Consider the following 142,709-nt stretch of genomic DNA (forward strand, 5'->3'; position numbering starts at 1 on the left):
ACCAAGGAGGTACTAGGCGAGCTCGCCTAGTACCTCCTTGGTTAGACTAGGTGCGCTTTCTTCTGTGTTGTGTATGTACACCAGTGACCCAAACTTCAAGAAGTTTGGTCGCCAGTGTGGATGCACAGACGAGCAAACTTCGCAAAGGCTTCTCAAAGTTAAACTTTGCGATGTTTTGCCAGTGTGACCACAGCTATCATGATGTAACTTTTTTGATTTGTTCTATCTCAAAGTGCCCTATAAGGAATCCAGTAAGTTACCTCGTGGTACAGCGAAAAGGCCATCTTGGTTTTCCACCCAGTGGCTGCCTGCATGCAAACCTGCTATACCTCTTTGTTCGTTGTCATCTCATACTTAAAGTCTCCTGCTTGTAGACAGATGATGATGGAAAGGATTTAAAGCAAATCATGAGAACAAGCTGCACATGAGCAAAAGAAAAGGTTTGATAATGTATGCTGTATATATTGTTAATCTAGTGCTAGGACTGAGTACACTTTTAAATGGTTGGCTGATGAAATGTAAGTTTATACAAAGATTAAGAGATGTCATTCTGCATTGAGATACATTGAGGTGGTCTATAGTCCCAGTACACAATCCAAGTCTAACTGAATGTAAGAGAAAAAGAAAGGAAAAAAAAAATATCCATGAACACCTTATTAATTTCTAAGGAATTACAGAATGCTAATCTTTCAATGAAGAGACCTGTCATGTGCCAGTCAATTAGTGGTGTATTGATGTGACAGCTTCTGATTTTTAAGCATCAATTTGCATCCATAAAAAATTTGAGAGCAAAATTGAGGATCAGTGGTAGGGTGATGTAATAGACTGATATCATGTTATTCTCTCTGGCGATTGTATTATATTACCACAGAACGTCAAAAATACTAGTCAGAGGCAGTTCGTAGGGTTGGGAGTATTGTGATTCTTGAATTTGTGGTCATTTGAAAGGGTTTGCTGTGCAGACTAGCAAAACTAGGCATCTTGCAACTCTTGCAGATCTTTTGATGATCTTGGAATTATCGTGATTATACAAGAAATGGTGTGATCATTTACACAGCGGTAAGTGTCTGAACGCTTGAGCAAACAATCTCGAGATGTTTTGTCCCATCAAGTGTTCAAAACACAAATCAAAGTAGCAAACAAACACTGTTCTGCAAGGTCAACATCTCAGGCATGAACAGTTTGGTTGACGATTTATCATGATTGGCAAGTATCACTACCTTCTGTCCATTTGAACGGGCACAAAACATCTTGGGATATGAATCGCAGTTGGTATCCCACTATTTCATCTGCGCGAACAGCACCAATGATGGAATCTATCTTCTTCCTTGTTTGACTTGGTATGCCATCAACCTCTTTTGGTCAGTCAAAGGAGGAATTTCACATGGCAGATGACCTTTACCATTTATGTATGTTGGATTGATAGGTGCTCATGAGGAGATACAGATTGTTTCAGAGCGCAACCATCGTTATTACATAATTCGTTCCAGTATTGAAATTATGATACATATTTACAAATGCAAATCCATAAAATTGTAAGTCAGTGCAAGAAAATTTTGTTCTGGCATATGGCAGAAAGTGATTAAAGGTCCAGTTTACCTTTGGGAACAGTGATTTAAAAAATGTTCAAGATATCACATTTGATGCGCATGTATAAGGTCTGTTGCATCACAAAACATCCTACCATATACAATTTTTGCAATAAAGCCTAAAATATAAGGATATATCAGTATTTTTCTCAATAAACCGTAACTGTAGACGGTTTAATCTGGAAGCGTTCTTTTTATAACTATTGTTCACATTTTGTGTATTTAACAATACTTAACATCAATTATACGGATTCAAATTTTTACAGTGGTTGTTTCTGTCCCTAACTCATATTTTAGAATTATTTTAAAGCACTAATGCTGGGTTTTTATTTCATCTGCAAATGGTAAATTATGCCTTTAACATGATCTACAGCATGCTAAACAAAATAAGGAACTTGCTTACAGTACAAGTGCATTACACTATACACTGAAATTTGGTAAGGTTTGGAGGGGACAAATTCCACAGGAGACAACATACATATTGTATAACATGTCATCAATGCTTTTTTAGAAATGAAGAGATTGTATGGGTGGAGATTTCCCACATGATGCCTTTTTCATTTTGATGAGATCACAAATGGGAGGTAGATTTTATTGGCTTCAGTGAAGAAAAAATAAAAACCCTTGAGGAATGTGAAGACACAATAGCTCTTTGAGGATTTATATGGTGCCGCAGTTTCCTCATGGGAAGAATGTACCGGGTATGCAAATGTACTGAGTGTAATCACCTTGTGTGTCTGTGAACAGTAGGATTTGCACAATTGGAAGTTTTACTGGTACAGAAGATCATACCACAACGTCTGTTTTTAAGCAGTTTATTCCTCTTTTTCGGGAGAATGGAAGAAAAAAAAAATCCTTGCAGGTTGTGTATCAAAGAATTCTTCGAAATTGTCATAATACATAATTTGAAGACTGAGCTGCAGTATGTGTCTCTATTTACAGTGGCCTTGCCCCCTTCACGTACCAAACTCTGTACCTGTGGTTGATAAAATGTCAAAATTACAGTGGATATTGTGATCATTAGCATTTAATAGTCATGATATGCAGTGTGTAATTAGGCAGGTTTAGGATTTCAATAGGGTACTATAAAAGCTGGTTTTTTGTGTTTTTTTTTTTTTTAATGAGTGTTTAATTGTCACGAATTCCACGAATCAGTTGGGTAGGGGATTTGAGAGCAAACATACAGGCTTGGTGCAATCACGATAGCCTCAAAGTCAAATTCGTGAAAACAACATCTCGTGAAAATGTCTGTGACCTCATTCGAAAAGAAAAATGACAGCTCACATGACTTTCACATTTCACATCAATCAGTATGTGAAAGAACGATTATATATAGGCCCTACTACTATATGGTAATGGCTTGATCGCTGTATGTACTGATTGATGCCTGTACTATGTATCTTGTGTAATGTGTCAGAATGTTATTTTTTGCACTGATGTTTAGACATGTATGTACGTACTACAGTGGCATTATACGATTGACTGCAGTATGTTTTAAAAAAATGATATAGCGTAAACCATCTCTGTATTGTGTGGATTTTGACCTACTGAAACACATATCATAGGGTTCATTACCATGCACAGCATGATGGGTCACACTTCTGACTAAAGCATTCACTGGCCTGTAGTATCCATGCAGCACTATCCTGTTGGAAGACAGCCAGCCATCCCCAGCCCGCTCCAGGCTATCTGTTTGAACTCTGCCAGCATCCTTCTTGGGTTCTACATGCCTTACTGCATGGATTGCATAGCTCATGATGATGCTTTTCATTTGTGTCAATGTATGCCCAGCCATATGGAGCAGTGTCAAGAGTGCATGGAAAAAATTTGTATTGTACCTGTGTCCTTCTATGGAGGATGTCTGCACCCCACTGGGTATGATAAGGGACCATTTTATGAAAGCACCTAGATAATGAGCATTCCAAATCAAATTTTTATTGTGTGTGTATGGTCCGGAGGGGCATTGAACGGGGTTTAAATGTCAAGTGGGGTGGGCAAAGCAATCTGGTCTGTTGTCATGGATGAAAATGAGCTAGTGGATGCTCAACAACAGCATGACTTAAAGTCTGACTAGCTGGCTTGATTCACATGCAAAAGGCTTGAGTATTCTCACAACCACAACACTTGTAGAAAAAAAAAAAAAAAACTCTATAAATGCCCTACAGTGCACCTTTTATTTCTTACACTACTTTCTACCTGGAGATATTATTGGATGAAGGTTGAGGTGTGAATTTTCTTCAATTTGTCTCGCGCTGCAAATGAAATTTGTAATTTCATTTGTACAGGGAGGCAAATTGAAGAAAATTCACACCTCTACATTGTTATTGTTTTGTAGGGTACTTTAATTCAAAGTAGTCATACAAAAAGAACTCTAATTATATTCCACATTCACACACAGGAGTTACCAGTATTGCATCGCAGGCCGAAAATCAATTTTATTTGCCTCAGTTCACTTACAAAAAAAAAATAATAATAATAATAAAAATTCCTTGGCTGCAAATGAAGTGCTGTGAATCTCTAAACTGTACTTAAAGGGAAGGTAAACCCAAAGAGCAATGTGGATTGAGTGAAAGCAGCAACATTAGTAGAACACATCAGTGAAAGTTTGAGAAAAATAGGACAATCGATGCAAAAGTTATGAATTTTTAAAGTTTTGGTGTTGGAACCGCTGGATGAGGAGACTACTAGAGGATATGACGTATGAGTGGACAACAATACAAAGAAAATATAAAGGATATTCAACAAAAATTCACTTTTCTAGAATTATGAAAGAGCAGTGGACCAACCGCTTTCAGAAAGCAGGGGGAATAATTGCTACCCTTCACATATGTCAATATCAAGTTGATGGAATTTGTAATTTTCATGAAAAAAATGATTTTTGTAGTATTTTCTGTATATTTTCTTGATATTGTAGTCCACTCATACGTCATATCCTCTAGTAGTCTCCTCATCCAGCGGTTCCAACACCAAAACTTTAAAAATTCATAACTTTTGCATCGATTGTCCGATTTTCTTCAAACTTTCACTGATGTGTTCTACTAATGTTGCTGCTTTCACTCAATCCACATTGTTCTTGGGGTTTATCTTCCCTTTAAGCAATGACCTAAGCATGACTCTGGGCACCAGAGTATGATGTGCAAACCTGGGGCCCGTTGCATAAAAGTTGCTATTATGGTAACTTTGCCATCCAATGGTTCTTCCATGGAATTCTTGATTGTGATTGGCTGTTGAGTATTGCTGCCATGGTAGTTACCATTGGATGGCAAAGTTACCATAATTGGTGTGGCAGGTTGCATTATGGGATTTCAAAAATTACGGTTTCTTCACATCCGTTCACCCACAAATTATCCCGAGAATTCCCCCCCCCCCCCCCAAAAAAAAAAAAAAAAAAAAAAAAAATCAAGCTTGACCGATTTTTTACATTGGGATGTATATCGTGACAGTTGGTTTTTTGTTTTTGTTTTTTTGTATGTGTCCACACACGGCAAGTAATAGTTTTCACATTACATTGCACAAATAAATTCTTAAGCACCGTAAGTTTTGGGTGTGTGTGAATGGGACTATGGTCTGCAAGTAACAACGACAACAACAAAAATCATTTCTTACAACTGACAACTTGTGTAAAGACAGGGGGATAGACTGATTGTCATTTCGGCATCTGACATTCTTTTAGCTTCTCACTCTCTTTAGGCATAATAATATGCGTAGACACATACATATAACAAGGCACATTGACGGGTCTATCATGATCATATGACAGTGGGAGCTGCAATAGGTGTAATGTGATTTTGTTTTCATAAGACATTTTGACACATCAAAGATGGTAATATTCAGAATTTGTCCGAAATTTTCAGATGTTCATTTGATTGCTGTTCCATCTTTTCCCCTAATTTTCTCTTTTTATGGTATATGTTTGTCAATGAGGTAGAATTCTTCTTCAAGTATCTCCTCAATTGTGCTCCCCCAAGCAGTAAATGTGAACGGAACCAATTTTATCAAATTAACAAAGCAGCCAAAGCAGATAGGAAATTTCCCTGGTCTACAGTAGGCCTTGGAGTCACTCTACATCATATCACATATTAATCAAAGTAGCCTTGATGAGCACTCAAATCAAGCCAACTACGTACATGTACACTGTTGTTAGTTCCCCCCCCCCATAGGTTTAGGGTATATGTGACCCGCTACAACAAAAGGATCCGAAAGTTGGGGGAGGTTGATTTTTTGAAAATGACATGACATTATTTGCTAACTTTTCCACTTTAATTTATGACTCGTATCGAAGTATTTGGTTGCGGAAATATGGCTGATTTTATGAGAGCACGTCAAGTGGTGTAGGAAATCAGCATTTCGAGAAATCCGCCTTTTAAGTTGTCCTTCCGACGCCATCGTGATCAAGGGGAGGTAAGATCACCTATTATCGGAGTCTGCAGTGCTAAATCCAAATCTTCGGACATGTTTCTGTTCCGTTAAAAGTTAGAAAATCATGGCCCAGAAAAATGCTAATTTCTTGCCTTTCCTTTGATTATATAGCTTCGAAATTTCGGCAGATGATAGAAGAAACAACAAACTACAAAATTATATCAAAAACAGAAATTCAATGTTGTTGACTGATTTTGATGACCTGACTTCAAACTCGATTTTCTCGCTTCAGCCATCAGCGACTTTCAGATCCTTTTGTAGTGGCAGGTCACATATTTTGATATATTAAAAATGCTCCCTACTTCTTATTTACTCTCAATTTCTCTCACACAATTATAATGACATAGGCTTTAGTGATGAGAAAGGGAAAACAAAACAACAAGAAGGATTTCAAGTTCCTTGTGACATTAATGTAGATATCCAAGGCATGTGCATACCTTTGGTATGTTTTATTTGTGTCCATTATCATTGTTTCCTCAGGTCCCCTCAAGGCCCTTTCACACACACACAGCTTATTGTGGTTTTTTGTTATCACAATATAAATTCCTTATTTTCTATACCATTCACACATGGCCAAAATAACTCGTTCACCTCAAAGTTATCCACTTGAAATCTCTGAACTGCACAAGCCTTTAGACACAATGACCAAAGCATGACCAAAGGCACCTTTAACCTGGATCTTCTGCAGGGAGTTGCATCATGACATTATGAAAATAAAGTTGTTGTTTTATTTTTTTTTGTGGGTTTTTTTTGGTTTTTTTTTACCTGAATGTAAATTATTGTGAGGATTTCAAATTGTATCAAGAATGGAATTTCACAATTCAATGTGGATTGCTGTAGTTGTTGAGTATTTGTATTTTGTATCGCAAAAGAAGCTCTTTAAGAATCATCAATTTTGTGTGCGTGTGTGAACAGACCTATGGTTGATATATATACATCCTTCATTCTTCTGCATGTTTACTTTTATAAAACAAATTGTCCCTGAGTTGCATGATACTTCCACTAGAGGACAAGGTCTCCGTGTGGTGGATAAAACTCATCAGTCGATTACAACGTTTGTATGGCAGGGGTAGGCCTATACAATTTTCTTGGGGTATGCAGTATACAGGGTGTATTCATGTTGAAATGAAAAGAAAATTTTACATATTTTCACTTTTCTAGCATGATAAAAGAGCACTTGACTTACAATGTACCTCTTTCAAAAAGCAGGGGATTTAAGCATACCCTAAATAAATATATCAGGAGCAAGTCAGTGGAATATTTAGTTTTCATTAAAAAAAGAAATTGTGGAATTCTCATATTTTTTTCTTTGTAGTGTTGTCGATATGTGATGTCATGAACTGAAGTAGTCTACCGTACTTATCCAGTAATGTGGAACCAAAACTTTAAGAATTTGTAACCTTTTAATCAATTGTCCGATTTTCCTCAAACTTTCACTGATGTGCTCAGCTAATATTGCTGCTTTCACTTGATCCACATTTATATTATGTTTTGGTTTCCTGTAAGCTTATGTATTGGATTGCTATAATATGTGAAATAGTTTCTGACACTTATGACCAGAAATATGGTGATTAGTCTATGTAGGAGGCTTCTTCAACACCTATGCTCTCTTTGTCATCTGATTTATATCATTCTAACACATGGCAGTCAAAGGTTATCAACATATCCTGCACACACTAGGGAGGTCTTTGGTACCAGTAAAGACAACCCAGCAGAAACAGGTGCATTTTATAAAGTAAACACAAGACTTCCCATTGGATCACCTTACCAATGTATACATGTCATTCCATAGGCCACCAATGTATACATGTCATTCCATAGGCCTTGTAAACAAGCTATTCTGTACATTTCAATACAATTGCAATATCGGGCACTACTGTATATGCCGTAATATATCACCGGGTTTTTGTTGAGAATTTTGTGAATTGAATGCTATTTGCAAATTCAACAACATGTTGCCCTATTGATTACTGTACTCTATGATCTTGACTTTAACCACTTGCGAAATTGTCGGGAAGTTCCAATTTGAAAAAGAAAAAATGGTACTCGATAGATTACGATATATGGACCTACAACGCAGGGAATAATTTTCCTGGTATCGCATCGCAATTTACTGTGCATTTTTACACCACTGCTACACAAACAAACTCTTGTGTAGCAGTTTTCTTCCACAGAAGTGTACAGGACACCATTTAAAATATTGTTCGTCAGCTGAAACTGCTAAGCAAATTTGAGCTGGAAAATTATTCCCTGCAATGTGTCATACAAGTTTGTCACATGTGAACAACAAGTTATAGAGGTTTACATACACACACACACACACAAAGTTACAGAGATTAGCCATAAAATTTTGGTATGAAGTTGCTCTGTCCATATACTACATATCCCCAGTAGGATGAAGATGAAAAGGACACTCTTAACACCAATATCATGCTTCTGTCTGTTTGTCTGTCTATGTATGTATACACATTACAAAATTGTCCCTCAGTGTGGTGCTGGAGTAGTGCTCACCTTCAGTCCCATATGTCTGGGTTGATGAGTGACCCACATTCATGCAGAGCTATATCATCTAGCCATCCGTCTAATGTGGTTCAGCTAATATGAGATGGCGATGACTCCTGCATTTTGAGGCCATGCAATATTCATTAGGACGGATCAAGCATTGTTCAGCCCAGAGTGGGCATCGATGGGAGAGGAAGGGGGGGGGGGGGTAGAGAGATGTAATGGATGGTGTAAGAAAGATGAAACTTGCAAGGGGGTTCCTCATAGGTACATAGTTAATTCTTGAGTAGGGGTATCTATGTTTCTTTACCTTGTGATGAACCTTGGACAATATACTTACTGTATAGTGTTATGAGGGAAGAGACTGGCTAGTACATGTAGTTCATAAATCTTGGGAAGGGGACTAGATGTTTTATAGATTGATATCATACAGAATGAATGTTACGCTGTTTGTCACACTTGGCCATAGTGATCATCTCATCAACACTAGTGTGTAAATATGTAGGCTTTGATCAAATATGGAAAAATTCAGTTCATATAAATTACACAGTACCCTAACTTATGTTTTCATGCAATAACACATAGGCCTGCACTGTTGTTGCTGTTGCACTAGTAAGCAACCCACCACATTCATTTATTGGGTAATTTGTAAAGTTATTTGAATTTGGTCCAGTTTTTCTTTCTCTGAAGGCTATTGGTGTTTTGTTTTATTGCTGTTTTTCTTTTGTTTTTGTTTTTGTTGTTGGTTTGTTTGTTTTTGTTTGTTTTGTTTTTTTGCTGCAAGAATGGTTCCATAGTAGTATGTGTTACGTTGAATGCAGTAGAAATATGTTGCTTTCAGGCCATTGCATATAACGTAATCTGAAGGTGATTTAACCTGTGAGAAGCTTTGAGAGTATGCTCAATGCATTTTGTTTCTCATTGAAAGATCGAAATGAGGCAGGTGATGAGCAACGGTTGCCCAACTATGTGTGCAAGGTCATTCAAATTGATGATGTGACAATACCAAGCCATTTATGGCTATTGTGAGCATTTTACCCAGTGGCAATAGGATAGAGACAGCTCAAAGCAGCAAGCACTAGCTCATTCTGCCAAACAGGTACTATGGCAGCCATGTAATGGACATTTCATGGCCAAGCTATTCACGCAGCTTGCATTATTAACAGCACACATGTCTCCCTTACTTTCCCCACAATGTGGAATTTGTCAAAGTTGCTTTTATGCATCTAGGCCTTATGAACACACTGGTACATGAAATATCTGATGCATTCCCCCTTGTGGATGTTATTTTTTTTTTTATAAAGTCAGGTCAAATTATCTTTTTTTTTTTTTGGGGGGGGGGGCATTTCATGCATATTTATTTTTAGTAGACAGGATGTATTTATCATCCAGTGTTGCATGTTGATTTATGCATGGATTCATTAGGCATCCTGTAAAAATGCTGAAATTTGATAGGTCTGCTTTGTGGCATTTTCTAGCAGCAAGTGTTCAGATGGTATTATTGATTCAAGTGGAGGGCTTGTAGTAGATGCCTCTTCTGTTCGATAGTGCAACTGACCCCGAACTTTTAGAAACTCATTTTTGAGATATAATCAAAACATATCAATTCAAGCAGTTGTGGAGAAGGAAGACAAGTCTTCTGTTTTGGATGATCCTGAGTGCATGGTAAGAGATGTGTAGGCATAATATTTTATAGTCTTCCTGGTACATCTAGATGTTTGTTAAATGAAATCTGACCTGGGCTGGAAAATAGAATGTAACACCTCAGCTACTACAGCTGGTCACTGTAACATACTTGTCATATTTTGCATTCAGACATCTTTGGTTGACTGTAAAGCCATGTTTCATGTTTATGTATTTTTCCAGTCAGGTCATACATATGACAGCATTCCTGCCATTTCTTACTAGTTACTGTCTCCAAGAGTCACATATTTACACCAGACATCTGGAGAACCAAAGTCATAGATTGATGTTGATATATCTCTTTCTTTGACCGTGTTTATAGTGTGTGTGACTTTTGACAGGTTTTACAGTGTAATATATCCCTGTCCAGAGTTTCTTTCACCCAGATACCTACCTATGTGGTAGGTATATTATAAACTAGGTATCTCACCTGCTTCTACCAGTGTGATAGTAGAGCAGGTCTGTTGTATGCTTTGAAAACGTGTTATTTGGGTAAGGCAAGCTTCTGGAAAACTCGGGGGCTGTCATTGGCGACTTTAACATACAAGCATAAAATGAACTGAAATTACAATACTGGTCCATTGGACCTTAACTTTGCACAACACATAATCAGGGAAGAATGATTAATATTACGTGCCATTACAGTGGTTGAATTGTTCGTAGAAGTGCACATATTGTGCAGTTTCTCCTGTAGAGACATCTTTGTGTAAGATCGTAATTTCCTGAAAGAAAGATGATTTCCTCATATGGTACTTAAAAACAAAGATATATTTCAGTCGCTTTCACTCTGTGGTAGTAAGACCCTATGCATATATTGCTGTAGCTTTTTATCCAACTCTGGAGTGCTTTTTTTTTTCCTTTTCAACCAACAGATCTTGACGTAGTTGTATCCTAGATCTAACACTTTATCAAATGTGTTTATCAGTGACTGTGAGTAAGTGACATAAGTGAGTGTTATTTCTTGCCACCAGTGCTGAAAACAGGAAAAAAAAAATAGCAGTACTAAAAGCATCCAGCTTTTTTTCCACAGTGTTCACATTAGCCATCCCTGAAGGCATGAGCCATCAGTCCTGCACCATTTGACAGCACTGCATTATCTCTCATTGAAGCGTAGATTATGAGACGTTACCATGGGGCTTCCTTCAAATGTAGACTTTTAGTCCAAATGCACCGATGTGAACAACTCCACTGAGTACTTACCAGGTTGTAATAAATGGCCAAAGCAAATGTACAAAGTCTTTGATCTGCCTCAGTCATAATTTATCCAGTTATAACTTACTTTATAAGCAGTCATTTTCACAAGTGTCTATCTTTTTATGAATTTTGTGAATCACTGGTGGACTGCAAATTCAACAACATGCAAAAATGTTGCTGTACACTAGGGTAACATTGCACGTATAATTGCCTCCGTGTCAAGTTGTGAAAATAATACAGGTGTATCTTGCTCAAATATCTGTGACTTCCTCATTCGCAAAAATATCTGTATAAACATGCAAAAATAACAGCTTATACAATAACAGAGACTTTTGGCAATGAGAAGTAAACTGACTTCATATCACGTTTGTGGGAGAGCACATTTACAATTACAATTATAAATTTACAGGAATATCGTTATCCATGTATCATTCAGTAGTCTCTTAATTTTGGACAGAGTATACATTATAATATTTCCTGTGACTGTAGTACTTGTCGACAGAACAGGTTTAAAGCGGTTTGACATTGATTGGAAATGCAAGTAGGCTTGCTTTGTGTGAACCACTATACACTGTATGCAACATAAATACTAAAACTAGAAACCACTAATATTCTACAACAGTGCAAAATAGTTTTTCGTTCATGTGAAGATCAGTTTTCATTGTTCATTATAGTCTGGAGGCATATCATACAGAACGTGAAGAGGCCTGTAAAACATTGATTTGTGGTGTTTTTAAAAAGCCAGTTGGATTGAGTTTAACTACTTCTACGCATAAATCATAATGAAACCCAATGAAGCTCCAAATATAGAAAGGGCATACATTTATTATGGTCATGATGTACATAATAAATACTGTCATCTTAGTGAGATGTGAGATGATTATTAATGTTCAATATTGCTGCATGGGTGATTAAACTGAACCAATCCTTGCACTCCCTCTCTCCCTCAGTGCTAATATAATACATTTCTTTCATATAGTCATACGTGACTATGTGTCTGCTGTTGCGAGCTGTGTCCACTCTATTCTCAAGTGTTATCCACTGATTTCAATTATTTGTACATTTTCTCTTTTATATTTTGTAGGCTGCCACACCATTTGAGGTCTTTTTTCTCCAATCCAGCCTCATTGGAGGTGAGTATATCAATATTGCTTTAATGTTGTCATTGACAATTACTGTCAAAGCAGTTTTCTACCAGAACATTTAAAGAGAAAGTAACACATGAAACAAATTTCTCAATTGGTATATTCGTATTACAATATAGTTGTGAAGGTTTGATTGTGTTGGCTGTCATTATCATACAGATCTTAGTTTTGTTTTTGTTTTTTTAAAACCTGCTTTTATTACTTTATGTGTAAAGCTGATAAAATATTTTTAGGTACTAGTTTTAACTTGCAAGTTACTATATAAACCAAACATTTGGCAGCATATTTAAAAGTGGTTTTCAGTTGCGTATGATCTGCATTAAGGTGGTAATACAAGTAGCAATACTGAGCAGTAGTTGAGTAGAAGTAGTAGTAGTAATCAAAGCATAAACAACAGTAATGATGAAAATAACAATATCAGTGATAATAATGATAATGAGATATCTATTACAATAAGAGGGATTGAATTTAGGTAAGGTTGATGTCTTTATATCACTGGTATTGCTGAAAGCTTTCTGCTTTTCTGCCATTGAATGTGAAGAGTAGAGCAAAATACACTGTCTCCTTAGTGTATATTGATATAGGGCCGTAGTTGTAAAGCCTGCTTCATCTGAAAATAGATTTTCTGACCACGAGAGAGAAGAGAAAGTGGATGCCTCAAATTGTACAGATCTTCTATTTGCAGATCCAATGCATGCTTAGCATTGTCCTCATTTGAAAGGTCAACAGCAAAGCAATAAATCCTGGCTGATTTACACTGCCAATAAACAAAACTCCTCTTACCCAAATTGCAGTAGAGATAAACTGGGCTCCTCAAGCACTGGCTCCTGTGATGCTGTGAAAACTCAAAACCACAAGAACATTTCTCCCCCTTCCCTCCCCCCCCCCCCCCCCCATGCTGTCAAGAGTGTTCTAGCATCACGGTGAATGAATGAAGATTTACTGCAAATCTCTTTTGTATAAATCATTTATCCTTACAATCAAAACCAAGATAATTCACTCATCTTATAGAATAAATGATGATATTGTACATGTCTTCAGTCAATCTGGGTTTTGATAGTAATTCATACAAAAGAGATTCACAGATGTAAAATTGTATATAGTCCAACCTTAAAAACCCTTCCTATGAGTAACACTAATAGTTTTGTTTTTATGCCTCCGCCAACGAAGTGGCCGGAGGCATTATGTTTTCGGGTCGTCGGTCAGTCCGTACGTCCGTCCCGTTTTATTTTTGTCGATATCTCAAGAACCGTGTGGTGGTTTTACATCAAACTTGGTATGAGGGTATATCCTGGAGGGATGATACTTTGTTTGGATTTTAGGGTCACGGGGTCAAAGGTCAAAGATCACAGATTATTTTGTAAAAAAAAGGTTGAAATTTCATGTTTTTCATGGAACTTCATGGAACTTAGTATATATGCATGTACCGATGGGCAGTGATTATCTAGGGAAGTTGGGGGTCATGGGTCAAAGGTCAGGTTGTCAAAGGTCAACTCCTCAAAATATCACTACTTTCCTTATATTTATGCAATGCCTGAAGGATTTTTTTAAAAACTTGATGTATGCATGTATTACCCAAATATTCTGTGGGAAGTTTCTTGCCAAAAGGTCAAAGGTCAGAAGGTCAAAGGTCAAGTGAAAGTGCTAAATTGCACTTTTTCCTCCATATCTCGAAAGTAACTCAAGGTATCATCATGAAACTTACATATTTATGCATGTTCTACCTAACAGTGATTCTCTTTGGAACTGTGAGGTCAAAGGTCAAAGGCCAGGTTTAGATAATACTATTTTACCATTTGATACTGAAATTGTACTTCTTCTCAATACTTTGAAAATTACTCAATGCATAAACTTATAAAAGGGTCAAAAGTCAAGTAAAAATCATCAGTTCCCCAAATACCTGCACTCTGACATTTTAATCATTCATCCAACTGAATCTAGTTCTAGGAAAGTGAACATTCAGCACATTTTTGGCAAACCTGTCATTTTAATATTTTGCCAATTGTGTGAAACTGTCATCAACACATTGTCAAGACATTGTATTATAGACCTATTAGGAGAACCATGCATTATGGCGGAGGCATACCAGTCGCTAATTTCTAGTTTATTCTGTGCCTCTCTTTTATCATTATCTTGGCTTAAAGAGGAAATCAAATAAAAATCAACTTCAAAAGAAAGAGAAAAATATTCCGTACAGAAGGACACAAAAAAGTCAAAAATCGGATGAGAAAAAAAGGAAGATATGACATCTTGAAATTTCAAATTTTTTCGGAAACATTTCTGGAGCTGTGCTTATAAATATTCAAATGAGCAAGTTGATGATGTCATGCTCTCACAATTTCCTATTCATTTCAAGTCCAGAAATAATGAAAATTTTACATTTCAGCTGTAAATAGAAAACTTGCCTTCAAACCAACCAAACTAAAAAAGAACAGATGTTAACTCTGATATATCTTGGTACAAGAACATGCTTTTACTTGTATTAGCTAAAAATAACAATTTTTCAGAATTTCACATATAACACTGAAAAATTGTGAGGATGTGACATCACCAGTTTTCTCTTTTGAATATTCATAAGGACTGGTCAAGAAATGTTTTCCAGAAATTCGAAATTTCAAAATGTCATCTCTTACTTATTTCATGTCCGATTTTTGTCAATTTTGTGTTGTTCTGTTGGGAATATTTTTCTCATTCTTTTGAAGTTAATTTATTTGTGGGGTGGATTTCCTCTTTAAGGAATTATATGTCCTACCATTTTGCTGGCATGTCTTTCTATGCAAAAGGATATAATAAGGAATAATTTAGTCAGGAATTCAATACATGAGTCAGCTCATGTGTATTCATCTTCAGAAACAGACTACCCAAAGATATCATTTGGATATTGTGATATTTTCTCATACAGAGTGTACAGTACACTTTTGTTCGTGTGTTTGTTCATATTATGTGCTTGTGTGTATAAACCGGCCTATTTTGTGAAATTAGTAATCCGCCTGCATAATGCTTTGTTGAATATTGTGTCGATTCATTCTGGACAACCACTGATTTGTTTTATACAAACAGTCTTCATAGTGTGCTCATAGGATCAATATTTGTCTCATATTGATCACTAAGATGGGGCGACCTCAATTCAAAGGCTGCCCTCACGTAGAAGCAAATAGTGAAACTCTTCATATCACGGTATTGTCGTTCATATCTATCCTTCAGTTGCCATATTTAGCTTTTACATAGTGACATTGAATCATACTTTTGATATATCATTCTACTTCGCTCCGATTCGACAATGCCTGTTGTAGACATACTGCTTATGTAGCATCCCGGGATCACGTGTTCACTTCTATAGTTTGTAGTTATCAAAATCCTCCCTGCTCACAGCTTTGCTAGCTCTGTTCTCACGAAATGCAGTGGTCACCTCTTACACTTTGCCTGCCCCAAGGAGCTATGGCAGTGGATTGCAGTAATGGGGCCCAGGGATAACCTTGAACGTAGACTTTCCCACAGTGACTCATTCTCACTCATTCCGCGGCCAATCAGGGTCTGATTGATGAACAAGTCATGCCGTTGTCTCTTCTATAGAAAACTAAAACAAGAACGGCACAGAACGAGATGGAAATAGACATGTTTCATCCCGTGCTCCACTCGAGTAGTCATTAATGATTGAGGCTCTGAATCAGTTGTTATGATTGTGAAAAAATTGGGAGAATGCGCACAACATGCCCAGCATTTCTCAAGCAAGGCAATACTACCACCTGTGGTACCATTAAAGGGATGGTACAGTATTGGTGGAGATGAGAATTGGGCTTTTTAACTTTTTGCAAGATACCAAGAGAACACTTATAATATAGTACAGAGCATACCATTTTAAGAGGAATTCAAAGTTTACTTGATGGAAATAGGGTTTGGAATGACTGAAACATCCAAAAACAAAGTAAAATAAAGCGATCGTGATAAAATGTGGGTCCCACACTTTATTAGAATCGCTCTTTTTTGGATATCTCGGCCATTTCAAAACCAATTTTCATCAAATAAACGTTGAATTCCTCATAGAATTGCATGCTCTTTCATATTTCGTAAGAGGTTTCTCATTATCTCACCAAATAATGTTGAGAACCTGAAATTTGGTCTCAACCAAAACTATACGATCCCTGTAAACGAGAAACTTAGAGTATTATGCATCAATTTGATATGAAAGAAATGTATTCAAACAGGTTCACTTCAGCCCAAGAGTCAGTAGATGTAATGTGTGGCACACAATACAGTTGTACATCCAGTCATTAACTACATAAAGTTAAATTAATACATTTAGCTGTCTTACTTGTATTCGTTAACAGAAAAGAATCTGTACTGACACATGCAGAAAGAGAGAATCCAAACACTGTATAGTATACACTGAATATTTCGCGAGGTTTTTGTTTTCTCATATTTCACAAGTTGGGTGCTATACGCCAATCAAAAAACACTCAAAACTCTGATCCCCGACCTGAATAAACATGCATGCATACATTTCTCTGTTCAGTACTTTACTTTATGATCGCAAATTTAACCACTCGCCAAATTGTTGGGAAGTCCCAAAAGAATCAACCTTTATTACAAATCCATATCTCTGAATTTGAACATACATGCAAATCAGTCTAATCAGCTATCATAAAAGTATCTAAGGAGATTGCTTCCCATACTAATAAAAAGAGAGATAAATGCTCAGAAAATGTGCTCATTGAACTACAATATTTGTATGCTCTGTTTGCTGCATTCACCTACCCTCAAAGGTACCACTTCTGTAGCATACATTGAGTGCACATCAGTGATCCAAAAGCAGGAGATCATGTGGTTAAACTGCTGTAGCACATGCATCTTGTGTTTCACATGTATAGCTTCACATGGTGTGAAATCATAAAACTGATCTGCAAAACTTAACAAGTTTGAAGGCAACAACAGTGTGAAATTCAGTGAGCCACGTAACAAGGCTCCTTCAGGAAAACTCAAAATGATCATCCCATTCATTTGACCATGACATTGCTTGCCTGATATTTCAAACTGAGTAGGATGAGGATTTAATTTTTCACAGAATTATGTGACAAATTTATCCCCTTGTCTTGAATGACATGTAATGCGTTGTGATATTATAAATGTATTCCAAGCAGAGTTAGGTAAAAATAGGTTATGATAATGAATGATATTTCATTCATAACTGAGTCAAATCATGGCTGGTGGTTCCTAGTCACATCACCAAGATGACTCTTCAAAAATAGTGTTTGGATTGAATAATATTATTACATTATAACTTCACTTCATTGATTGATTGCTTTATTTTATGACAGTAGCAAAAGATTACAAGTCTTCTAGCAGATCCTGTTTAAGTTGGACTAAGAAAATTTGGATTGCAGATCTTAGTGGAAGGATATTCAAGGGAAATATAAACTGAGAATGTAAAAAGTACAACCCAAGAAATATTGGTGTGTTTTCAGTGGTTTGTTTTCATTAGTGTGGTTCCATCATTCTAATAATAACTTACTTTGCAAATGTCCTGTAACCATGTTAGGCATCATTCATCCAATACACAAGATAATGGTGTGGGGTGGGGGAGCCTCATACATGCAATTTCTGGTGCTAGAATGTTTAAACTTGTAAACAAGTATGTGACAGTAGGACATATTTCCACTTAACTCCCTCAGGTCAACTCTCAACATGCCTGCCAAACCTCCCAGCCCATCCACCTAGCAATTTATGGGATCCGTGCATTTCTGAAAAATTGTAGAGTCTGTATTAACGTAGGTCACGGCAGGATGTTTACCACTGCTCACCACACTAATCAAGTTCATGTAAACAGACTGGAAAGCAGTTAATTTGCATGAGCTCTGCACTGCCTCACACAGCTGCTGACAAACTTGGGATTCTGGGCTGGGAGGGGAGCGTTGACGTTCCCTGGGCAGGGCATAAAGTGACTTGATAAGCCTTTATTTAGACACATATTTATCATTCACACTCAGGAGATTTTCATGTGCGCACCATCCATTACGGTCTGGAGCCTGACTGAATATAAACCAATTGGATCAGAGAGGAATACATTATAAGACGCAGCTGTGCTACAATGTGACTTCAATGCGGCTCTTATCTTTCCTTATGGCAAAGCTAAACCTAGTTTGCGTACACTGGCTGGCAAGCAATATTGGGAATTGAGGCTCCAGTGCCTTTTGAATCACCACAAAAACTGCTTTCTATCTAGATTAATATGGCCTTGAAAAGCTTTCTGCTAGATGTCACTGACATACTTTGCCTTTTCACATGAATGTTCTGGTATGACAATTGATCAAATACCATTGTGTGATTGCCATTTGATTTAGCAATCTCTTGTTACAGAAATTCTCTTGCTCTTTCTTTCAGTTATTAAGTACCTCATAAGCTTAGGTTGCAGCATGCTTGCTTGTTCTATTTCAATTCCTTTTGGACTTTGCCTGGTGCTAATGTTCATGATCTTCAATTGATTTGTGATTTTTTTTAGAGAAGATTTCAAACAAAACAAAAAAATCATCAACATACTCATGAAAGTGTTTGAGACATTTTCGGAGGAATGAAAATCACTTCTAATTATATCTCATGATATTCTACATATTACCCATCATCTTACTTTACAATGACAATTTTTATCAAGTAAATCATTATCTTGTCAGTATTGTCTGGCAAAGTGTTACAGTTCATGATAAGTGCAGCAGAATCGGGTGAAAATGGCTTTCAGGAAGATTTCAGAAAATATAACAGTTTTTCTTATTGGTCTGAGAAGACAAAACGCAAGGCTGACTTAGATCCCGTTTACAGTGCGAGGCTCGGCCCAGCCCCGCTTCAGTGTAAACGCGCGAAAGGCCAAATGCGAGACCAAAATTGGCCTCGCATTTGGCCTCGCTCTGGAGCCCGGTCTTTTCTCAGTGTAAACGTAAACTGGGCCAAATGCGCGGCCAATTTTAGTATGACTTCCAAACCCTCTGCCTGTACTATTTCGCTGTTCAGGATATTAACCCCCTCAACGTCGAAAACTAGTATAGTTTAAGGTGGTTTTGTCCTGCAAAGGATTTTTTCCTTTGGCAAAGGCCTTTGCCAGAACGGCGACTTTGTCGCCACGGAATTCATTTGGCAAAGGGTCTGAAAACCAGACAATACCAAATTGCATTTGTTTACAAGCAGAGTGCCACTACGACAACATATTGAAAGGTTTGAATCAAAAGCGCGGCCGAGCCCGGCATTGTAAACGGACAAAATTGCGGGGCCCGGCCTCGCAATTCAGGCTGGGCTCGGCCGCCGCGGCTTGGCCCAGCCCCGCACTGTAAACGGGGTCCATGTGTGAATCAATTTACATTATGCAGGCATACATAGAGAATCAACTAACTCTGAGAATGCAGTTTGCAGAGCCCTTCTTTCATCATTGCTTATTGTGGAATACTACTATGTGATCAGCTTTTTTTGGATATACAGTCAAACTCGGATACCTCGAATTCGTCGGGACTGAAGAAAATGGTTCGACGTACGCGAATTTCGAGGTACGCGTACGTCGAATTTTCTTCGACTTATCCGATGTTTATCAATGTTCGACGTTTATCGATGTTCAACATGGTGTCTGTTATAGTGCCTACTGATTGTTTGCATGCTTGTCAATTTGAATTGAATCAACTTTTATATGAATGAATTGAGTGAAAATCGGAAATGAAATCAAAATTTCAGAAATAAAAAAAAATCGGATGTTTGCCTTTACTTTTGAAAATGAACAGCAGTAACAATCGGCTACGTAAGATGCTAAAATAAATGTCAGGGGTTTGCGTTTAATTGTGGAAATGAATGACGGCAATATTCGACTCGGTACGATACTGAAATAAATGTCGGATGTTTGCTCATACTTTTGGAAATGAATAACGATAAGACTCAGCCCCGTATGATGCTAAAACTAATGTTAGATATTTGATTTTGCGTTCGGAAATGAATAAGGATAACATTCGGCTCCGGAAGACGCTGAAATAAATGTAGAATTTTTGCTATGACGTTCGGAAATGAAAAACAATAACATTCAACTCCGTACGATGGTTAAATAAATGTCGGAAGTTTCCTTATACTTTCGAAAGTAAATAGCAATAGCATTCGGCTCCGGAAGATGCTAAAATAGATGTCAGATGATCGTTTTTATGTTCGGAAGAAAATAGCAGTAATATTCTACTCCATCATGTCCATATGATGCTGAAATAACTGTCTGATGTTTGCTTTTAAATTTCGAAATGAATAACAGTAACATTCAGCTGCGTTTAATGGTAAAATTAATGTTTGATGTTTGCTTTGACGTTCGGAAAAGAGTAACAATAATATTCAACTCCTGACAATGATGAAATAAATGCTGGATGTTTGCTTTTACGTTCGAAAGTAAATTGCAATAACATTTAGCTCCGGAAGATGCTAAAATAAATGTCGAATGTTTGCTTTGATGTTCTGAAGTGAATAACAATAATATTCAACTCCGTACGCTGATATAATAAATGCCGGATGTGTGCTTTTACGTTCGAAAGTAAATGTCAATAGCATTCAGCTCCGGAAGATGCTAATCATGTCGAATGATTGCTTTTACGTTTGGCATGTTTGGAAGTGAACAGCAGTAACATTCTGCCCCATACGATGATAAAAAAAATATTGGATATTTGCTACGGTACATTTCGAAATAAATATCAGTAACATTCAGCTATACGTTTCATGGTCCAAAATGTCTGATGTCTGCCTTGACGTTCAAAAATGAAAAACAGTAACATTCGGCTCCATGCGATGATAAAATAATTGTCAGATGATTCATTTCACTTTCGGAAGTGGACAGCAGTAACATTCGGCTCCGTTCGATAATGAAATACATGTCGGATGTTTGAAATGAATAACGGTTATATTCTGCTCCGTACGATGCAAGAATAAATAACAGATTGTTGCTTTAACATTTGGAAATGATTAATGGTATTAATCCGCTCAGTTAGATGCTAAAACAAATAGTGGATGTTTGCTTTCACGTTTGGAAATGGATTAGGATAGTATTCAGCTCCGTAAGATTCTAAAATGAATGTCGGTTGTTTGCTTTTACATTTAGAAATGAATAACGGTAACTTTCGGCTTTTTACAATGCTAAAACAAATGTCGGATGCTAACAAATGTCAGCAAATGCTCCCATTTTCTCATTTCAAACGTAAGTTTTGACCTCCTCAATATAATGGGCATCAACTTTTTAAATAATCTCTACGCCTATTTGTCAAATCTTTAAACACAGAGTAAGATGATTTATTTTCTATTCATTTGTTTTAGACATGGGCATCTGTATCACTTCAATAATGCTTAATATTAATTTGTCTATATTTAGTAGGACCGATTTAGTTTTTGTAATGTTTTTCCTGATTTTTTTTTGTTACCAGATTTTACTTTCGACCACCAGAAAATAAAAATCAATGATATTGGTGGCCCGATAAAACTTAGTGCGGAGCCCTGTGTATTCTATTCTTCATTGTGATCGGCCTATACTTCCAGATTTTCATAATCGCATTGCTGGGAAAAAAAAAAGTTTCAGTACTTGCGTTCTCGGGGAAGTAAACTTCGTGAAAGGCAAAAAAAAAAATAGTTTAAAAAAAGGCACTACGAGGGAGATTGATGTTTTGACAGTGGAGCGTGATTAATGGCACAGATATACACGTAACTGTCAACGTAAGCAGGTGCGCCCCGACGGTTGAGAAATCTACGCGCACGGTATGACTGTCTCGATCAAAAATCAAAACACAGTGGTTAAAGAAAAGCAAATGATGGGGCAGCGCGTAGTGCTATCGTAAAGCACTCCATTGGCACGGGTGCTATGTGCATACCATGTACGTGTGTTGGTAGGTGTTGGGGATTTTCCTTGTCAGCTGTGTATCGGGTATTTCTTCTTGGGCGTGCGATTGTTCTGGTCTCAGAATATTTACAATCGAGTGTGAAAACATTTGTGACATGTCTTCGCTGTCCACGCGCGCTTAATCGGAGATGCTGAGTGATGTTTGCAATTTCGATTCGAGCAACATGCTGGGAAAAACAATAAGTTAATTAAGATCGGGACATTAGATTTCCCTTCGAGGTAACCGAACTTCGAGTTATCTTTTTCGAGCTACGCGAATTTTAATACACGGAAACTCCATAGGAACAATCGGGACTTTCATTTTGCCCCCGAGGTAAGTGATATTCGGCTTATCCGACGTCGAGGTATCCGAGTTTAACTGTACTGTGAAACCAGAAACATTCACGGCACGAAACTTTCGCGAATTTGAGCCGATGGCCTTTTACAGCGCACGAAACTTTTGCGAACTGGCACTGGCATTAATGCATTGTGTACGCAAAACCTTTTGCACGAATCTTGGCTCCTCGAGTGAAATACACAAAAGTTTCATGCATGCTAACATTTCTGGTTGTGCAGTAGCATCATCCAAGGGAAATAATGTATCAGAAAACATGAACATGTCCTTGACAAGGACACAGGAATAGGTGGCCTCACACTTAAAAAGAGAGACTGCCACAATTCAGTCTTCCCTAGATCTACCTTGTCAAAACAAGCCAAAGATTCTGCCACCTCAGTTATTTGCCTCCACAGAATTGCTAAAACGTGCCTGAAGACATCCATATGAATTCGTAAGAATATTGTCCTTATGATTAGTTTACAGTAGTAGGGAGGATTTAGTAAAGCCACAAAGACCCAACTGAAATCAGTTTGAATAGAAAGGGTAGCATATAACTTGCAGAACTTGCATAGAACCAACATTTTTATATAAGTATTGTTCTCAACTAATTTAATTTTGTGCAGTTCTTACAAACACACCCATGGCAGTGCAAATGCAGTAGACCTCTTACTGTGACCATATCCACTGACCCCGCCCTGTAGCCACACTCTAAGCTTGCTCCTAGGACAGTCACCAGTAAAATATTACTCTTGTCATCCAAGCACTGTGCCTCTGTTCTCTCCTTCTCTCCCCCTCATTCTCTCATTCTTTGAATCTTTCTCTCATTCGTTCTCTTGGTCATTTTCTTTCTCTCTACCCTCTACGTAATTTTTGTGATCCCATCCTCTCATCCTGAGCAGTTTTCCCCCTGGGCCCTCACAGTGATATCTCCAGGGAAATAAACCGTGTTCACATGCATGTATCCCAAGGTGATTGTGAACTCAGGTTTAGCCAGGCATATCACTGCATGCTCTATTTCTGCCATACCATCTCACTGCACATGTATGCTATAAAGGAAAATGAAATGCACCTGTTGCCAATTATCAAATCAGCAATAATGCTTACAAATCATCTTTTATTCATACCAGTTTGACAGCTATGTTCCTTCATGAAAAAAAAAAAAAATCTTCAGTCATGTGGCGCCTCTTAAATCAATCATGTTCATGCCATGCATACAGTATTTGATTCATTTCTGAGCAGTTCAAATAGTTGATGAAAACTAATGTTTGACTTTTATCATTAAACAAGTATGCACCGTTTAAGAGATGAAAAGTCTTCTTCTTCATTTGCACTCGGCTAGAACTGTGAACACACCCTGAGATTGCAGATGAAATTATGTGCATTTTACCGCCTTGGATACCGTGGCAGGCCGTTTGATCAGGTTATTACACAGACTCATCTCTTTACTCAGAGGCCCCTATAGCTTGGTGTCCAGTAAATATCCTAGACTCTAATTAAGAATGCAGCAAACTTGCAGTGAGTTGAACACAGGATTAAATCTTGTCTTGGGTTTTGCTTTCTCCCTTCTGTTCATTTTTTCTTCTGCTTTTATTTAGTAAAAGGGCATTTATTCAAGAGTCTTAAGTAAATCATTTTTGGAGTTATCACTTCAATGCAAATAAACATGCTTTGACTAATAAGCCTTATATGGTGGGCTGTTGTATATTTGGTAGTGTGTTGTTCTATGAATTCTCCATTGTGTGTCTTCTATAATTATGCACAAGATGTGTAATTGGCTGTGAAAATTACCCTGCATGCAAATCATACTTGATAGCTATATATCCTCTGAGTGTTAACATGACCATTGGCTCTATGTCAATAGATCTTGGGTTGCTGAAGCCAGATTCTCTTATGTTTTTTAAATATATTATCTAGCGTACTAGACTATCATAATTATTGTGTACATACTTTGTATTATATGATTTATTTTTAGAGCTTTGTAGATACAGAACTGTAATCATATCCCATGTTGGGGGGGGGGGGGTAATGTGGTATTTATATACCACATAAGTGAGATTCGTATCACTGATTGGTCAAAAGTATAAAGTATATCACGTGACAAGGTGTAGTCCTGTCTATCTCGCCTTAGGGTTTTCATGTAAGTGATAGAAAGGCAAAACCCTCGTGATAGAATTCGTAAACCCTCCGCGACTTTTGTACACATAACAAGTACACTAGACTTCGCGCGCGGTGTCCACAACCCCTCCAAGGACGTTCACTACGCGCATATTATAAACACAGGCAAAATCATTGCACTAGCGCACAGCAGGCATGTTTCAACGTGGCAGGGTGATCGAGCGCTCCCCCGTGATTTGAAGTGAGCTGGATCAAAGATCGTACACTTTGTCTTAGGATTTCTTAGGATCCCGAAGCAGAGACAAATCTCAGCATGTTGGAAATATCGAATTAAAACACAAGCGACGGGAAACTGGATGTATACTGTAATCTTCTGCCAAGATTTTATGCAGGAGCTCGCCGAAGGCCGTGTGACTTTAACTGTGAGTGAGTACCGTGCGTACTGGGTAGTCTACGAAATGCACGAAAACCACGCAAGCAAGCGCAGGCTGTGGCCTGATTTTAGGGCTAACGTTTAGGCATAACAGTTAGAATTTACTTCGTATTTGCCTAGCCCTAGATCTTGGTTAAGTCTTAAACGATGAGGTATATAAAACAAATATTAACTGCTCTGTATTCGGATGGTGGTGGAAATTATCACTCCCTCGGTGCTTTTCATACCGACCCTTCCATCACCCCTCGGCTAACGCCTCGGGGTGATAGAAGGGTCGGTATGAAAAGCATCTCGGGAATGATAATTTCCACCATCATCCTCATGAGCAGTTAATATTTGTATAATCTTCATCTTTTGGTGAATCAAAGGCCATACAGTTGGGACATATTGTAAGCATAGAAAGTCCACTGTGAGAATGTGACCACACGACCACACATACCAATGTACTCTCAGACAGTGTTTTTACACTGTTCATCGATGCAACTTAATCTATGTTTGTGAAATATCCAGCAAACTTCATTAGTAAAGCTCAAAGTATCTGTACAGTCTGTGCATAATTTGCTTATGAAATAGATATATATGTATGTGTGTGCATAAAAAACAAAATCAAACCTGACAACAGGGCAGAAGTCTAAAAACAAATATATCATTTTTTTGCAAACATATCGTTTCAGAATGGAACCGCTGTCAACTTCCATTTCATGAAAAAGAAAGCAAAGCGGGGAAAAGAATTAGGCGAACCGTTCCTATAACTTGTAGGTCTCCCGTCTGTCGAGTATTTCAGATATTTTATATGTTTGTTTAATGTCTGAGATGGTACAAAGTGCTGGTAACCTCACTGTCTGAGAAGATTTAACAAGCTGATCATAATTATGCCAGCATGTCTGCAAAAGTAGCATCTTGAATTTCATCCCATAAAAAGGAATCTCAGTCTCACAATCAGTAGCTGGTATAGTCATTTTGCAGGGTGGTCATGTACACCGGAAATATTCCACTAACAAACATAATTGGAGTCATGGTGTGTGTTTACTGGATCCATCGTATTTTCCCCCTTGCTTCACACCAAATGAAGTAGCAAGTGCAGGATTGCTAGTTGGGTTTCGATGTCAATATTTGTGGCACCTTGTGAAATGAGTTTCCCACCTGTTCAAACAAGTGTCAATTGTCAATCTTCATGTAGCTTGGTAGGTGGCATCCCCTGGAACCATTTCCTCTCAGAACCATGCAGTTTGAACCAAGAAACTTGAACATCTTCATACCAACACTGTTGGATAAGCTGTGATACTCAGCATTTGTTTGCATCTTTCTGATAGAGATATAGAGAGAGGACAGCTCTTGAGACATTGATCCCATTTACAGTGCAGGGCTGGGCCGAGCCCGAGCTGAGCCCAGGCTGAGCCCGGCCTCAATTGTGGTACTCGGCCCGGCAATTCTGTTCATTTACAGTGGAGGGCTTTTAATTCAAACCTTTCAATATTTTGTCATAGTGGTGCTCTGCTTGTAAACAAACGATTATTACAGGGAGAGTGCCGTTCACAACTTGGTACCACATTTGGCCTAGTTTGCGTTTACAGTGAGAAAAGGCCGGGCCGAGCCCGGGCCGAGATTACCTCCAGAGCTTGGCCAGATGAGCAGCTGTTTTTGGTACCATATTTGGCCTTTTGCATGTTTACAGTGACAGGAAGGCCTTTTCACTCACTGTAAACGGGGTCATTGTCTCTGTTTACAACTTAAGTGATTATTTTCAGGTGCTGTAAAGGTGGATATTTTTGCACAACTAATTTTTCGCGCTCGGCCAGGCAAGAAGAGGTTCGCCTGTTACTGTGGAATCGAGACATCAACTAATGGAACATACGGCAAGCCAAAATATTCGCATGCTTTTATTTTTGCGCTATTTTTTGGTGGTGCGAAATGTGCAAAAATTTCAACACCGCTAAAATTTCCACTTTTACAGTATATATTTGCCCCCTCACCCTGATACTCAGAAAGTTGCTAATCTCCTGGATATTGTACTGGATGGATTCTTCTTGTTTTAAGAGCATAGGTATCATCTGCATTACTGTAAAGAAGGGCATTGGTAGGAGTATGTCATGATGAACATTAATAGGCCTTGGGGGCATTCCACTTGTACAAGCTTGTCATTCTCTTGACACACATATCATTTTGAGTTGTTTATGACTTGGTGCATAATTTCAAATTTATCCATGTAGTTGTGAAGTTGGAAGTGAGACCACAAATTACTCAAGTTGATTGCTCTGCAAACATATTCTAAGAGAATTGTTTTTTATGAATTGTGAACTAGAATCTTAGAAGGGCAATTCCGCAGTTAGAGGGACATGACCATAAAATTTCAATTTGGTTTTTTCCTTGATTTTTGTGTTTGACTTCAGAAAGAACACATTGATAATTCAGGAAAAACTATTTTTCAGGGTATCTTGATAGTTTTAGGTATTGAATTCACCAATTTTGAACAAGTAATCTTTCAGATTGAATTTCATCAGCAAAATCTCCATAATGGCAAAGAAGATAGCTAGTCAAGTCAAATGCTATTTTCTAGCCACAAATATTGAATTCATAGAGGCAATGCAGTGCTTTCATGGATAGATTAAGTAAAATCAACTTACATGTCTTCGAAATGCAAACATGTGTGCATTTCCCCAACCATGGACAGTCATGTAACGTTACTAACCAAAAAGTGAAATTATTTACCTCCAGAGAGTATAAAGTGTCTATGAATGATAATATTTCAATTTTTCCTGCTGTGTCCAATGACCAAGTGAAATAATAAAATAAGTATTACTAATCATTATAGAAGTTAGAAATAACAGCAGTCAAAATGTGTAACGTTACTAACCACGTAACGTTACTAACCACAGCCTGTGTGTATTGTAACGTTACTAACCATGAAATAAGTGAATAAGACTCCAATGGACAGGTCCTGGTTAGGCAAAATTTTGCCTAATGATAGAGTCAGATGTCAACTACAAGATTACATGGTCATACAGTAAAAAGATACTGGCTTTTTTTTTTAGTAAATTAATTATGCAAATTTACGTATGAAATCATATTTTGACCTATAACTCCATAAAAAAGACTGAAGGATTGCTAAATTTTTGTGTAAGAGTTCCTCAAGACACATCAAACAATTTTCTTGCAAAAAAAATAGCAAAATCAAAAATCAGTTTCTTTTGTTTTTTATTGTTTTGTTAATTTTGTATGTATTTTAATGTTTTTTCACTTTTTGTTTTCTACTGTTTTTTTTGCCAAAATTTGTTGCAGGCACTTTTTCAAGCTTATCTACATTACAATTGATTAATTTCAGGGGTCAAAGGTTGAAACAATCTAATTAATATCAAATTAATGAAAAAACACAATTTCATTGGATTTGCACACGATATGAATTTGAGCTGTTTTCAGGTCGACATGCATTTATGCAAAACATTACATAACTGCAGAATGGTGTACCCGGACGTCGCAAATTTGGTATCAAAATATGCGGGAGACTTGAATGAAAAAAGTCACGAAATGATGCGGCAAAATCTTTGCGCGTTGCGGAATCGTGGTGGGAAATGTTGAGGGGGGGGGTCTGCAGCATTCGCATCACTACAGAAGGCTCACAAGGTGCACATTGAGCGATTTTTTTTTTTTTTAACCACTTCCCATGGGAAGGGGCAATTGATGGAATATGTGGGCTAGCAGAGCATTTTGTGTGGAAAGTAGTGTTAAAAACAATTGAGGCCATCACTTCAAATTTTCTGTCCCAATTTGAAATTATCATACAATGGTTTGTCGGGGTTAATTACGCTTCAGGTACAGCGAACAGACTTTTGTTTTCAGAACAATGCAGAGATTAGACGTTCAAACTGGTCTAAAAGAAAAAAGAAATACATGTCTCTGGACTTGAATAAACATGAATTCAACTAATACACTGTATTATTTGAGCTAATGTCATATGACTTAAACTACTTTCACAATAATATAAAACATTGCATTATGCTGGATTCATTGTGCAATGACTAGGCACACCACAATTGGCCATACACTGTACATACTACATACCAGTACATTACTTTTTGCTCTTTGATTTCTTTCCCCTTTATTAAAGGTACTCTTGATAAGGAACACATTACACTGTTTTGCTCAATAAAACAGGCTGCTTTTGTGAATTACTGTGAGTCATGATAAACAGTGATTGGCAAAGTTATGAAACTGTGGATATCACTTGACCTAGTTTTTAAGAGTGGTACTTTTTTTTAGTTTGTAATTTATGCAAACTTTTTTTCTAGTCTTTTTTAACACATGTACAAGTACAATGGTACTATACTGCATGAGTTTGATGATTGAAATAAGAGTTTCATGTCTTATCTGATGTTTCTTAGCTTTAACTTTGCATTCTCATGGGGAAACATGTAATGATTTGAGTTAACACACAATTCTGTGATCACTGGACAAACTGTAACGTTACTAACCGTAACGTTACTAACCATGATTTTTGTACTTCATTTTCAAACAAAGTTATAATGAGAAAGGATATTTGGGGTAGATATTGCCCTTAAAGCTAGAAATGAAAAATAAGTGTTGATATATTTCAAGCTATACCAGTTTTAGCAAACTTTTTGTTCAAAGATGCTCATCAATTTTTTATGTCCTTTTTTTGTAACGTTACTAACCGGCATTAAAAGCAGACCTTTCTTCTAAAATAATTCATGAAATGATTTCATTCTTTGCTCTGTTCTAGGTCTACACTAGAATGATCTCTGGTGACATTAATGAGACTTCACATCCACAGATAGAGAAATGAGTCTAATCTAAATCATGAGAATGTTCCTAAAATGTAACGTTACTAACCGCGGAATTGCCCAGAAGTCTCAGATTTTAAAAGACAGCTCATGTTCTTACATAGAAACCTTAGGATAGATGTAAACAACATTTTGAAAGAAGGAAAAAAATACTTGTTAATAATCCTCCAAGCCCAAATTACCTTCTTTCTCTGCTTATTGAATTTTTACTTGTAGACACAACAAAACCCTGTAAACTTCTGAATTCTTCTCAGGTATGTGTATCTCCCTACAAGACCAAAGGTGTCGATCTCACAAATCAATTTTTATTGTAGCTCTGACATGGGTAGTGTCCACTTGGTGGAAAAAATCAATATCCTGGTTAAAGGTGAACAAAACATTGCATATGACCAGTCTGACCATTACTAGAAGGTGGGATGGTTGGTACAATGAGCACAAAACTACAATTGCACGTCAACACCCACAGGCAGCACATTATCGTTTCACATTATGCTGTTTGTAATAGGAGCCATGCACTGCTCTATTGGTCATAAAATGCAGTGCATTGAATGGTAAAGGCTTGAAGGAAGAATGATGCTGATTCAGTCTACAACAACAAAAGATGTTTATTCATTCTGTCTTTTCTTCCTCATGCAGAGAGAGATTTTTTTCTTTGTATCATAACAATGTGATACAACCTTGTAGGGAGGGTTTCTCATAGATAAGCTTTGCAGTTGGGGAGTAGCTGTATATTGTTTGATCACAGATTGTGCATGAGTGCCTCATGACTATAGTTTTAATGTGAATACAATGTGAATTACAGAGCAATATGTTTCAATACTAGATGAAGGTTAATCTAACTTTTAGATGAATTAATCAGTTTGGCAGTAAACAGAAATCCTGAGGAAAAACACTAGACTTCTGAAATAAACTTGACTTTTTCTTTTAGCAGAAAATTATGTACTGTTGATTTGTTGAAAGTCCTGACTCAGTGAGCTGCACAATTTATTTTTTGTAGTGTTTGTGTTCAGTGTGTACATCCAATCCCATATAAAGCTCTATATCCACCTTATTTCTTATTCATCAGAAATATCAGATAATTTCTCTTGAATGGTATTTCATAACCAAAGCCATCTTAGTCCCTAAAGATGTTTGGTTCAGTTCTTATCTTTTTTCACAATTTTTTCTCTTCTGTTTGCTATGTTGAGTTCATTGTTACAAGAAAAAGAAAAAAGTGAATGTGGACATGTATTACGCTGACTGAGTTCATCTGCACTCTGTTTGAACTAAACTGTATACAAGTGACCGAAATGTGTCATGTTGCATAAAGGCTCCTTAGGTTCAAAGGGGCGATTGGAAGGTCCAAGCTAGATGAAAGTACACTAGGCACAGCACAACGGATGTAGAAGTCATCAAGGGGAATCACTGATACACAAAGACTGATGAAGCAGTCAGGCTTACAAGCAGCTTGCTTTTTCTGGTATCATTACTGATTCTTAGCCAATCTTCCTGCCTGGAGTACTGACTGATACTGGCCTTGATATAGATCTTGCTCTTGAGCATATAAAAGTACAATATTTTTCTTTATCGTCACTCAAGAATGCAAAGTCACCAATATTTCGAGCTTTGAATACATGCGATTGATTTTAATGAGCTTTCACCGAGACTATTATTGAAATCCTGTGAAATTGCTCAGAGTTCAACTTGTACATTGTGCACACAGTATGTGATTCACACGATAATATCAAAGAAACATTATTTTCTAGAAATATCTCACCAGTAAATGATGCTAGGGATTGAACTGCTTATATGCAGACGTTTTGACATCACAAATAAAAGGATACAACACAATATCAAGAATATTTATATAGAGAATATAAATATGTAATGCCAAGGGGTTAAGACTTTGTGTGAAATCTTACATAGAAACTGATTACTGTATAAGCTGTTATTTTTGCAAATGGGGAGGTCACAGACATTTTCGCGAGATGTTGTTTTCGCAAATTGACACATATGCTATCGTAACTGCACTATACCCTTGCGCATTGCAGCATTTTCGCATGTTGGTAAATGTGAGATCCAAAATAACAGCTTATACAGTATAGCATAGTAATGATGATGTCTCAGTGTCCAGAATGTATTATGACATTTGCTGTACTCATCACATGATAAAAATAATAGCCTAGGAAACACTGAGGATAGTGTACTACATGTGAATTAATAGACAAAAAGATGATGGATTCCGTCTTGTTTCATTTTCACATACTCAACTCTAGAATGGAATCATTTTAAAGGTTCAGTTTACCTTTGGGAGCAGTGATTTCAAAAATGTTCAGGATATCACATTTGATGCATATGTGTAGGTCTGTTGTATCATAAAACATCCTACCATATAAAATATTTGCAATAAAACCTAAAATATAAGGAGATATCAGGGTTTTTCTCAATAAACCGTAACTGTATACGGTTTAGTCTGGAAACATTTTTATTATAACTATTGTTCACATTTTGTGTATTTAACAACACTTAACATCGATTATACGGATTCAAATTTTGACAGTGGTTGTTTCTATCCCTAACTCACATTTTAGAACTATTTTAAAGCACTAATGCTTTCATCTGCAAATGGTAAATTATGCCTTTAAGGAGCTGTTTACACTACAAACAGTAGAAGTATATCATAAATGGTGCTATTATGTCACAGGAGATTAATGACTGAAATAAATCAGTGCATATTGAAATTCTAGTTTATTGTAAAAAGAATCAGTTACTGTTGTGAGTTGCTGTGGATCAAGTGTACACAGGTTGAAACATGGAAATTGTATCTTCTCAAATGGAATCATCAATTGAAATATGGGCATCAATATTTAAAGCTGATTTATTGGATGGCTCTCAGAATTAAGCAGTATTGGAGACAATCGCCTTGATTGGTATTTTTGTCTTTGCCGGTTCATTGGGCACGTTGTTCCACCAAATTAAAAGGCTTATTGAATTGCAGTCAGTATCAAATATTGATTGTAAAGTTTGACTGCTGCTTGCGTTTATATACCTACTCACCCACTCAGAGCAGCGTCCATGGTGATGGTGTATGAATGTGTGAACATGTGATTCATCTTGTTCAATATTGCTTCTTGGTAAAAGGAAAACAAAGATGTGATATGTTTGTGCTATAGACAGATGTGTTTCTTCACTGTTAATGTCATATTACAGGCTAAGGCACAATTTATACGTTTTGCTATACATTGTATGTGTATACAGGACTTAGCATTAGCCACTAAAAATTGATATCGGGCCACCAAATTAAAAAAATATATATATATTTTGGTGGCCCGATCAGCCAATTTACACTCATGTAGCTTCAAAATGGATGATTATGTCTTCTGTCGTTTCAGGAGGATACACCAGGTTTGTTTTAAGGGTCACGAAAATTTGAAATATAAAGATATTTAATGGCCTGTATGGGCCACCAGAGAAGATTTGTGTCAAGCAGTGGTACTGTGAAAGCAATACATTCGCAACATGAAACTTTCATAAATTGCCACTGGCATTCAGTGCATTGGGTAGAAGAAAAAAAAAAGACTTTCACAAGCATTTTACTTTTAAAAATGTTGGCTCCTCTCAAAATTTGCACAAGTTTCATGCATGTGAATATTTCTAGTTTTACAGTATAAAACGTTGAGAGAGAGAGAAAGAGATCATGATGAAATTTTACAATGATTTAATATTTTCGTGCTTTATTCGTTTGGCCGCTGCAATATTCTAGCCCAGGCATGAGGTCAATAAACAGCATGTTTTAATGTATCACTTACATCTAGAGAAAGGGGATCATATTACTGATCAGTCAGGCTTATATATAGTAGAATTAGCATACATATAGTAGAGCCTTCTTTCACTCATGAACAGAACAGAAGAAAACAGGTGGGGTGTATTTCATATCTACTGAAGATGAAATATAGTGCTACTAAAAAGTAGATAATTTAGTGCATACTTGACAGTGGTAATTGTTGCCCAGCATGAATTGCTGTGGGTGGGACCAAGAGAAACTGTCCGCCAGCAGGTGGTCATGCGGGGACAATGGATGACAGATTGTTTCAAGGGGACCTGACGTATCGTGTGTCAGGGAGGGAGCGAGATAGGAGGTGTCTCAGTTTTCAGGGGTGTTCAGTTTCAGCATCAAATTTCCTTTGTCATGACTGGCCGCAAATATCTTGAATTTTGTGTTTGTTTTGAAGGAGACATATATCCACACCTTACTCTTCTGTATCTGCTTGAGTGCCAATGTTATTAAAACAAAATGTAGTCTATAGATGCATCTATCCATCTGATTTTAATGCATTTTTTCTTAGTACTTTACTCTCTATAGCCAATCTTTCCTATATCTTGAAATATTCTTGCAAGCTCTGTCTGTACACATTGAATTTTTAACAATTTGCTCCTATTCATTGATCACTAGATGTATGCAATAAATGTAATTTGTGTGGAAACTTTATAGATGAAATTGAATTAAATTAAATAAATGAAAATAAATTAAATAATGAAAATCTCCCTCAGAGTTACATGTTATTTTGTTTTCACACATATTTGTTTGAAGCCAGCCCATGGCCACTCGAGACTGTATATGAGTACCTGGCCTCTATAGGCGTATATAAAGCTCTGTTATTGGCAGTCGGTCAGGACTTTTCATGGGCATATATCTATGTCATGATCAATGTCTGTAGTGTTAAGTACCTAAAAGTAATTAATCTCATTAATGTCATTAATCATAGTACTTTCAAAATTACCAGTACCAGTTGGTAGTATTCTTCATCAGAGTATCAGTGAAATATGATGGACATTTCACTAGCATGAAACATATATTTTCTGATAAGCTCTAATGCTGTGTTTGTGAATGATGCTTTTGGTGTTTTGTATCCTTTACATTAACAAGCAATTTTCAAGTGAATGAGTTATTTTGATTGTGATTAGATGAAGGAAAATAAATCTTAGCAAGACCAGGGGTAAATATTTAGAATGTATGCTAGGTAAACAGTGGTTTACTCATTCATTTCATGTCCTATAAGAATTCAGACAATGTTGTATATGATTTGTTACTTAATATGTCAGCAAAAGAAAAGAAAAATAAAGGCCATTCCCATCTACCCATTTTCTCCATACAATGTAATATTTTGAGATTTGGGTGAAGCTTTTACAATCTCAGATGATTTGATTTTATTATTCACTTTTACATATTATGTTTTTGTTTGTACTTTTGTTTTGTTTTGTTTTGTTTTGTTTTGTTTTGTTTTGTTTTGTTTTGTTTTGTTTTGTTTGGTTTGGTTTGGTTTGGTTTGGTTTGGTTTGGTTTGGTTTGGTTTGGTTTGGTTTGGTTTGGTTTGGTTTGGTTTGGTTTGGTTTGGTTTTGAATTCAAAGTACCAGGTTTTCATTATTCCAGCCTTTCCTGCTGACAAATGATCCTGCCTACATTAGTATTTCTGAACAGCATCATAAATCATAACATCACACGTCACTACGTCCATAATAGAACTTGCCCTTTGTGACATCACCATTTTCAAATTTTCATGCAACCCTATCAGCCAGTATGAAGACAGGTACTCAGTCAGATTGCATTGTAGTAGGCCTTTGCATAAAACCTTGATACTATCAACAATAGCAACAACAAAAAAAAAAAAAAAACCAACCAAAAAAAAAAAACCCCAACAACTCATATAACCTTGACCTAACTTTGTAATCTATGTGCATTTGCAGTCTACATTGTATATTAAGGAATGGCAAACTCATGCACATTAAGATTGACACATCCACACGTGAGCTGGTGGCATGGGATATACACATAATTGATTTGTAACTTTGTTACAGGACCGTCAAGGTAAAAAGAGATCAAAACAAAACGTTTTGAAGCAACGTGGATTCCAAGTGGATTCTTCATACAGTTGGTGTCCCAATTTTGATCAGTTTTTGTTTTATTTTTAAAGTTTTTCTGCCCTTCATGCAGGAGTTGATTGTAATAAATTTATCCTTGCGAGTGTGCCATTGACAGCCTTGAGGACTAAAATGTTTGGCGTCATTTTATTCTGTGTTGTTGATTAACCTTTCTGAGGGAGTGTTGGCAGCTACAACTTTAATTATTTCCTACTTCCACCAGCAGCATCCATTACCAGCATACATGATGGGGGCCTCGGACAGGTGCCCTCAATTTCTCATACACAATGACTTCAATACACTAACAATCTTTCCCAGGTGTCAGCATTGTTAACAATATGTAGCCTTGATGAATTATTAAGTGTATCGGTTTTGCAATTTGAATGTGATATGGATACTTGTTGTTCTCCACAGAGGCTGCCTTAGCACCATTCACTTGAATGAATGTGAGTGGAGTAAAAGGCCACTCATCTAATCTATGAATGCTGCTCAGTTAGGTACTGCTGTAATCAACCAGGCCATGTGCACCCCGTTGTTGGAAGACAGGGGCTAGATTAAGTTGACATTTTACAGATTGTGTTATGGCAGTGGTAGAAACAAACTACACTTTCAGGGTAACTCTGATGCTTTTACCATGGATAACCTGTTGTACCTTATAAGCCTGTGATTGATACAGGAGATGAATTCATGAATTTCATTAGAATACAACATAATGATATACAGTGAATAAGGTCATAAAATGCAATGTATGTTATGAAATGGTTGATGGGTGGTGATTCAAGATTTTAAAATGAATGAAAAGTACATTTTCATAGAATGATTTCTGAATGTAAAGCTGAGATAGGGTGATCATCAAATTCTATCTCAAAGCAAGATGCATGTATTCAATAACTTACGTGCAAAGTTTAAGTACTTCAGTACCTCAATTCTCTTTTGCTAATCCAATTAAGATGGTGTATTTAGATTCATTAAAGATCAGTTTATGTCATAAAGGTTATATTTTGCAAGTGTTTTACTTGTCTCCAGTATGGTACTGCTAAATTCTAGCAGTCGGAAAGCTATTAATTGAATGATTTCATCAGAGGTAATTAGCCATTGCTGTAGAGAACAACTTATGCGTGCCAGTATATGTGCATAATTGAATAGATATTGATTGTACAATTGCTGTGTGGGATCAGGAAGTGGGATGAGAGAGGCTTAGAGAAATAAATTACTGTGGCTCAAACGTAATGTATAGTCATTTGGATCACTTTAGATTGTCAAATGTTGTCACATTTTATTGATGGCACTTGACAAAGATGTGTTTTCCCCTGCATTGTCTTTTGATCAAGCATTATCATTTGATGATCAAATCTATATTAGATGTGAACAGGCTTACTTAGTATAGAGCTGACATGTTTTACATCTGTCTCTCTCTCTCTCTTCTCTCTCATCTCTTCATCTTCTTTTCAATCTCTCTTCCCTCCTGTTTTTCATTCTTCTTTTTCTCTCTCTTAAAAGAAAACTGTACTGACATTTTCTAATTGTCTGATAATTCTAATCTACATTTTTTGATGCCTACTGCTGGAAAGAGAGGATTGTAAAACCCAGGATAAGCCTGTAATGATTTTTTGAAAAAAATGAAAACGAGCAAGCCATGGATCGATCCACACAATTTGGCCTACGTCACAGGTGCTCTTGGTGCACAACTCCGACATTAGCAAGACGAACTACATAATGCCAATCTACTGATGAAATCTCACACGAAGTACTGCAAAAACTGTTATTTAGTATAATTGCAATATGGAGCTTTAATAAATATGTTAAACAATATCTATTAATCTTTAAAAGCAATCTCTTCAACAGCTTTTTATTTAGATAAAACTTGTGGGGAAATTCCAGATATGCAAAATGAAATTGGCATCGTTATCCGAACGTGCTGCCCATAGAAGATTATGTGTAGGTAACGTTACGCATTGATGATCATGATCGAGCGATGGTTCGCCAGTTCAAACTATCTAACGTAGAGGAGGGCTGAGTAAATCTAAATCCAAATGTAGATAGACTCTCTTCAACGGCACGCACGATTTACGCTTAGTGAGATGAAAACGGTACCCAGTACACATAGATTCTGAAATACTAGAACTAGGACTAGGACTACTGAGCAGTCAAGGAGTAGGTTCTACGTACACTCACTCACCGTCGACATTGCAGCTGTAGGCCCTATGTGCACAGCGCTAATAAGGCACAGCGTAACGTTACATACCCCTGCTGCCAGAACTTGAAGAAAGTCCAGACGAAAGTCCAGACTCCAGATCTAGATCTGGACCCTTGTCCTGCAGGCTCTGTTGTTCCTGTGCTGGATTTTTCAGGTAAGGTATCTGCTTTATGGATTTCCGATGTTTTGTAGTCGAGATAAATCTCATAGTGGTGTTATTTACACCAAGGACTAATATTAGATCTAACAGTTTGTTTCAGGAGGCCTACGTACTAGGACCCATATCTCGGAAGAGTGGCCTGACCACGTAGATTCTAACACAGTGTCGCCGCTTCGCGATCCCAGCGCTGGTGTAGGTATAGTGCTAGCGTACTTCCGTATCCATGTAGATATCTCAAAATTCACCTTGCCAATGGCACCAAACTCACAGGAAATACTTTATGATCCATATTCAACAGCTCACGTTAATTGGAAACAAATCACATGTCGGGAAGCGTAAGTGTAGATGTCGACTCTCCTGTCAGCGTCGCTAAAAATAATCTGCTCTACGACTATACACGAGTGATTGCGGCCAGGCCCTACCTACCTGCTGCGCACGCACAGACTGAAGTTAGCCATTTAATATCATGAGACAAATCTTTCAAGTAATCGGGGGCAATAAATAAATTTACAAATTATTTGTGGTAAGTTGAATGAAAAATGTAGTTCCTATATCACACAAGTCGCAAAAATCATTACACTTTTGAATTTAGTTCTCGCGTAAATTCCCTGTTCGCACAGTACCAGTCGGCTAACTTCAGTTCTAGATTGTGTATCTTGCGTTCGCCAAGATCTCTCGCGAAGAGTGAGTTTTTTTTGAGTGACGACTTGAAAGTCGACGTCAATATTGATACTTCTCGATTACTGATTTCGTTCAAATATAAGAGAATACTTTGAAATATGCTATGAAGTATATCCTGTAATTATGGTGCGATTTGGTTCAGTGAAATTTGAGATATCTACATGGATAGAACAGTACACAAGCGCCGCCTGCTAGCTAAATTAGGCCTAAGCGTCGTCTGCTACTCGATACGAATTAACGCATGCGTATGCGAGCACTTGTAATCAGTAATAGTGAGAGCACCTGTGACATCATAACATCCGGGCTCGTCAGCTCGTTAGCATAATTCTCACCTAAAAAGTTCCATTTTTAACATTAAATTACGGACTTAATCGTTATGAAATTTTGATTCTGTTTGCACCGCTGGGTCTTTTAGAATTAAAAGAACAACATATAAAAAAATAAAAAAACGGTAAAATGCCCTTTTAAAGGGGTGGTACAGTATTGGTGGAGATGAGAATTGGGCTTTTAACTTTTTGTGAGATACCAAGAAAACACTCATGAAATAGTACAGAGCATACCATTTTAAGAGGAATTCAAAGTTTATTTGATGAAAATCAGGTTTGGAATAACTGAAACATCCAAAAACAAAGTAAAACAAAGCGATTGTAATAGATTGTTGGTCCCACACTTTATTACAATTGCTCTGTTTTGGATATCTCAGCCATTTCAAAACCAATTTTCATCAAATAAACGTTGAATTCCTCATAGAATTACATGCTCTTTCATATGTCATTAGAGGTTTCTCATTATCTCACCCAAAAATGTTAGAAACCTGAAATAAGGTATCAACCAAAACTATACGATCCCTTTAAGACCTTGCCCCAGAACACTTGTTTGTGAAAGATGTAAATGTAGTACAGATCTACACGACACATACACACATATACACACATATACACACATACATGCTCATCATGCATCATACATTCTCTCAGCTCAGGTTTACTCTTTCTTAGTCTCACACATAAACCCACATGCATTTCCAAACCCTGCTTATTCCCAAGTGGCTCACTCAATATCACTCATGCATAGGCCTACTCCAAATTCACGTAGCTTGGCGATGGGCATACACACTTACTCTCTTGCTTGCACAGTTGACACACACACACACACACTCACACACTAACACACCATCAACGCGCATGCATGGAAAGATCGGTGGTTTTAGATTTCGCCTGTGCAGTGCTATGAGATGAAACTAAGGACTGTGGCATCCTTTGGCAGAGCTCAGCCGGTGACTGTCATCAGTAGGGGGCAGAACAAGCCCTTTTCTCTCCCTCGAAGATTTTTGTTTTATCGCTGTCTCCCTCCAGGATTCTACATCTTGATTGCATCCTTCTCCCTCTCTCACTCTTTCTCTCTCTTTCTCTCATCCATCACTGGATGCATATTCGAGGAGCAATTAGCTGCCTAGTACTCCACTGCCACGCCATCATCCATTGCCGTGGATACGTGCCAAGCCTGTGGCTGGGCTGATGCTGAATGTGTTTGCATCAGTCGGTCCAGTTGAAAGCTCTGTACAGGACGCCTCATTTCTCTGATAGAAAGGGATATATTGTGCCTCAAGGTCGGATATCCCAAGGTGTTTGTAGTCATTGCCAAGTTGAGGTGTGCCTCAAGGAAGGATATCCCAAGGTGTTTGTAGTCATTGCCAAGTTGAGGTGTGCCTCAAGGAAGGATATCCCAAGGTGTTTGTAGTCGGCATCAAGTTGAGGTCAGTACGAAGAAGCATCAGAAATCAATTGCCGCGGGGTTATTGATTCCGTTATATTCAGAGCCATGTTTGCCTTCTGTTTGCCCTTTATATCTTTGTAATTGTAGTGACTTGAGCTTGCATCAGGTCAAAATGGCAGATTGCTGTCAGTAATGAATACATTATTTCTATCTTTCCCACTGTGTGTTCTTTTCCAAATGACATTGGTGTCCGCCATCGTATGATCTTCTCTTCATTGAAGGCTTTTCAAAAGTCATGCTTTTATGTTTTGTCCCCTTTCCCCCATCTCAGCAATTAGCTGCCTAGTACTCCACTGCCACGCCATCATCCATTGCCGTGGATACGTGCCAAGCCTGTGGCTGGGCTGATGCTGAATGTGTTTGCATCAGTCGGTCCAGTTGAAAGCTCTGTACAGGACGCCTCATTTCTCTGATAGAAAGGGATATATTGTGCCTCAAGGTCGGATATCCCAAGGTGTTTGTAGTCATTGCCAAGTTGAGGTGTGCCTCAAGGAAGGATATCCCAAGGTGTTTGTAGTCATTGCCAAGTTGAGGTGTGCCTCAAGGAAGGATATCCCAAGGTGTTTGTAGTCGGCATCAAGTTGAGGTCAGTACGAAGAAGCATCAGAAATCAATTGCCGCGGGGTTATTGATTCCGTTATATTCAGAGCCATGTTTGCCTTCTGTTTGCCCTTTATATCTTTGTAATTGTAGTGACTTGAGCTTGCATCAGGTCAAAATGGCAGATTGCTGTCAGTAATGAATACATTATTTCTATCTTTCCCACTGTGTGTTCTTTTCCAAATGACATTGGTGTCCGCCATCGTATGATCTTCTCTTCATTGAAGGCTTTTCAAAAGTCATGCTTTTATGTTTTGTCCCCTTTCCCCCATCTCATGAATTAAATCTACCTTAGTAACAGCTGGGAAACAGAAAGATGATTACTTTTTGTATGCTGTTACAGAAATCTGTAACCTCTTCTTACCTCTTGATTGATCCTACATAAGAACGGGAATAATTACTGATCATGATTTGCTGTGCAGTCTAAATAACAAGTATGGTGACTGAGACTCTTTTTCAAAATCTGGACACTTATGAGTCAGTGTAACATTAGCAATTAATGCAGAATATTTTGAGATCTTGATCTAATGCATTTAATGTATGAATGCATAATCAATAATACACTGGTATATCATGGTGGTGTCATGAATAAATAGCAAAGAAATGCCCGTACAGTGAATCAAATGTTTCTATTTATGTATCGAGGCAGTTTTGATCCAGGGCTTGTCAGTATCCTGAATTTAAACTTTTGTTGTTCTGACATATTCAACTAAAAGAAGGTACTTTAACATTAATGTTTGACTCTGTAGACTATTGCTATCCATTCATATTTACCGTGAGTCTCGAGTATTCAACCATTTTAACCTAGCATATATCTCTGTTGCTGTCCACACTTACAAGGCACTAACAAACAAACACACACCAAAACGTGGTGTTCTGACATATTCAACTAAAAGAAGGTACTTTAACATTAATGTTTGACTCTGTAGACTATTGCTATCCATTCATATTTACCGTGAGTCTCGAGTATTCAACCATTTTAACCTAGCATATATCTCTGTTGCTGTCCACACTTACAAGGCACTAACAAACAAACACACACCAAAACGTGCACATGTTCACTACCCAGGACCCATCCTCGGTGAAGTTGTGATATTTAGCGGCATCCAATGACTCCCCAATGAACATTACACACCTCCCTCGCTCTCCTGCATACTACCTCCTCAGTGGTGCAGAACATAGTACCCCTTTTGTTGGTGATTCTAATGAGCCAGGCGAAGTAAACACATTTTTCGAATGCAAAATCCACACACATTCAAACATAGAAATATTTATTGCTAGGAACATAGGTTAGCTCCAGTTCAGGAATTCGATGAGGTAGACTCACCGCATCTGTATCTGTGATTGGCTCACGAGACTAATTTTGCAGCTGGCATGACCTACTAGTTTGTTTGTCCTTTTTTTTTTTCCTCTCTGCCCCCTTAAAAACATGATGGCTTTTACACATGGTCTTATTATGCGGCATTTGCTGCACCCAGGAATCAACAGACTGACAAATTGAGCTCTCTGTGACAGTGAAGCCAGTATCGATTATGAGTCAGGGTCGTATTGGGGTAGACAGCAAATCAGGGTGTTTCTGGACCAGGAATTTGTGGCGACAGAGTCGAGATTTAACCGTGTGAGGTACTTTATTGGTTTGTAATTAGAAATGACAAGACATTTGAAATATTTGCATTAAGTTCAATTTGAAGAAGGATGAAAATATAACTACGATATGAGAGAATGAAATATACTTTGTCAAAGTATATCCTTTCCTAATTGTATATCAACCTCATGTCACCTACATGACAAACCATAAACAGTCATTCTCTCTTTCTATCTCTCTCCTCATTTCTGCAGGTGATTAATCCTGAGAGTGCGAGGACTGCTAGTGACGTCATCAGGTGAGTACGTGTCCAAGTTTAGGTGTCTGTGCAGCAAATTGGCAACCTGAAAATTATGACACCCTAAAGGTGCCCACTGTTCATAGTCACACATTATGGAAAACATGCTGCATTATGGAAAAGACCCCCACCTCTCCCCCGATGATTACCACAGTGTTACAAGACATCACTATAAATATTGTAGCAAACAGACCTTACGTATTTCTCTTCTTTATTAGTGTAGAAAAAATACTCATCATACAAATAGGATACCAAAGCCAATCATTCATTCCAAATGAATCTCGATCACTTGTGATATGGCATAACTTGGCATGCTTTTTGTTCTGATATGAATGCATAGACTGTTGTCGGTATATGGTACCACTCACACCAATATAGCTTTAAGGCTCGTTCCTTGTGATCCGTCTGATACACATGCCACATCTGGCCATAAGTAGTTCATCATGGATTTTTCATTTATATCTATCACAATCTGGGCTATTGTAGAAATCATTGTCTGAATCTTGGAGTAATAGTGCTGATTGTGTCAGACTTAATTAGATCTTATCAGATCTTGAGGTCTGTCATGGCATTCGCATTGATCATAGACAATTTTTTGAACCATCCAAAACGTGATTGCCACAACTGACCTCAAGATCTAATATGATCACCATGATTACTCTTCAGATTCAGACCACTATATCAATCATGGCACAAATTGTGATACAAATAACCAAAACTTACACGATCAGCTACTAACAGCACAATCGTGGCGGATCAGCGGATCGCACAACGGTGAGATCAACGAACCATTAAGGCTGTAGAATTGATGTGTCCTGATGGTCAATTCTGGGTTGTGGCAGGAAATAGTGGAAAAATGAAGTTAGAATTGGAAGCACTGTAGAGGAAAAAAATCCTTCTCCCTTGACATATGCATTCAGGAAGTAATCGAGTGTACCAATTGGCCTGTAGTTGCCACGACGACTTCCTCTTGGGAGTGACGAATCCCGCCTCCTACCTCCCACTCAGCAGGGGATGCCCATTGCTCTCTGACTCATTTCTTTTCATTCTTCCCAATTCTCTTTCCTTATCTTTCCATATCTCCATCTCTCCTCTTTCTCTCTCCCTCTCCTACCCCCCCCCCCCCACGCCTCTCTTATGTCACAGACAGTCCTTAAACTTTTCCCTATGCAGCTCTGGGCATTTTTCACTTTGCCTGAATAAACAAAGTTGAGGAAGACCCAGGGAGATTCTAGATGTTCATTCAAGTTAGTAGTACATGCCTGAGAGCATTGGGATAGTACGTGTTGCTGTGAACCCCTTTTAGTTACTCACGGTGAGTGGTTTTCCCTGTTACGTGCCTTAAGGAAGGATAGGAGAGCGTTGAGTCAGGGAGGTACACTCAAGGTGTGCTGAGTGAAAACTTTGGATGACTTGATTAATATACTGGTCAGGTGTCAGCACTCCACAGGGAGAGTTTATGCTTACTTTAGAACCAGATAGATTGTCACTTATATCCTCTTTCATGCATAGCAAAGTTTACCTGAGAACTTTCAGAAACTTGTGGGTGACACTGTTGCATGAAAGGCGTCATTGGTAAAATCCTAGGTCAAATGCCAAATGATTTTTCAGAAATCTTATATCCTTGAACTGTTCCTGGTAAACTCGTGGGTGTCCCCACGAATTCTCGGGTGATGCTGTAGCATGAAAGGCATCACGGGTAAACTCTCAAGTAGAAAGCGAAGGTCAGCATACCAACAGCATCTTGTGGGCTGTCTTGCATATATTTGCCATTTAACGTGTACCTGCACTGCAGAAGAGCAGATGAGAGAAATTATAGAGACAGCTCATTTGCTAGTATGAAAGACATTTCTCACAGACGTTCCCTGTTTGATTCCTTGTTTAATCTCCTGGATGATCACCCCAGTGACTCGCATGAAAGGGGTATTGGTGTGTGTGTGTGTGTTTGAGGGGATATCATGATTATGTATGGTATGTGTTTAAACCATAGTAGCCCTTATTTGAGAGGTAATAATGTTGACAGGCTTCTGTTAACTCTTATCGAAAGTATAAAAAGGTTGCTGACATGAATATGATCTCTTTCTGAAGTACTGTCCAACATCTTTTTAGGGAAAAATATTATTTCTCCTGTAATTATGTTGAACATTTCATAACAGGGATAAATTGGCATTGGGATCGTGATTTGCTGATGGCTATATTTGGCCCCCATGATAGCAGTGTGAAACTAGACATCTTAGGAAAACAAGGTAGCACTACATGGCACTACAATGTCATACCCCAGGGTATGATGGTACGCTGAGTTGTGGCATGCTGAATCATATAGTAATAAGCAATTTAGTGGCACTTTTTCTGTTGCAGCCATACACTTTAACTTCCTCCAGTAGGTCATATTTTCTCTTGTAGTCAAGCATAGACAAGTATATAAACCAAATGGGAAAAAAATGCAGAATCATCTGCTTGCCATAGCAGCGAACCAATGTATACCCCCACCTCATTAACAAGCTTTGACATTTACAATTTGTAGGGTTCCCTAGCCCCTAATCGATGTGACTGCTTGTTTTTCTCAAGAGATTTTTGACTCTTTCTTCCCCCTATCACCATAGTTGCTGGTTTTTTGCTGTGTTTTGACGTGTCTAGGCTGAGTGATTCCACGTCGCTAAAGGTCAGGGATTGTAAATGAGGGAAGAATGGGAAAAGGTTGGGACAGAGAAACACAGTGTCACTTCTGGGTTATGGGCTTGCACTTCTCAGCAGGTATATGAATGGAGGCATTTTTGCAGCACATTTGACTTTGATTTGTGATGGTCAGATGATTTAACTTAAACGTGTGTGTGGAAGATGTGATCAAACCTCTCTGAAGTCAAATGTAAACTACCTGTTCATTTGAAGTACTTCTTTTTGCTCTTCATCTGCCATAATTATATCTCCCCTCCAAAGAAAAAAAAATATATATGTATTATTAAGAAGAATCTTATTGATAAAAGAAACAGTTACTGAACTGTGTGCCCAGTTGTCGTAAGCACAGTTTTAAGGAGAGAAAACTTCTCTGTGGAAATTCCCAGTCAGTTCATGTACAGCATAATTACAGGAGTTACATGATCACAGATGTTACTTAAGGCATTCATTTTCCTAACCTTGTTAAGAAATACGTTACAAGTCTGTCCTGCTGTCATTTCACTGATTTAACCTTAAAATGTGTCTGCAGTGGTGATATTGCTTTCAGCATCCATTCAGCATCCATTCAGCATGGTGGGTAATCTTCAGAGTTAATAAAATGTGGAGAGATAGCAGCTCCTCTCCACAGCTGACATTGGAATGATGTTGGCACACCACACCAGCTCTCTCTCTCTCTCTTTTGGATGCATGGCTTTACATTACCTTGAAAAGCTGCAGCTTATTGAAGCTATTACTGTATGTGCCATATATTTAGCGAGTCTAATGTTTGCGAATCGGGACTTCCCGAAAATTTTGCCAGTGGTTAAATTTGCGATCATGGAGTACAGTGCTGAAGAAAAAATGTATGCGTGCACTTCACATTCATGTCTTGATCAGATTCGACCTTTTCATGCATTTTTTATTGCGAGATAGCACCTGATGCGCGAAATTTGCAAAAATAAAAACTTGTGAAATATTTGGCATAACAGTACCTTCTCCAGTACAGGAAGAGCTGAATGAATGAACACATGGTAAACATCATAACACTGTCACAGAAAATTGTGTACACTTTCATTACATCTTAGGCATGCCAGTATATCAAGGTGCATTCAGCAAAGAATGCTTTACAAAGACCTCTAAACCTATCAATCCAGCCCAGTTTGGCAGCTGCTATAAACAAGAGTTATAGCCACAGCAATTTGCTAGTGACATTGCTGTCTCTACGCCTAGCACCCAAGCCCTATATAGATCCTCTCTCACATAAATCTCACCATTTACAATGAATTCCAATATAGGTAAATGCAATCTCTAAATGTAACAGACATTACTGCACTCAAGGATGTAGTCTTCAAACGAATCCACCCCAAGTTGATATCGTGTTGGCAGTCTCATACGTGATTGTGGATTTGTCAACATCAATTTCTGCATGAATGCATATATGATCTCTTTGCCTGGATGATACGATAGGGATGGTGGTTATTTGCAACAGTTTAATGTACCTCGGGTTTCTTAATGTACCTCGGGCTTCCTCCAAATTGGTGGGTTCAGCTTGGAGTGATAAGTATGTGCATCAGAGGATGAGATGCTGAGATTCTTCAAGGGATTTTTTTTTCTCGAATGACTGGAAGAAATAGAGATATAGGTAGGTAGGTAGATAGATAGATGGATAGATAGACAGATAGATAGATAGATAGATAGATAGATAGATAGATAGATAGATTATATCAGATGATGGATAGTGGGATTCTTCAGTTTTTCCCTTTGGTCACTGAAGAGACAAAGAGAGCTGAAAAGATTACAGGTAGATAAGATAGATGGATAGATAGATAGATAGATAGATAGATAGATAGATAGAGAGAGAGAGATAAAGAGAGAGAAAAGATGGAAATAGATGGATAGAGAATGCAGAGCTACTTGTCAATGCAATTACACTTCAATCAGACTCCTATTGCATTTAATCTCGCTTCATACATTGGGTAATCAGCATGCCGTCATCAATGACAAGGATGTAATGGTGGGAAAATTTTAGCAATATTTATTTTCATTTATTTTACTTCCATTGAGATAAGATTTGTGGTAATGATGAATGTTCATGAATTGGTTAATGTCTGCACATTAAGAAAGGGAATCGGGAATTCTAAGAGCAGAATTTGTCATATCGACACAGTAGGCCTGTACTTATTCTATAATCCAGTGCTATGATCTGTAATGTATCTGGCATTGTTTTGAAATTTTTAGCTGTTTTCAGTATCTGCTTTAACTTAAGTTGTATTTCATATCGTTTTATATCTAGTAAATGCAATCACAAGCATGTGAATGCAATTAGAAGAAGCAAGTATTTGGCAAATAATGTCAAATTCAGCACATTGCATCAAAGTAGATATGGTAGATATGGAAGATGGCTGGAAAGCTCAAGGAGTTTGAACAAGTGTTTGAATGTTCTTTTTGTAAGGTTGATGAGTATTATGATTACCTCCATTTTGACTTGCTCTCAGTGGCAAATTTACTGCAAGGTGTGACAAAGTCAGCTATCCCACATGTGTAGGATCAGAATAGTGTTTTTACATCTTCACAAGATCATTCTCTGTTATGTAAAACGATACTTGCTGTATCTGCAAGACCAAATTAGTAAGAGAAAGAATATTTGTATAGATCTACTCAACTCCACTCTGTCTTGCCTTACTCTGTTCAGCTCATCTGCAATACAAACGTTGCACAGAATTTGATAGACTGTTCTGTGTTGCCTTGACAAGTACAATGTACATGATGTATTCTGTCTGAATGCCAGTGGGCACACTTGTGTCTTTGTAGTGGATCAAACAATCAGGATAATGGTGCCAAAAGTGAGTCACAGAGAAGCACTTAATACAATGAGCAAATGTGTGTGTGTGTGTGTGTGTGTGTGTGTGTGTGTGTGTGTGTGTGTGTGCAGAGCACTATTCATCAAGCTCACATTTCAATTATACTGATATGTGCTTATTACTGTGGTTTGTATGGTGGCAACTCAGAGCCATCCTGACCCACCCAAATCAATTAGGAGCTTGATACCGGTTGTCATCACAGGTATAAACACCAAGGCAATGAGAAAGTGATACCTGACTGACAGAAGCATCTAAAATTTAATGTCCAACAGGCTAGTTTATGATAGAGAATTTCAATGAGAATGTGTCACTTGAAATGAGGTATACATTCATATGAGCAATGTGCACATATAAAGTAATGCGTTTGTTTTGATCTTTCTTGATTATTACCTGGATTCTGATTGTATATTTAGGATATTAGTTTCAGTCGTATGGTATGACATTAAATACTTTCTGTTTGTAAAGAAGGACTGGCAATATTTCTGATTGTTGCACATTCTGATGAATTTTGTCATGAGACATTTACTCTTGAGTTTGTCACAAAGTAAGACTCCACTTTTGGTGGGTGTACCCCATACCAATGTTGTGTAAGACTACTGTTGAGGATACACGATGGCTTTGAGACATGGTGTACTTTAGTAACTAACAGATGAAGGTATAATGAAGATTTTACACACATTTGATCTTTACATTAAAAAAAAAATAAAATACTGGTTCCATGGTCATAATATTTGAAGATGAAAACAAAATAGATGAGAAACTAACATGAAGGAATGCTGTCAAGTCATCAGAAAGCAATCTGAGTTGGGAGTGTATTCTTTTTTTTTTTTTTGTACGCAATTAGTGGAAAATTATAAGGTGATGACATCATCAGCTGACTCATTTCATCTTAATATCAACTTTACGAGAACTGTTTTGCAAAAATTAGTGAGTGTGTCAAATTTATAATGTCCTTTTTATCTCATTTTGATCGAATTTTCACTGTTTTGCTTAAAAAAAACTTTTCTTTTCAGACTAACCTTATATCTGATCTGAAATTCTCCTTTAGTTATGAATATTTCTCATGGCCCAGTTGTACCCCCCCCCCAAAAAAAAAGGAAATTGATGATGTTTGTTTACTTGTATTATGCGGGCTTCATCAATGCAGTCAAATTTTCTGGTCATAAAGCATGCTTGTTCATAGACCAGCACCATCTGCTTCAGAGACTTCTACTGCCATGTCTAAAGCAACCAAAATAAGAAGGTTTGTGTCCTAAAGCTAAATGAGCCAATTAGGATGTCACTGGCACACTGTCTACTCATCCATTGATTGGAATAGTAGGAGTCATACTAAAGCTTGTGTGGTCAGACTGGGTCAATGCATTTCGGACATAGGGTATCTATTTACTTTGGTCATTAGTCACCAGTGGAATGACCATCTCATTATCTGTTCTTCACACTGGTGGTCAGTGATAGTGTGGCTGTGGATGAGCATACTTGGCCCATGGCATCAAGAGTAGGAGAGATCAAAGCCTTGGTGTGAAGTTGCTATAATGGCTGTAGGACTGGCAAACACCTTTTGGAACTGTTAAGAGAGATTGGTAGATTCACCATCTTGAAAACATTGCCTTACTTGGTGAAGTAAAGTTTCAGGCTATAAGTCTGCATGAGAACTCTCTCTCTCTTACAGATCCTGTAAAAGGTTTGTGTGATTAAAGGCTTGAGGTGTTGTTGTTGTTTTGTTGGGTTTTTTTTTTTGCCTTCTTTAGTACTGACAGCTTTGTTTAGCTCAAAATATTTCCGATGTTATTTTTCATGGAGGTCTTCAGCAAGGGCAATAATTTGTATACTGTAAAAGTGGATATTTTTGCGCGACAAATTTTTCGCGCTCGGCAGGGTGAGAAGAATTTCACATGTTTTTAATTCAGCGGAATCAAGACATCAACTACTGGAACATAAGGCAAGCAAAAATATTAGTTGTGCGAGACTTGACCAAACAAAGTCAAGAAGCCTCACGACAGATTTATTGCGCAAAACTTTGAGGGGGGGTGGCAAATCCCCCCCCCCCCCCGTCCTTATGTATGTATGTAATATATATGTGCTTACATGTAGGGCCTACATAGTAGGGTACCTAAGGGGGGGGGGGGGGGTGTCACCATGCACCCCCAGGACTCCTCAAAACTTACTTGACTTTGTTTTGTTCAAGTCTCACGCAACTTTTGAGACCAAATTTGCAACTTCCCCGCATACTTTTGCGAAGTCACGCCCATTTTTGTAACGGAATGTCGTCCCAAAACGGGCACAATTTTGTGCTTTTGTGTACATTTCCTATGGAAAACGGTGCTCTGTCATGAAAGTCATGAAAACCTGATTATTTTTACAATTAATCACTTTCATTGATTAGTTTTGTGCTAATTATGGTAGAAAAGTGATCAGTGACAATTTCCAATAGAAAAACAAAGAAAAAACAAAAGTTGAAAAAGTTGAAAAACAAAGAAATACATAAGAAATTATGAAAAACAATAGAATACATTAAATTTCACCTAGAACAGCCACTTTTCGTTCCTGTTAACATCTTGATTATGTTTTGGTATGTCATGAGGATCCTGAAAATGTAAGTTTCGAGGAGTCTTGGGAGGGGTGCACGGTGACCCCCCCTTAGGTACCCGACTATTTCTGGTTGTGCGAAATGCACAAAAATTTCCACTTTTACGGTATATCATGCCATTGGATATGTTATATTCATGTTGAGGTCAGCTTCTGCTCTTTGCTCTTGATCAGTTCCTGCGGGGGGAAAAAGTGAACTTTATCAATACACAGAGGAGTGAAGTGAAAAGACACACATACATCCCTACAGTGCTGTAGAGTTCCATCTCATGTCCATGTCCACTCTGTGAGGAGACGCCCCATAGAGCGGCTAATGGACGTTTGGCGATGTCAGGATTTTGGTAACCATGCCTGTCCACATCTTCATCTGACGGGGGCACACTGGGCAAACTTGTGATTTGTGTCATCACGGTGCTGTTTACTCAGGACAAGAAATGAGGTTCTGTTATCATAGCGCCAGTGTGTGTGGAGTGCATTCTTGGGTCTCCTTCCAGCGGAGGAGCAGATTGATTTGATGTGGCCGTAATGTGCTCAGCAGGCTGGTAAGAAAAGATGTGCTGAGATCAAACAAAGCTGTGCGTCTTTCTCTTCCCCACTGCTTTAATGGATTAATTGTATTACAGCGTCAGAATGCTGAGAGGCCAGTGACATGGCATTTGTTCTATGACACGGGAGAAGAAAAATTGTTGGTGTGTTTCCTTCTCTTTTTAGCTCACAGATGCATTTGAAGAAACAAAGATATGAAAAGTTTCAAAGCCCCAGGGCAATGGCATATATCCATTTCGATACTTGAGATGAACCTGTTTTTCTCTTGGAGTCAACTTTAATATGCATATGATAAGCCAATGCACAGGATATAGCAAATTAATCTAAACTGAGATGCATATTTTGTTGATTTACATTAAACTTAAAAATCAGAAGATTTAGCATCTAGATATTGATACTTTCTTGTCTTTGTTTTAGTTGAGAGAAGCACATTGCTTTCATTTCTTCCTCATCTGTCATATAGCAGTATCTATGGTGTCATATGTCATGAAGAAAAATGTCTGTTCTTGAGGTTATCACTGCTATAAGTGTATGTTTTCAAGCTAAGTCACTATCCATATTAAAGGGTGTGTACAGTTCTGGTCGAGGTGAGGATTTAGCTTTTAACGTTTTGCGAGATATTCACAAACCACTCTATGAGATGTCAAAGAGGATGCAGTTCTAAGGGGTATCTAAGGGTTTTGAAATGGCTGATATATCCAAAAACAAGGTGAAACAAAGTGATCCTAATAAAGTTGGGGCATGTCGCCTTTTATTATTAGCACTTTTTTGGATATCTCAACCATTTGAAAACCAATTTTCATCAAATAAATGTTGAATCCTTCTTAAAATTACATGCTCTTTCATATTTCATAAGAGGCTTTTCATTATCTCATTTAGGAATGTTCAAAACATGAATCCCCACCTCAACCAGTACTGTACAGTCCCTTTAAGGAAAACCTTCAGTAAAAAGGAGCATCACGCGGAAGTAAGCTAGCATTTCACTGTCTTCCTCAGATATCTTACATGCCATACAAGGGGCCAGAAGACATAAACATTGCTGTCAACAAATGCTAAATTATGTGTCTTATCCTTCAGCAAGGAGCAAGGGTCTCTTCATTCCAACGTCCAATCCAGTCTCTGTCCACTGGATGAAATCCAGAAGTCTGTAGTCTCTTCTCCAGGCAATTTTGTTGTATACCAGGGAATAATTTCCCTTCTCGAAATTGAATAGCACTTTTCATAGTCGATGGACTTTCATTTTGAACAAAATTGTGTACAAGTCTATGTAATGAAATGGCATTTTGTTTAGCAGTCATACCAAAATGCATAGTAAATTGCTACATATTGCAATACTGCAAAAAAAGAAAAAAATGAAATTCATGTGGTCAAAATTTTCATTTCTTGGATAATGTTCATTTGAAAGTTAAGGGAAATCTTATCCTCATGAGAAAGTTTTGTTTCGTGGAGACAAGTATGTATGAAGTAAGAATCAAGGAACTTGTGTGTAGAGTCAAGTATGAGGAATGTTTGAACATGGATTTACTTGTGCTGTTTTGTGGGTGTCATTGTCATGATCACTTTATTGTAACATCCCTCATGAAACACTAATTTTACTCTTTTCGAGGAGATCATTTATATTTATAACAAAGGATAAGAGAGATCTGTGAAATGGAAAGGGAGAGAGAGAAAAAAGAAAGAAAGATGCAATGAGTGCAGAGCTTGATAAAATTATCTAGCCTGAAAGCAGACTAATTGTCTGCCTAGTCGACGTTGTTGGCACAGGGCCTTGTTTTCCTCGCAAGATACAAATTAATCAATTGTGATAACCCTATCCTCAATAATTGGAAGTCTTCACAGTGAAAAAAATGCAAACTGAAGTATGTAGCCCTCGCCGTCTCTCTTTCTCTTTTTGAAAAATGGCAATTCAATGTTTTTTATCTTTCGCTTTCGTTTGAATATGAAGTTTGCTAATGCTGAAAGCAATTATGAAGAAAAAAATTTCATTTGAAAGATCAGTCTTTTATACCTAACAGTTTTATTCTCCAGCAAACAAAGGTATCTTCCAAGAACAGATGTGTCTCTGTGGTTCTTTGTCTGACACTGTCTTCTCTTTCACACCCCAAGTATCACCATGGCAACTAGATACCAAGAGAAGACGAAAGGCATCTCTCTGAAACCTGATAAGGGGTGGGAGAGGGGGATGTGTGAACTGAAGTGTGAGATGATGAGAAGTGATCTGTCACACAGGGGCAAAAATTGATCTGAATCCCTGTAACATGAAACCTGTATGGACTTGAGGTGTTCTAAGATTTCTCCGCCCAGGGCAGCAAAAGTGTCCTCCATTGTAATGTCCACAAGGAGCACTGGCAGTGAGCTACATGGGGGAAGATGACAAAGAACAGGAAACTGGCTTCAAATAAGGAATAATAGTTTATTCTGGAACAATGGAGTAAAGATCATAAGACTGATATCAATCACCAGGTGACACAATTGGCAGTAAGTTAAGTATCGTGTCAGGTGGGTGGGCATTGGATACAACATGAAACCTGTATGGATTTGAGGTTTCAAAAATTTCCCCACCCAGGACTGAAATAGTGTCCGCCATTGTTATGTCCGAAAGGAGCACTTGCAATGAGCTATATGGAGGAAGATCAAAAGCATGGGCACATAAAAGACAGGAAAGTGACTTCAATTAGGTATATTGTAGCTTACTCTGAAACAATGGAGTGATCAAGGATCGTAAGATTGATATATGTATCACAAGATGACAGAATTGGCTGTAAGTTTTGTATCCTGTCAGGTGGATGGGCATTAAATACATCAGGAAACCTGTATGGATTTGAGCTCAGGTTTCGAAAATTTCTCCACCCAGGGCAGAAATAGTGTCCTCCAGTGTAATGTCTGAAGGGAGTACTTGCAATGAGCTACATGGAGGAAGAACAAAGGCAGTGGCACATAAAGAACAGGAAACTGGCTTCAAATAGGAATGATAGTTTATTCTGGAACAATGAAGTGAGGATCATATAAGATTGATATAAATCAAGATATGACAGAATTGGCTGTAAGTTTTGTATCGTGTCAGGTGGGTGGGCATTGGATACAACATGAAACCTGTATGGACTTGAGGTTTCGAAAATTTCTCCACCAAGGGCAGAAATAGTGTCCTCCATTGTTATGTCCGAAAGAAGCACTTGCAATGAGCTATACTGTACGAGCTGAAATTTTCACGGTGGTTTTATTTTCCCAAATTTCGCGAATCGCCTTTGAACCGCGAAATTAACAACATGCAAAAATGTCCTCCAACTAGCAATTCCCGAAAATATCTGTACACGAAAATTTCAGCTCGTACAGTATGGAGGAAGATCAAAAGCATGGGCACATAAAGAACAGGAAAGTGACTTCAGTTAGGAAAGATAGATTATTCTGGAACAATGGAGTGAGGATCATAAGATTGATATTGTATAGATGACAGAATTGGCTGTAATGTAGCTATCGGGTCAGCTGGATAGGCACTTGATAAAACAAAAGAAAAATGATCTTTAGGATATAAAGTATTCAAGATCTATCACTATGCTCTGACAATATACATGTAGATGGCCATGGTTGCATTGCTACATCTAATATGACTCTACATGACTCAAGCTCATATTTATCATGGTGATGTCGGCATCATTGGCTAACTCCCACTCCCACAGACCAATTAAAACGTAATTAGTTTGTCCAGCCTCATCACTATCTCAAGTCTGATCACGTCTCTGTCTGACTAGTAATTGATATTCCAGCAACAATCAGTGTACATACAGCATCTATGATGACTCCCAACGGTTTGTCACTGGAGTGCATCAAAATGCAGTTCACTGTGGTATCATGACACTAGTGAGGCATGGATGATGTTTGTACAAATAGTGTGAATGGTGTATTATCATGAGGGATGTCACAGAATATTTGCCAGTAGGAATCAAGTTATTAAGTGCAAGAAATCAAAGCCTGAGCACCCTTTCTCCCAAGCAGTGAGTGATGAGGTTAATTGTCTTTGTCTCCTCCGAGTAGAGTTCTCTGGTTACAGCTCATAGTCCTAGCAGATGGTATGGTTGGTCCAAGATGCCTTCAACTTTACTAAGAAGCTGTCTTCACCTCCACTACAACACTCCCAAGCTAATTTGTGTGGATTTAGTAATGATGCTAATCTCATGAGAATCACAGAGATTCTGTCATAATGTAGTGAAGTATGTTAAGTGGATTTCATGAGGCTAGATTCTTTTTTTTTGGGGGGGGGGGAGGGAGGGGGAAGCATGAAGAATGGGGTCATACATATTATGTTCTGCCATTAAGATGGAGAAGAATATCTATCACAGCACATGGTCCTTGTGCAACATCAAAAGAATTAAAAGAAAGTAACCTCAAAGATAAATGTATGATTTAATGCTACATTATAAATCATTGTAATGTGATGCACACTAGAATCAGTATACATTTCTCATAATTTACCAAGAGAAGAATCTGTGTCAAAGATTTGCACCTTGGTAGCACTCTTGGAAGCCTTGATTGCTGTGAAATGCTTATTAATAATATCATCACGACAAGCCGGCAAAGCCTTATGCTTGGTTCTTGTGGCTCATGGCAGCAGAATATCTTAGCTTATGATTCGTGGAAAAATGTCCCTATTGATAGGGTGTAGTATCTATGCATTATAGATCATAATTGTGATGAAATTTATCCAAGAATTTGCAAAAGAATGTGTTCTTATATGATTATAATATGAAGAATAATGATGTACTACTGTTCCAAATGTATGCATTTGAACATAACCACACATCAAAGTGTAGCCATTCAATGTGCATGTATGTTAGTATTTTGTTTGTTTGAGTTTTAACCTGTTGGGGACGGGCTCACTTTGCTACAACACGCATTTCCCATAGACACCTGCCCGAGTATACTTGGGACTTCTCCTCAATGGGTTAAGGTTAAACAAAAACAAAACACTTTAAGATTACCTTCGTTGGCTGTTCTGGCATGTTTATATACAAAGCTTACCTGAAGTGCTTTAAATAGCATCATAGATATCTCCTTTCTAGACAGTCAAGCTGTATCAGAACAAAGGGTACTCCACTCACTCTACCTCTTCTCTGTTTAGAGGAAAAAAAGCCATTAATCGTATAGAAAGAGAACGGCTAACATCTCGGTCCTCAAGATAATACTTATACAGTGAAACCCCGTTAAAACGAGGTCCTTGGGACCGGCGATATCACCTCGTTATAACCGGTACCTCGTTATAACCGTACGCATCAAAAACAAAGAAAAACATAAGCACGACATCATATACCCATCAATGAAACTTATGAACATCCTTTGCGTTGTTATTACACTACTATGGATCATTATTATTCAGAGAATAAAATAAAAAATAAAATCTGTGAATTAGACGAAAAAGTAGGGTTGAAATGAGTTATTTCTTCATTGTAATTCTTGTTTGTTGAGTTTTTTTTATCAGCACCAGCGCAAATAGAGTAACATACAGGCGTTGTTTACCGTAACTTGCGAGGTATTTTTACGCTGTTGTTGCACAGCGGGAATGCGATGATTTCATGAATCATTTCGGCTGTAATCTTGTACAATGCGTGATCGTTGCGCCCGAAGGGATTAAAAATGCGTTCTTTATTTTCTTCCGAAAATCTCTTCGCGTTTTGTACATCCGTTCTTGAAAAATATGCAGGATTGAATGTGGAAGGTTGTGATCCTTTTTACGCAAATCTGTATACCTGGTAGACCATTCTGAAAAGCAAGAAAAATCTTCATTGTGAAATGCAGTGTTAAAATTGTGATAATGAACAAACCTAGATTTATTCAAACTAATAAATGTATTTGTTTCTTTTTCTGATTTAGGTAAACATGCGTCATTCAACTATTTTTACGCTACTGTCACCTGGCGAGATCGCGATGATTTCAGGGTAACATGTGTTGTTTACCGTTAACTGGCGAGGTATTTTACGCTTTTGGTGCCCAGCGGGAATTTGATAATTTCATGAATCATTTCGGCTGTAATTTTATACAATGTATTATCGTTGCGCCCGAAGGGATTAAAATGCATTTTTTATTTTCTTCCGAAAATCTCTTCGTGTTTTGTACATCCGTTCTTGAACTGTTAAATGCGTTTGTTTTTTTGTTTTTTTCCGAACACCAATTAAGCAGGTTAACATGCGTTATTCATCTATTTTTACGCTACTGTCACCCGGCGAGATCGTGATGATTTCATTAATTATTTCGGCTTTAATCATACACACTTATATTTAAACTACAATTTGTTAAATGATAATGAACAACTCCAGATCTATTCAAACTAATAGACACGTTTGTTTCTTTTTCTGAACACCGATTAAGTATAGCTTAACATGTGTTATTCAAGTATTTTTACGCTACTGTCACCCGGCGAGATCACGATGATTTCATGAATTATTTTGGCTTTAATCACACACACTCATAATTAAATTATCATTTGTTAAATTATAATGAACAAATCCAGATCTACTCAAAGTAATAAGTGCGTTTGTTTCTTTTTCTGAACACCGATTAATTACGTTAACATCATGCGTTATTCAACTATTTTTACGTTACTGTCAGCCGGCGGGATCGCGATGATTTCATTAATTATTTCGGCTTTAATCATCCAACTCATATTTGCCAACTAGCAAAAGAACTGGAAGTCGGAACTACAAATGGAAAGGATATAATGAGTTGCACACGCATTCTAATTGTCCACTTTTGGCCACAAGTGTCGCTACATGGAAAGTTTTTGGATGCGTTATCTTTTTTTTTTCTCGTTGCGCTGTGATCTGACCTAATATCACGTACGCGTATCTCGCGAAAAAGAAAAGCGAATGATTATGTTAATAATTTAGTAGGAACATCGGAAGGCATTCCTGTGTCTTATCGCGTGGTTTAGAAGAAAACATGGAAGGAATGGTTCTCTGCAAAATGGGAAAAAGACGTGGATAGCGTGAATTCAGTTTTCAATGTTTCGTTTGTCGCGTGTTTGAAAGCGGCAATTTAGTCAAGAAATGGAACCTCGTTATATCCGATCAAATTGCCTATGTTTTTCTTTGTCATGATGCACCGAAATTGTCCTCGTTATAACCGGAATCTCGTTATAACCGAACTCGTTATAACCGATTCGTTCTGCCATAGGTTTACACGCAAAGGAAAACGGGACCGACGCGATCACCTCGTTATAAGCGGTTCCTTGTTATAACTGAACTCGTTATAACGGGGTTTCACTGTGTATAGGACTTGCTTCTAGAACCTGCAACGGATTGGTCGTCTCACACTTATCATTTAACTCCCTCAGTACCACAGACATATGTAATGTCATGTTATTTTGAGGTGATGGTCTTCAAGCGGTTTATCCAATCTATCTCTCTAAGATAATACTGTGAAATCACCAGACATCAGACTGCATGTCATATACTTGCCACACTTTTTATTTGTGTAGATCTAGATATATGTGTCCCGCTACAACAAAAGGATCCTAAAGTCGCTGACGGGCGAGCCAAGCATGGCCCAGAAAAATGCTATTTTCAGGCCTTTCCTTTGATCATTTAGCTTCGAAATTTTGGCAGATGATAGAAGATAAATTAGACTACAAAATTATGTTAAAACAGAAATCCGAACGTTCTGACAGATTTTGGTGATCTGACTTCAAACTTGATTTTCTCGACTCACCCGTCAGCGACTTTAGGATCCTTTTGTTGTAGCGGGTCACATATCAGATGAAAACATATCCAGCATCTGCATTGCATTCTTTGCTTTCATGGCAGATCCATGCTTTCATATTTATGTTTGAACAGTTACTTTTGAGCCTCTCTTAGAATACTAGTACAACTTGTAATGTAGAAACATGAGCAACATGAGAGCAAGAATAGAGCAACCTTAGACCTAGCTGTGCATAGCCATGTATTTTCACGTCGATTTAGTATTGTTGTTCTTTTTTGTGTGTGCATGTTTGAATAGTTCTGATGGAGAGAATCTCTCTTTGCTACCAGTGTGCAATTTTAGTAGCGTAAGAAGAGAAGTAATTTAGGAATTTCCTCCAGTTGAGACAAATTTCAAATGATTGTCATTCATTTTCTGTCATGTGAAAAGTTACGTTTCCCACTTATTGAATAGGAAAGAGTCTGTCTACAGCATGAAACTTTCATAATTTGCCACTGGCATTCAATCCATTGAGTAAACAAACACTTTCACATGCATTTTACTTTCATGAATCTTGGCTCCTCCAAAAAATTTGTGAAAATTTCATGCACATGAAAATTTCTGGTTTGACAGCTTTCAGTGGCTCCAATCTCCAAGTTTGGGTTGGCATCATTACAACTGAAAAACGTTAATCTTACCCATCACTCTCAATTCATGCCAAATCTCTGTCAAGCCTACTGGGGGCCCCCTTACACTATTGCTACATGTATAAAAACCTATATCTCTCTATTAATCCTGTGCCAATTTATATGAACTCTCATTGCACACTTTTCATCATCACTTCTTGTATTTTGCTTGTTCACCTCGCTGCCATCAGAATACACCAGTTATTGAAGGGAAGATGTCATTCTATTTCTATGATTAAGTTAGGAGAAAGACATACTTTTGTATGTGTCCTGCAAAATTGTTTTATTGCAATCATGACAAATGATACTGATATGCAACTGCTACAACTATTTGGCACTACTGCTGCTACTTTTATTGATAATGATAATAAGGTTAATTTTTCCCAACTCTGTTTTTGCAGAGAGCTAGATCATCACCTATGAGCTGAATCACTCTTAATTGACGCAGGATTTCCACTTTTATTGTTTTCATTTGTATCATTGTTCCACTCGACAGATCTGCTAACATTGGACAAGAAGAGATAGGAAATTCAAAGATTGGCCAGGATGCTGTCTTACGTGTGCCTGTTTCTTGCCGCCTTGATGTGGGTCAGAGTCGATGCAGGTAAGCTCAGAGAACCAGTTTCATGCAAAATCTTCGGTCAAGCCTGCAAAGTAATATTAAATTCCAGTACTGGATAACCCCTACAAGTGTCTATACTTGCATTGCTTTCCAGTCAGTCCATAGACCTGCACACTGACTAGACACAATGAGACAAATTTTGTTTTACATGTGCAGTTATTGTTCTCCATTATAAGAATGCCTGTAGAACAGTAGAGTACTTGACTGGCATCCGATGCCTGATCCTTACACCTGTGCCAGATCAAGGTCAACATTAACCAACATCACATTGTTAATTGAGGCTCGTTGTAGCTTGTCATTGGTGATGAGTCCGTAAAGCGCATTGAGATACTTAACAAGTGTGAAATGGGCTATATAAAAACCAGCTATTATTATTATTATTATGAGTTCAACTTATCAAGTCCATGGAGTCCACAGTGCTACTCTAAACTCCCTGTAAAGTTTGATCAATAAGTAAGTAAGGAGAAATATGAATTTTGTGTATTCTTGTCACAGGAAGCATAACCACGTCCATTTCTGCTAAAAACTCTGACATGGATATGATTGCAAGAAGCTAGTTCACAGTTCAAGACTAAATTATTTCTAAGCCACATAAAAAATGGGCATGTTAGTTGTCATTTTTTAGAAAAATATGTTGGTCTTGATTGGGTGTTGTCATTTTAGCATAGCATATCTCCTCGGGCTCCAACATGATTTCAAACTGAGTAAAAGGAACTACTTGTTTTATTTGCGAGATATTGCCAGATAGCTTCCAGTGTCATGTTTTGGCTTTAAGTCTTAGCTGCTGTGGTTATCTAATGCTTTCAGGTGTAATGGTGCTGTTTTTTTCTCAGACGTGCTCACCAACGTACTTTGTGCATCAGTGGCGTGTACCGTTGTAGGCATTGCAGATACATTACTACAATAAGACTTCATATATATTACACCACATGCAAAGGTTGACGGTCCTGTCTGACTTTACCTCTCCCTACAGCCACTGGTCCAATCTTGACACTACAGCCGACAGACACTGTCTTCGACAGCTCCGCCAACCTCCAGAATGTCCAGCTACAATGCCGGGCAGATGGGGATGAGCCGCTGACCTACGGCTGGACATTCAATGATGTGGAGCTGAGCATGGCGACGAATAGCCGGCTGAGTATCAGCAGCACGCTGACCATCAGTGATCCTGAGCGGCCAGGGGACGAGGGGTTGTATGTGTGCTATGTGTCCAACAATGTGGGTGAAGTACGCAGCTTGCCTGCCAGACTCACCATTGCATGTAAGGCTTTGTCAATTCTATCCCCCAAAATGTTATAATCATGAGTCCAACTCAGCTTCTGATAATCAAAACCTAGCATATCTTACCTTGTAATTTGTATTTATTTTATTTTTATTTTTTTACAATTTGCATTTGATTACAGCTAAAACTTCTTTGCAACAGAGCCATCAATGACCATTTGAGACCATTTTATGTCACTTTTGTTGCACATGATACTTTCAGAAATTAACTATATCATGCATTCAAGTTTATGAACAGTGATGAACCAGCCATTTGTTCCCCAGTTATTAATTACTACTGTATGCAAGGCACCAGATACTGAATATTCAAGAGTATGGTACATGCATGGGCAGATTTATTCAGCTGCTTGACACTGAAATGAAAGAAACTATAGAGGGCGCTACATGAAGACAGTCATAGGGAATGGCTGCTCTGTCAGGCTGTAAGTTAACATGCAAGCCACTCACTATATCTTGATTTGTGCTGTTGTCTCTTTAATTTGTTGCAGATGTAGAGAGCTACTCCAACCCAACTGAAACCTTTAATGAGGTGCTCACAGTTGATGAAGGGCAATGCCTGAGTTGCAATCCACCTGCTCATTTCCCAGGTATGAAGACTGCCCTCACTCTGCAGTCCACACTCACTTTCCTCTCCTCTATACACATTCAATTTGCAGTGTTGGTAAATTTTAGTGATTAGCAACCAGCTTCATCTGGGCCCTGTTTTATGAAGAGTTATAATTGATTATATAGTTGATTTCTATCATAAGTCTATGGTAGCATGTGTGCTAAAGAAATTTATATTTGATTTTATCTTTTGATAAAATGGGGCAATGATATGATATTGTACCGAAGAAAATCTGAATCATGACTATGGAATCTTCCAAGGGGGATGTCACACCTGTGAAACAGGTGGGCTGCTGAAAAATTTTGACTGTCCATTACTTGGCTCCTGGATTTGATTGCTTGACACCTGGTCATCCATCGGGAGCCTACTGGATGAAATTGATTGCTAATTACCTAAAGTATACCATCACTGATTAATTTTTGGCATTAATATGAGGTAATTCTTTAAATTTAGCCTGTATTAATGGTCAATCAATTAGCCTTACTTGTAATGCTGTGTTCCTATTGTCATGCAATCTGGTAAGCACACCACGATTGGCCATTAGGAGCTGATCGTGGAATGTATGTTAATATCAATCAAAATTTGCGTCACATTTAGATATATGTGCCTTGAACACTCTACAGAGTGGATTTGGCACAATGTAAGTTACATATGTTATTATTATTAAATATATACTTCTGTAAAATGGTATTCCTTGTTCTACGGGCTATGGGTGAATTAAATTCTTTTTGATTGTGTTTAGTGATTGTGTAGAATTTGTCTACATCCATTTTCTAGGAATAACACTTCAATTTGTCCATTATATCTTACCAATTTCATCATGTGAAGTCATCTTCAGGCATATTATGTTTGAAGTATACAGGATACTGAGATCCTTCCCTGGATTCATTTTATTCAGTCAATTATTCTTTATGTTATGTCAGTCTGGGACAACATCATATGATTGTGTGTGCACTAGCTTCTCTCTGTTTTCCATGTTATCTGCTCAAAGGGTAGAGTCTGAAACTAGTTTGAGCTCTATCAATTCTGGGATGGATTTTGTCACCTGCGGTCCAGAGAACAATATGTCAAAAAAAAAAAAAAATGTATTGAGCGTGTGTACCTGAGTGAATACTGAAAGCCTTCACTGTGCAAATATCATGAAGACAGAAGAGGTATCCTTACTTCAATAGTGGAAAGGTTATAAAACAATGTGATGATATGCATTATGTTTTATTCTTCATGTAATATCCAGAGGGAAAGTTCTTGAGTTTTATTTGTTTATTTATTTTTTCCTCTGCACCCATTACACTTTTCATCTCGGATGCACCCTTTTTTTTTCTTCCTTTTTTTCCCCCCATTTTGGTGGACCGTGGACCACTGAATGGTTCCGTGCTGTAAACAGAGGGTTTGTACAAGAAGTCCTTGTCTGTTCTTTGTACCATGATGCATCATGCATCTCCTCACTAGACGACTAACATCACAGTTTGTCTGACAGATTTTTAGAGTTTGTTCATCGTCATTCACCACTCTACTCCCCTCCCATGACATTCATACTTCTCTTTCCTCGCAGTCTGTCTCACTCTGATTATTTCTACTTTACTGAGTTGACCTACATACACAAATAGTACAGTTAATGTAGAGAAAAATTTGTCCAAACCTGTACGATTCATGAATAACACATTCTGAACCTGAATGTGTATGCTCTTTTCAGAGAAAACTCACCTTCATATATTTTGCATTAGATATATGAAAGCAACCTGTTCAAGTTGTCTTTACCCGAGAGGGCATACAACTCAATTAATGGAAAATAAGACTTTTTGATGCTATTAACATTCTGTGTGCTTTGAGTTTTGATTGGCACAGAAAACCTATAGCATTGTACACGCTGTCCAATGTCCCTGGTACAGAGAGGGTGTGTACTTGTACAATGTGATGAAATCCTGACAAGATTTTCCATCTTTGTTTGAACTCTCGATGACAATATGTTTTTTTTGTGCTATGCAGGTCTCTCTCTCTCTTTCTTTCTTTCTTTCTTTCTCTCTCTCTTTCTTTCTTTCTTTCTTTCTTTTTTTCTTTCTTTCTTTCTTTTCTCCTGTCTACATACCATATCGCATGGTCAGTGACTATACTTCATGCTTCTGATCCTAATATACAATGTAGGCAGTGATAGCACCTGGTTGGATATGGACTGCAGTGCTAGCTTCCAAATAGAAGCTTGTTCTAAAGACCTGATCTTTATAAACATACTAGTAATGTTTATCAATGCATAAAGAGTGTGAGTTTCCATGCATCCAGTCAATTATAGCACAAACTCCACATGCATGGATGCTGGCAAAAGTGATATCATTTACACCAGCACTAACCATTCATGATTTTCAATGTAATATTGTCTGAATTTAAACCTTGTCTATAATGATTGGTATAATTGTATGTAATACAGACTCTTCCAGTCGAAGTGAAATGGACCATGTCAGCTTCAAAGAATACTTCAAGCTTAATTGTCAAGGAAGAAGGGTCATTACATTTTATGAGAGGTTATTTTCTCTTTTGTCAACAATAAAACCAGTAAACAGAAAAGCCACCCAAGGCACGCTTTCCTGTAGCAACAATGACATGATATATTGTTTAATGGAAGCCTCTTTGAGCTTCAAAGAAGTTTGCACTTCTTCTCTGTAATATTCCTGTTTGAAATATACAGGAAACTTGACTGAGTAGAATACACCTATATTGGAAATATGTTTCCCTAGTAGAGATTCCTGGCACATTGAAGTGTATTCATCAAAAAGTCACATGGCCTATGTGAGGATATCTTTTATATTGATGAGTAAAAGATGTCACGCCAAGCTACAGTAAGTTGTCAGTGATTGGTCTAGAGAGTTGCACACAAAAAGCCCACCATTAGAAGCAAGAATTGCTGGTTGATTATCGAGAATCATTATGTACCTGTCTGATGTAACTTTCAATTAAACACACAACTTTTCATAGAGCAAGTCTTTCTCGGAAGAGATAAGTTAAAGAACACTTGAAGGAATTTCTGTGACACTTTAATTCCTCATCTGTCATCTGTCACAAATGTATTTCCTATGCATTTTGATACCAACTATGGCTTAACAGCCTCTTTCACTTAATATCATAATTTTTTTTTTTTTTTTGACGAAGAATGGATGCAATATCATATTGGATTAATGTTTGCTTGTAGAAGCTTCAATCTTGTATTAATGAAAACGCATCAGTGACAAAACCTGATTTGTGATTTGCCAAGTAGATAGTTCTGTTTTTTGTTTTGATAGCAAATCTACAGTTGAGTCTTCCCCAGCCATTATCATAGAGCATTGTGTGTAGATAGGAGGACATTGTGAATTCATTCCACATCATCACAGTGTCTTACATTGTGTATATTGCTAAAACAATGTTCAGCACCATTGCTTGAAGCTAGAATTGAATACAGCTTGCTGTAGCTTCATATCAGTGTACCGCAAACAACTTGTCTCCATCAGTAGTGTTCATATAAGTATCAATGCCATTTTTTTTCACAAGTATGGTACTTTGTGAATGGGGACTAGGAAGGCAATTTTGTGAGTGATTAAATTCACTGTCAGGAATTAGTTTGATTGAATGGAAAAAGAAAATCCCACCCTTCATACAAAATACTGTTACAGCACATTTATGTGAGGCAATCTTTTTGTAACTGTGGGTCAGCTGGCAAACTTTGGGAGAATAGACACGCCGCAAAATACACTTATATATATGGTGTGGTTCATATATGTATATGGTGCCATACATTACCTTTGAATGACAGGTAATACATAGGAAAGCTTTTTTTTTGTTCAGTTTTAAAATCCACAACAAAAAGGGTAATAAAAGCCTTTCATCGTAACTGTGAGGGGAAAATGAAAACAAAATATCAGACAGTTTTGATTATATCCCCCCGCCCCCATATTTCATTTTAGATTCTAACAAAGGTATCCCTTCCTTCAATTTTTCTTCTTCTGTCAGTTCTTTTTGAATAACACTGGTCTTGCTCGTTGTTTTTCTCTTTTTTTTCCCTTCTTTTTTGCAATTTTTGTGGACATTTAGTTTACATGTAATTTTGGTAATGAAAAGTGTTCTTCCCCAGTTTTTGTTCTTTGTTTCTGTTTTGTATTATTTTTATTCATGTATGATATGTGTTATGTTGTTGCAGTTTTCATTCTTAGTTGTTTATTGCTTTCTTGTCTGTTTTGTTCATCATTTCTCTTAATAATTGTAATTGTATACTACAATGATCACTTTTAATAAATTTGTTTTCCAACTCTCTTTTTATCCTCTCTTTGAGGTAACATTTCTGTGATCTTAGTAAGCCATAATTACTGTCGTAGTCTTTTTTCTCTGTTCCTCTTTCTCCCCCCCACCCCCCCCCCCCCCCCCTGAAAGAGAAAATAAAGAAACCTGAAATAACTGAGTATTTTCTTCATGTCATAACTTGTATGAATGTATGGGATGGGCTGGTAGTGTGGCTTGCTTTGGAATCAAAAACATTTGAAAAAAATCATACATTATGAATGGTGTATGTAATGATAAGTAAACATTAAGTATTACTACTGGTCATAGTTGTGGAGGCAGTTTCTTGTTCGTAGCCATTTCATCATGTTGCCACAGCTCTACCAGAGGACCCTTCTATTTTTATTACCCTAGTGTAACCAGGTACAGATTTTTGCACCTGGTTCAAGAGGGATGTGGTGGGTTGGGTAAAAACATCTTGTCCAAGGATGTAAGCACTGGGCAGGAATCAAACTTGGGTCCTCCTACTTGGAGTTGGGAGTCTTATCCGCTATGTCACAGCACCCCCCTCAGAGTTAAAATGTGTGTGTGCTTGCCGTACCCTGATCAAACAATTCTCTCACCTGGCTTTACACTGGCAGTGCCAAGCCAGAATTATCACTGATGAAGTACAATGCTGCTCTATATCTAAGTAGAAATAAGCATACACAATGTAATTTGATTACCATGTGGTATTCAATTTATCCTTGCTATTCATCCCATTTGTACAAAATTTGCTGTACTCCATCAAAGTTTGGCTGCAACTTAATGCATAAGAAAGCAAGCCCAACCAAAGTTATCTATTTGGTACTGATACAAGCATCTTACTAAGATAGCATGCATCAGCGTGTACAGTGTTTTAGGTTCTGAAAATTTCACAGCATTTGTTAGTGTTGTGAATTGGACTGGCTGTATGACTTTTCTATGGTCAGTTGTCACATAGGCTTAAATTCACATCCACAAGAGGCAGACAGGCCTTATTGAAGAGTTCTTCATGTCTTGTTTTATGTGAAGTCAAAAATTGATGAAAAAAAAAATCCACCATTATCTTTATGGTCACAGTCACAAATTTTACTTTGTAGAAGGACATCAAACAGATATTAGTCTTTAGAACCAACCTACCAATCATCTTTAATTGAACAGTTTTATGCAAAGCTGTCACATGTGTTTTATTTTTCAGGGCCAACCAGTATCATTAAGTTATCTTTATCTGATTTCCACTTTCCGTTTTAATCTGCAGCATGAGTAGTTGTCTGTGTCAGTTCAAGGAATTCATTTCACCTTGCATAAACAAATGTGATTATGAAAGAAGTGCCATTAAATGCATTAGGAGCGCACTTCTCCAAGGCACTTAATGTTTGAAATGTCAAAGCCCAGTTACATCAATAGGCTAATGAAGTATGCAGTTTGAAAATGTAGCAACTGTCATAACCTTGGTTGGAATGCACATCCACAGCCATTGGTTGTTGTTTAACTGAAAGTTTCCAATACTGTAGCTGCCTTATGAATGAGAGGCACCTAATCCCTTTGCCACTTTGTGTTTGGTCCTGATAGCTATTTGTCCCCAAAGCCTGCACTCTTCATCTGCATATCATAAATAAGAATGACTGAGGCCTGTTTAGGGCCCTTAATCATTGGATCCCAACTTGGTATTCAGAGTAGCTGCTGCAGATTGGTCTTAATTATGTAACATACTGATATCTTTCTCACCAGTGCTGGCTCAATCAATTACAGTATGCATGATGTATGCAAGAAGATTTTATCTATCCATGACGGACCAATACCAACATAGGGATCATTCCTGGCTGATTTCCATTGTTTCTTTGGCTGGAGAGGTACACAAATTCAGAACATAGCAAATCTTCTTTGATCCCTGTCATGGAGGTCATGGCTGTACCACCAAATTCAGTCAGCATTGATTGCATTTTCAGCTCCTTGCTGTCTTTATAATATCGGAATCTTTTGCAGCAAAATTAGAAACGAGCATCATTTGTCATTCCTTGCGTCCTAGAACATAGCCATATCACATCTATCCTTTCTCTATGTTGAATGCAAGAAAAGGACTATTTGTGCTTTCTTTTACCTGTCTGTCTGTCTGTCTCTGTCTGTCTCTCTATATCTATATCTGCCTCTCTGTATCTGTATGTCTGTCTGTCTGTCTGTTTATATCTTCCTCGCTATACATTGTATCTACCTATACCTGTCTATCTCTCTGTATCTCTATCTGTATGTGTCTGTCTGTGTGTATGTGTGTGTCTCTCTCTTTCTTCAATTTCTCATCTTTCATTCCCTGCCCCTTTGCACGTGAAGAGACTGAGCCGTAACGTATATTTTGGGCATCTTGTCCAAGTACTCACAGGCTGTAGGCATTAGATCAAAGCAATGCCATTTATACTTCTATCTCTGAGAATGTATCTTGAAGACTGCATTTACCTGTTACAGTAAAGCATTTAATCAGCAGTTCATCATATCTTCATTCTTGGAGGTGTTTTCGACTTCATTGCTTTTTGCTTCTCATCTTGTATTTGCACTGATATAATCTCTTGAAGTGAAACTTGAAATAATACTGTTCTGTATGAGTTATTAATCCATGATAACATTATCAAATATTGTTTTGCTTAGAACTCTCTTCAGAGTGACTTTTTCAAATTTGATTTTTTTTTTTTTGTTGAAATCTTGTTGTTGAGATGACATTCTTTCAAAGGTTCATAAATAGTGTGAGAAGTGTATTCTGGGATCTCTTATATTTGTGGGCAGATTATGTGGTCTGCAAGTCTTTTAGCCAGACAAAATATTAGTAGAAAAGCCTTTCCATGACTTTTCTTTTTCTACTCTGAAGACAGTTTTGATTTTCATGAACCTATTTGTAGACATAGAGTCAAACCAAGTACTCATGATATATGAAAAAAAAATGTATCAGTTGGTCTACAGAGAACTCTAGAAGAAAAATATCTATTAGACTACGAACCAGAAACATTTGAACAATAGATTTAGAAAGATCCGAATAGATTCTTGGTAGAGTAGTAAAAGCACAGCAGACAGAGGATGTTATGTCTTGCAGTGTTTATATCAGCTTGGTAGCTCCACTCTCCTGAACAACTTTCAGTTTTATTAAAGTGATATCCTAACCCAGTTAACATCCTGATGTGTCCATATATGTCCATCTGTAACTTATTTTTGTGAGTTATTATCATTGCAATTATTATCATTATTGTTATTATTATTATTATTATTATTATTATTATTATTATTATTATTATTATTATTATTATTATTATTATTATTATTATTATTATTATTATTATTATTATTATCATTATCATCATCATCATCTCTCTCTCTCTCTCTCTCTCTGTGATGTCTATCACAATAATGACATAGATGTTTGTTTGAAAAACAGGACCTATACATAATCTGATCCTCTCTACTTCTAATTCCAGCTGTAAGTCTACTCTCAGGTTTATTGGTTTATTGGTTTATCCAGCTAAATATTTGCAAATGCGGCAATTACACATTTTGAGTTAATACACAATTTGAGTTTCATACCCACTCACAGAATGTAGAGAGAGAGAGGGGAGCAGTGCATAGATAAATACATCATTATGACATTCATTGTGTTACAAAAAGTAGCAAAGTTAATGATGTCTACATTGCTAACCAGTCTATGTCATACTTCTCTTAGTATTAGAAGTAATTTGGTATACATGTAAGCACTGCTTGCCCAGAGCCAGACATTCAATGCCAAGACAAAGTCTTCATGATAATATTCAAAGCATCCAAATTGAAACCTTTCTGTAACTCTGCTTGTTAGCAATGCATTCAGATTCCCCATGTTATATTAGCTGTCCTCCTAGAATCCATTCTGCAGGTACAGTGTATTAACCGACAGCAATGCTGTGGCATAAATGCAGCCCTGTTATGTGTAATTCACACCAGATTAAGTGCGAGAAAAGATTACCTGCTATCGATATTCTGTGGATTCTGAAATCACATTATCAGTTAGGGATCATGTTCCAATAGTGTCAAAACTTTGACACTCTAGTTTGTGTTTTGTCATCTCATCAACAGGAAGGCTTTTTCGCTGTTTAATTGGATTTATTGTATCTTAACAATATGTACTAGAAAGAAATTAATTGAATAATGACTGTCTTTTCTCAACAGGCATTATTGCAAGTTGGACCAAAATGAAGAGCCAAATCTTTACCCCGATTTCGACGAACTCCCGAATCCGCATCATGGATGATGGTAGACTCTGCTTTGCCTACGCGTTAGCCACCGACGACGGCTCGTACAGATGCACTGTGACAAGCGATATTGCTTCTGATGCCAGCTCTGGAGGTAGAATAAGCCCAGAAACAGTGGTCACCACCACCACAGGTGAGCCTTACATCAGTTCTCATCCCTCGCATCAAAGCTGTGGAATAATCTCCCCTTGTTCATCAGACAGCTTGTATCCACAAACTTCTTTGATTTTTAAAAACAACACCACCTACTCTGAAAACAAATCCATTTTACATCTAATACAATGCATCTGATACAATAACAACTCTGAAAACAAATCTATTTTACATCCGCTCTCCCACTCTGTGCACATATTTGTGAGTGTGTGTGTGTCTTTCTTGCTTACATGAAAATTTTGTGTTTTTGGGGGGGCCTGATGTTACCATCATACAGTAATATGATGAGAAGTGGCCCTAGATTACCAAATTGTAAACCATGATCAAAATCAAAATCAAAAAATAGAATCTAAAATATCTGTTCAGCATACTCCTGTTATTTATTTTTTTTTTCTTCCAAACTTAGGTCTAGACAGGTTTACTCTTTCATGAAATGTCCAGAAGCCAAACTCAGATAAGCAGTCCATACAACGTTTTTGTTATGCAGTGTCACAGATACAAAAAAGATGAAATGAAGGCTGGTTGATAACTGTGTCTGTGGGGGGAAAAGAATGAAATAAAAAGGTTTAAAAAATAAAATCCGGAAATCAATGTTGAGAATATGGAGGTCATTGAAATCCCTGCAATTAAAATCTTTACAGTTGACAAGTATTTCACATTGTTTTGAAATGTCACTCTTATGATGTTCATGTATGCTTTTGTCCTGGTTATGTTACAGTCTCCAACCCAAATACAGACGTTCGCATCGATGAAGAGAACAAACCAGAGGATGCCAATGCCCTTGTGGGAGAGAGTGTCACATTTGAGTGCTTCTTCTTTGGCAGGTAATACTGAGATCAGTACAATGAAGTGGTGATTGTGAAAGCAATCACTCAAATCTGTAAGCAGTAGCAAGAGGAAAGTCATTCTGTACTGCATTAAAACAAGCAGTCATTATCATTAGATTTATCAAAAGACAGGGATAATTGTGACAAAAATGTAGGTGTTCCCGATAATTTGCGATGAAATCTGATGGGACAAGGTCGAGAGACTCGCATTAAGGCTCACCAAGGGTGATACCAATGCCAAATTATCCCCAGAACAAGACTCAAGTTAACCTGTCTGATGACTGTTAAATCATCGGAAACTCAACAGACTGTCATAGGACGTCAGTTGGACACCCCTGATAGTCACACAACACAAGTCTAACCCACATTGGATAAACTCAACACTTGTCAGACTGCTTTGACACTTATCCGACACTTGCTGGACTTGCAACTGGAAATGGCATCTGATGGTGAACTAAGCTCTGAGCTCTAGTTTCTTCCTCGAACGATCTTGCCTAATCGGATCAGGCCCAAATTTGTTCCAATATCGTCTTTGACTCGGGCAAGACAATTCGAGTTCAGGCAATAAATATCCCCTCAAGACCAGTCCATATGATATGATTATCATTAAATTCATGCAATCATTTACTATATGCAATGTAAGTTTAGACTGTTAAGGACTTCAGATAAGTTTCAATCTGTCATGTGGGTTTGATAAACCATCGCAGTCTGAGTCAAAGTCATATTCGACCAAAAGTAAGTTACCCCAAGCAGCGATGCTGGACAAGATTAAAAGACCTTACACACGATAACCATGATTATGCAATGTGTGTTGACAGGATGAGTGACGGTAATCCCCCACTCATCGAATGGCACCGCACCAGTCCCGCCGGTGCCCCCATGCCAGCCCAGAGTTCCATACAGGACAACAACCAAGTGCTGGTCATCAGGGATGTCCAGAGGGATGCAGCCGGAAGCTACCAGTGCAGGGTTGGCCGCATCGCTGCTGAAGCGACTCTGACTGTCAAAGGTTTGTTGCTTCTTTCGAGGGGGGGGGGGGGGGGGTTGAGGCATTTCATGAAGCATTTTGTCAGATATTTTTTCTGACAAATTTGTTCTCTGCCAATCAGATTCAAGAATTTCTGTAGCCCATAACAGTTTGTCACAACAACAAAAAATGTCTGACAAAACGCTTCATGAAATGCCCCCTGATCTGTGGGATTCTCACTACAGTATCTACCTTGCCCAAACTCACTCTAAGTTGTTATTACTTTCAACAGTACATCACTATCCACCATCCCTCTTCTGTTTGAAAGATAGCACATTATGAAAAAGATGAATTATCCCCCAAACATTGATGTGGACAAGAAATGCATTAAGAAAAGTGAAATACTCTGAAATTAAAAGGGAAATCAGAAAATCTGTTTTGAAGTTTTGATTAATTCCATTCAGTGCCTCTCCGTCATTAGCTCACCTGAGGCAAAGGCTCAAGTGAGCTATTGCGATCGCCCTTCGTCCGGCGTCCGTCGTGCGTCGTCCGTCGTGCATAAACTTTTTACATTTTCATCTTCTTCTCAAAAACCCCAAGACTGATTTTCATCAAACTTGGCAGGTAGCATCCCTAGGGGGTTAGGAACTCAATTTGTTAAAATGGGCACCATGCCCCACCCAGGGGGCCCCCAGGGGGGCCCAAACCCCCCAAAATTAAGGAATCTGTGAAAATCTTCTTCTCTAGAACCAGAAGTGATAGAGCTAAGTTAATACAATGAGTTAGTACATTGATGACTGTAGTTTCAAGTTTGTTCATGGCAGAATCAGGGGTGCCCCCCTTGGGACCCAGGGGAGGGGGGTGGGGAAGGGTCCTAATGGGGCCTAAATTGTACATTTTTTCATCTTCTTCTTGAGAACCCCATGACCAATTTTCACCTAACTTGTCAGGTAGCATCCCTAGGGGGTTAGGATCTCAATTTATTAAAATGGGCACCATGCCCCACCCAGGGGCCCCAGGGGGGCCCAAACCCCCCAAAATGAAGGAATCTTTAAAAATCTTCTCTAGAATCAGAAGTGATAGAGCTAAGATAATACTATGAGTGAGTACATTAATGACTGTAGTTTCAAGTTTGTTCATAGCAGATCCAGGGGTGCCCCTCTTGGGGGCAGGGGGGGGGGGGGTTGGGAAGGTCCAAATGGGGGCCTGAATTGTACATTTTCATCTTCTTCCTGAAAACCTCGTGATGGATTTTTGTCAAACTTGGCAGGTAGCATCCCTAGGGGGTCAGGATCTCAATTTATCAATATGGGCACCATGCCCCACCCAGAGGGCCCCAGGGGGCCCCAATCCCCCCCCCCCCCCCCCAAATTAAGGAATCTTAAAAAATTTGGGCCCTTATTGTACATTTTCATCTTCTACTTGAGAATGCCTGGTCAAATTTTAGTAGAGCTGTGAATAATTTAGATTAGTGACTGTGTAAAAGGTGAACTTGCGATACTCAGGTGAGCGCTAGACCCGCAGGTCTCTTGTTTACTTTACTTTCATTTATTTTCATTTCTAACAGAAAAAAAAAACAGTAAAACATTTAGGTGTACATGGTTTTGCAAAATTAACACAACATTGCAACAAAGGATACACTTTGAATACACTTTGATACACAAGGGTACACTTTGTGCGCTTAGAAACATTGTATTAAGCGCATTACAAATGTAATGTATTATTATTATTATTATTATTACACTGTAAGGAAATGCAATTTTATGTTTTGACTTTTGCAACCACACTGAAACAATGTTGTTGGACATAGAGGGGGCTGCTGGAAAGCAGGGCTTGTAAGCTGCGGCCCCCTCATGAGCAATAACTAAATATTGAATTAAAGGGCAATCCCCAACAACTTTGAGAGGAATTTTACTAATATTCAGTGTTCTAGGACATCAAAAGAGCACTCTATGTAGCTCACCTTACATGCTTAGACATTGATATTTACCTTCACTTACAACATCTCAATCACAGGGAGATTGGTTTAAAAAAAAAAAAAACAAAACAGAATTGCAAAATAAGATTCTTAATCGCCAGTTTGTCGTAGTTCTAGTGACTGTAAAAGATGGCAGCTAGTGAGGTATCTACCAAACACTGATACAATACAATACAATACAATCGGATCATTTATATAGCACCCTTACACAGTCAATGACTGGTTTCACAGCACTTCATAACAAAATTCAGTCATAGATTAGCATCTGTGCCTAGCTGCTGCAGCATGTCACAAGTGGATGATGCCCTGACTCTAACAACTTGCATGACATCCGTACATTTTGTTTCCTCTTTATGTGTAAAGAGCCACCTGTTTGGGTCAGCATGCCGCACAGTGCACAGAAAGACATTCACACTGACCTCACGTGGGAAGTGGAGGCCCAAAGCGCCAGCGGTTCCGTCACCTACACGTGGTACAGGAATGGGGAAGTTCTGGACGACAACAGGGAGAGACACCAGTTCAGAAACAATTACGCTGTCCTGGAGATCACAGACCTGAAAGTGGATGACTCCGCCATGTACCAGTGTTTTGCCAGCAATGGTATTGGCACCATATACTCTGCTGCACAGCTGACTGTCAGAGGTGAGATTCTTCCTGTGGTAATAATGATAATAGTCAGTTCTTAGAACGCATAATACCATAAGATAGTCTCTATGCGTGTACAAATGGAAACAAAATCTTTCAAATATTTCTCTATTCACATAAATTAACAATTATCAAAAAGATGACTTTGTAACACATATTTGAATTTTTCAAAGTCTTTAATGCATCTATTGCTGAGAGTGAGATTATTCCATAATGATGGTGCCATTTTTTTAAAAGCCCGATCACCAAAAGTCTTAGATTTGACACTTATTTCAGAGAGGAGATTTTTTGATTTTTAGCGCAGATTACAACCAGGATGATAAGGCTTCATGAGTTCACTGAGGTATGCAGGGGCATTTTCATGAAAACATTTGAATACATAAGGGTCAAAATCTTAAACTGGTACAAGGCAACCTTAGGATGCTTTCAGACAGAATGCTCACAATGGCTCCTCCGTCTGGAGGAGTTGCCATGAAGGGTTTCAAGAAAGCTGCCAAGAAGAGGCGTAGGAAGATGGAGGAGCCATTGTGAGCATTCTCAAGAACTTGTCCCCTTGAAAACTTGGTATTACAATGCTGTCATTGATCCCAGAACATACTACTCTTAGTTTGCAGATTCAAACAATTTGATTACCGTTTCTTATATATTACTGGTCGATGATCATGACAACGATGTGATAATAATTATATGATGATTGTAGCATTAGTAATGATGATAATGATGCTGATGAGGTTGTTGTTTTAAGCTAAAACATAGTACTCAGAAGGACTCCAAATTCATCTTCCTCCATTTGGAATTTGCTTGCAATATATCAGAAAACTTTACCAAAAAATGTGTCTGGCTAACATGATTTGCCAGAACATTGAGTTGCTGTGTAGTACTTTTAGATTACAAGTGAGAAATAAGAAAATTTGGTGCACCGGACTTTTATTCCTGAAGCGCTCTCCACATTCAGTAGTGTGCATGTAGAATGGTGTTAGTACATGATCAAATCGTGTCCCAGCAGTAGTATTGAATTGTATGCAGAACAAGCTGCATGCAATTCACTCTCTCTTGTGTGCAATGAATACTGCTTTGGCCTGATATATAATCAATGTAATTGGATATATAACACCACATAGCAACCATGCACGGGTTAGCTGTGAGATTGTAGTTTGAACCTTTTTGGTTAGTATTTTGTATTTTGGGGGTTATAGCTGAAACTGTGTTATAACAGTCATTATTTCACACATTTATGTAACATTTAAGAGGAAAAATTGGCAGTTCTGTGGGCAAATGAGAACTTTTTCTTTCACTTTACAAGTTGAAAGGTCATGAAAATGCAATTTATTAGTTCTACTACTCATCATCTTGTATGGCTTTACTTAAAGGCAAGGGACAATTTTGTTTTTCTTCGTCACATCAGGATTTCTAGCTACCTCCAGTATCAGTTGGTAAGACAGACAGCACACAATGAGGCCTACTATCACATGTAGTTAGGGTTTCCGATCCGAAGTTTTAAAATAGAAATAGACTATGGAATAGGATGTTTACCACAGAAATCAGAATAAGAACTTCCAGACAGCACAGACACTCCTGGGCGGGATCTGCCATGATGTAGATATTTGTCCCAAACACAGTCGCAGATTTCGCGTGAGCAGAATAGTTGTGACAGAGAATAGCGTGATTTAAAATCGCCATTCTTTCCATAGCTTTCCCGCCCACATTTCCTGGGGCTACTGTGGCCGAGCAGCCGGCACCCCAGAACGCAAGAGTGACCGTTAGATGCCCGGTGGACGGTGCACCATTCCCAAATGTGACGTGGACCCACAATGATGAGCCAATCAAAGATAGTGCCCACTACAACCTGACCGCTGACCCACCTCACCTGGTCATCAACAATGTCCAGCAGAGTGACGGAGGAACCTACACTTGCCAAGCATCCAACCGCTATGGTAGTGATCAAATGTCCTTTACTGTTGCAATTAAAGGTGAGTGATTAAAATATTTATATATCTTATTATCATACAAGGGCAAATGCCCCCCCCCCCCCCTTGCTAGATATTGGTTAGTGGTAAGGGTAGAGTAAAGATTGGGGTTAGGTTTAGGGTTAGAGTGTTGGCTAGGATGCGAATTAGGATGAGGATTAGGGCCAGGGATAATTGCCCAGGGAATAATTGCCCTAGACCCCTTATTATAATTTTAAGGTGCATTTATTATATATTCAAAAATCTGCATCACTTCACTGATCCCTCGCATTTATACTCGAGATAATTTCCATCGTTCAGGTCTATATCACATTTATGTAAGCTTCTGACAGCACAAGCAATGAGCATTAAGGGGTTTCTTAAGTGAACACCACACTTGGGCCTTCCATAGGTCAGTGGGTAAGAGCACTGGTCTAGCATTCTGGAGGTCTGGGGTTCAAATCCCAATGCAACCCCATTTTCTATTCTCATTTATCAGTTATAGAACAAGGAGGTGTAAAATAATAGTGATACAGAGAGTTTACCCTTTAAAACCAACAGTGGGGCACTGCTGTTCTATTAATCTTCTATTATGAGCATGGAGATAGTCAGTTGGTGAATCAACCAGATGGGATTGAGATTGCAAAGTAAGAAGTCAAACCCAGTAGTGTGTGTATGTTTGTGTGTTTTGTATCCCAAATTCATCAAAAATTCTGAGCGGAGGCTAAGGAAAGTGAAGGAGGGTGAGGGTGAGGGTGGGGGGGGGGGGGGTATTGGTTGAAATCAGTGCTTCAAGAAATTTCCTGACGTAATCACTCTGCTATCACTACAGTACTCTCCGCTTAATTGGGTACCGCTTAATTGGGTACTTCACTTAATCGACTTGCAAAGTGAAAAGCAGTTCCCTATGGGTGCCATATTTACCGGATAATTGGGTAGGCATTCCGGATAATCGGGTAGAAATTTTCTAGATTAACCCGATCTATTTCCATGGTTTCCAACAGAAAGCTTTTAAAGGTATTGTATTGTATAGATTCGTTTGAGACCCAACTTCAGGTTTTTAACATTTTTCTGTGAGATAATGAGAAACCTCTTATGAAATATGAAAGATCATCTAATCCCAAGAGGAATTCAACAATTATTTGATGAAATTGGTTTTGAAATGGCTGACATATCAAAAAAAAGAGGGATCCTAATAAATGGTAGGACCTACCTTTTATAGGGATCACTTTGTTTGACTTTGTTTATGGATGTCTCGGCCATTCCAAAACCGATTTTCAATAAATAAACTTTGGATTCCTCTTAGAATGGTATGATATGTATTATTTCACAAGTGGTTTCTTGGTATCTCACAAAAAGCTAAAGGCCCAATCGTCGTCTCCACCAATACTATACCATCCCTGTAAGATTTGTGTAAATATGAATTTTGAAGAAACTATGAGGTGCTGAAAGTCAGTGGAGAAGTTGACATGTAAACATGTCAGATGTTCTGTGTTCGACCAATTTGCCTTTTTAATAATAGAAGTATGTTTGCATAACCCTTTGCATCAGCACTACACACACTACCCAACTCACCCACACTCCTACACAGAGGGTCACACTAATACTGTATAAGCTGTTATTTTCGAGAGGGTTTGATTTCCGCGAATTTCGCGAATCTCAGTTGGATCGCGAATTTAACAACACACGAAAATGTCTCCATGTGCTAGGGTAATAGCACATTTCTGTTAGCGTTGGCGTCACTTTTTGAAAATAACATCTTGCGAAAATGTCTGTGACCTCCTCATTTGTGAAAATATCTGTACACGAAAATAACAGCTATACAGTAACTACAATGCCTATGAGCTATGGCTAGCTATCGAGAAAAAGAATAAACTAGCTACATCAAGATTCTAACCTTTCTTCGGACTATCAATTAAAAAAAAAAAAATTACAGTTCCCATTCTATACACAGGGATGCAGCAGAATTTGTTGCAGCATTTGGCTGCATATTCATATATGAATGTAGTTTCAAAATGACTGACGTCTAGAATCATGCATTTGGCTTGATTAGGACTCGGGGCTGCACGCAGATTGTTTGTAGAATTATGCTGCAAACACTGAAACTAAAGCTGTTGTGTGACTTTAGATGAGCTGTGGCTGTAAGCAACATACCGTGCTGTGTGTTTGATGCAGAAAGGTATATGATTAGTATGTGGTACAGTTGTGTCTGTGCTGTGAATGAATTAATATGCTAGACTCTACCAGATTTAGCGGAGAGTACTGTATCTGTTAGCTTTTTTTTTTTCCCCTAATGATTCCAGAGGCTACAGTGATTACTACCCCACCTGAAAATACCAAGATCAACGTTGGAGAGTCGGCCACCCTTCAGTGCTCTGCCCGGTCTGATGATGTGCTGGAACTTCGATATGTCTGGGAGTTCAACGGGGTGCAGATCGAAATGGTCCAGAATGAGAGATTCAGTATGGTGAGAGACCCGTACACTTTGCCTTTAGGCTTTTCAGAGGGTTGCCGTGTCCTTTGTCTCTGTGGTACAGTCTATGTGATTTTGTAGTAGAGGTGCATTAATTTTTAGAAGTTGATTTTGATTTTAGATTTGAGATCATTTTGAGTGTATACAATGAAAGAAAAATTTAATAGATGTAGAATGTATCTATATATAGCAGTTGCACTATAGACATTGTGATGTAAAATGCTGTGAAACAAATAGTTAGTGTGAGCGCTGTACAAATGTAATTGTTGTACTAGTATTTTATTGTACTTTCACATTACAGAATTGTTACAAAGGTAGCTCTAGGTGCTTGTATATGTGCCTTTCAAATCTACAAAATAGCATATAAAGAAGCAAGATGAGACGACAAATCAAATTGTATTGGGCGAGAGTTAGTAGGTATTCCAAAGAGAGCTGTGATATGTGTTCTCAGTACCCTTCATGAGCATGTTTTAATTCTGTTACATATGACCGTCTTGCAATGACCCAGCCTGAGAGAGAAAACGGCAACCTGAGGATCCAAGATGCCGTGTTACACGATGCTGGCGAGTACACCTGTATCGCCATGACAGTTGCCGACAGGGATTCAAGAACAGCCACAGTTTCTATCGCCGGTTAGTCATCATCCTTTTTCTCTTCCTCAATGTTTTTGTCTCTTTCTTTACCTTTTGCAATTTTCTCTTTCCCCTTTTGTTATCCTTTCATTTTCAGTTTCATGCTCTAATCCCTCAGTTTCTTTCTCCTTTTTACTCTCTTCCGTTCTGTTTTGTCCTTCTTCTACTTATTCTTCTTCTTCCCTCATGTTATCCAAGGCAGCGGGAGATTGTTGTGTGTATTCATTCGTTCTTTTGTTCATTTTGATGTTATAATGACATGACAAAAATGAAAAGCGTGCAAATTTTAATACAGTCCTTGTTAGTTATTGCTAGTTGTGTTTCTTTGTTGTTTGTTTGCTTTGTCCTTTTCTCTTTTCTTTTTTTTTTTCATTGGGAGGGGATAGGTCATCCCCACAATAACAGGGTAAATAAGAATGTTTGTTTTGGATGATTGTTGCTCGGTACACAGGTCCCCCTGGTCCACCCTCTGGCCTGACAGTGGACATCGATGGACTCACAGCCTCCCTTGAGTGGGTCCCCGGCAGCCCCAACGAGAGTCCGATCACCTCGTACAGCATCGAGGCCAAGACATCTTATGATGATGAGTGGAGCGTTATTCGGCAAGGTGAGTTCCCTAGCGGTGTGACTGCCAGGTAGCTTGAGTTGACTAGTAGTGACCCGCTACAACAAAAGGATCCAGAATGTCGGGGAGGTTGACTTTCTGAATATGACATTGCATTATTCCCTTACTCTTCCACTTTCATGTCATATATAACACGGCTCATGAAAGTACTCGGTTGCGGAGATATCAATGATTTCATTAGAGCATGTCAAGTGGTTTAGGAAATCAGCGTTTCAAGAAAACTGCCTTCGAAGTTTTCCTTCCGAGGCAGTTGTGATCAGAGGAGGCAAGACAGTTTTAACCTCTAGGCAATAAGAGGTATTATCCTAGCAACCTCCCGCAATGTTCATTCACGCTTAGCGCCAACGGTCTACACACGACCAATCAGTAACCAGGATGCCATGCACTGACCAATGAGATCACTCCCTCGTTGCTAGGGGCGGAGTCTATCTGCAGCACTAAATCCAAATCTTTGGACACATTTCTGTCCCGTTGAATGTCAGAAAGTTATGTCCCCCAAAAACGCTAATTTCTTGCCTTTCCTTTGATTGTCTAACTTCAAAATTTTGGCAAATGGTAGACGATACACTAGACTAGAAAATCATGCCCAAACCAGAAATCTGATGGTTTTGACGATCTGACTTCAAACTCGATTTTCTTGGCTCAGCCTTCAGCGACTTTCGGATCCTTTTGTTGTGGCAGGTCACATAATAAAAATGTCCTCTTGTTTGGCATGACATGTATGTTGGGAAGAGCTCTTCACATTCATCAGTAGTGTTTAGTAGTCCCACCCTTCACTCATCCATACTCCACATCTCACCCAGGAGTCATCTGCTGCTGGCAGTGAAAGCATGAGTAGTACTAGCGTCACAATGGATGTGCACACTGCCCTCTCTTGACAACCTCTGGAATTGGAAAATACTCCCCCAGATTCATACACAGGGAAAGGGACTTCATTAGATTTGACACCAAAAGGGTCAGAACTATAATAAATGGGGCTAAGTTGACAATACATCATTTTAGTCTTAGTTTAAAAATGAAAACATATAAAGCCTTCTTTTTTCCTTCTCTGCCATGTGTTTGTACCACAGACATCATTTTTTTGGTTCTACCAATATGTAATCATTCTCGTGAAAATGATAACTTGGAAAAAAATATGGAAGATCCTTCATAAAATGAAGATTTGCATATTTATAATCAAAGAAAGATGAGCCTGTTGAAATTGATGTCAAAGGCTTAAAGTCATAGCATCTTCTGGTCCAGTGCTAAATGCCATATTTGAGTAGCAATAGCTATATTTTAGCAAAATTGGAACAAATGCTGTTCTAATGCTCTGTTGTGATTACTGGTTTACAGGTATGAATGGGGTTATAGGGGTCATATTACAACAGTGCATTTGTTACTAATAGCTGTAGTTAAAGTGGAATTTCACTGAAAGCACACTCCTGTTATGAGTGGTCAGGGTATGCCATGCACACACAGAACAGACATATACACCAGTAAATACACCAGCCACACAGATATCGCAGGGTAGAGATAATCAAAGGTTACATAATGTTGTTGTTTTTTTCTTCTTCTTCTTCTTCTTCTTACTGGAAGGGAGAAATATTAGCTTGTCTTCAGGATTCTGTGTGATACATGAAGATATAAAGTATAGTTTGAAGAGATGGTGTGTGTGAGGGAAGATTTCCTCAAATCCATTCATAATTGCAGTCATATCAATGAGCATAGTTACATTAGGGTTTCTCTACTTGAACAGCCTCGTCTGACACCCAGCAACAGTCATTCTGATCATCAAGGAAAACCTACAGGTTCTTTGTCATTGCAAGTATTGAATTGAAATCTTCAGGAATTTCATTATTATGTAAAAGCAAGAAAACTATGACAGTTTGAGTGCCACTTGTACATTAAAAATCTTGCCCACTTCAGACCTGAAGTTGTCCATGCTGGTCACCTTAGTATACTTTCAAACCAGACCCTCATGTCTTCCATACAAAATTATCAAAATATGATATTTAACTCAATACATGGAAAGACAGGATCAAGATTTTCACTGATTTTTTTTAATGTTGCCATTGTTTTAATCTTACCCTCTAAATGTCATATTTCATCTTCCAATCTGTCATATAGAATGTTATTTTTTTTTTTTTTTTTTTTTTTTAGGGGGTTGCTGTCTGTGCTACTCTCTCAAACCAGAAGAATGCAATTTTTTCACCGAAAGTAGATGGTGCATCAATTTTGTTTAGTCAACTAGAGTTGATGCTATTCAGCCAAGACATGTTGGGACTGACGCTGGGTTTGCTGATGTAAGGCACCAAATGCTGAGTACGTCTGTATCCCTTGGTGGGGGGGGGGGGGGGGGGAGTGAAAGAAGAAAGGAAAAGAGAGATGTAAAGATGAAATTGATTCTGAGTCAAGAAATACTAGATTTAAACTTTAAAGTGGTTGATGAGGAACAATACAAACAAATTGTATTATATCATTTCACGGTTGAATGTAAAGCTCTTGTTAGACTTGACACAAATACCAGGAACTGAACATTTAACATAAACCCAAACTATGAATAGCTTGTAAAACTAGTTCTCCTATTGTTTACAAGCATCTTTCTTGTCTACAATGAAAGAAATAATCACAGAGCCAACTTGAGAAATGAAACTCACACTTTTAACCATCTCTTCTATCATACAGGCATACCAAAAGAATCCCTTTCCGGTGAGGGTAACATTGATTTGATTTCATTTCTTTGAATTTTCGATTTTTCAGATTTTTTGTTTTCTGGAAACCCCTTCCGTGTGTTGCCTTCTTTTTTTGCTGTAGAGCCTGAATGCATCTATCTCCTCCTAGGTATAAAGGTTCTGAAAACCTCCTCAAAGGCATTTCTGGAGCTTGAGGAATTCAGCTGTTGGACCATATGTTATGCATGGGAGCAATGAATAGCAAATGATACAGTGGTTTTCTCATCCTGGGGACTGAGATTTGGTTTTAGTAGAGACTCCTTTTATGAGTCCATTTCATGGCATACTGGACTTTACAGATGCACATAAACCACAAACATTCAGTATTCCAAGGTGTGGAGATTTTGGTGCATTTTATACTCAGATACCAACGCAGGAGACAAAAGAAAACAAAATGAATTAGAAAAAAATTAGATATTCAAAACTTGTATGTATCTGTAGGTTGTGTTTTTTTTTTTCTTATGTTTGCCCATATAAGTTTACGCAGTCAGGAAAGTGTTAACAGTAAGCTAGATTAAAAATATACATTTTGTTTCACTAGACCAAGCACACAAATTAAGTGTGCTAAACTTTCAATTTTTATAGTAGTCAAGCACTTCATGGAGGGGAAAATATTCAGTCTCTCGGGTTGTCTGATTAAAGAGGAGACCACTGTATTTGAATGTTATTCATTTTTTAAATTATTATCTGTGCTGCTTCAAAAACATAAAAGAAAAATCCTCCCTATCAAACATAACTGTGAGTAGCATAGAAACAGATTTTTGTTTGATGCATTGAGTGATTTGATTATGTTTTCTTCAAAGTCAAGTTCAGTCAGAGATTGCTTTTCCTCAATCTGTGTGTAATTTTGGTTTTTGTGCCTTATGATTGTTCAAATTACCTGTGTTTTGTCCAAGTATACATTGCTGAAAGTTCCTACTCCTGACCAGAGTAGACCTATTTTGTTAGTGCAAATCAAATGCCCCAGTGGTGAGTGGTAGCAAGCTCAGACGATTTCTTTCCCATATCAAAGAAATATAAAGTTTTCTCCCTCATGTTGTTTTTGACCTTTTTTAAAAGCTATACACTAGCAGCCAAACACATGATTTGTTGGAAGTAGTGTTTTTGACTGTAGGCCCTGTAAGTTTAATTGAATATCATTGATAATTAAGTTTAATTGAATATCATTGATAATTAAGTTTAATAGAATAACATTGATAATTATGTGATATTTTGATCACAGATACATGAAAAAAAGCAAATTTGAAACCCCCCCCCAAAAAAAAAAAAAAAAAAAAATATGCTCAACATGATCGATCTTGTACCACAGATATGAAATCACAGTAATATGCTATATACAAATATTACTGGTCAGTTATTACCAGTACCAATGCTGGTGAAATTCATGGGACTGTCAAATGAGAAAAGATCTACTTAAAGTTTCAGACTACAACGATGTGTTCAAATTGTCTCAGATGAGGTGAAGTCTTGAAAAGAAAGTAAACCTTCCAATGTACCTGCCCTTTGCATCATGATACCAGCACTGTGCCCTTCTCTACGAGATGCCATTCATTTCTGGTGTTAAGTGGACTGGGGTATCATGTATTTTTAATGTCCTATACATTTCCAGCCGCTCTGTACAATAGAGGAATTACAGTTACATTCAGACATGTCTGAGAATGATTACATTCCAACATCTGTTCCCTTTAAAGATCAGTTCTCTTATGTGCAAGTGATTGGAATTTCATTTTCAAGCCAGATATGATCTCAGCTTTAACCTATTTGCAGGTTTGTATGTTTGTTTGTTTTTTCAAAAATGTTTGGACTCAACACTTCAAATACTGTCCCTGACAACTGAAGCATGGACTTTCCAGATAGGAATTAGGGTACTGAAATCCATATATACAAAGAAACTTAAATTCTGCACTTGTTTTGAACTTTTCATGTGGTTAATCATTTCAGTGTCCATGCAGCAAGCTTTAGCACCTTGGTAATGAGAACTTAGGGGTTTTGATGTCACAAGGACAGCTTTTCATAGCAATTTGTTCAACTTTGACCGGGAATGTGACTTGATCAACACTTTATTGAGTTTGAAAGATCAAGACACTGCAGAAGTGGGAAGTATTACCTTTATCTTACTGGACACATTGTATACAGTTCTCACATTTTGATAGCTGCATTTTCAAAGAGAAACTGCTGAGGATGCCCCCTCTTTTGTATGGAAGTATTAACAAAATTTGAATCACAGTCTGCTTGGTGTATCTCTTATCTCAGATTTTAAGCCTCGCCAAGTGAAATTTAGAAGAAAAAAAAATCAATTGATTACAAATCCTTTGAAATCCTACATTCTCTGTTCTTTTTCAAGCCTGTATCATTTCAGAAATAGAAATATTTGTCAGAGTCAAATTGTTATCATGCACGATGAAATTATTGCACCATACGAGTTCCGCTGAGGAACTGCTTGTAGTGTTCAATGAATAATGCTTTGATGTATTGGTGTGATAAATAGACAAGTATCAACTTACAGGACCTTTTACATTAAAGAATGAGATTAGAGCCAACATTTTTACAATGTTTTGGTTAGAATATTAGCAATGACCACGTAGCCATGGAGGTTTGCACACATGTTTTATGATTGTCCATATGAATGGTTTGGAATGATTGAATTAGTTGTACCAGTGCATATTCCAGCAGCTCTTTAAGCCCTTGAAGTCATGTGAATGATGAACTTCTGTTCTGAGTTTTATGTGTCCATGCAGTGACTCTTAGATACCAGGAATTATTCCAAAGCACCATGAAAGTCACAACACTTCTCAAAATTCAGACTATGACAGCATTCATTAGGGGTCGAGGAAAGAAATGTGAACTGATTTGCTTTGATTGCTTGCAATTTTCCAATAAGGTACAGGAACTACTCGTCATGGACACTTGAAAAGTGTTTCTCGTATACCATGGAAGCAGACACAAGACCTACAGATACTCTGAATCTCTCTTGTAAAAAGTGAGGCTTTCTGTACATGTATTTTCGGTATTTTTGTTTGTATGTTTTTTATATTCACCAAGGTTACATTTGAAATAAGAATATGTCAAATTCCCGGGTCCTTGACTTAAAATCAAAGTGATTATTCTTTGATGTGACTGCTAGTGAAGAGAGTTGAAGTCTGCTATTTATAAATAAACTGCTTTTGAATTAAGTTTCACATATAAAAATGATTACAAAAAACAGTTCATTAAGTGGGAATGTTTGGATGTATGACTTTTTGGGGGATAAGCACAGTGCAATACATTCCATGTACTTAGTATGCTATAGTATGCCTGATTTTAGATAATGCATCCATTTCTCTCTTTTTTGTTTTTTGTTTTTTGCTTTCTAGTTAATAGCGGTTTCCTGTGAATGTTCTGTGAAAGAATGTGTATTGTGTAAATGGTTTTTAAAAAGCATTTTTATGATATAATCTTAGCTTTGATGGATATTCCAAATGATGAATCTCGTGCTTGTCAGACAGTGGGATGTGCTGTTTCTAGAAGCCATTGATGATGTGGTATGCTGTGATTGGAATGCATTAGTAGCTCCCCAGGATAAACTAGATATCCTGTACATTTTGTCAACCTCTTGTTAGTAGAATGTAGTATCCAATATTATGCCGAGTGCTGAATATTCACAATTATATAGCACACACACAGACATATATGATATAGATATATGTATATATGCACACACACAAAAAAAAAAAAAAGTCTCCCTGTGCCATTTATCTATTTATAGATTTACCCTTGTCCTTTAATCAGATGGTAGTATATCAATTTATGATAAAACTATATACCAGAACTCCCCAACTGTTTCATCCGTTTGTTAAAAATATTATCCCCAACAGTAATCCTACCTTATCATATGTGTGAGTGTGTATTCCATGCCATAGCAAGTCACCAAACTGTGTTTTGTTTTAGTTTGTTGAGTTTCAGGTTGTGCTCTATTCATTGTTCTGTTATTTAAATTGTTCATCCATTTTAGCATTGTGCCACATTTTCTGAAGTTCAAAAAAATCCCCTCCCTGTAAACCAGAGACATGTACTTCTAGTGAAGACTTGGTGGATCAGAAGTATATAGCCACAGTCACACTGACAAAACATCGTCAAGTGTAACTTTGAGAAGTCTTTGCGAAGTTTGCACATCCGTCCACACTGGCAGTCAAACATCTTGAAGTTTCAGTTCTCAAAAGTTTGGGCAACCAATGTATGTGAGCAACATAGAAGAAAGCGCACACTGTCTGACAGCTAATGATTGTGATCTAACATTGCACACATGTACATCCCAATGGGCATGTGCTTTGAGGACACCACCCGCAACCAGGTGATGGACTGGTCACATGACTGGTCACATGGCAAAATTCACAAAGTTTCAGCTGCAAGCGTTCAGACTGTGCATAAACTTTGAGAAGACTGGTGAGGGTTAGGGGAATTTCCCTATTTGGAGTGGGAAGTTTTGTGAGAAGTTTTCGGGAAGTTTGCAGTCACACTTCACGAACTGTGCAATGTTGAACTTTGCAATGATTTTCCCGTGTGACCACGGCTTATGAGAGGTTTTTTTCCCTGTGAAGATGACATTTTCCTGAACAATTTTTCTTGCTTGTCAGAGACTAGTGCATCTGGACTATGGCTAGTACGATGAATGATACAGTAATCATTGGAGAAAATGTATCATCAAACAAACACTGATGCACATACACTGACATATAATTTCACCTCATGTATTGCACTCATGCTGTTTTGTGCAGTAGATCAGGGACCCTAGATGCACATTCCAGTAGGTGGTGCATGTTGTTGATCAAAGAGAAATTATTCAATAATGTGTCTCAGAACAACTTGTGGAACAGCATTTCAAAAATTATCTCATTTTTTGTTTCTCCAGCAAACTTTGCCCATTTATAGCAATACAGAGCACCAATTTTGACTTGAATTATAAGTCATTACAATTTCCTTTCACAATGCACTTTGTAATTCAATGTGTTTACAACTCTGCATGGTAACTTTCAGCACATGTTGATTTCCCTAAGATTAAGGATTTCATTTTTATACACTGGTTTCTACACTTCAATTTGACATCTAGTGTTTTATGACAAAGTTGTCATATATGTAAAGTGTGTTGGAGTGCCCCACACATGTCAAGTTGACATAGCTGGCAGATTTTTCCTTCTGTGCCAGATATACCTCTAGGTAGGGCCTTTCTTGTGCCTGCCTACAAGCACTCCAGTATTTCTAACTCTTCCACGTTTTATTGGATTTTTTGTTTAGCATCAATGCTCCTGGTGGTAAACTGATCATAAGGCTTAATCCAAATCTTTGGCTTAAAGGGAAGGTAAACCCCAAGAGCAATGTGGATTGAGTGAAAGCAGCAGCATTAGTAGAACACATCAGTGAAAGTTTGAGGAAAATCGGACAATCGATGCAAAAGTTATGAATTTTTAAAGTTTTGATGTTGGAACCGCTGGATGAGGAGACTACTAGAGGTTATGACGTATGAGTGGACAACAATACCAAGAAAATATAAAGAAAATTCTGCAAAAATCCATTTTTCATGAAAGTTACAAATTCCATCAACTTGATATTGACATATGTTAAGGGTAGCAATTATTCCCCCTGCTTTCTGAAAGTGGTTGGTCCATTGCTCTTTCATAATTCTAGAAAAGTGAATTTTTGTTGAATTTCCTTTATATTTTCTTTGTATTGTTGTCCACTCATACGTCATATCCTCTAGTAGTCTCCTCATCCAGCGATTCCAACACCAAAACTTTAAAAATTCATAACTTTTGAATGGACTGTCCAATTTTCCTCAAACTTTCACTGATGTGTTCTACTAATGTTGCTGCTTTCACTCAATCCACATTGTTCTTTGGGTTTACCTTCCCTTTAATGCCATGCAGTGACAGCAAAAAAACAACAGGAGTGATGAATGCATTACATTCTAGGTTTATCTAATCTTTCAGCATGTCTACTCTTTTCTATTCCATCATTGCAACAAATCTATCTATTCAATTCAGGTCTAACAAGTGAAGCGTCACATACATTTTTCACTTCAGTCTTAAGCTGAAATTGTTGTCAAATCTTGAAAATTTATAAGTTTGTAGCAACGTAGTCTGAATTATTGAGAGATGGATAGAACACATTACTCTCCTGTGTTTGATTGGTAATAAATGGACAGCATTCACACTATAAAGGGTCAAAAGGATTGCATGTTATAATGTGTTTGGTACGGAGGCAAGGAAATAAAAGTATCCAGGAGTCAAGCTGAGTTAAAAAAGTGCAGATATTCTTATAAGGGCAAACTGAGTGAATTGTTCCTTATAGGAGGTGATGTGTCTGTTTCAGTACAGTGGATACCCTGAGTTTAAGAAGAGCTGCCATGAAATATGGATTTTAGAATTAAGTTTGATTGCTTGGAATGTGTTAACTGCATCTAAAAAGATGACTGATTTCCCACTTGTGGGAATTCAAACTATAGTCCAGATTGTCAGAATGAGACAGTTCTCCCAAATCATCTCAATTCCTGAGAGATGAGACTAAACAGACAATTGTTATTGCAAAAATCATCTATTGATGTTTCACTTCAACAAAATGATCACACAGTACAATTTTTACTACTGTTGCAGTGAAGTTAATTGTGACTGTGTCAAGTTTGATATATTTGGAATGTGTACACTCAAATTAAATTCATTGTAAATCAAACATTCATGACTTCATGATTTGTGGATGATATAGGTGCATAGATTCAAGTTGAAAAATTTATCATGCATGATTGAACTTTCAATGTTAATGTTTTCTGATATACGTTCAAACGATTCATCTTTCTGTCACCTTCATTTCAAACTCGAAAGACATTGCATTCCAAGAAGGCAGAATAAACAGCTATTTACACCGAATATTTCGCGAGGTTTTTATTTTCTTGAATTTCAGAAGTCAGGTTCTATTCATGAAATCAAAGACATGCGAAAGTGATGACTCTGGTCCCAATATGAATTTGACAGACACATATACATTTCTCTGTTCAGTACAGTACTCCACGATCGCGAATTTAACCACTTGCGAAATCGTCTGGAAGTCCCAATTCCCAAAAATTTAAACTCGCTAAATGTACAGTATACAGTATGAGAGAGAAGTCTGGATTATTTCATGCCTGGTCTAAAAGTCTCTTTATTGATTTATAGCTAAGTTGTGCACTAAGAGCTTACAGATCCTATTGATACAGGAAATTATTCTCAAATAGTGCTTTAGAAACATGAAATAGGCTTTGTTATCTTAGGTAAAATTAACAAACCTTGCCAAACCGAAGCAACAAATAACCTAACTGTCCAGTGAACTGGCTTAATCATCTATTTTGCTTGTTCTTCTGTTTCCAGTGGCCTCTGATAGCCAAGGTCCTGCAATGGTGACCGGTTTGGAACCTTACAGTAACTATTCTTTCCGAGTATTCGCAGTCAACCAAATAGGAGCAGGAACTCCGAGTAGCCCAGTCCATGCTGATGAGATGACTGCAGAGGCTGGTAAGTTCCGAAGCTTGACCTAACAATCCTGTTGCTTGATATCGAAATTAAGAACTCTCGATTTCCAACCAGTGTGAAAGCTATGAATTTTCACTTGAATCAGAGTTTTCATCTCCAAATGTTTCTTTCAAGATCTGTGGTGGTGATGGTGGTGGTGGTGGTGATGGTGGTGGTGGTGGTGGTGATGGTGGTGGTGGTGGTGGTGGTGGTGGTGGTGGTGGTGGTGGTGGTGAGGGGATCTGCTTCCATAATTGTTCATCAAATTGTTTGAAAATGGTGACATATGCTTTGTGAGGGCACCAACTTCTTAAATTGACATCTTCTAAAGGAAGACAGTTGAAAGGGATTGCTCATCAAAATGTGTCATCTAGTCATACGACAGTTGACAACATACCATAATCATTTACTTCACAGGAATGGATGATTTCTTAGTAGTGCACTTGATATACTTCAGTTAGCAGGGCATGCTGATTAAATGTAATATAGCTCCTCTGAATCATTTTGCATCTTTAGATGTCAAATCTAGCTTCATTTGTCTGCAAAATTTCTTAGTTTTCCATCTGTGTATGGCATATCAGGTGTCAGTATACTACCCCCCCCCCCCCTCCTTTTTGGGCCTAGACTAAACTTGGCTTATTCAAAATGTAGAAATATTTTGATTTGATCAGGACTGTAATGATGTATTGATGTACAGTTGATTTTTAAGCAAATATTCAATCAAAAGAATGAACTGAAATATACTGAATATTCCTGCTTCATTTTTTTCTTCTTGCAGCACCCACGACATCACCTACTAATGTTGGAGGGGGCGGAGGAAATGAAGGCGACCTCAGGATTACATGGGATGTGAGTGGCTGCCATGCCTTCTTATTCATCCATTCATTCATTCATTCATGCATTCACTCATTTATTTATCTATCTGTTCACTCAAGTATTCATCTATCCATTCACTCAAGTACTCCTCCATCCATTCACTCACTTATTCATTCATCCATTCACTCATTTATTCATTCATCCATTCACTTACACATTCATCCATACATTCACTCAAGTATCCATCCCTCTGTTCACTCAATTATTCATCCATACATTCACTCATTTATCAATCCATCCATTCACTCAAGTGTTCATCCATCCATTCACTCAAGTACTCATCCATTCATTCATTCACTTATTCATCCATACATTCACTCATTTATTCATTCATCCATTCACTTATGTATTCATTCATCCATTCATTCATTTATTAATTCATCCATTCACTCAAGTATTCATCCATCCATTCACTCAAGTATTCTTCCATCCATTCACTCAAGTATTCATCCATACATTCACTCAAGTATTCATCCATACATTCACTCATTTATTCACTCATCCATTCACTCATTTATTCATCCATCCCTTCAAGTATTCATCCCTCCATTCACTCAATTATTCATCCATCCATTCATCCATGTATTCCTCATTTGTTCATGCATCTATATATACATCCATTTGTTCATTCATTTATCCATCCATCAATTCCTCATTTATATTATTTATGGTATATTTACTCATTCAATAAAAAACCATTGCAGCCTGAGGCTGAATTGCAAATTATTTCAATGGACATAGTATATATAAAACTTTGCTAAGTAACACAAAACATGTATGAACAATAAGAGAACAAAGGACAGGTCAGTATTGAATCAATGCAGAGGAAAATGTGACTTCTCAAACAAACCATTTTGAAAAAAAACCTTGCTTGAAATGAAATCAAATCTCTCTCTCTCTCTCTCTCAAAAAAAAGTATGTTTCAAGGATTTGAGCAGGGGGCTCGATAGCAAGTAGCGTTCATCATGGGCATATAATCCAGCACCAGCCTAGACATGCCATGGCCAGTGTTGCATAATGTAGGACAAATTTGTGTTTTCATTTCTGTCAATATCTTGATACATTGGGGTTTTTTTCGCTACTGAGAGCCTATGCGCAAAATTCACGAGAATAAGACCACTGTTAAAATTTCAGCGTATACAGTACTTGACAAGAGTAAAGTGCGTTTAGTGTCTTTTAAGCCATAAGATATGTGAACTTGTTACCAAGTTTTGAAATTAACCTCACCTCTGACAGACCTTCCCACCATCAGAATGGAATGCTCCAAGGGTATGGTACTATGTGGAGTGGACACAGCTCCAGAGCGAAGTTCCCAGCGAAGAGATGGTCGACGTGTCAGATGCCACCGTCTATGTGGCTACGGAAGGCATAGAACTCTACACTGAGTATCAGGTTCGAGTCCGAGCTGCAAATTCCGTCGATAAAGGTCCCTGGAGTGATTATGTAACCATCTACTCCTATCAGGAAGGTAAGAAGGAACGTGCAGATGATTCTCTCTTGGATTTAGCTCTTGTAGCCTGGTAAAAAGGCTATCGCGATTATTTAAAGGTCATTCTTCCTTTCTCGTGTTACATTTTTGCAGTCAATGCATCTTTTCAAAATTTGATGTGAGGAATGTGCATGTTTGATTTTAAAAAAGGCATATACAAAGGCCTGAAGATGTATTTTGGGGACACAGTGGTAATTTTCAGAGGTTTTAATAGCTTTCTTTTTTATGTAATAAATATCAAAACTAAAAATGTCTATGAAAGTAGTTGGCGCAGGGTCTCTTTGTGTTCTGTGTATGCTCCAAGTGGTAATGAACAAACCTTGTGGAGTTTATTACTTGTCATTCCCTGTGACTGTAGTCTGTTGAACCATGTTTGCTTTGATACTTGAGGTACATGAATTAAGTGATTTGTATCTATCAATTTTACCTTCGTTGTAAAAGCTGCAAGTCTTCCACATTGCCCAAATACAAATAGAGATATGTATAAAAGTTGGTTTACACTGACTAGCAATGCATCAAAATGTGAGAAAAACAAGATTTGATTTTGAAATGGACAATGTTCATTCAGTCTGAAAACCATTCCTCATTTACCAGGAAGCATTTTGTTGTTGGGGCGACAAAACCTTGTTTCTGAAAAATATGCAATGTTCAGGAGAACAAAAAAAAACATGGCAGCCAAAGCACTATAACAAATGGGATCGCCTTTCCTTTAACAATGCTTGGTGGCTTCATTTTGGGGGTAAGACAGTAAGGTTGGGATTTGGAGAGGGTATCACTTAGCTGATTATCTGACAATTAATCTAAAAAAACATGATTTTCATCAGAATTTGAGATAGAATGTCCTGTCACCCCAGCCATGATATGCTAATGTTTTGAGTTAACTTGAAATGCCAACATGTGGCATGGACCTATGGTTACCCTGTCTCTTTCTTCCACGCCTTGTAGCACCCAAGAGTGCCCCCACTGGACTTGTTGTGTCCGGTGCATCTGGCTCGAGCCTGTTTGCCAGGTGGACAGGAGTGGACCCTAATAGTTTCCAGGGAGAGCTGAAAGGCTACAAGGTAGGTCACCACACCCTTGGGACATATACATATACCAGGTGCAGTTTCATAGAAAAGGGAAGAAAAAGAATTTAAAGATACAGATCACTCAGGCTGCTGCACAGAAATTTCAATGAAAATGTATGCCATTTCCAAGTGTAAGCAGTACCTGTCTGAAAAAAACAACAATAAACAAACAAAAAACTTGTAGTCTCAAAAAGTTGCTTGTATCTCAGTATTGATTTTGTGTAAGCTCTATGAAGACAAGACTCAAGTATACTCAGAGAGGTGTCTACTGGAAACATTTGGTATAGTAAAATCAGCTCGTCCTCAATGGGTTTAAACCACCAAATTTTGACAGTAGGTAGAAGAAAGAATACTCTCCCAGGTATGACAAGCTTCACAAATTTGCATTGGTCAACCCAAATGATTATTTGGTTTTGTCCTGTAAAGAGAATCCTAATTTGTGACTTCTTATGAGTTTAGTTTTGAGCTGGGCGGTCACATTTCGACCCAAGAGGGATCTTTGGAAATGGGATTCCTTTTGGCTAGAACACTGTAGATTACAATTATATTCTCTCTTCCAGTAGGACAGGTAAATTCTACTGTTTGCAGACACCCTTATAGGTAGAGAATTATGTACTATTGTTAGTAAGACCCATCAATGAGGCACTGCACAGAAATTGCATCGAGGTCAAATTTGTCTTGAACCTCAAATGACCATGTAGCACGATTATCCACTGTGTAAATGATATCCTTCATAGACAGATGCTCAATACCAAAACACTGATCACTGCTTATGCATGTATTGTAAATCTGTTGTCTGTATTTCATGCACAGTTCAAGTATTGGACCCAAGGAATGGAGCCAGAAAATGCACCAACTGGCATCAGCGAGGGACCAGGTGTGTCAGCTACCATTCATGATCTGGAACCAAACACCCAATACTCTGTTGTGGTCATGGCGTACAGTGGAGGTGGAGAGGGTCCCAAGAGTACCATCGTGACTGCCACTACCCTGAAAAAGAGTGCGTAATGCTGTGGAGTATCACAGGTTTATCCCTCTCCTTTCATTGGGGTGTAGAAAAAGCTACAGAAGTAATCTCAACCTTATCACAGTTCCTCAGTAAGGATTTTAAAGGTGAAACATTGTGTCCATATCCCTGCAGAAACTGCTAATTTTTGCTCTAAAGTGAACTCGTATGTGCAAGAAATGTGTAAAATAATGCTGTGATAGCATGATTTCAGTTGTGTAAGGACGAAAATGCTAAAAAATAACAAAAAAGACAGTACTGCAATCTGAGAGCATGTCCAAGTGTGGTTTGCTACGTAATGTTTTACAATCAATTACAAGTCAGGCTGTAGCAGTGTCCATAGATCTCCTACATGAGAGGGAATCATAGGCAGCTTGTTGGGAAATGCTACGACTAGGGCACAATTAATCATCATGTATTCAACATCCTGCCTACCCACTGCTGAACAGGGAGGGCGCTGCTGGAATGAAAGTTGGATACTTTTATTAAATTATTTTACACTTTTGGTCTCACAATACTCCAATACAACTCATTATCCTGGCAAATCACATCAGCCAGACAAGAGTTTGATAGGCCCTTTAAATTTATTACAAACACATTCCAATTGGGGGAAGACATATTTTAGCCGTTCGAGATCTATGTTTTACCTTTAGGCTTCAACAAGAATGTATCTAACTGACTGAGGGGAAGGTTAAGAGCTAAGTGGCATATATTATTGAGTCTATTTTGAAACCACAAAAGCGAGCAATGAGAAAGGCTAATGCAATGCAGTGATGCAGTAAGGGAAATTAATGTCACCACAATCTAAACCACATATGAAGTTGTGCCATGGTGAAAGGGTAAGATACAGTCCCTAATGGCACTTCTGTCATAAAATGCTAGTAGAACTTGCATCAAAGAAAAGAAAAAAAAAAAAAAAGACTACATAGACTCAGAATAGGGCTCCGAGGTATGTGTGGGCTTACTGTATTTGACCCAGAATATTTCACCCAGGGTGAAACCCAGAGCATGTCGTCATGAGTTAACCGTATTCTAACTGGGCTATTTTAGACCAAGTTTTTACTGGGGGGGGGGGGTCAATTTGACCCCCCTTCAGATCTCGGCCGCCGATTGCGCGATCGCTGCAAAATTTTGCTTGAACATAGAGCCGGATGTCACCTACAAGATTACATGGTCATATAATAGAAAAATGTTGATTTCATATTTTTTAATAAATTAATTATGCAAATTAACGCATGAAATCATATTTTCACCTGTAACTCCATCAAAAAGACTGAAGGATTATTAGATTTTTGTGTCAGAGTTCCTCAAGACACATCAAACAATTTTCTTGTAAAAAAATCGCGCAATCAAAATCATTTTCTTTTGTTTTTTATTGTTTTGTTAATTTCTTATGTATTTTATTGTTTTTTCGATCTTTTGTTTTCTATTGTTTTTTTGCCAAAATTTGTTGGAGGCTCTTTTTCAAGCTTATCTACATTAGAATTGATTTATTTCAATGGTTAAAAGTTGAAATAATCTAATTTATATCAATTAAACAAAAAAACACAGTTTGCATTGGATTTGCACACGAAATCATGAATTTGAGCGTTTTTCGGGTTGACATGCATATGCAAAACATTGCATAACTTCAGAACGGTGTACCCGGACGTCGCAAATTTGGTCTCAAAATATGCAGGAGACTTCAATGAAAAAAGTCATGAAACGACGCGGCAAAATCATTGCGCGTTGCGGAATCGTGGCGCGAAACGTCGAGGGGGGGGGTCAATTTGACCCCCCCAGTTAGAATAGGGTTAAATGTGAGACCTATTTGACCCAGAGTGTGTTATCAGGGGGATAAAGAGAAGACCCATTAACCCAGAGCATGCCATCAGGGGTTTAAAAAAAAAGACTATTTAACCCACAGTGTCTTCAGGGATAAGAGCAAGATCTATATAACTGAGTGTGTTTTTCAGGGGTTGAAATCAAGACCTATTTGACCCAGAATGTGTTGTCAAACAAAATCTATTTGACCCAGAGTGTGTTTTCAGGGGTTAGAATCAAGACTTGTTTTACCAAGAGTGTGTTTTCAAGAGATTAAAATGGACTCATTTGACCAAGAGTGTGTTTCAGGTAATAGGATCAAGACCTATTTGACCCAGAGTGTGTTTTCAGGGGTTAAAATCAACTTATTTGACCCAGAGTGTGTCCTCTCTTCAGGTCCACAGCAAAGTCCAACCGATGTGAGGTTAACAGCAGACGGTAACAGCATCACTGTGGAGTGGAGGGGCATTACCACCTCTTCAGCGGAGGAGAACCTTCAAGGATACAAGGTGATCTTTGGTTCCTCTGTCTGATTGGTCCAGTCTCTCTCTCTCTCTCTCTCTCTCTCTCTCTCTCCTATGGAGAGTTCTAAAGACCATAGATGTTTGAGGATAAAATGCCTTCTCTGCATAGACCTCCCCATACACTGTTCAGAATCTAGAAAAAAAAAAGAAGAAGACAAAAATGAAGTGGTAATAAGGTAGCAGTGATAATCAAATCACCACTCTTGAGAGACGTATTTTCTTTTTGATTAAAGGTTAGTGTAAAAGTGGAAATTTTTTAGTGTTGAAATTTTCGTGCATTTCGCGCAACCAGAAGCTAGCGCAAAAAGAAAAGCACGCAAATATTTTTTGCGTGCTCATATGTTCCAGTAGCTGATGTCTTGATTACGCGTAATTAAAACATGCGAAATTCTTCTTACCCTGGCCAAGCACGAAAAATTTGTCGTGCGAAAATATCCACTTTTACAGTATCAGGTACCTTATGTGTGATCACTTAGCAAACCTTCCAATTTTATTACCTCTGCCAAGGGAGGAGGTTATGTTTTCATCAGTGTTAGTTTGTCCCTGTGCAAAATAACTCCAAAAGTTGTGAACGGATTGGGATGAAACTTGGTTGGAAAGGTTGAGAATGACACAATTTAATATTGGTAGGGAATTGGGAATTTTTATGGATTTTGTGAAGGATTTTTGATATTTTGGCAAGTTGGGTCAATGAACTTGAGAGTTCAAGCTGCGTATTTTTAAGGTTTTCATACGGGCACTAAAGTGCGTGCTCCAGTTTCTGCTAGGGCGAGGCTCACCGCGCAGCTGAAAGTTGATGATGTAACAGAAGGCTTCTATATTGGGAGAGTGGGCTATTTTCAGCATGCATGTATGAGTGCAAATCACTGATCTCTATGGAAGAACAAGATCAGTGGTGGAAAAACCTGCTTGGCAGAGGTGTGTGCTCTCAGAGTGCTTCTCTAATCATTATAAGTAAATCATCTTCATTGCTTGGCTCCTGTCCTGATTCGGCTTATGTCAAGTGATGACTTCTTTTAAAGGTTTCACCAGGCAAGGAATTTGGTTTTTGCTAAATGACAAATATACCACTCATAAACACGTACCACAACTATTTTCTCAGAATTTCAGAATTTCTTGCCGGTTCCATAAAAGGACAACATTTGTACAATCTTTGGTCGGGTTGAAGCTCTGTTATGAGCATCACTCGTTTCAATCCTCAAACATAGACCGATACCCTGTTGTTGGCCCCTGTATGCGCTCAGTCGCATCCAATGCTTCGGCATACATGATAACATTGCTCGTCTGTACCTACTGTATATGCATGCATGATGCCTATGCTTTCAAGCACTATCTGTAATGTGCTGCTCAAAATCTCCAATGTCGCTGAATGAACATGACTCTATGAAAGTGATCATACCATTCATATGACCCTCCGATGAGTAATGTTTTTGTATTAATCTGGAACAAAAGTGATGAGGTCCACAATCAGTAGTTATAAAGATTTATAGATTCCAAACTTGGACAACAAACTTTGTTTATCTATGTGTCAAATGTGAAGGTTGTAAACTGCTTGCAGTCCCGTATGTATATTTCATGTAACTTTTCATCAGAGCTGCCACAATTGCTCAAATTATCAACGTAATTAACAGTTCACATGGTCTGCCACAATGGTACGCATGTCTTTTTTAAGTCATGTTTACTCATATAATGCACAGATAAGCATCTATGACATGACAAACAAGGAGAATAAGCCTTAAATTTGTTCCTAATGTGTTTCACCTCTGTCGTTAGTGCCACGTTGCTGAGAGATTAGACCGAGAGTTAAACAAGCATATCAGCTAAAATCTGTGTCCTGTGGCACCTAAATCCAGAAGGGAAACCACCCTCAACATCATTGATAAAGTTGGCATTGAACGTTTGTGTGTCATTAAAATGCGCAAGTAGATGAAAATTGCATGCAAAATTTGAATACTTAATGAATTCTGTAGATGCCATCAATTATTTCTTGGTTTTTCTCTTCACAGAAATCATTGTGATGCTGTAAATGTATCATTAGTATGTGTTTTCATACCAAAAGGAGATAAAACAATGTATTCCCTACCCTGTAGGTCCCTTTAACCCTAAAAAGACTGGGGGGGGGCCTAAAAGGCCCCCCCCTCGACATTTCGCGCGATTACTCAGCAACACACAATGCTCTCGCCGCGATGCTCTATGACTTTTTTCTTTCGAGTTTCCCGCACATTTTGACACCAAATTTGTGACGCCCGGGGGTACGGTTCTGAAGTTACATAACTTTTTGTACATGCACGCGAGACCGAAAATGGCTCAAAAATGTGATTTTGTGTACAAAGTCAATACAAATTGAGTTTTATCACATGGTTCATATAAATATGCTTATTTTTACTCTCAATGGCTAAAATCAATTTGTTTTAGTAGTGTTATGCTTCAAATAGGGTCTGCCACAAATTTTGCTAAAAAAACAAAAAAAACAAAAGGTCGAAAAAACAAAGAAATACATAAGAAATTCATAAAACAATAAAATAAATAAGAAATTAATTTTGATACCGAATTTTTTTTCAAGTACATTTGCTAAGAATGCTACAAAGAATATCTAGACCAAAAATGAGCACTTTTGGAGCTTTATTTACTGATTTAGATAAAAAAGGTCTGATTTCTCGCATAAATTAGCATAATTAATCAAAATAAAATAAAAGAAGACTATTTTGGAAAATTTAAATATACGATCTTGTAGATTACATCTCACACTACCATTGTGCAAATTTCCGCGGCGATCGCGCGATCCATGGCCGAGATCTTAAGGGGGGGCCCTTTAGGCCCCCCCCCAGTCTTTCGAGCTACCAAAATAGCCCAGTCTTTTTAGGGTTAAGACTGGAAGAAATAACAGAAGTTCTTGGTGTACTGCAATTAGGATTGGTTACTAAAACCCCATTTATACAGTTTGGCCCAAGAGTGTTCCCGAAATGCTCTGAGTCTGTTCATGCAGAGAATCGCTGCTCGCTGAGACTACATGTGAAGTGGCTGAGAGGGGCCTAACTGTCTTAGTGACCTTCGAGTGTGCAGGAACTTCTAACATACAAACTGTATGCACAGTGCATACCGCTTTTCACTTCTGGAGAGCACTCTAAACATTGGTGACCATTTATACAGAGTTAAGACTGCTTCAGGAGAACTCCAACGCCTAACCTTGAGTGTGGCACAACTTTAGAGCCTTCCAGGGCCCAACTGTCTGTTCATACAGAGTTCAGAGGGGTGCAGGAATGCCGAAGCTTCTAAATGCCCTGTATGAATAGGGTATAAGTAATTTGCTAAATCCGTTTTAGTGAGTATTGTACCCAAACTTTAGAATGGTCCTAAAAATCAATGATTTGTGTGTGTGTGTGTGACCCAGATCCGTTACCGGCAGGAAGGAATCTACGAGAAAGATGCTGAGGTTTTGACCGTGTCGGGAGCCTCGACAACGAGAGCAACCATCAAGGATCTGGACACTGCCACCACCTACTTGGTCACCGTCCAGGGCTATAGCGCTGGTGGTGATGGCACCATTAGTGAACCGCCTGAGAAAGTCACAACAGGTAAGTCTTGCCAGTGGTAGCCGTAGGATGAGGTGTGTCAGTGCTCTAGTAAGCACAATTTAGCAATCCCTCTCGCTACTATAGCGCTCCTTTTCTTTTAACCGGATGGTTTTTCCATTCATTTGATGACATGTATCAATGATTTGTATCACACATTTGTGCTCGGGAGTATGTTGTTTTATTCCACACAGTCTCTGTGTACCCTAGATATGATTCACTTGTTGATGAATTTTACTACAAGTATAAAATGTATAGCTGTATGCCTAATGCATCTGTGGAGTATCCATGTGAAGACCATCATCATGAAAAGTCAATGACAGAGCACATAAACAGACTGTCAGTGAGAAAAGCAGGGTTAATGATGCAGGGCTAATGAAGTTGTGTTTGCAGTGTCTTAGTGTAGTATAGGCATTCATTATATCATCTCTTTATTGGCTTTCTTCTGTCTCATACACCCCCCACCCTACAGGCAACACAAGGACAGGGGCAACCGGTGACAGAGGTAGCGGCACAGTACAAACTCTCTCCCTTACGCTGCTGCTTCTCACAGCCATCACCCATACGATATATCACCTCTTATGAATTGGAGCGACCCAGACTGCACTCTACATTTAAACACGAAGGCTTTCAGCCTCAACAATCATTACAATATGAGTCACTCTCAGTCTTGGAGAGAGAACAAAGGAACACGAAAACTGAATCTTGTAGTTTTTGTTGTTTTTTTTCCCTAGTAAACATACGGACGTCTGTCAATAAATCTTCAAAAATTTTCTTCAGGTCCCTCGTCAGTTTGGACAAGTCACAAGTAGGGGAGTGGTCAGATGTGATCATCATCTTTTCATCGCTTTCAGCATGCTGTGAATTCAGCTCTTTGTGCATTCTCTATGGCGAGACTCATTTTGGTCTCAAACTCATGAATCCCACTCCTTGACTGTGTAGATATATGAGCCTGTAGCGGTCTATTTGTATGTACATACAGTGTGAGTATGGTAGGTGTAGTCAAGGCAAGTACAAAGTATCAAAAGCTGGTTTTAGCCACTGGTTGTGGGTTGCGTGCTGGATGTGAGTGTATCTATTTGTGGCATGACTGTGGATGTTGTTGTTACATGTCATTGTATTATACCTGCAAATATCTGCAGAAATATTTTTTGTACATGTTGCTTGAACTATGTGAATACTACTGTTACGTACTACAAGTTATGACTTGTTATACTCAAGTAGGGCAATATTGATTGTATGATTTTTGTGTGCAGTTATATAAGCATTGCATATCTTATTGATTATTTTTACAGAAATATCTTGGTATCGATCATTATCTTTGCTTTATTGTCTCCCATTTAGATTAAAATTTCCATCATGATTACATATAGCTGCGTTATACTTAAGGTTCAGTATACAATGACACTTTAGATTCTGAACTCTTATGTGAAAATTGGTTTAACTTTATATCAGTGCAGTGTGGGTTGAGTGAGAACAAGTTATTTCACACGGTACGAGACACATTTGGTCAGCCCTAATTATGGACAAATCAAAATTGCCAAGTCAGAATGAGTCTGAAGAGAAAGCCTAGGGGCTTGTCCTGTGTCATGTTTTCTCCATTACTGAACCATTTCTCATTATGTCTCACTGGACTGTACTTTCCATGTGTTCACATACCTACTGGTTTGTCTCTGGTGTTTCACTGGCCTTGTTAGAGTTGAGTTGCAATGCTTAGCAATGCAAAGCAAAGTAAACATGTGGCAGCAGTGTTCGCACTACTGTAAAAGTGGAAATTTTCGCGGTGTTGAAATTTTCGCGCATTTCGCGCAACCAGAAACTAGCGCGAAAATAAAAACACGCGAATGTTTTTGCTTGCCATACGTTCCTGTGCGTGATGTCTTGATTCCGCGGAATTAAAAACACGCGAAACTCTTCTGACCCGGCCTAGCGCGAAAAATTAGTCGCGCGAAAATATCCACTTTTACAGTAGTTGCCATGCTGTCTGGCTGAACTTAGGATTAAAACCGTTCCATGTTTCCGTAGCAACCAGCCATTAACAGCAACCAAAAAAATAGAAGAAAATCATAATGATAAGATAAAAATAAGGAACTTATGTATCATCTGCATATCCTGCTTCTTCCATTTTGTTGAGCATGTTTTTCCTTTTGATAGAAGTGCAAGAAATATTCATTGTCTTAAATATTTATCCTCCCCAAGGAGCTTTATGTTTACTTTTGTATTGTACTTTTAGGCTGAGTACTATTTTGGAGTCTGATTTTGTTCATCAGTACTGTTTTGAGCTTGTGCAAAGAATGTTTTGTATTGCGTTTCATATGAACTTCTCCGAATAGAGTGCAGATATTTGCAATGAGCTGAGGGCCAAAAGCCCTGTTGATAACCATAGGAGTTGTATTGGTATGTTTTATTATGTCCATCACAAGAGTTCACTGTGCCCAAGTTTGCAGCTTTTTGCAATTTAAAAAAAAAAAAAAATGATTTCAACTTGAAGTCTCATTCTGTGACTTCACTCTTTGGTTTGAATGTTCTTTAATTCAGAGAAAAGAGGATGATATTCTTATTTCACAAATGCATAGATAAAAGAATGGATAAAGCAAAGGTAGCTTTATTGGTTCCCAGTCATTGGGGATTTGAACCAGTGACCTTTAATAGATCGTGGGAACCACTACCACTGTATTTCCTAAGCAGAGAACCAAATCCACGCCCATCTTTTGGTCTCATGATCGTCTCATGGCGAGGATTAAAGATCAGCTCAAAATGCCCGCCCTTTTCTCCTGTCATGTTATGACAACTTCACAGATGTCAAGCTATGATATCATGTGATAGTTTGCAGGACAAGAAAGAGACTGTTATCAATACCTCTTTTTGAGTGAAGAGTGTAGCCCAAGCTGAGGATCCACTGAAGGCTGGTCAGTCTCACCCCCAGAGTAGTCTCCAAAGCCCATCAGAAATAGCACAGATATTTTGATTTCAGACTTGATGTACCTCAAGAGATCAAACCCATCCTCCCAATGGGACTAGAGGCTTGATTATGATCAAATTGATTACTCGACTTTCAGTCTCATTGTGTATGTCATCTCAAGTCAATTTAATGTTTTCTTTTCTTTTCTTTTCTTTTTTACTGCAGAAGTAAGCTTATTTCATTTGATTTTTGTTTATCTGAGTGGAATCATCCACAATGATTAATAAGAACTCTGGATGACCGACAGCAGAAAGCGTTTTCTGATTGTGGAGAGATGTAAGATATATAATTATGATGATAAGAGTATACATATATTACTGGTGCCTCAGTTGTGACATTAGCTTGTTAGAATCCTAGGACATTATGTACTAGTATGTGTTCAGATGATAAGCCATTATAGTCAAGCATGTAGTGAAGTGTATGATAGCTGTATAGCTTTCCATGTCGATCCATAAGCATGAGAGAAATTTCGCGATGTGAAGCCACGTACTTTTGTTGCTGGCAGTAGAAGCCTTCATTTGTCAGGTACTTTGGTGGATCAAGACTAAAACTAGTCCTGGAGAAGCCTGAAGTGAGGATTTATCCTCAGGAAATGACATATTCAGTCTGTACTAATGGTGTGAAAGTGTTGCTCTAAAATGTGGTGTCTTCTTGTTGATCTTGAAGATGGCTGCAGCATGGACAGAAATGACCGAAATATTACCTGTGTATCAAGAGGTCATGACTCAACCAGGATGGAAAAAAGAAGTATGACGACTGATGTCATTCAAATCACTGTCATGCCCGATACCGCCAATTGCAAAGTTCTTTTGTGGAATATTTGGACAGCTTGTAAAATGGAGCTAGCACCTTGAAAGGTTACAATGTTAAGACCAAGAATTTGTGTCTGCTTGTAGTTAGTGAGTAGAGCTAGAAGATTGGGCATTTCTGTCCTCCGTGAAGTCACAACATCCAATGATTTCATGCTGAGTCTACCATTTATGAAAGATCATGGCCCGCATCTAGTCTTGGTGTTTTCTGTAAACGGTGAGTGTCACTCTTCCGGTTTGTTGTGTCATATTAGCATGTGACTTTAATACAGTTTATGAGTGTTGGCTATTACTCAAAACTGGACTATGCTGTGTTTTTGCCAAGATGATGCATTAGGTAGTATGTACAGCACAAATGTGATTAGTAAAAGCTGTACTTACTCACTATCATATCAGTTTCATGTTTTTACCTAAAGACCTTTTTCATTTGTACGTTAATTCCTGGAAGCCAGAATAAAGTTAATAGAAACACAGTGTATGTAATCCACTTTTTAGAAAGTTTGGGAATTGTTACCATTAAGGCATGATTTTGTGTTTCTGGTGTGAAAAAATCATGTAATTTCATTGTTTACATATGCAGTAGCAAATTTTGTTCTGAAATCGGTTGTTATCACATTCCACTTGCTATTTTCTGTCTGCATACAGAATTGTTTGTCTACACCACATTGGCAATAACAAGATCTAAAGACTGGAATGGGTCACATTTGTGTACAAAATTTGAATTCCTTTTGAAATGAGCAACTGCTTGTTGATTTCTTCCATTGTGCTCTCCATATGAGTATTTCATGATTTGCTTTCATACTTAAACCATATGTTCCAAGATTACGAACTCGATAGATATCTGTAGGATTTAGCATAACAAATTCAAAGTCTTCTTTAATATGCAGTTTACGTTTCACAGATTCTCTGTATAGATAAGTTTCTCCCCTGTGCTACTGACTGTGATATCAGGAGTGTTTCCGTACTGAAGTGAATGTAGCCATCTTTATACATTCTATCATTTATCTGAAGATCTAGCTCCTTTGTTTTTTACTCAAAATGATTTATTTCATGTGTCGACTGTTTGCTTCAGTATTACTTCTAGATATGATTTTTGCCAAAGGGAAGTTGTGCTGTGTGACTTTTGTAACATAGTAACATGGAAGAGTCTATGGCTCCTGTCGTCACCTGTTCTGTGATTACACAGAGGGAGTCAGAGGAGTGTGAGGAAACTCTGTTTGTTGGAGTTTTTTTTTATTTCATTTATTTCCTTCATGTAAGAAATAAATGACAAGCAAAACAAAAACAAAGATGATACCCAGTATTGATACTATACAAATCAGTACACACTACACAATAGAGTAGCTGACAATAAGATGATTGAAAATCGAATGTACCGTGTACTAGAAAGACCTTGGGGGAAATGAAGTATGCAAAATGTGCGTATATTGTTAGGCTCTTCATTTAACAGACAATGATCTTCTATCATTAATTCTGTGTTTATTTTATCACCTTTCATTGCTGCATTTACCTCTTGAATGGGGCTTGACTCGGGGGAACAAAATTGTTTCTCTCAAACGATGTCAAGTTAGACTTATTGGAGTAGAGGTTGATTTGTTCCATTTCAGTTATGAATATACAACAACATTGTATGATATGGCATGACAAAAAATGTATACCTCCTCTAAATAATTCCCAGTAATCCAGTAGTCAAATATCAATCCAGAAAGTATCAGATTTTCATGTGAGATCTTTGGCAGTTAGCCATACCTCTGGGGTTGTGGCCTTAACTCGTTTTGCAAATTGATATTCTAATGTTACGTATCTTCTTTCAATACAAGCATACACATCAACTATACGGACAATAACTGTTCCTCCCTGTCTCCCTGTATTCCACTCCACAAAATGACAATTGTGAATTCTCCAGGAAATACTGCCATGATTAGATGAATGTCATTCATGTCAAACTTGTGCAGAAAAACTATATTTTATTGGACTGTCTTCAGAAGAAAAAAAAAAAGACATCTTTCTGCAAATGCAGTCCAAGCAGGACAGTAAGAGTAGAGTGCCCCCAGGGCTTGTTTACAGGGAAACTGTGTGTGATATGCAGACCAGGTTGATTGCTTGACAGGCAATGGACAAACCGCTGATTTCTACAGGAGATATCTGGATACCTCATACGCTAGTCGCTTTGAAGCCACCGCATCGCCATCTTACCACGTACATCGCCAATATATTTATGTATGGAGCTTGTGACATCACATGATCTTGGTGATAGTATCTGCTGGAAAACGTGTGCAAGTCCCCATGTAGCCTCCCTGGTAAGATGGTGGCATGGTGGTTTCACTTCTTTGTACAGCATGAATGAGCCAATGAGATATCCAGATACTTCCTACTCAGATTAGTGGGACAAATGTTTTGGGTGAATCTCATTTGGGAGTTAATAGAGAGAGATATAAAAGGAATTGCTGTGACAAGAATTACTCTGCTCCACTAGACAGATTCACAGTTAATTCTAGCATGTGTTCTTATACTCTAATAAATGCCATCTTCTGTTTGTGACTAGGTTGTGTCAGTGCTTCAATGCACACTAATGATGACAACTCCATGAGTTCAGGGTTTACGAGGAATTTTGTGTGTGTGGTTGTCTCAACTGAAAACTGTTGGAATGATAGAAGAATGGCCAGATACAGATTCTTCAGGTGACACAAATTAGAGACACTTTGAAACGTTTTAAAAGCCACACCTGAAAAAAAAAAAAAAAAAAAAGAATAAAAAAGGAGGGAGTGAGGAGCAGGATACAGATGGCATGTAGTAGGCTGCCCTCTTGAGTCAAAGGCAGGACAGACTTCTTGTCTCATTGAGTCCTCTTGTCAGCATAAACTCACATTGCATATTAATGGTCACAGCAAGTTTTGTACGGTGGAAGGGTTGGCAGTTTTTACAGATTTCTATGACCTTCAACTATGAGAGCAAACATCGGCTATAGTCTTTATTAAGAGACTGGTATATTGCTTCTCTGGTATAGTATGAAGCTCTCAACCAATGCTGGGTATAGTTAGTAAAGAGTTCAGGAAGTAGAATCCATCAAGCCAAGGAGGGCTGTAAGTGGGCTATCCTCCATCCCTTTGAATTAATGTCGCATATTTCTCAGGTTTTTTAATCCTTGAGCATCTGACTGTATTTTGTGCACTGTTACGTCGTTTTATCCTCTCCTGTGCATTATTGGAGGTGTGTACAAATAAATGTGAAATAAAGTGTTTCAGTAACATTCAATACTTGTGTGTGATTTCTGACAAGTGATGTTTAAAGGGATGCTATAATGGTTGAGGTGAGGATTCAGCTTTTAACGTTTTTCAATATATATTTCGAAATCACTCTATGAAATGTTAAAGAGCATACAATTCAAAGGGGTATTGAAAGATTATTTGATGATAATCAGTTTTGAAATGACTGAGATATCCAAAAACAAGGTCAAACAAAGCAATCCAAATTAAATGCTGTAACTTGTTGCATTTAATGAGGATCGCTGTGTTTGGATATCTCGGCCATTTCAAGACCAATTTTAATCAAGTAAACTTTGAAATCCTCTAAGAATTGCATGTTCTTCCATATTTCACAAGAGGTTTCTTGTTATGTCATGAAGACACACGCACACACGTTTGAAACCTGCAGCCCATCTAGACCAAAACTGTATCATCCCTTTAAAGTGATGGTGATTGAAAGTTTACTTTTTACAAATTATTTCCAATTTTCCTCCCATTTTTCTTCAAAGGACATTTGCCGTGTAGTTGTTCCAAGTTTTCTAACATGCTTGAACATATGGGGAAAATTATATGAGCTTTGAGATGTTCTTAACCCATTGAGGACAAGAAACAAATAATGGATTATGATCAGTTACCTTGAGCAAGCTATCATATCCCAAGCAGAAGCATTTCTTAAGAATGTGTGTGTAGTTGTGTGTGATTGTGTGTGCACGTTTGTGTTATCTCATTCTAATATTTTCTACATGCTTTCTGAAATATCAACATTATTTTTCTCAGTTGATATTCTCTCCCTCCTTTTTTTCCCCTCTCCTTCTCTGTCTGTCTGTCTGTCTGTCTCTTCCCCTCTCTCTTCTCTTCTAATCTTCTCTTCTCTTCTCTCTTTGTCACACCTGTACACCTGACAGAGAACTCCGGACCTTGTTAGTAAAAATCAGTTTTTACCCCCCACATTGTTAATGTTGGCAGGAAATCAAAGTTGCATGATTCAAGAGAAGCTGTGAATGGTTTCTGTTATAACAGGACTGAAGGCATTAGCACCCTTCCCCCACTCTGATCATCAATCCGTGAAATGTAAAGTGACAATAGTGAAACATTTTCTACAATGGTGAATCCCTCCAGGGATCTCTCGTACAATTGTATGTATATGTACTCAAAAGGTCCAATTTTCTCTACAAAGATAAACGGATCGAGATTAGCGCCATCTTCAGTCAGAATTATGTAAGGTTTTGTGCTGAGATCGTTTGGGCTGTGACTCCGTTGTTTTATTTGTCTCTCCTCGGTCCGTTTGTTAGTCATCTTTATCCGATTGCCTTACCTGGTCATTTTATAGCCTGGTCATTTTTCGTTTTATCTATGACCTGCACTCAAAGATGTACTACTTTAACCTTACATGAGCACGTGATTGCAGTCACATGATCAAAGAATGGGGGTGGGGGTGGGGTGGGCGAGACAGACTCAGAGTAGGCAAAGAGGACGGGCAGGGGAAGAGTGGGGTCGAGCTGACAGTAAGGAGTGAACTATGGCTTACAAGCAGTGTCACATTACGGCCACGTACTTTGAGAAGGGACAGATAAAGAGCAAAGGCCTGCCTATGGTCGATTTTTCGATCAAAATGTCATCTAGAAACAAATAATAACTACAAAATGGTCTCGGCATCCATTCCTGGATGTTTTCATTTGAAGGTCTAATGATTTATACTGTAGAGGTACGCGACGGGGGGGGGGGGGGGCATGTTTCGGCTTGTTCAAAGAAGTGGAGATGTAGAGGTTCGTCTTGCTAAAGAGACAGAGTTTACCACGCAGCTCGTAATCTATACCGCATGATGCCGGTATTGTGGCATTTCTTTTATGTAGTATCATACAAAATATGACGCGTTAGATATCACAGCCGGTGAAAAAGAGGGGGAAAATGCCTTTGATGGAGTGTCAAAACTGTTAAACGGACCGTTTGGCCAAACATCATATCAACTGGGCTCCCCTGTGTGTAGGTGATTTGATGAGTGTACTAACCACAAACCGCAACCTCCCCCCCCCCTCCCCGTCCCGCCATCCCTTCGTCCCACCCCTTTCCCTTCGACGCGAATAATAAATCTATCAAACAATAGTCCGACCCTTCCCGCTCCCATTTCTGTCTGTTGGTGAAAGTAAAGAATAGGCCGCTCATTTCTTGAGGTTAGAATAACATACCTTTCAAGAAATAACGCGTTTACCGCGGTCGGGTCTGGTTCGAAAAGCGACCCAAACAACTGGCGACAAAAACAACAAGATGATCCCTGTCTCGAACTTTGTCGGCCTCTTCAAAGGAGTGAGGGGTTAGACCTTTTTTTTAGGAGGAAAAAAGGAGTGTTTTCATGACGAATGCTTGTTGAGGGTCCTGCCAAGCAATCCGAGTATTGTCGAGGAGGTGTAATAATCTCTGTGTGCTTGGAAGGGAAGAAAAGATGGGAGTGGGACTGATCAATGTCTCGGGGTGAGCTCTCCCTTACCTCTCCCCCCCCCCCCCCCCCCCACCAAAGCAGAGAGGTTTGGTTTAGGCTTGAAATGACTTGACACATCAATACCGAGAGAAGAATCGAGGAAACTAAACAAACGAGTGCTTGATCTGCGGAATATAACCGACAGGATGGTCGTCTGTAGCAAGAATAAGTAGTGGTTATCGTGGAAAGTTATTCACCGACACGAGGAAATCAGAGGCCAGGTTGTTTTACTTGCTTACACGTTCCTCCCCTGAAGGAATTTTTGACGTGTTCTCTGTAGATACACAATCGAACCCTAATCCCACACTTTCAGATAATATCCCAGCCCTTGCTTAAGAATAAAAAATGAAAAACAAACAAACATGAATTTCTTGGAGCACCCTAACCACCAAAAACGTGCTATCCCTTTAATGTTGCACGAACGGCCCTTTCATGTTTTGTTTTGTTTTTGTATGTTTTCTTTATTCTTCTCGAGGGATTTTCTGAACTAACAATATTCCAAGCGGGACGGCCATACTTTGTAATGGCGACTTTCACTTTCATGAGCCGAAGAGTTTGTGATATTTATTAGCAGCTGGCGTGAAATACAGTCTTGACGCATGAATGTGACAATACTCTGAATATCAAGTCAAAATCTACGAGTAGATTTTTAGATCTAATAGCTCGTGTGAATTGTCAATATATTTCTTCTCTTCCTGATTTCACTTTAAAGAATTTGTCAAGAAACTGACAGACATGCATTCTACATGCACAAGTACACGTTCACAGAAAAACAAACAAACAAACAAACAAAGTCTTATCTTTTAGGAAACATGGCAATGCTACTTTATTTCTCAAATTGTCGCTCTTACTGAAACCAAAAAGAAGATGCGTTTTCGACGTGCAAGTTAATGATTGATGCGATTGCGTCCTGTTTCGCCAACATCGAAGGTAATAATTATGCTGTGTACAATCCATCTTAGCAGAGATCCAGGACTATGAAGCCTTTTTTTAATGAATTCATTTATATCATAAGTTTGGTTGTTTATGTTTCTCAGCAAACAAGCCGCAGAGCAACGAGAAAAAGGTGTAGGCAGCTCTAGGACGCCGGAGTTTGAAACTATTTAGGCCAGACCTCAGCTGGGAGATTTCACGGCACAACAAAACCCGGTCCCCACAATGGGCGTGTCGAGGAGTGGTTTGCAGGAACCGCCATTAACAAAGCCTGGTCTTTGTCGGCCTCGTTCAAAGAGAGATCAACTTCTCTGTTTAGCTCTTGCCTCTTTCTTGTAAATTATCGAGACTTTAGTTGACAAAGGATGGTCATTAGTCTTTCCTTTGACTGCGGTCATACAAGCGCACTTAAAAGGTTGTAACTAACGACCCTCTTCTATAGACCGACAAAAACAAGTTCAGTCGTGAACGTCCTTCACGTAAAAGAGAGAAAGCAACTTTCAGGACGGCAAGGTACTGCGTCAAGAAAAAAGCAGAAAATAACAACGTCATAACGTGAAATCGTGATTGTAATATGAATCACGAATCATAATTATGGTCCTAATCTACCAGTGCAGCCAAGCACACCTTAAACTATCTCTTTCTGTCATTGACTATATACGGGTTGACTACTCGAAGCAAATTACCAGACTTGGGTTGACTATTAACCGTCACGATTTCCGATCGCATCAAGACAACTTTCTTTCTTTTCATTATCCCCAGTTCATTATCGCCAGAAAATACTTTATGCATGCTTGACAAGGTTATACCCAATAATCATTCCCTCATTTCTATACCTGACAGACACGGTGGCAGTCTGATATAAAATTCGACAGTCACAGTGTTTGAAACCCACAATGCTAGTACCGCTACAACTTCGTATGATATACCCGACGATCGCAACATGGCCTGATTAGCAAGACACAATATTTGACAGCAGGCGGCTCATCCTTACAGGGCTAGGGTAATTATATGGGAAACGAAGCAGAAAACATTATTAGCATGGAGTATGATTTCAGTGATTTGATAATAATGTATTCGGAGCACTTGCCCCCAAAATACTCTATACCGGGACTATATAGGCCCTACATGGGTCATGAAAAGCACTTATACTATATCTATGTCTATTATATTCAGAAATATCAGTGTATTACCGACTTGCTGTTAAATTGGGTATTCTGGTAGGGTTATTAGCAGTTCAATTGAAATACCAAAGAACTAAAATACACTGAGATGAAATAGGTAGGAAACTTTAAGCTGATTAGCAAGAGGAATTAGTGAGCGATTATCTCTATAAGTATGCTTAATCCCCTGTAATTTGTTGAATCGCGATGCGTGACGTCTATACACAATAAAGGAACTGATGACCGCTCTCTATAGATAGCATACTCCCGGAGAGAAAGACGTGTGTGAATACACTCGATCTCTTCAAAACACAGTGCCACAGACAGTGGCGTACCGTGGGTCAAGACATTGGGGGGGCACCTCATGGCAGCAACATCAGAATTGCATAACGTATCAATTAAATGCGAGCGAGCGGAGCGAGCGAGCTTGAAAATTTTGACATTTTACAGTCCCTAAACTGCCGTTTGTAGCTGTGTATGTATATATAATATATATATATTTGCTTTGGATATTAAGGGGGTTGCACCGGGCGCAACTGCTGGCAGTTGCTGGCAGTAACATCACGAGAATGGCATAACGATTAAATGCGAGCAAGCGAAGCGAGCGAGCTTGAAAATTTTGACATTTATACAGTCCCCAAACTGCCGTTTGTAGCTATATTTTATCGCTTTGGAAATTCAGGGTGGGGGGGGGGGGCGCACCGGGTGCAACTGCTGGCAATTACTGGCAGTAATATCAGGAGAATGGCATAAAACGGTTAAATGCGAGCGAGCGAAGCGAGCGAGCTTGAAAATTTTGACATTTAATGTTCCCGAAACTGCCGTTTTTAGGTATATTTTTTCGCTTTGGAAATCAAGGGGAGGGGGCGCATCGGGCGCAACTGCTGGCAATTACTGACAACAACATCAGGAGAATTGCATAGCGATTAAATGCGAGCGAGCGAAGCGAGCGAGCTTGAAAATTTTGACATTTTACAGTCCCAAAACTGCCGTTTGTAGCTATATTTTTTCGCTTTGGAAATTAAGAAGAGGGGGCGCACCGGGCACAACTGCTGGCAATTACTGACAGCAACATCAGGAGAATTGCATAACGATTAAATGCGAACGAGCGAAGCGAGTGAGCTTGAAAATTTTGACATTTTATAGTCCCAAAACTGCTGTTTTTAGCTATATTTTTTCGCTTTGGAAATTAAGGGGAGGGGGCGCACCGGGCGCAACTGCTGGCAACTACTGACAGCAACATCAGGAGAATTGCATAGCGATTAAATGCGAGCGAGCGAAGCGAGCGAGCTTGAAAATTTTGACATTTTACAGTCCCAAAACTGCCGTTTTTAGCTATATTTTTTTCGCTTTGGAAATTAAGGAGAGGGGGCGCACCGGGTGCAACTGCTGGCAATTACTGACAGCAACATCAGGAAAATTGCATAACGATTAAATGCGAACGAGCGAAGCGAGTGAGCTTGAAAATTTTGACATTTTATAGTCCCAAAACTGCTGTTTTTAGCTATATTTTTTCGCTTTGGAAATTAAGGGGAGGGGGCGCATCGGGCGCAACTGCTGGCAATTACTGACAGCAACATCAGGAGAATTGCATAGCGATTAAATGCGAGCGAGCGAAGCGAGCGAGCTTGAAAATTTTGACATTTTACAGTCCCAAAACTGCCGTTTTTAGCTTTATTTTTTCGCTTTGGAAATTAAAGGGAGGGAACGCACCGGGCGCAACTGCTGGCAATTACTGACAGTAATATCAGGAGAATGGCATAAAACGGTTAAATGCGAGCGAGCGAAGCGAGCGAGCTTGAAAATTTTGACATTTAATGTTCCCGAAACTGCCGTTTTTAGCTATATTTTTTCGCTTTGGAAATTAAGGGGAGGGGGCGCATCGGGCGCAACTGCTGGCAATTACTGACAGCAACATCAGGAGAATTGCATAGCGATTAAATGCGAGCGAGCGAAGCGAGCGAGCTTGAAAATTTTGACATTTTACAGTCCCAAAACTGCCGTTTGTAGCTATATTTTTTCGCTTTGGAAATTAAGAAGAGGGGGCGCACCGGGCGCAACTGCTGGCAATTACTGACAGCAACATCAGGAGAATTGCATAACGATTAAATGCGAACGAGCGAAGCGAGTGAGCTTGAAAATTTTGACATTTTATAGTCCCAAAACTGCTGTTTTTAGCTATATTTTTTCGCTTTGGAAATTAAGGGGAGGGGGCGCACCGGGCGCAACTGCTGGCAACTACTGACAGCAACATCAGGAGAATTGCATAGCGATTAAATGCGAGCGAGCGAAGCGAGCGAGCTTGAAAATTTTGACATTTTACAGTCCCAAAACTGCCGTTTTTAGCTATATTTTTTTCGCTTTGGAAATTAAGGAGAGGGGGCGCAACGGGTGCAACTGCTGGCAATTACTGACAGCAACATCAGGAAAATTGCATAACGATTGAATGCGAACGAGCGAAGCGAGTGAGCTTGAAAATTTTGACATTTTATAGTCCCAAGACTGCTGTTTTTAGCTATATTTTTTCGCTTTGGAAATTAAGGGGAGGGGGCGCATCGGGCGCAACTGCTGGCAATTACTGACAGCAACATCAGGAGAATTGCATAGCGATTAAATGCGAGCGAGCGAAGCGAGCGAGCTTGAAAATTTTGACATTTTACAGTCCCAAAACTGCCGTTTTTAGCTTTATTTCTTCGCTTTGGAAATTAAAGGGAGGGAACGCACCGGGCGCAACTGCTGGCAATTACTGACAGCAGCATCAGGAGAATTGCATAACGATTAAATGCGAGCGAGCGAAGCGAGCGAGCTTGAAAATTTTGACATTTTACTGTCCAAAAATTGTCGTTTGTAGCTACATATATATTTTTTCGCTTTGGAGGGAGGGGTTGCCCGGTGCGCCCCCTGGATCCGCCACTGGTAGTCAAGGGTGTCGGTTTATGTTCATGATTGGGGGAGGTATGACCAGCGAGGGGGCGTCGAAGTGACCAAGCGGGAGAAGGATGTCCAAAATCTGCACCTTATATATAGAGCATCCCCTAATTTGTTTGTGTTTGTGAGTGTGTGTGTTTCATATAGATGGAAAAGTTAGGAAATAGCCAAGGTCAAGTCTTATTATTGGCAATGCAAGGCAATATAGACTAGTATGTAAAGCAACACTGCAAAATCAATGATCAAGCTTTGATAGCAAATGTGTACAATCTATCAAACATCACATTGCGCAACATTGCAGCGACTCTTTTTGCCATTCCGATGTTCTGAGTACACTGCGCACATCCTGCTGGTATTCAAAATGCCAACCAGGAATCACACTGAATCACAATCTTTTGTCGTCTCTGGGCTTTTTGAACAATGTTTCGCTATAATAATTATCTCTTTAATTATATGGTTAAAAGAAATCTTAGAAAATATCTTTTTTCTTGATCATCCTTTCATGTCGATTTCAAAAGCAGTTTACTAACCCTTGAATTACCATTTTGGTAGGGTTTTTTTTTTTCTTTTTTTTCTCCTTTTTTTTTCTTTTTTTTTTTTTACCAGCGGATTGGGGGGGCACGTGCCCCCCCCCCCATGCCCCCCCCGTAGTTACGCCACTGGCCACAGAGCAAGCCAGTCTCATGCATAAAATGATATGAATCTGCCCATGAGAAATTTGAGTGAAAGAGATACACGCAACTTCGACCTCATCAAGATAATGAAGATAATTGTCATTGAACGGGTATGTATTCTTATGAACATGTTTTCCAGCGATACAATGTATGGTCTTGCTTTTCTGTAAACGGATCTTGTGTTTGCTTCTTTCATGGTGAGGGAACGTTGTATTGCGTGCAACCAAAGCCAAAGTTTGATTTTGTTCTTAGTGCAATAAAAATGCGTCAGATTGTTGATGGTTGGCACCCTATAGATAAAAACGATCGAAAGGGAAAGGAATTGTTCGTGAAAAAAAAAAGCCTTTATTATTCGTCGGTGATCGTTTCTTTCTTGTGACAGCCTCGAATGCCATTGCTGCCAAATTCAATTACAGTGTTTCCTTTTAGACTTGGCGGTCTCAGTTCTTTTCAGTGAGAACTGGATGTATTGTATCGATATCAGTGACCCCTTTATTGGTAAATATTTGCGGCCCGTTACTAAGGACATACGAAAATAAAAAATCACGGCTGACTCGACCATCCTCACCGAAGTTCCCAAAGACCTCCGAACGACTAACGACCGCCTTCAAGTAAACACAGAATAAATAGATCCGCATTCCAAAACCTTGTCATTTGTCAAATCGGTTGAAACTTCCGCAAAATTTGAAATTGAGTTATGAATGCGGGTGCTTATCGCAGCATCGCAAAGGAAACCGTCCGATGGCTCTAGAGAAGAGCTTTTGACCTTCCGATCTGACGTTGAATCAACTGGGGTTTTTTTAGCTTTCGTTACCTTTGATAAGGCAGCACCGTGATGTAGAGAATATCGCTTTCACGACGTTTGAAGTGAGACGATTTTATTTCAGCATTATTGATAGAAAGAGTGATCCCTTGAACATTTTGCAGACATGTGATGTGTTAAGTGGTGGCGCCTGAGGGCCCCAATACCATTAATGTATCGCTTTCCCGCGACCGCCGATAAACAACCCAGTTAGTGGGCCGAGGTGGCGATGTTCTGCAGTCAGCGACTTGTCAAGCGGTGGCTCCTGGCCAGCTTCAGCTCCGGGCCAGGGAGGAAACAATGGGGTCAGAGGGAAACTAGGCTCCGACCAGACTCAGAGTGACATAATCAGTGAAAACCGAGAAATGGAATGTAATACATGTGGTATATACCCGCGCCTTTTATTCTAACATCACGTGGCGTCTAGATTTACACGATTCCATCCGAAACGATGTGGGCTAATGTGAAGTGAATTAAGTCTTTGGACGCAGCAAAAATCAACACTCACTGATAATTGAAAGTCACGGATAGATTTCGCCCTTGATAAATCTAAATAGATCAAAAGAAAAAGGAATTAAGAGATTGACCGACAGTGAGGCAATATGTAAGATTGAATGCATTTCCATTCGCACTCTACCCGACGTAATCTTCCTTTGGACTCATCGGAGGATAACAAGTATGACAGGATGACAAATATGCAAAGAAAACGTAAAGAAAATTCCAAATGTTTTTATCGGAAAAAGTAGACATTCCTTCGACTTGTTACTGGCATTTTTCCCGACTTGATGACAGAATTATCAAGTGGTGCTCTTTCATTATGATAGAAAAAGGAAAATATAATACAATAATGCATTCTATTTACCATTTTAACTCCAAAATCAATTTGAACTGATTGTCCGGGTTTCCTCAAACTTCGCTGATTATTATGTACTGATGATGTCCCTGCATCCACTGAGACACGTGAGACAAGTATTGTCCACTTTATTTCATCAAAAAGAAAGAGGAGTAGTAACACTGCGTATCTTATTTGGGAAAGTCTTCATAATCTATATACAGTAGTGATCCGCAGTTTCTTCAGTGTCATCTCTTTAAATGCCTATCATTCCACGCTAGAATAGTTTCAGGTTTTGTTGAGTGCAGTGTACGTAGTTTTTTTTTTTTTGACACTTTATATTTTTTCAGTTACCGAGAATGCCACAAATTTTGACGTGCGCCAAAACACCACGTTTAAATTTTACTCATATATATATATATATATATATATATATATATATATATATATGGCCTACACACACACACACACACACACACACACATAAGATAATAAGAATACATTTTGCTTGTACAGCGTATGGTACAGTAAAGTCTCTAATGCGCTTAAATTATTCCAATAATAACAGTACACTGACAAAATACTTATGTAATACAATACAAAATGATACAGAAATGTTACGATCGATGACAAAAATAATGATTAATATTTGTCAATATTTTTTCTATAGGGGATTATACAAAGGTGATCTCTGAGAGCCGTCGCAAGTAGCAATGTGTGAAAGAACTTTTAAACCAACGCTAAGTCTGACCTATATCGAAAGTTATAAAGTCCAGGACTTTTTTTCTCTCATAAAAAGCGCATTCCACCAACGACATGCGTGCACCAACAATTTTCTACGAGACTGAATGCATGATAGCATTTTTCACATATTATACGAGACATTTCCTATGCATGTTGCCAAACATTGTACGTCATGTCCGCTATAGAAGTAATTATCTTGTCAATCGATATCATACCTAATGCTGCTTTTAAAAAAAAATGCAATATTTATGAACAAGAGAACAAAGTAAGGTTTGTGTATGTGTGATCAGCCATTCTGTTAACGATCAGTGCAACAATATTCTCAACTCGTGACCTTCTACTTGCACTTTTTCTATTTCTATGAATCACGAAAAAATGGTTTGTCACTTTCATGGAATCAAGCGGAATTTTCACTCACTTGATAGTGACTATTTTCATCTATAATTTAGGAGACGTCTGGTGCGCTGTTTTGTCTGCAATCTCGCGTAAGGTTGACCTGACACGACTTGGCCACTCAGCCACTAACTTGATTCTTTCATTTCACAATCACTTCTGTTGCTTATCTACGCCTTGATGATCGGAAAGGAACGAGCGTGGAAGAATAAGGCGAACCAAGCGAAAAGAATAAAGGAGCATTGTTTACCACTAACATTTTTTTTTCTTCAGAGTAGCACTCGTCCGAGTCTTCATTTCCCTCTCTTCCCTGAATTCCCCTTCTCTCTCCTTTCTTCAATCAGCACTCAGTCATTGATCACATCTTTCGCTTCCAGCTTAAAGAGATGATAATGGTGTTGGTTGATGTGAGGATTCAGCTTTTAACTTTTTGCGAAATACTTAGAAACCACTTTATAAAATGTTAAAGAGCATACAATTTCTAAGAAAATTTCTAAGAGGAATTCAATTTATTCAGTGAAAATTGGTTTTGAAATGGCTGGGATATAAAAAAAAAGTAAAACAAAACGATCCCAATAAAAGGTGGGTTCCACCTTTTATTACAATTGCTTTGTTTGGGATGTCTCATCCATTTCAAAACCAATTTTCATCAAATAAACTTTAAATATGTATTCCTTTTAGAATTGTAAGCTTTTTCATATCTTATAAGAGGTTTCTCATTATCTATAAAATCATCATAAAAAAACGATGGAAACCTGAAGCGCCATCTCAACCGAAACTGAACTATCCCTTTAAAGAGAGAAAAAGCAAAACCAAGCTCAGATTCCTCTGATGACAGAAAAAAAGGAGAGGATGTATTTTTTTTTTTTTAGAGGAGGGTCATCTCGCTAGAGTCGCTGTACTCTGGAGTGGTCTGGAGTCACGCTGTTTATTAAGCATACCTAGATGGTCTTCAATAGGCCTAGCACGTCACACTACAATGGCACCCCGATGTGGCCCACGCGGCAAATTAGGAACGCGCGCTCACTCAGTCATGAACGGATTCATTCATCATGTTCATTAAAGTCTTTACCTTCCTGTCTTCTTTATACTAGTATTTTCCTCCCTTACACACACACACACACACACACACACATATATATATATATATATATATATATATATATATATATATATATATATATTTGTATTTATATAAATATATATATATATATATATATATATATATATATATACATATATATATATATTTGTATTTATATATATATATATATATATATATATATATATATATATATATATATATATATATATATATATATATATATATATATATATATATGTATATATATATATATATATATATATATATATATATATATTGCTGGTTAAATACATGATTATACAATTTTTCATTTACGTTTTATTCCATGGAAAATTTGATTTTCTATGGTGCACGTTACACATGACCTCTAATCAGGTATCCGGCTACTAAACATTCTTGTGTAATCTACCGTAGATCAAGATATGTTTTCGTCTGCGCAAAAACAATCGGGGTCTGATTAATACAAGAATGATGATAGTCGAATTGAAAAACTATACTCCGGGCATCTTAACTTACCTCCTAAGTCAAATAGCTATGGCATGACAGCTCTGTTAAACTGCGCCTTATTTCTTTCAAACGCTCTATACTTCGAAAGAACCTTATGCATTGGTTGTATCTTGGATAGAGTAACGAAGAACCATACAGGGAGGCGTGAGAGCCACTTCCCTGGAAGAACGTTCTTTTCTTTTCTTTTTTTGAAAATAATGAAAGTGTGGAACTAACAATTTGATGAGTTAGCTCAAGCACGTGACGTCATAATCACATCCCGGTTTAATGGTTATTATGTTGCGCCATGATTTAATGAAAATTGCTGATATTTATATTTCCGACCGCATTCCGACCCATAGAAGCACGGCAATTAAATATGAACAGTATTTTCACTTGTGCTGCCAGTTATTATAGTTGCTTTTGTGGGTTTTTCCTTGTGTTATTGTCGGTTTGTTTGGGAGGGTCTTTTTGCCTGTTTTGTTTTGTTTTGAAATACAGGTTTGGATCTCAAGGTAAAGCTTGGATGCGTCGACCAGCTGAGGCTCTAAATCTGATGGATACCATAACTGCTGAGGTTTCGCAGGCACTGGTAAACCAAGCAATCAGTCTCCATTATTACTGCCGTGATGCCCGGCAAGGCGATGGAGTAATCCACGTAGTCCCGAGGAGCTGTACGGGACTCAGTCAGAGTTGGATTGATCCCCAAACCATGGCTCACATCAATACTTCACGGAGCAATGAACCTTGACAGTTTTCTCTTTTTGTCGCGACAAGATTAACGCTATTATAGAGTAATCACAAAAATAGTTACGGTACATCCTATACTCGCGTCCCTGTTATAGTTATGAAAGCCTTTTCAAACTGTCTCTTTCTCAATTTGCTTTACGCTGACTGCATTTTATTCCCGATGGATCTATAATACCTCAGAAAGGGGTAGTCATTACACACAAATTAATGATTATACCCCCGCCAAACGAAGTTTGAAGGGGGTATATAGGAATCAGCGGACGGTCGGGCGGTCGGGCGGTCGGTCGGGCGGTCGGTCGGGCGGTCGGGCGGTCGGGCGGTCGGTCCGTTGCAAATCTTGCGTAGCGAACTACTTCCTCAGTTTTCAACCGATTCCCATAAAACTTGGCACAGATGTGTGCCTTGGGTTGTAGATGTGCAAGACGTATTTTTTGACAGTACTCAAAAGTACGTTGCCATGGTAACGGCATATTATGGGCAAAAATGGGTACAAATCTTGCGTCGCGAACTCCTCCCACAGTTTTTGATCAATTTTTATGAAATTAGGTACAGATGTTCATCTGAATATGTTAATGTGCAAGACACATATTTCCGCAGTGGCAAAAAGTGCGTTGCCATGGTAACGGCATGTTATTGGTAAAATATAGGGCAAAATGCTTCATGGCAAAACTACTTCATCAGTGTTCTTCCAATTCTCATGGAATTCATATTGAATGTTTGTCTTAGGATATAGGTCAGCATGACACATTTCTTGACAGTGACAAAAAGTATGTTGCCATGGTAACAGCTCACATATTATGAGCCAAAATGATGGAAAATTTTGTGTTGCAAACTACTTCCTCAGTTTTTGCCCAATTTCCATGAAACTTGGTACAGATGTGTGCCTTTGGTTGTAGATGTGCAAGACGCATTTTTCGACAGTACCCGAAAGTACATTGCCATGGTAACGGCATATTAATGGCAGAAAATCAAGGAAAGATCTTGCAGATTTAACTACTTCCTCAGTTTTTTGACCAAAGCTTATGAAATGTTGTTTTGACCAAAGCTTATGAAATGTTGTTTGGCGGGGGTATAACCAGTCGCTGTAGCGACATTTCTAGTTTTGACTTGATTCTTCTTTCACGTACTATGAAACCCCCAGGTCATTGCCTGTAGATGATTTAACGTAACGGTATGACATATATTATAATATGCCGTGACCGTGTGTCAAGATCCTTTTTTTTAAAATCTGTGATTGTCTTGCGTCACTTTGTCTTTCCTAAGCGTGAAGAGGTAACTCAAAACGGTCATTGTTGAGACACTTCCGACCAACCTCTTCGCCTTGTATAATTCATAAAACTATAAAAGAAGAAAGAGTGAATGCAAGACTTATGTGTATCATGGTCAGAAAAATGGCTGTTCAATTAAAACTTGCGATATGGACTCAAATTGTCCCGCTTACCTACATCAATCCAAAGCGACATTTGATTACAGCAGACTAGACGGGTGCACGTAACGAGTTCGACACCCACGAGTCATACAGCCCATGAACTCAACACTAGGCAAATAAGGCCCATGAGTTCGATATTAAGTTAAAAAAAAAAAAGGCCCACGAGACCGACACAAGCCCAGTGATGTAATGTCGGTCTAATGAGCCCTTTTTTTTCCCTTGTGTCGAACTCGTGGGCCTGGAATTGTTTGTCTTATACTGTCAGATCTCATACCTCCTTGGTCAGACTCACTGTCTTTATTTGCATGGTATCAACTTGCAAGCTCATGGACTGTATTACTCGTGGGTTGTAAGAGTCATGGACCATGGACCCTTTTCCCCATTGTCAAACTCTTGGGGGTCGGTCTCGAAGGATGACCCCGACTAGATGACCTAGATTCTCCTTCAGCAATGCACATCAACAAATTGGTTACAACAAACTCGACAACCCGAAGACTTTAAGTATTTAAAGTAAAAATGTGATCATAACTGAGTAGAACTGACAAGGACAATAAGTCTTAAACAAAGGAATTTGGTAAGTACACTCCGACAGATTTGATGAGCCTCCTTTGCAGTACCTTCTAATTATGTTATGGTTACCCTGTAATATACTGATGCTATCGTTTATTTGAACAAGATGGTAACAATGCAACTGGTTATAATACTGCTAAACATAAGCTACATCTACGTTACAACATACAGCGATGACGTGGTTACAGTTCGTTATTCCGAAGGTTCGCATTCCGAAGGTTCGTTAATCGAATTCGAAAATGGAATAAGGTTCTCATTTCCGAAGAGGTTCGTTATTCCAAAGGTTTGTTTTTCCGAAAGTTCGTTAATCCGAAAACGAAACAAGGTTCGTAGTCCCGAAGGTTCCACAATACGTGCCGTCCTTGCATTTTCTTTCTTTGGAATAACTCTACAAATAATCGGAGTAACGAACCTCTGAAAACGGAATTTTGTGTGTTTCGGAATAACGAACCTTTAGAACAACGAACATCACCCGATGCCGGAAAAGAGTATCCTTTAGGATAATGATAAAAGAACATGTTAAATACTTCTACTGACGATGAGTATGATGATAGGAACACACGGAAACAATACGCTCTAAATTCTGACTGACGTACTAGCAGGTGTTTGAGCAAACCACTATTTTGGTTGCTCGCTGGGTGACACCAGCTCTCATGGGATACAGGGGGAGAGAGTGGTTTCCTTCCTGCAGAGAAGATCCACTGTTTGGTCAACCCAACGAGGTCGATGTCGACGAGTTGACCTATCGCAAAGGGGACCAATCCTAAACAAATACACCCTACTGATATTGATATAAAAACTCCATGATTTCATCAATAATTCATGCTGGTCCAGGGAGGCCATATAGGTTGTTTTTAGTTTACCTCCAACGAGATGAATAATACACCCCATCCCCCAGCCACTATACCACCACCAATGCTATGCAATCGCATGTATTTAACCAGACATTCGATCATCGGAGGTTCATCGCTCCCACTGTAGTATCGTATATAATCGTGAATACTCAATGTATTCTGAGTGTTTGATACCTTTGATTCTCACTAATTTGAAATTTTGCGTCGTTTTTGTCATACATGTGATTTATGATCAACGGGAAAACATTTCTAATGAATCATCACTAGCTTTCTGTCAAAGACGTCAACCATCAGCCTCAAAGGCTCTATTCATATGACTGATTGTTATATACTTCGTAGGAGTGACGCTTTCGTTTGCTTCATGCTGTGACAGATAGATAGATTAGATAATGTGTTCTATATGTAGTTTCCCGCAAGGTCCTGAGAACAGATAAAGATCACATTTTGTAAATGGACGGAAAGTTCATTAACTCTCATTCCCATGTTTACAGAGGTTGATACTCGTATAATAAGTACTTTTTTTTGCCGATAGGTACATCCCCCTCTCCCATCTCCAATCTAATACGTGTATTTCATTTGCGCGTATGGACTCAATAGCTGGCACTTGTGGTTGGCACGTAAGCTGGTAAAGGGCGCCGCCAGGCAAGGACTTTGTTTTATGCCATTTGACAGGCACACCTATACACTCATAAATGACTATTTTCATCTCGTCAAAAGTGTCACTGTGCCATATTACGAAAAAGTTAGAACTGCCACGGAGTATTGCTCAGTCATCAACAAAATCAATCATTTACAAGGTCTGTCTATTGGTACACCATGTCTTGATTCATATTTAGGCCTAAACATTTGTTCCCACTGCGTTTTTGCCTAACTTCGTCCATGCAAAAGGGCTGAGAAATGATAGGTTGACGATTACGGCTGCTTATACACAGTATCGATACATTGAGCCCGATCAAGCGATATGCACTGAACGTACACGTATTTAAAAGGCACAACTAGATTAGAAAATCGCGTTCGGAATAATCATTTTCTCGATATATCCCGTAAACGTCGTAAATTAAATCATGGTTCATTCTTCACAGAAGTCATTGTCATTATATGCATATATATATATATATATATATATATATATATATATATTGGCATGCGTTTTGCAAACAAAATGAGATTTAAGAGACTTTCTTACCCTGGAACTCCTCAAAATATGCACGTATCTTTTCTGAATCTTCATCGAAAGAAATAAACTCCCTCTGAATTCGAAAAACTTGTTTGGCCTCCAAGTAGGTTCATTATAGGGGAACTCTCCTGCATCTACCACAGCTAATAAGTTCTAAACAAATCATTGATATACACAATGATATCATGGTATTTTGAAAAGATCTTTTTTTTTTTCTTTTTAAGTGAATCAATTCCAGTTTATGTCATCTATCCAGTAGTGACGGGTTTGAGTTTTGCAACTTTTCCTTTTGGTTGGATGATGTCTTTTTTGGCGAAGCTTGGTACCTTTCACATTTCCTCCATAGCAGGAGGGAAGGTATAGCGAGGTGCCCGCACCTCGTCAGGGGCCCGAATACCGTCACCCCGCTTCAAATTGTTTTGAGCGCACTAAACAAAAATTTATGCCCGGGACTGTGTTCAGTAAGCTTGAAACTTGGCAGGGCTACCACAACCAAGCAAATTGTGGTGAAAACCTAACAATTTTTCGCGAAAATCTGAAATTTAATCGGAATACGTGTTATAAGTATCACCACTGTCTCCGCACGCATCTTTTACGTGTATGTCTATGGGAGCATCACGGTCACCCGCACACGTCTTTTACGTGCTTTGTCTATGGGAGCGCGGGTGACGAGTTGCGGGCCCCTTCCTGAGCGCGCAACTTTTTCGCATTGTTCGCGTTTGACGACGATAGCAGCAAATTTTCGATATCGATCAGTGAAATTGTGGTTCCATTGGAATTTTCAGCATTTTTCCTGTATGTGAGTTGGATTTCAAAGAATTTCAGTGACGAAATGTGATTCAAATATGCGCAAACATTAACTATGACGAGGTGCGGGTCACCCAAGTATACTGGTACTTTCTCAGACCTCCCAGCTCCACTCCTCAACCGAGCGAGCCTACATTCCCCGAGAGAAAGGGACTTCCCGAAAACAATGGTCACGCCGTCGCTGAGCTGCCCAGATATTCGCGTCGCCTAGCCGCTGTCACGCACGTCTGGTATTACGAAAAGTTCAGCACTATACAAGACCACAGAGAGGAAGTCAGCGTAATAAGCAGTTTGAAGTTTCTAGCACGCCCACAAAATGTTTTGGTATAATAGGAGGTATGTCTCAATCAGGTCTGAGCCGACAAACTGACGGATATGGATAGACCACCCTCCAGGTCAGTAATTAATCGCCAAAGAAAATGCTTGACAATAAGTCTAGACTCAAGCCTTGTATACACTTTTGTAGTCCCACAACACAGTCGCTGTATACTTTGTACCGCCCAACAAATAAGTAAGCTAGCTGACCTGCAAGTAGAAGAAATTGACATGTTTAGCAAGCCAAAGAATTTTACTCCTGCATATTATGCCTCTAGGTAGACAGGCGTTCGAATTTCTTTCGGTAGTTTCGTCGCTTGGCAACCGAGAATTATGACTTGACTGTGGCATTTGAAGATTTTTTGTGTTTCGTGGAATGAAGTCTGAATTGAAAATTTCTCATGTTACGATGGAATAAGGGGTGGGATACGCAACGGCGGTAGCAGATAGTTCGCGTCTGCCGTCAGTGGTGACGGCAGATTCTATTCACGGTGGGAGATGGGAATCCTAATCCTACCATCTTAATAAATAATAAATCACAATGAAATAAGGGGGTCTCATCTCTCTCCGCTTTCCTTAAAGTGTGTGCGTGTGTGTGTGTGTGTGTGTGTGTGTGTGCGTGCGTGTGTGTTTGTTTGTTCTTTTGTTTGTTTGTTTGTTTGTTTGTTTGTTTCGTTTTCCATCTCACAGAGAAGATGACTGGAATGGAAAACCCATATTCAGCCGCACTATAGCTGGTCTTCTATGGGGTCCAGCTGGATATGAGGCGGGACCACTTCACCGGGGTATGCACCCTTATGTCTCTCTCACACACAGGACTTCCATTTTATGTCCTATCCCAGAGACAGAGTGTTTTCCCTCAGGCAGCGGAATAATTACACATGACGTTGCTCAGTTAGACTTGGCAATCGAACCCGGGTCCTTCGGAACTGGAGGCAGACGGGCTACCAACTGAGCCAAGTTAGGGGAGATATGCCTGTGTAAATTTATTTGGGAGTTGGCTCGTTTCATTCATATTGAAAGTGTCTTTCGGCCGAAAAAAAAAAAAAAAAACAATTCGGTTCCTCGTAAGAGTGAGACAGAAGCATTTGACCACTGGACCACTGATATGGAATCAGAGAGATGCAAAGAGATATAGGGAGAGGAACAAGTGAGGTGACATGATTTGAAATATCATTACGATTTACGAAAGGCCAACAAACAGTCCAAAATTATTACATCTCAAATTCTAGACCCACCAGCAGAAAGACAAGTAGACAACACGAGTATTCTATTATGGATATACATTGTCGAAAATATTGTTTAACCAAACGAAAACGATTAGTTTGACCACATAACTTGTTAATGAATTGGTGGTTAGAAATAACATCCATGTTACAAGTAAAGAACGGAGCTATGACTTTCTGTATGTATTATGATGTCAGAAACATATGAAATCATGGCTGTCGAGTTTATTCTGGCGTCTCTGAAAAGAACGTTATTTTTTTTTTTTTTCAGGAAGAGGAGAGGGCGCCCCCACCAGTTCGATTGTAGCGTCCCTTTACACAGAAAAGGTCCTTTGTCGCTTGTGGTGTAGGTGCCGCCAAAGAGCTTCATGAAGCTCCTTGGTGCAACCATGGACCCTACTAGGGTCCATGGTGCAACACAGTGGTGCCATACCACACGTTTCTCCTTCTTCTCTTTCTTCCCTTAAATTTGTTTGTTTTGTTTATTTTGTTGTATCCATATACTGAAACTTTATCAGTCTCTTCCTCTCTTCATCCACTCTCTCTTCTTGTCTCTCTCTCTTGAGGAAGTGTCATGGGACGACGAAAGGTCATCAACCTCCAAGAAGGCGATTTACTGGCAAAAGTCCCTCCATAGAGATAAGTAAGAGTAGAAGATTGATAATGTTCAAAGAAATGTCTTATTTGCTTTCTTATTTCCTAGCACATGTAATAGGTGATTTTGTTTGTTTTTGTTGCTAACGTTGCTCTCTTATAGCATGTTGTAGCACAATTTGGACGTATAATTTCAGTAGGCTTACACGGTATTCCCGCGGGAATCCCGAAATTTTTGTTTTCTCAGTCACTTCTTCGTTCTACTTAGCTCTGATTGATTTAATTCATTCTACATACACACAAACACAGACACATAGAAATTATTTACTCGTTTCGTCGTTCACAATGAGTGGCTAATGAAGACAATTTTTGGATGAAAACAAGGTAATGGCTCCTATATAACTGTATTAGCCAAAGTCGACAGAATGTGTACCAGATGTAGCAGGAGTTGGAGAAACACCCATGCCGGTGAGAAGGCAGGGAAACCTAATCACAGACTGGCTCGTGCTAGTTGATCAGATAAGATTTGGCGTTATATTTCCCTCCTCTGTCGGCTCCTTTCTTCTGGCTATCAATAACGAGAACCATTATTCCTTGACCGGGCTGTCGAAGTAGGGAACAAGAAAATGTCGTGACTGTTCCTCCAAAAATGTACAGACTTCCCTTTTACCTGTCAACACCAGCCCTTGGGTTGATAAATGGCGATCGTAATCGAGGCATACTTGAGATAAACCAATCTGAATATTCAAATGGCGCGTGACCCTTATATTTTGCCGCCAAGCTCAGGGCAACTTGTTTGGGCGGTATGTACCAGGGGGTGGGGCACAGAGTTCTGCATAGAGTCGCTGATAAACTTTTTGCGGTCGAGGGCATCACAATACAGTTACCAAGGAAAACTCCTTGGAGATACCTCATTGGCTATGCATAGTACGATACGAATGGTAGACATTGACAGTACAGACGAAATCATATCCATCAAATTTCTAAATACCGTAGCAGGGAAATGGATTTGATCTAAAGTTTATGAGAGTACATCATCATTAAATTCTTACTGTTTACAGTTCTATTGTAGAATAAGGACATTTCCGAGCAATGAAAACCTTCAACATTTCTGAATGCTGTTCTCCATCAACATCACTGCTGTTCTCACTTTGTCTGATGTCCAACGAATTGGAAACTTCGTAGAGGAGGTCGCCATAAGAAGGAGAGTCATGCATGGAGGGAATTCATTTTATTCCATTGTGATCTGTTGTAAAGACACTACGGGTCCTACGGGAAGTATATTGCTTTGAGTGACCAAATCGGACTGAAATAAAGAAATAAATGAATCGTACTTTCCACCACTTCAGATACCGTGCTAATCTTGAATAATATTTGCATTTTGTACACGAGTTTTCATTGTCATTGTACATTCCGGACTGAATTGGTCAGTTTTGTTTTGTTGTTGCTGCTGTTTTGTCTGTCACCTGATAGTTTATGTTGCTGTTGATTTAAAGTGAAAACGGGTCGTGAAACATATCAGAACTGTAATATAAAATCACATCCCATGTGATCTGGTGATTATAAAGTCCATATGAGTGTTGCGCTAATTCGCTACAATTACTCGCGAGGATATATTTGGTGCGAGAATGTTTGCTGTTTGCCCTCTAATTTGATTAGTGTCGGCTTGATTCAAAAGAGTCCGACAAACTCTGAACTTGCCCCAAACTGAGCCCGCGGATACCACTCGACCACAATCGGCGTCATTAGCTCTACAAATAGATCTACATTCACCGCTAATACGACTTAAGTGTGTGCACGACAGGGAAAGCTAGAAAGGGAAAACGACTAAATCAGGGAGGAGAAATTGTAAAAAAGAACAGGGCTAGAAATAGTTATAAAGTATGTAACCACTGCTATCGTGCGTCAAGATTGTGGTACGAGCAGCGGTGGTTACAAGTAGAAACAATAGAGGAAAAACACACTTCCATTCCTCAGTCATCATTGTTTTTGCGTACATTTGCATTGCTAAACTTATTGTTTGTGATGTGAGAGCTACACGCTGGGAACCATATTTTTAATCACAGTCATGTGAATTCACGTTCCTCCTTCATTGCCCACAAGAACACTTCCGCATCAACCAATGATCACTTTAAAAAATCCATAATTATGTTTAATAATGATAATCGAACGATAAGAATGTAACCCGCAGGTCTGCCTGCACTAAAAAGGGAGCATCCCTAAATCTAAACGTTTCAAAACTTCACGAGGTGTTTGACCCGGAAGAAGTTCCGAATTTGACTATGGTTTCCTGCGAAGTTCGGCTCATTCTTCTGGTCCTGTGTTTTGCAACCTTACCAAACTCCTGTTGGTACAGAATCACGGCAGCAGTTCCAAGCAAAGTTTGCTATGTGGCGAGAAGGCGGCTAAGATGAAAGGGTGCTCATTAACACCGATTCGTTTATTGGTTTAGCTATATGGTCGTAAGGACAACCCGTCAACCTCTGCCAGCCATTGAGGGGTTCGAATCCATTCGGCTGCGTTCACACTCTGCAGACGGTTGTTGCAGGCTGATGCACAATCGGCGAAAACATTCTTATCAACAGGAATGGCTTTCACGCATTTAGAAATGTGACAAACATCAAGAGTAAGTATTCTTGATAGTCGCAGGGAGAATTGAAAAACGGTTTTCAAAATTAAAGAGAAACGAAGAAATAAAGTAAAGAGAGCAAGAGTAAAAAGCAGATAATCAAAAGATGTAATATAACAGTCAACTCCAACCCATATCACTCGTTTTATGACTCCCCGAAAATCAGTATTTCACTTGTAAGAGATTATTTGACATTTATGAGAATATAACGTCTTGATCAGAAAACAAGGGAAAGTCACGACAGAGTAGTAGAAGAAAAGAGTTCAAATCAAGCTTCGATAACTAGTGCTCTTACAACAAAATAAATACATCTGGCAGGCGAAGTTGGGCAAAAATAGTTCTTGAACTTGAAGAGACTTACTCACCGTCGCATGGACTGTCACTACGTTGGTTATACCATAAGGATCTAATGATAGCAACAACAGTCTGGACTTTACACGGTGAATTGTTTTGTTTTGATTGTCTAGAGTACAAATATAAGTACATCTTTATACTTACATGTTTACTCTTGAATACTTGAATACATGAATGACTGCATGATATCACAGACTTCGTTAGTTTCGATGTCTGGATAATGCCATGCAATGTGGTACTTTTTCTCGCCATGAAAGAACATATTAACATCTGCACAATATTTGATGCTAGAAACTTGATTTGGAGTACGATACGGTTGTGAATAAAAATCAGATGCAATAAGGAGATCTTCAATAACCGACTGGTGATATTGACCATTAAGTTATTATGTTTTATCGTTATTACTATTTCTTCAACCTTAAATAATTATCATCTACTAAGTGTATTTCTTTTTCTCGGCATCACGTTTCTGACAAGCGGGCTCTGCACCACGCGATGCCCGGGTGTGAACAGGAATGTTGTTTTTCGTTGAGGCTCGCACAGTGTGAACAGTGCCTTATAACGCGGGTTACACTCAAGAGGCTCGGTGTTGACATAGACCTGTGGGCTGTGTATGCTGTACGTGCTGATTTCTTCAATTCCCTCAACTGCCCACCAACAGTGTAAAGCAAAAGATAACGCACAAAAGTTCAAACAAGGAAACAGGTACGCAGGTGTGACCGCTAACACACACATTCCATGCAAAACTATGTGTTCCTGTCGTCAGATAAACGAAGCCTTTCAAATCTTAAACGACTGCTGTTTAAAAAATAAAAAAGCATGGTGGTTACAACCACCGTGTTTTGCACTCGCTCAAGAGTTAAAGTACAGTTCAAGGCTGAACACTGCTCCAGTCTGCCTCTCATACGATCAATGAGCGACTCCAACAAGGTAGTTACATTGTTCATTTATGATTTTAATGAAAGAATCAAGCTGGCCTCTTAATCATTGTATTTTACATGATATGACACTGATGAAGGACAAAGCAACACCTAATTGCACAATGCATGTGACTTTTGATAAAATATCAGAAATTGGCTCGAGAAGGGATGGTGGCGGCTCCTATGGCTCTTGAGTCTTTACATTGTGTTCTGACTGAAAAAAAAAAAAGATTTGCTTGCGATGGAGTATACGTTTTAATAGTATTGCTGCACAACGCAAAATATCATAGAATCATTAACAGGCTATCCAAAGCGGCTTCAACGAAAGCAAAGTGAAGGGGGAAACAGAAACTGAAAGCGGAAGCGACAAAAAAAAAATTCTACCGCCCCCCCCCCCCCCCCCATCGATATGGTGAAAAACAAATCTCTGATTTACGCTATAGTCCCAACATCATCTCACAACAAGGAGGTGAAAAGCGTCAATACTCCTCCTACCTCTCTATAATCCCACATCTCAGCAGGATTGGTTGCTAACGCCACACTAATGGCCCGATCAGCCCACTCCTACCCGCGGAGATAATCGCTCTGTAAATAGTAAAATCGCTCTCTCCTCTTGGACTCTCGTCTCCCCTATTCGCCTTCAACGAGTGACCAAAATTTGTCAGGCTTCGGAAGCAAAGGCATTAAATCTTTGAGATGATAAAACCAGGAAGCTCCTTGATAAAACTTCCGTTTTGCCCAAGTGTCTGCAAACTGAGTTATACCTTTATCGATGAATCATCATAACATCCACGTCTATATAATTCATGTTATTCGGTAAATGACACAATGAATTACATTTCAACAACACAAAGCTCAACATCAACATCAAAGTCATAATCATTATTCAAACTTGCTTGTCCTGCACAGAATACTTTCGCTACGATGAACAGGCTGTGACCTACACCATCGCTCCGGAAAAGTAAAATTAAAAGCAAGTAAAGTAAAGCTACAAGTAAGCACAAATATTCTCGTTTAAAGGATCAGTCAAAATGACTTATATTAGACCCATTAAAAGGGTGAGTTTGTAGATAACGTTACCATTATTTCACTACAACAGAGCTTATACTTTTCGCACATGAAATCTTTCAAAGAATCACATGCTGTAATGTCACTCATCTTTTAATCCATTTGCATCTAAAACAAGAGGACTGTACCAGATGTTTTTATCTTAAGTCCATATAGTTGATAACAGTTTGTGAACATGGGGATGTGAGTCAAATTGACACTGTGATGGTCCGCATTAAGTTCGCTGTTAATGCATTCTATTCATGTGTCTATTCAGGCGCTCGGTTGATCACACAGAAGGATTATATTGCTAAAAATGGATAGTTCAAGCGTCAGGTGCTTGCTGTTGTACTCAACTCAACTCAAGACTCCGTTTCCGACGCTTATACCATTTCCGGTCAACACTGAGAACAAGCTAACAAAATGAGTGCAATGAAAACAGCTCAGCAGTAGACCAAGAGTCAAATCAATTAGTTTCTGGCAGTAACCCGACAGAAAAATAAGTGTGATAAATCATGCTCAGGTGCTCAAGTCATATCAAAACAACAGATTCACCGTGAGTCCCATCAAATGTGCATGTGATATCGAGAGAGGTGGTAGTTTGCATCGTGAAAGTATGTTTATGTGACAATGTCACCTGTGTAGAAACTCTACCCCCTATAGTGAGTAGGGTACATGAGAGACCGAGTGGAATATTTTTGAACTTTGCATGTATAGTAGGGAGATGGAAAGATGACCTTTCCTTTGGGTATAGTTCCCTCATGCAAGGATCATTTTCCTCTGATGCCTATCTATGAAAGATGTGAAACACTAGGCCCGTTGCGCACCCAATGAGATGGACGTATGTCTAAGTCTTTTGAGAAGCCATTCACTGACATTTTGCACCAACAAAAGCAGTAACTGTGGCGGATCAAGAGGGGGCGCATCGGGCGTGCACTCCCTCTTTATTTTTATTTTATTTTTTTATTTTTTTGCTGAAACAAAAGAAATAAAAAGAAAAAGGGGGCGAATACATGCGCCTCCCCTTTACGGAATTCCTGGATCCGCCACTGAGTAAGGAGTCTACTATCACATGAACATGAAGAACGCTTGAGGTGTCCAGCGATCATACCACCATGTTCAGTGACGTCTTCCCGGCATTCGTGCATGAGTCTTCGTCAAAATTTTCGCTATCATAACGTTTGACTGATATGTTGATTCTGTTTCATCGCATTTATGTATTGGTAATAACGTGTTTTTTTTTTTTGTTGTTTTTTTTTATAAGTCTTGCATATTCTCCCGTAACCAGACATGTCCACTAGTTCTGACGTCATTAAATTTTTAGTGACAAAGAAAGTTGAGATAAAATAACTCAACCGTGTAAGATGTGGCGTTGATGGATCTAGGTATGAGTTCTGTGCTGAGATATTTTCTGAACACAAGAGCACAGTGGGACAGATTGTGGGTATAGTCGGATGATTGACTTTAATCAGGCATCACTTCTACAATCGTGATTCAGTTATAGTTTCGTGGTACAAAGAAGAGGCCGGTTTGTGCATTGTCTGTGACTGCTAAGCTTGCGGTGTTTAGCAGAGACCAAGGGAAGAAACGGATGATGAATTTATCATGATTTATGTGCCATTAGTCCCCAAACACATTTCATGAGGCCAGAACAGGCGGCTCTCTCCGGCGTCACCTCGCTCATCCACCCCGGGCCCTGGGGGAGCAAGTCGCGACGGGTCCCGCCTCATCTTCGTCCAGCTCATTACAATCGTTTCTTGTTTCATTGAACCAATGAACGTTTGCTTTATCTGTCTCTAGTCCTATATATCAAACCATTGACCAAGCACAATGATATCATGACACGTCACACCCGAGGCTTTTCTTGTCATGGTTCCCTGACTAGGCCCATGTGCATGCAGACCTGCCCTGGGAAACCTCTCCTATATAATAATCGTCGAGTCTATAGCTGAAACTGATGACTGGTGGACAGATGTAACCAACCCTCCATCGCGATGGTTTGAAAATACGTTTCCTTCACGGTTTTGTGGAATAAAAAGAAGCACATGTGTCCTGTTTTGCTTTGCCACTGTGTCTGTTATGAAGCCTATTATACAGCAATGCAAAAATGTTCTTCAGAAAATCAGATTAGATATTAGTGTTTATTCGTCATTAGATGTGCGCACCATGAAATTGTATTATCTTATGATCGCAGATTTTGAAACATAATAAGACGAATAAGATGCAATGCCATTCCGTAGACGTATATTGTGTCCATAGTATTATACCCTAAGTGTCAGTCATAGGTGAAAAGCAAAGTTCCAAAGCAAAGATATTTGAACAATGTTATTATAAAGCATTGACCATTATACAACTTTATGGGAGAAGAGGTGTCTTCATAGGTACAAAGTGAAAATGACGATATCGTTTCGAAAAGGTAGACCTAATAAGCATAATACATTGTCATGGTCGTCCTTACCTTAGAATTCACGCGGATTTCTTTGAAGGGGAATTCTGGACAAGTTAAAAGTTAGTCTGAAAAGAAAGAGTAAAAGTGTACAAGGACAACGATGAAAATTCCATCAAAGTCGGATAGAAATCATGGAAGTTATGGAAATTGTGAAGTTTTGCTAACTTTCATCACAAAACTGTTCACGAACAGTCGAAATATGAATGTGCACACGATTTGTAGTATATACTTTGTACATATAAAAATCATTTCCAGGTTTTTTTCTTTTTTCAAACGCAATGTTGCCCCAGTCCATCCTATCAAGCTGGTTTTTAATTCAACCAGGAATAACGACATGTCTTACACTCATAGGTAGCAGAAGAATTGAGTTTCGTCATTTAACTTTTTTTTAACATAACTAATGGAAATTATGAGGACATATTAGCTCATTTCTAATTTAAGATGAACTGTTCAAAAATTGTTTTGCAAAATCTAGCAAATCTTTGAAATGTCATAACTTTCTCACTTTTAGACAGTTTTTTTAATCAAATTTTTGCTGTTGTGCTGTTGAAATTTTAGTCTTTCTTTTCAGATGAGGAGTGGTCCAGAATTCCCTTTGATGACTGTCATGCACGATAACAGAGATCTGAATATTTTGGCAATACACAGAAGACACAAAATCGACAGTGGATACTGAGTATGAAACAAATGGAAAACTGTGAAAAATCATTAGTGGTTTCCAGGTATGTTCAGCGGTTTAGTTGGGGAATGGTGTTATACTATAAAAGCAAAAGAAAAAAGAGTCGAAATTGCGTATCGCATTTGTATTGTTTGGCTATTTATTTGCAGATTATTATTTTGTTTATTTATCACATGAATTCAGAAAAGTATAAACAGTATACATCGATATATTCAATAAAACACCTTCTTTGATTTACGATAAAGACAAGTTTGATTGATGGAGAGGGCGAGACAAAAGCAAGGCTTATTAGTGCTTAAAGCAATAATATGTATAGCCCCCAAATGCGTACAATGGAGGATTCAGATAATAAATGTCATCATTATAATAATTTACAACTTTTGCATAATTTGAAAGGAAATTCCGCATATTCGTGCTGTGCATGCAAAGTATATTGGTGCAGTGAAAACATTACAGCATGGGTATTTAGACTTTGCGAAGTAATATTGCCATTGATCAGAAAGGATTTTATTTGAAAAGAAGAGAAAGCAAAAGTCGGGTCTTACTTGCATGTTTCTGTGATATTAATGTGACTAACAAAAGACATGGCGAGGAAACGTGCAAGTTATGCTGAGTCGAGGGGAAGGTGCATTCCAATATCTTTTGTTAAACATTTCAGTACTTTAGCAATGATTGACAGATGAGGTCATCTGAGGAATATTGGTTTGGAAGGATTTTTTTTTTAAATTTTTGTGGACGTTCCCAAGTAATCTGAAGAAAAATAGAAGAAAAAAAATCGTAAAAAATATATGGAATATTTCTAGATATTCGTTTCACCGCAAAAAATGATGTTGAGGGTATCATAAATCAACACAAATCAACATGCATTTGGATTTCAGGGGCCCTTTAAAGGTAGAGATGGTATCGAGAAATGAATCATAAGATATAAACCTACAAAGTTTAGCATTTGTTTGCAAGAATAGAGGCCATTTTTCGAATCAGCTTGGAAGTGCATTTGCCAACATTGAAGCAGTTATGGGGAAAATACAGGCATGAATTAAACTAAATTGAATCAAAAGTACAGATTGTTTAATTTCTTAATTGTAATAATGATTCAGTAATTACATTAAGGGAAGTACAGTGATATCCCTTGAAATCGTCCCCCAACCAATGTCATAGTCAAGGGTGCATAGACCAGGGGATATATACTTTTTGTTTGGTTATTAATGTCCGTCTCTCGGCCGTCCTGGTCTCGACGTGGTAAACGCATCATTCCATTGACTTTTACTTCGAAGCGAGTGAAGAGGCGCTGGAAGCAAAGCCGTAAATCACAGCGTGCGTCCGTGCGGAGTATTCGCAAGCGAGACGATCGCAGCAGGCGGTCTCAACTCGCCTATCTTGCAAGGCGCGTGGCGTGGCTCAACGTCATGTTTAATGGAACATCAGCTCCTTAACGCCTTCTCGTGACAAATGTCGCATTAGGACTGCTGTGAGACACCCCTCTGCCAATACACACAAACACACACACACAACACACACACATACACATACGTACGTACACACATACATAAATACAATCTTATCCACGCGATCGCGATGGGGAAAATCAATATATGTGTATCAGGTGTGTGTGTGTGTGTGTGTGTGTGTGTGTGTGTGTGTGTGTGTGTGTGTAAACCTGTTTTAGAAACAAGGACAAAACTAAAGAAAAATGCAGTCATAATACACCACATAATCTAGACGGACATTGCAGTAAAGAGCCGGCTATTATTGTTCACGTATACTTACTAAAAAAAAGTGTATTTTTATGAGAAAACTATATAAACGTTATGCAAGAATGTACGAAGTATCTGAATCACTCATACACCAAAGGACGAGTTATTTACAGTAAAGAACAATGAGTATGTGCAGCTATTTAACACTTTTATTATGTTTGAAGACAACATGATGAAAGAAAAATAACAGTGTAGTAGCCAAATGACTAATTATTATACGGCTTTTTAGCCGTAAATCTGATATTTAAACCATAAACTTATAATATGAAAGACGAGGCAGGGTTACCCAGAATTGAGGCGAGTCGCGAGGAACATCAACAGACAAACTAACGAAGGGGAGAAACAAAGTAAGAGCAAGGGGGGGGGATGAGAGAGAACATGAACGAGTGGATTTGCAGGTTTCGAATGACGTATCACCCTTTGTGTAAGAGGCTTATCCCCCTGGCCCGCCCCTTGAGCAAACCATATGCTGCGCCCTTCAATGTGATTAGTTTTTAGCGCACGAAAAGGGGTCAGAGTGTGTGATGGAAGAACGAGGGAGAGTTGATGTAGATCCCTTTCACTCGTGGAACGCTTTTCCGAAACACGCAAAGAAAGTAGTCTTCCGGCTATCTTAAGTAGATGTCAATACAGAGCAAGCTCTTGCACGTCCCTCTTTTTTTCTTTTCCTGCAGGCGCAGGAACGCGAATAAAAAAGTGGTTTTCTCTTGAGACTTAATGATGGAAAATTATGTACGTAAATAATGATCCTTTTCAGTCTTAAGTCTACATAAAGAAGAGAACTACACGAATTTAGTATCTTCCGTTATCTTTCAATGGACAACCATGCTGTAAAGGAAAGACTGCGCATTTGATATAATGCGTTGATATCAATGCTCGTATACCCATAGGATGGCTATTCTGACTGATTATGGTTAGACCCCACACATGGTGCTTGTTTGGTTCCAAGGCTGTCACCGGACAATCTTGATGAATAATTCAAAACGCGTCCAAAACGTCAGATGAATATTATTCTATTTGTTTTATTTGTGATATATCATGACGCCCTTGTATTGTTGTCATCAAAACATCACACACTCACTTAAGAATCAGAGTATGATTATGTACTGCGCACTATACTTACGATTAGAACAGTTTTTAAACAATCATGGACAGTCATGTTCTCCATTCTGTCCATTACCAGAAGTATACTATGATCTTCTTAAATTCCCATCAGATGTAGCACAAAATCTCCAATGACTAAAACTGTTTCTCATATATATGATTCAACGCTTCGGGGGAATAAAGTTTTACAAGGAGATGAATGCAGAATATTTCAAATGATAAAGAGGAAATGAAAAACGCACAATACTCAAATTAATTGTGCAGTCTTAGGCGGCAATAAAGTAAAATCGTATCTTACTTGTGCTTACAAAGGCTTGTCATTTGCCTTCGGGTTGAGAGCTCTATTACTCAGCAGCCCACCCAGCAGACTTGGTGAGTGCATGTTGCTTTCCTGAGGCCGCTGACTGATGGTTAGGGCAAGCCTCCTCTTTCTGTAATTGTCAATTTTGTGGCGATTTCCGCACGCCGGTTGAAGTTATCTCATGCAAATAACACATTTCTTCGCAAAAAGCGACGCAAATTACATGTTTCTCCGTCGTCAAAGGGAATGCCGTCATTTTATCGATCATGGACAAAAATGACAGTACGGTTTTTTTTTTCTGCCCCCCCCCCCCCCCGGTCCCTCCCCTCCCTCTCTTTCTGTGATTCTTGTTGACTGTAATTTTCAGCGAAGCACAGTGACATTCCACGCCTCCCAACGTTCAATGAGCTTTGGCTTTGTTCGCGATATGTGCTAGTTTGTACGGCAGCTGTAACAGCAAGCGTGTCACGGCAGTTAATGGACTGGCGCCTACAATAAGCGAGATTGCTGTTTGGGGCAAGTCCCCAAACATGACATCAGCAGCGGAAACTGTAACAGCCCAGTCCCAACCCCAAGGCTCCCTCTTCCTCTCCTGTCTTACTCTCCTGCTCACATTGACGACTTCCACCTAAAACATGCGTCTTGCATGTTTAATTGGATTGCAGTAAGTGGCATGGCTTCGGTATTTTGGTTAACTTCGGCCATGAATGAAAAATAAATATGGCAGTACAGCTGAAACGACACATCTCCCTCTATCAAATCGTGTCTAAATTGCTTATGAGCGAAACACAAAGGGCTGATTGTGGGACGCAACATTAGGAACTATAATAGCTGGCGGTCTCGTCACCGAGGATGAAAAGGAATATTGTAATACTCTTCTAAAGAGTCCATAAATGTCGGGACTTCAAAAATATGATAAAGGATTAATGTAAAAATAACGGGTTAAGAAAATATTTTGACGTGCTCATGAACTTACAAAAGAGAGAAAAGGCAAAAAGGGTAACAATAGGTTCACTCTCTTCAGCTGAAAAAAAAAAGAAGTCGATTTTGACATGCAAAAGATTGGAATCTGGAAGTGGATATGTGATTATAGAGAGACTTTTACCTCAAGTTTTGAAGTGTGTTTCTTTGAAAAGAATTACCAGTACAGTAAAACACACACACACACACCACACACACACACACACACACAAAGAATATATATATATATATATATATATATATATATATATATATATATATATATATATATATATATCGATGCATATAAATACCAATGTATAGGCTGAAATGTTTTCCCATACCCTTTTAGATGACAATAGCCATGCAGTAACAGACACACGATTTTTTTTAATCAATGTTTTGTTTTCATCTTTAAAACAAATGAATATCAATTCATTCGTAATAAAATGTTTTGTAAATGACATGAGCCATGAAGGGGACCATAAAGAAAAAAAACTTTTTTATCTTTATTTATTTATTTTTTTTTATGTTGCGGATTCATATATTTATGCACTTCTCTTCCTGTCTCTTGTCTACTGGTGCATCAGTTTCCTCATGGAGGTATATAGGCTACACCTCCTTGGTTTTCTGGAACAAATCTCTCCATTGTCTGTGATTAAATCTGAGGTAAGCAGACTTTGAAGGGAATCTTTTTGTTGTTGTTTTGGAAGTAATGTATGAAGATACGAATGTGAAATCACTACGGTCTTTGACAATGAGACAGAGAGGGAGAGAAAGAGAGAGATAGAGAGGTGGAGGGGGAGGGGGAGGAAAAGATTTTTTTAAGGCTCAAAACGAACAAATCTGCTGCCTACCTATAGATTGTAGCAATAATAGTGTGACAAGCCTAGCTCTTTAACCGCATTCATAAGTCGTTATAATAATGTTAAAGGATTATCCTTTATTGATGGAAATCTCATTTGGCGGAGGCCAGATACTGCTTTTTGATCTATTTCTGGGAAAACTGTGAAATACAACGATACATGTCATTTAGGCAGACATGCATGTATTCCAACATTGTTTTGATTCTAGGTACCAAATTGGTCTTGACATAAGCGAAATGAAGCAAAG

At 38.5% G+C, this 142,709-nt stretch overlaps 1 protein-coding gene across 1 annotated transcript; it reads left to right on the forward strand.

Annotated features, from left to right (window-relative positions):
- The first annotated feature begins 43,228 nt into the window (after window positions 1-43,228).
- Window positions 43,229-103,879, forward strand: LOC140242974 (contactin-2-like). Its single transcript, XM_072322719.1, has 20 exons — window positions 43,229-43,277; window positions 60,776-60,883; window positions 61,875-62,162; window positions 62,671-62,769; window positions 71,232-71,447; window positions 72,186-72,291; window positions 73,113-73,303; window positions 75,603-75,881; window positions 77,576-77,854; window positions 80,134-80,297; window positions 80,812-80,935; window positions 81,387-81,542; window positions 91,648-91,791; window positions 92,567-92,637; window positions 93,901-94,132; window positions 95,099-95,214; window positions 96,034-96,220; window positions 98,426-98,538; window positions 101,945-102,128; window positions 102,598-103,879. The coding sequence occupies exons 2-20, from the start codon at window positions 60,826-60,828 to the stop codon at window positions 102,708-102,710; spliced, it is 3,120 nt and encodes a 1,039-aa protein (XP_072178820.1). The 5' UTR covers window positions 43,229-43,277; window positions 60,776-60,825; the 3' UTR covers window positions 102,711-103,879.
- The last annotated feature ends 38,830 nt before the right edge of the window (window positions 103,880-142,709 follow it).

This window comes from Diadema setosum, chromosome 2 (assembly GCF_964275005.1).
Source record: "Diadema setosum chromosome 2, eeDiaSeto1, whole genome shotgun sequence".
Taxonomy (NCBI): Eukaryota; Metazoa; Echinodermata; class Echinoidea; order Diadematoida; family Diadematidae; genus Diadema; species Diadema setosum.

Excerpts from the sequence above, each read along its gene's own strand:
- LOC140242974 (XM_072322719.1), top strand. The coding sequence starts at position 60,826 with ATGCTGTCTTACGTGTGCCTGTTTCTTGCCGCCTTGATGTGGGTCAGA. Across the intron at positions 71,448-72,185 it reads AGTGGTCACCACCACCACAG|TCTCCAACCCAAATACAGAC; the intron begins GTGAGCCTTACA and ends GTTATGTTACAG. Across the intron at positions 102,129-102,597 it reads GCCTGAGAAAGTCACAACAG|GCAACACAAGGACAGGGGCA; the intron begins GTAAGTCTTGCC and ends CCCACCCTACAG.